This window comes from Peromyscus maniculatus, chromosome X, assembly GCF_049852395.1.
Source record: "Peromyscus maniculatus bairdii isolate BWxNUB_F1_BW_parent chromosome X, HU_Pman_BW_mat_3.1, whole genome shotgun sequence".
Taxonomy (NCBI): Eukaryota; Metazoa; Chordata; class Mammalia; order Rodentia; family Cricetidae; genus Peromyscus; species Peromyscus maniculatus.
Genome location: NC_134875.1, coordinates 21,978,075 through 22,122,253, shown reverse-complemented (window position 1 = coordinate 22,122,253; position 144,179 = coordinate 21,978,075). Strand labels below are relative to the sequence as shown.

General features: G+C 42.3%; 1 protein-coding gene across 1 annotated transcript; it reads left to right on the top strand.

The window, feature by feature from the left end:
- The first annotated feature begins 75,688 nt into the window (after window positions 1-75,688).
- Window positions 75,689-118,570, top strand: Phf6 (PHD finger protein 6). The gene is made up of 11 exons (XM_006982288.4): window positions 75,689-75,899; window positions 79,931-80,114; window positions 80,349-80,450; window positions 95,952-96,085; window positions 96,318-96,361; window positions 105,175-105,341; window positions 105,477-105,620; window positions 107,724-107,828; window positions 111,391-111,524; window positions 118,012-118,138; window positions 118,459-118,570. The coding sequence occupies exons 2-10, from the start codon at window positions 79,977-79,979 to the stop codon at window positions 118,136-118,138; spliced, it is 1,095 nt and encodes a 364-aa protein (XP_006982350.1). The 5' UTR covers window positions 75,689-75,899; window positions 79,931-79,976; the 3' UTR covers window positions 118,459-118,570.
- The last annotated feature ends 25,609 nt before the right edge of the window (window positions 118,571-144,179 follow it).

Below are 144,179 nucleotides of genomic sequence, written 5' to 3'. Positions count from 1 at the left end.
ATGCCTAGATTATTTCATTACTCTTAAATTCTTCTCTCATGACCTATTACTCTTGCAAAACAAACACACATTCAAAAACTCAACTTGTGACAAATACTCTTGTAATGTAAAACATCAGTGATTTCCCAGATTTCCCCTCCCCATAGGAAACCATTTTCTTGCCCTTTCTATTTTTCAAATAAATGAATAGATTCACATGATTCAAAACTAAGAACTATATAAGAAGGTCCACATTAGGTAGTCTCACTCTCTTGCTTCTTTCCCTGTTTTCTCTGTTCTCCGTGTGTTTATGTAAATATATTTTCTTGTTCATTTGTTCTACAAAAGTAGATCACACTACCCAGTGGCCTGAAGATTCCTTTAGTAGTTTTTGATTCAGAGTCACTTCCCATGATGAGCTGCTGTGTGATAAAATGGTGCCTAAGCTCCAGGCTCAGACCACTCCTGTGGACTTTTCCCTCTGGACTCCCATCCGTGCGCCATTTATAAATATTGATAAATGTGCATGCTTTTCTCTCCCCTAATATTTTTATTTATACTATTGTGTTTATTTATTGATTTGAGACAGGATATCATGCATCCCAGGGTGGCCTTAAACTAGCTATACAGTCAAGGATGACCTTGGACTTCTGATCTCCCTACCTCCACACCCTGAGGGTTGGAATGGCAGTTCATGTGATGCTATGGATGAAACCCAGGGCTGTGTCCATATCTAGCAAGCGTGCTACCATCTGAACTACAACTCTAGCCAAGTTGTTGGGTTTTTTTTTTTACTTTTAACTGATACACGAAATATTAAAGTTACACATATTAATGGGGTACCATGTGATGTTGCAATACATATATACAGTATCTGTAGCATAATGTCCAGTTCAGGTTAAAGGCATCCTCAAATATTCGCCATGTCTGTGTGGTGCACATTGTTGTCTGTAGTGCCCCTGCTGTGCAATAGCACACCGGAACTTCTCACCCCCATCTAGCTGTAAATTAGTGCCTGTTGACCAACCTTCCTCTGTATAGCCAGCCTTCTGATCTCCCCAGCCTGTTCTATTATTCTACCCTCAATTTCTGCAGATCACCTTTTTTAGATTCTTCATATACGTGAGATCACGTAGTATTTATCATTTTGTATCTAGCTTATGTCACCTAACAGACTCTGCTTTCACCCGGGCTGTGTGTGACAAATGACAGGATTCCATCCTTTTCATGGCTGAATAATATTTTACATATATACCGTATTTTATGTATATATTCATCAGCTGATAGCGCTTAGATTCTTTCAGTTTCCTCATTACTTTTTGAGACACGTTGTCACTATGTAGCCCTGGCTGTCCTGAAACTTGCTATGTAGATCAGGGTGGCCTCAAACTCACAGAGAATGGCCTGCCTCTGCCGAGTGCTGGGATTAAAGGCGTGGGCATGCCCCTGCTCCATTTCTTGACTACTGTGAATAGGGCTTCGATAATCATGGGGATGCAGATGATTTCTCCTTGACTGACTGCTTTTATTCTCCTTGGCTATATTCCCGGGAATGAAATTGCTGGATCATATGGTGGTTCTATTTTTGAGTTTTAAGCAACCTCCATACTGTTTTCCATAATGGCTGTGCTAATTTACATTCCCACCCACAGTGTGTAAGGGTTCCCTTTCCTCCACACCCTCACTTAGACTCTTTACTCTTTTTTATAATAACCATTTTTAAAGAAATGAGGTGATGCCTCGTTGTGACTACTGTAGATATTGCCAAGAAAAATCAAGCCTATTCAATCTATGGTCTGTATACTTAAAAGTAAAGTAAAAATACACTGTATAATATGGGAGAAAAGAATTCAAACTGAATGCCTGAAAAGATCCTTGTATTTGAAGCATAAAGAACATATTACTGGCCAGCGAGACGGCTCAGCTGGTGAAGGTACTTGCTGCCAAACTGACAACCTGAGTTTCTTCTCTGAGACCCACATAGTGAAAGGAGAGAAGAGATTCCCACAGCTGTCCTCTGACCACCCCCCCCACACACACACAAATAAATAAGTGTAATTTTAAAAAAAGAAACAAGAGAGGGAGGGAGAGAAGGAGGGGGAGAATGCGTTGGATAAAAGTGTCAGACTTAGAAAAGAATATGGGCCGGGCGGTGGGAGGCAGAGCCAGGCGGATCTCTGTGAGTTCAAGGCCAGCCTGGTCTACAGAGCGAGATCCAGGACAGGCTCCAAAGCTACACAGAGAAACTCTGTGTGTTCGGGGGGAAAAAAAGAAGAAGAAGAAGAAGAAGAAGAAGAAGAAGAAGAAGAAGAAGAAGAAGAAGAAGAAGAAGAAGAAGAAGAAGAAGAAGAAGAAGAAGAAGAGGAGGAGAAAGAAAAGAATATGGTGCCGAGAGATGGCTGAGGAGTTTTGCTGCTCTTGCAGAGGACCCAGGTTCATTCCCCACCAACCCCACCAAGAGGCTCATAGCCATCTGTAACTCTAGTTCCAGGGGGTCCAACACCCTCTTCTGGCCTCTGTGGGCCCCAAACATATATGTGGTACAATACATACATGCAGACATTCACAAATACATTTAATATAAAAATAAAATAAGTCTTAAAAAGAATATATTAGAAGCCAATTGTTTTATAAAGAGCCAGTTTTAAAGTAAAGGAGAAAATTCTCTGAAGACTTTCTTTAAAGGCATCGGATCCTCTGAACTGGAGTTACAGACAGTTGTGAGCCACTGTATGGGTGCTGGGACCAACCCTGGTCCTCTTCAAGAGCAGTAAATGCTCTTAACCATTGAGCCATCTCTCCAGCCCCAATGTCCCTAATTTTAAATAAGATTATAACGAGACTCAGTGGCAGAGCACTCACAAACAATATATGAGTCCTTGGGTTTGATCGGACATCACAAAACTAAACCAGGCCCTGTTTGGGAAGAGATGGAGAGACTGACACCCTCATAGCTCGTCAGTGCACAGGTATAATGGCATAGTCATGTTGGAAGACAATCAGAAGTCTCTTCAAAATCAAACATAAACCTGATATGGGACCTACAGAGTCCATTCCTTTGAGTGTACCACAGTGAAATAAAATATACGAACATATAAATAAAAAGATGACCAAGTGGATAAAGCAATGGTCCAAAACATATCCTGCCTGTGAGTGCTCAAAGCAGCATAATTCATACTATTGAAAATATGAAAAAATTTATGTGGCTATCACATGCTGAATGAATAAAGAAAACACAGTATTCTGAATAGTAGGCTGCAACTCAGCTTTCTTAAAAAAACAAAAAACAAAACAAAACAAAACAAAAGGAGCCAATATGTGATTTGGCATCGATGAACTTCCAGAACACCGTGCTAGGTAAAAGAAGCCACACACAAAATAGCACATATTTCAGAATCTCTTTGTTTTATATTGTCAAAGATAGGCAAGTAGAGCAAAGGATAGGAAGTAGATCTGTAAGTTAGGAGGAATGTTACAGACCTGTAATGTCAGCACAGGGAAGTTGAGGCCAGTCTGTACTTGGAGAGCCTCTGTCTCAACAAAGGAGACTGTGGTGAACTGGCCTTAGTGGCTAAGGTGAAAAGTTAGGACTACTAATATGTAAAAGATTTTTTTCAGGATAATAAGATTATCTCAAGTGCATTACAATGACGGTTATACAACTTGACACTAAAAGCACTGAATTATATGATTGAAATCAAAATATGGCAGAAGCAGAGCTAGGTGGATCTCCAAGTTCAAGGCCAGCATGATCTATAGAGCAAGGTCCGGGACAGCCAGGGCTCCACAGAGAAACCGTGTCTTGAAAATGAGCAGAGGCTGAGAAGTTTTGGCAATAAGCTATTAATTTAGAGTAGCCCAATGAAGTCACTGTCTACTGTTCTCTCTGATGCCAAGAGTGAATGAATGAAAAATCCCAACCCAGCTCCTCCCTCAGAGGCACTGAGCATTGCAATTTGTCAAAGACCGCCTGAGGGACTGGCTTCTGATTCACCTTCCCTAGAACCTGGATATATCTGGCACATTCTCCTGTCTGGTGACAAAACCAGAGCCCCTGCCCAGCACAGCAAGTGATTGGAACTAAGAATATAGGTCATGCCAGTGCTCCGGAAGACCTACAGTATTGCATGAGAACACCACAGGAGTTATAAAATACGTGTTATTTTGTGTGTTGTGTTGGTCACCTAACATAGCGTTCTGGAGACTATATTGGGAACTCCAGAAAAACAAAAGCAAAACAAACAACAGCAAATCCCTCTAATTGGAAATTTAACCACATGAAAGAGCTGGGGGGGGGGGTGGAAGAGCCCTCGGGGTGGGGGTGGGGGTAGATCATGAGAAGATAAATGTATGGAAAAGGGTTAAGAGACTTTCAGAACCTCTGTTTAAACAACTGATAAAAGTACTTTCCAGACAGGCCATGGTGGCACGTGCTTTAATTCCAGTACTTGGGAGGCAGGGTCAGGTGGATCCTTGAGTTCAAGGCCACTCTGGTTTACAGCATGAGTTCCAGGACAGCCAGGCTACCAGAGAAACCCTGTCTCAAAACAAACAAACAACAACAACGAAATAAAGTTCTTTCCTTTACCATGCCAGTTCATGAAAAGGGAAACTCTAATAAATATATAAAAACAGTAATTGTAAAGGAAAATCAAGAATGTATAAATATGACATTCAAAAATGACTCAAGACTCCAAAAATCATTTTTTGTTTTTGTTTTTTGAGACAGAGTTTCTTTGTGTATCCCTGGCTATCTTGGAACTCCCTCTGTAGACCAGGCTGGCCTCGAACTCATAGAGATCCACCTGCCTCTGCCTCCTGAGTGCTGGGATTAAAGGCGTACGCCGCCGCCACCACCACCCGGCAGAAATTCTTAAACAATAAAAAGTAATTTTCTGTATATCAAGTATTGGTGAGATGGATCAGCAGGAAAAGGTGCTTGGTGCACAAGTCTGGTACGCTGACTTAGAGCCCTGGAACCTACATAAAGGGGGAGGTAGAAAACCCACTCGGCAAGCTTATCTTCTGACCTCCACATACACACGGTGGCATGGGTGCACACATGCACACATCATCCATGCACAATGTGAGCATTCTGTAATTACAAAAGTATATCAACACAAAAATAATTCACGAGGCAAAAGAATACAGTAAGAGACGAAAACGGGCAAAAATACAGCAGAGCTAGAGAGGTGGTTCGTCACTGGTAACTCCAGCTCCGGGGAATCCCTCTTCTGAATTCCAAGGACACCTGGGTATACACTCACACTGGCACATACACATAATTTTTTAAACCCAGGAAATAGTAAAAGGTAGTGAAATAGTATGTCCTTCCCTATCTGTAACGTCTTTAAATGTAAATGGGTTGATCTCCACAATAAAGAGACGTCAAGTAAAACTGAAGGATAGCTCAGTTTCAATAAAGTGCTTGTCTTACTAGCATGAGAGGGAGTGGCATGTGCTTGGATCCAAGTGCTGAGCAGGTAGAGTTGGGAAGGTCTCTGGAGCTTGCTGAGTAGCCGAAATACCAGTGAAGAGAACAGGTCTTGAAGGAAGTGGACAGCATTCCTGAAGATGACACCAGAGCTGTCCTCTAGTCCCCATATGTAACACACACACACACACACACACACACACACACACACACACACACACACCTATACACACAAGACTGGAATTCACAGGTTGTGTTATATATATATATATAAAATTGTGTATATATATATATATATATATGTTGTACATGTATGTATATATATATAACACATACCCCTACATACAAACACACATACATTTAAAACAAGATATAAAGCAATGGATAACAAAGTAAAGTTCAAAAATGAATTAACATATGCAAAACAGTAAAAATGACACTACATTATAATGAAGGCTAAAACTCACCTGATTTTCTCACTAGATGTAGAAAAAGCATTTGACAAGATCCATGATTATTTTATGGTAACTACTTTCTTCAAATCAGGAAGAGATGGAAAACTTTTCAGCCTAATAAAGGACTGTCTCCATTACTTTTCTATTCCTGTGTTTATAAAAGAGTTTATTCGGCTTTTGATAAGGTTAGAGTCTGTGATGGTGGAGTGAGGCCATGGTGGCAAGTGACTGGAGCAGCAACTGAGAGCTCATATCTTGATCCACAAGAAGGAGGCAGAGAGAGTGCAATGGGAATGACCTGAGGCTTTTGAAACCTCAAATGTACCCCCAGTGACATGCCCACCTCCAATTAAGACCACATCTCCTCATCCTTCCCAAACAGTTCCACCAACTAGGGACCAAGTACTCAAACAGAAATCATAGATCATTCTCATTCAAACAACTACAAAGGTATATACGAAAAGTCCCCAGCCAACGTCATGATCAATGGCAGAAAAGAGAGCTTTTCTTCTAAGACCAAGTTTGGAGTGGACAGACTGCACAGTGGTTATGAGCAGTTGCTCAAGTGTTCTTGCAGAGAACCAAAATTCAGCACCTACATCAGGCAATTGACAGCCATTGCCTGTAGCTCCAGTTCTAGAGGATCCAATACCCTCTTCTGTCTTCCAGGGGTAATCCCATACATGTCACAGATACTCATACAGATACATAAATAAAAACAAGATAAGCCTTTTTTTAAAAGGATAAGCCCATGTTGATCCCTTAACTATGTCTATTCTATATAGTACAAGAAGTCCTACGCAGAGCATTTAGAACAGAACCCCTTGAATTTAGGGGTCACCCTTTGAAGAAGGACTCTGGCATACTACTGAAAATGTATACTCTTCATCTCTCATCCTTGTCCAAAAAGACATACATATACATGTTCACTGAGTGACTGAACACTAGAGGAAAGGAAACAATTAGAATTTGGGGACTACTAGACACTTCTTCATGGACACTACTTCCATGTGATCTAAAACATCACTGTGGTCCACCAGTCAGAGCACAGGCTTATAGACATCAGAGGATTGTGATTTCACCCAGTTCCACATCTCAATGTGTTTAAAGAGTTACAAGATACCTGAATCCATCCTGTAGCCATTTCCCCAGTTTTTAGCCCACATAATTAGAGTGTCTGGGGAGATTGCTAGGTGGTTAAGGGTCCTTGCTGCTCTTGCTGAGGACCCAAGTTCAGTGGCCAGCACTAGTGTTGTGTGACTCACAACTGCCTATCATCCCATCTCCAGGGGCATGCAATACCCCCTTCTGGCCTCCATGGGCACACACACCTGGCATACACATATACACAGACACATAAATATGTAAACATTTTTTAAAAAGGAGTAGATAATGAGAACAGGAATTTAAAACTGGCAAAGTCTCCACATTCCTTCCTTGACCTATGGAACTAGAACTTTTATGGTAGGAAAAATCCAAGTGAGAATCAGTCTACCTATGAAAATAATGAACCAAAAGCAGCAGCACATTCTTGGAGGGGTCACAGAGATGGGCATCACATGTAAGAACACAAAAGATGTGAGTATACTAATTCCCACCACCTCATCTCTTTGGCCTGGGAAGAAGAGAGATGGATCTTGGAGAATGACAGTGAACCAGTGTAACCAGGTGATGATACCAGTATCAATTGCCAGATGTGGTTTCATTGTTTGAACCCCTTAACCATTCCCTTGGCATCTTTTAGGCAACTTTTGATCTGGCCACTATCTTTTCCTCCCTGACTTCCCATAAGGCCATGAGAATTGGTTTGCTTTCATCTGGGAAGGCCATTAATATATATTCACTGTTCTACCACAAGGGTATATCAAATGTGCTTTGGTGGTTTGAATGGAAATGGCCCCCATAGACTCAAGTGCTTGAGTAATTGGCCATAGGGAATGGCACTATTAGGTGGTGTGGCCTTGTTACAGGAAGTGTGGCACTGTGGAGTGGGGTCTCATATATGCTCAAACCATGCCCATTGTGACAGTTCACTTCCTGTTACCTGCAGATCAAGATGTAGAACTCTCAGCTACCACTCCAGCACCACGTTTGTCTGCGTGCCGCCATGTCCCAGCATGATGATAATGGTCTAAACCTCTAAACTGTAGGCCAGCCACAATTAAATGTTTTCCTTTATAAGAGTTGCTGTGGTCATGGTGTCTCTTCACAGCAATAGAAACCCCAAGACACTAGCCTATATCCTAATTCAGTTTTTTAAAATCTTGATTAATATTCCCTTCTATGAGCTATCATACCAGTCCAGTACAGTGATGATGCTATCCTCATTGGACCTAATGAACAAGCTGTAGCAACTACTCTAAATTTATTGTGGACATTCTTACACCAGAGGGTGGGAAATGAATCTCATGAAAATTCATCAGCCTTCTACCTCCAGAAAATTGTAAAAGGTTCAGCTAAATGAAACATGTTAAGACATTCCTCCTAAGATGAAGGATGTATTATTGTTCCTTGTTACCCCTAAAAACAGAAAAGGGGAGCAATGCCTTTTAGGCCTCATTGAGTTTTTTTTCCAATTTTTTATTATTATTATTATTATTATTTTACAACACCATTCAGTTCAACATAATAGCCACAGAATCCCCTGTTCTCCCCCTCTCGCCCACCCCTCCCCCCAGCCCACCCCCCATTCCCACCTCCTCCAGATCAAGGTCTCCCCCGAGGACCGGGGTTGACCTGGTAGACTCAGTCCAGGCAGGTCCATTCCCCCCTCCCAGACCGAGCCAAGTGTCCCTGCATAAGTCCCAGGATTCAAACAGCCAACTCATGCAACGAGCCCAGGACCTGGCACCAATGCACAGCTGCCTCCCAAACAGATCAAGCCAAATGACTGTCTCACCCGTTCAGGGGGCCTGATCCAGTTGGGGGCCCCTCAGCCTTTGGTTCATAGATCCTGTGCTTCCATTCATTTGGTTATTTGTCCTGGTGCTTTATCCAACCTTGGCTTCAACAATTCTCGCTCATATAAACCCTCTTCTTACTCACTAATTAGACTCCCAGTGCTCCACCAGGGGCCCAGCCGTGGATGTCTGCCTTCAGATTCCTCAGTCCTTGGATGGGGTTTATGGCACCACTATCTGGGTGTCTGGCCATCCCATCACCAGAGTAGGTCAGTTCCTGCCGTCTCGCGACCATTGCCAGCAGTCTTTTGAGGGGGTATCTTTGTGGATCTCCGTGGGCCTCCCTAGCTCTCTGCTTCCTCCCCTTCTCACCTTCTCATGTGGTCTTCATTTACCATGGTCTCCTATTCCTTGTTCTCCCTCTCTTTTCTTGATCCAGCTAGGATCTCCCACTCTTTCCCTCGACTGTCGCCCTTCATTGTTCCCACTCATGACCAGGCTATTCATGTAGATCTCGTCCATTTCTCCGTGTCTTTTTTTGGGGTCCCGTTTTCCAGGTAGCCTCACTGGTGATGTGAGTAGCAGTCTAGTCATCCTTGTTCCACATCTAGCATCTTCCTATGAGTGGGCATATACCCAAGAAATGCTCAATCATACCACAAGAGCACTTGCTCAGCTATGTTCATATCAGCATTGTTTGTAATAGCCAAAACCTGGAAACAACCTAGATGCCCTTCAACTGAAGAATGGATAAATAAATTGTGGCACATATACACAATGGAATACTACTCAGCAGAGAAAAACAATGACATCACACGGTTTGCAGGCAAATGGATGGATCTAGAAAAAATCATCCTGAGTGAGGTAACCCAGACTCAGAAAGACAAATATGGTAGGCCTCATTGAGTTTTAAGGGCAATGTGTTCATCACATTGATTTGTTTTAAGTTACTCTTTTCCTTGGACAACATTACCCAGCATACACAATGGTACTTGAAGATAGGAAAGATGTTCACTGTTTTTGGCATGCCCCTACAGTGAATTTCAGCACAGGCCTTTAGGTTTTGAAAGAGGAGCCCCGTCTTGCTGGATAGATAACTTCTCTTCTTGGACAGATGGTGACTTACCTTAATTCCAATAGGCCTTAGTAGACTTTGAATGCGTAACCATGGGTCATCCTGTTACCTTGCAACCTAAGCCGTCCATCATGAGCTGGATGTGGTCTGACTCATAAAACATCAGTGCACACAGCAGTATTATAGCATCCAATTTTAGTGGCATATATACAAATGGTCAAATCAAGCCCTGAAGGCACAATTGAGTCATATAAAAAGAATGCTCCAAATATCCATGCCATGGAACATTGTCGTCTCTCTCTCTCTCAAACTCTACCTATAGTTTCAAGGGCTATTGTGCCACAGTTTTTCTTTTGGGCCACCAACCAGCTCCCAAATCATGACATGGAAATTCATTATTCGTTTTGAATGCTTGGCTTGGCTTAGGCTAGTTTCTGGCTAGCTCTTTTAACTTAAATTAACCTGTTTCTCTTTATCTACACTTTGCCTCAGGGCTTTTTATTTTTCTTTCCTTTTGTATATCTTACTTTTACTGCTTTGCTGGCTGGCTTGCTGGCAGCTGCCTGGCTTCTGGTCCCAGGTGTCCCTTATGTTCTCTCCTCCTCTTTCTTCTCCGGTTCCTCCTCTCTTGTTCCTAGAGTTCTATTTATTCTCTCTACATGCCAGCCCTGCCTATCCTTCTCCTGCCTAGCTATTGGCTGTTCATTTTTTATTAGACCAATCAGGTGCCTTGAGCAGACAAGGTGCAACAAGTGTAACACATCTTTACATAATTTTAAAATGCAGTAAAAACAAAAGTAACACATCTTTACACAGTTAAAGTAATATTCTGCAGCATAAACAGATATAACACATCTTTGCCTAGCTAAAATAATACTGCACAACAGAACATTCCTTTATCATATCATTACTTTTCTCATTGCTATGGTAAAACACTTGTCAAAGGGAGCTTTCGGAAAGGAGTATTGATTGTAGTGCATTTTAGAGCTATAGTCCATTATGATGAGGAAGCTAAGGAGTGAGAGCATCTTGAGCTGAGGCGGATGATCACAATGTATCCACAGTTAGGAGGCAGAAAGAGATGCATGCTGGAGCTCCAATCACTTTCTCCTTGGTGTTCAATCTGGAAGCAGAGTGCAAGGAATGAGCCATCCTCATTCAGGGTGGATCTTCTCACCTCAGTTCGGCTATCCAGACATTCCTTTACAGGCATGGCCAGAGGTTTGTCTCCCAGGTGATTCTAAATGCAGTCTAGTAGACAGTGAAGATTAACCATCACAAGTCTACCCCTTGTCAACCTGGCACAAGCAGGTAACTTTCAAATTGTAACCTTCCACCCTGCCTCCCCATAGGCCCATAGCTAGCTCATAAAGCAAAATTCATTTGTTTCAACTTCAAAAGTCCCCACAGTCCTAACATTATTCAAAATCCAAAGCCTTTTCAGAGATTCAATACAACCCCTAAGTGTGAGCCTGGTAAAATCAAAAGGCAAGCTACAAACTTCCAATACACAATGACACAGAGTTAATGCTTCCATCTTTCTTATCGTCTCTGCACACACACAAGATTTTCTTTAATGGCACTAATCTCTTTAATGAATACAGCTGATCTTCCTGCACCGATCTTGTTTACAACTTTTTCTTTCTTTTTTGTGATTTTTCAAGACAGGATTTCTTTGTGTAATACCCCTAGCTGTCCTAAAACTCACTCTGTAGACCAGGCAAGCCTTGAAATCACAGAGATCCACCTGCCTCTGCCTCCCAAGTGCTGCGATTAAAGGCGTGCACCATCATCACCTGGCTAAGAAGTCAGATTCTTAACCGAGTATAACCTGAATCATTTCTTACCTAGTTTCCAATAGAATCCTTGCTCCTCTCTGAAACCTCTGAAATGGGCCTCCACTGTAATTTTTTTTCTTCACATGCTGGTCATCAAATCTCCACCAAAGTGGCTCTTTAAGCTCTCCTTAGAGTGTTCTAGGGCTTTGCTAGCCTGCTGCTCCAAACTCGTCCGCATTACTCCTGCAAGCCAGTCCCAAAGGCCTACAAACCACATGAGCAGGCTGTCATAACAATGACCCCCCCCCTACACACTCCTGGGTACCAATTTTCTGTGTTAGTTACTTTTATTGATTCTGTGACAAAATGCAACTTAAATAGAGAAGGGTATATTTGGCCATCATGATGGGGAAGGTGTGGTAGTGGAAGCAACTCCCTCATCAGGAAGCAGAAAGAAATGAATTCAACTTGCTTTATCTTTTTTGTTAATCCCAGGACCCTAGCCTATGCAATGGTGCTGCCCACATTCTTTATACCCGTTAAACCTGTCTGAAAATGCTCTGGCAGTCATGGCCAGAGGTTTGTCTCCTAGGTGACTATAAATTTAATCAGGATGACAATGAAAATGAACCATCACATCTGTAATCAGCTGAAAGAGGAAGAGGAAACTCAAGCTTGCTTTACCGTTGTTTGTTTGTTTGTTGTTTCACCTTACGTGGGCACCAACTGAATGTGGGCAGCTGTACCATTGACCCTCCTCCCTGTGTCATCCCTGAGGGATGGTGTCCAAGGGAACCTCTCAGTGCACAGAGCTGTAGGCTGTGCAACTGCCTTTTCACTTTCTTGGAAAGAGAATTGGCCAGGTTCATGGTTATATTCCGATTTATTGGCTGACACAAATAATTTAGCTAAACAGGTGGAAGAAACATGATTTGGAAATTGGTGACAAGGAAATTTGGTTCTGAACAATGCTCCTGGCTTCCCTTCAGAGCAAAAGAAGTACATCAGTGGTCCATGCTGGTCTCATGATGTTCCCCCCACCCTGAAGGGCATGACTCTGTTTAGTAGGGGGCAATGCTTTGTTGGGCTGGGGCAAAATTTCTCTACAAGACTAAGAATGTTCTGACATAGTGGAATCAGATATAATACTTTTATTTCCACTTGTGACCAAAGGGTGGGAATTGGTGCTGTACCAATTGGTATTACCCCTAAAGACCCAAGTCTTAGTTAGGGTTTCTATTGCTGTGATGAAACACCATGACCAAAAAGCAAGTTGAGGAGGAAAGGGTTTATTTGACTTACACTTCCACATTGCTGTTCATCATCAAAGGAACTCAGGACAGAACCTCAAATGGGGCAGGAACCTGGAGACAGGAGCTGGTACAGAGGCCATGGAGAAGTGCTGCTTATGGGCTTGCTCCTTATGGCTTGCTCAGCCTGCTTTCTTATAGAATCCAGGACCACCAGCCCAGGGATAGCATCACCCACAATGGGCTGTCCCCCAGTCAATCACTGATTAAGAAAATGACCTACAATCAGATCTTAAGGAGACATTTTCTTGATTGAGTTTCCCTCCCTTCAGATAACTCTAGCTTATGTCTAGTTGACCTAAAACTAGCCATCACAACCAACTAGCCAAATTCTTCCTTCTTGTTTTACAGCCGTATTCTCTTCTGGCTTAGAGGCCTTGCTCAGAATGTACCTTTAATGGGAAGTTAAATTTGTTATCTAGGGGAGATGGATCAGATGACCAGCATGCTAGCTATGGAAGCCTGGTGACCTGAGCTTAAAATCCATATTTATAATTAGGCTGAATGTGGTGGTGCACATTTGTAATTCCAGGGCTCCCATGGGAAGAAGGGACAGGAGACACATCAGGAAACTTGAGGGTACCTGTCCTGGATCTTGCTCTGTAGACCAGGCTGGCCTCAAACTCATAGAGATCTGCCTGGCGCTGCCTCTAGAGTGCTGGTTTCTATTATCTATCCATTTTGTGGGTGTTAGAACCCAGACCAGACACTGCTAAGGTTATACCTATCTGTGCTGTGTCTCTCCTCTCTCATAGCTGATTTTGGATTCAGACCATGGGCTGACAAACGCTGAGGTATCAGTGGCACACCATATATCATGGTTACACATTAACTCAGTGGGTCCTAAAAGATTTTGGGTTTGAAATTCAAGGGATGTACTAAGACAGACTGTCCTTTTTATTATAAAAAAAAATTTATAATAAGAGATATTAATGCCATGTATGGAAAGGCAGATAGCAGCATGGCAGAGACTTTGAAAAGAATTCTGTTGTAGAATATTATTTTAAGGTGTGTTACATTTGTTTATCCTGTGGAACATTTGTTTAATGATGCAAAGATGTGTTGCATACTTTTATGTTGCATTTGTTTAACTCTGTGAAGCTGTGTTACTGTGCCTGTCTAGAACGCCTGATGTTCTAATAAAGAGCTGAATGGCCAATAGTGAAGCAGAATAAAGGATAGGTGGAGCTGGCAGGCAGGGAGAAAAAATTAAAGGAGAAATCTGGGAGGAGAGGAAGAAGGAGCAAGAGAAGGAGAGGAGAATGCTAGGGGCCAGCCACTCAGCTACCCAGCATGCCATGGAGTGAGAGTGAAAGTAAGATATAATGAAGGAAGAGATAGGTAAAAGCCCAGAGGCAAAAGGTAGAAGGGATCATTAAAAGCTGGCTAGAAATAACCAAGCTAAGGCCGGACATTTAAAAATAAGAAGAAGCCTCCCTGTATGATTTATTTGGGAGCTGGGTGGCAGACCCTGCAAAGAGTAAAGAGCAAAAACAACCAACTACGTTTTGGCATTCCAACATGGGCCTGTAGAAAGCTGAACACAGAATTTAGCCCATGTGGTAACATAAGGATACTTTATAGTTTTCACAGAAAGTGGGGGATAGGAAGGAGATTTGAAAGTTTCCCTTTTTAGCTAACTGTTGTCCCAGCCCACTGCAGGTAGTGCCATTGCTGGGGAGGTGCTCCTGAGCTGTACAAGAAAGCAGGCTGAGCAAGCCATGACAAGCAAGCCTTAAAACAGCAGTCTTCCATGGCTTCTGCTTCAATTCCTGCCTCCAGGTTCATGTTTTGAGTTCCTGCCTTGGCTTCCCTTGATGATGTCCAAATAAACCCTTTTCTCCCCCAATTTGATTCTGGTTAGTATTTTATGACAGCAGAAAAAAAAAAAAACTAGGACAGTGATTGATAAGCACCTTTCCTGGCTAGCCATGACTTGGGGTCAACAGGAAGGCAAGAAGCTAGAGAAACAAGCTTGCTACCATGTCTTGCTTCAGGTTCAAGTAATCCAAATTCAGGTCCTAACGCTTACACAGCAAGTACTTTATCCACTGGGCTATGGATATCTCCTCACTCTGAGATCTTACTTTAGTATAGGTACTGCTGTGGGACGGTCTGTATGTCAAATTGCTCTGATTGGTCAATAAATAAAACACTGGTTGGCAAGTGGCCAGGCAGGAAGTAGGGGGGACAAGGAGAGAGGAGAATTCTGGGAAGCAGAAGGCTGAGGCGGAGAGACACTGCAGCCGCCGCCATGACCAGCAGCATGTGAAGACGCCAGTAAGCCACCAGCCACGTGGCAAGGTATAGATTTATGGAAATGGATTAATTTAAGCTAAAAGAACAGTTAGCAAGAAGCCTGCCACGGCCATACAGTTTATAAGTGATATAAGTGTCTGAGTGATTATTTTATAAGTGGATTGTGGGACTGCGGGTCTTGGGGAAACTGGAGAGAAGCCCTCCAGCAACAAGGTACTTATTAAGAGAACCTTTGTCTTAAACAGGGTTTTATACTTATCCCATAGGTTTTGATATGTTTAGATTTCACTTTTGTCTTATCATTAATTAGGTATTGTTAATTAATCCTTTTTTTCTTTTTTTTTTCTTTTTTTTTTTTTTGAGACAGGGTTTCTCTGTGTGGTTTTGGTGCCTGTCTTGGATCTCACTCTGTGGAGCAGGCTGCCCTCAAACTCACAGAGATCCACTTGGCTCTGCCTCCCAAGTGCTGGGATTAAAGTCTGCGCCACCACTGCCCAGCATTAATTAATCTTTTGAACATTTTGGTTTTTTTATTTGACCCACTGATTTTTCAGGAACACATGGTTTAATTTCTACTATGAATTTTCCAGCATTCCTTCTATTGACAGATTTCTAGTTCTACTTGATATGAATTCAGTCTTCTTAAACCAACTAAGAATTGTTTTGTGGCTTTAACATATGATCTATTCTGGAGGGATATTTTATGTGTACTTGTGAAGAATGTGGACTGTGCTGCTACTGCATAGAATGTTCTATAAATGTCTTCTTGGTCCATTTGGTCTAAAATATAGCTCATGTCCAACATTTCCTTATTGACTTTGTGTCTGGAAGATCCATCCATTGTTGAAAGCACAGTACCAAAGCTTTCTACTATTAATTCATAGATGTCAATTTCTCCCTTGGTCCTACTAGTTTCCTATATGTAGATGCTATTGTGTTGTGTGTATATGCATTTATAGATGGTATAACTTTCTGATGAGCTGAACCTTTTATCATTATAGACTGCCCATCTTTGTCTCTCGTGATGATTTTTGAATTAGAGCTCATTTTATCTTAAGTACTGTCACTCATGCTCTCCTTTGGTTTCCATTTGCATAAACATCTCTTTCCATCATTTTATTCTTTTTTTTTTTTTTTTGGTTTTTTCGAGACAAGTTTTCTCTGTGTAGCTTTGGAGCCTGTCCTGGATCTCACTTTGTAGACCAGGCTAGACTCAAACTCACAAAGATTCGCCTGGCTCTGCCTCCTGAGTGCTGGGAGTAAAGGCATGTGCTACCACCGCCCAGCTCCATCATTTTATTCTTAGTCTCTGTGTGCCCTTAAAGGTAAAGTAGACTCTTGTAGATAGCATGCAGTTGTGTCTTTTTGTTACACACTTTCAATCACTTTGTGTGTTTCCTGATCAGAGAATTGAATTCATTTACATTCAAGGATTTATTAAGGACTTACTGTTGTCGTTTTATTAACTGTCCTTTTATAGATCCTTTGCATCCGTTCATCCTTTTGTGATGTGGTGGTCTTCTATAGGGCTGTGCCCATTCCTTTATCTCTTGTGTATCTATCATCGGTGTTTTCCCTTTGGTATTACCATGGGACTTATATAAATATCACACAGTTAAAAAAAAACTATTTGGAATGAATAACTTTGATCACATAAAAAACCCTCCTACTCTTCTATTCCCACACACAATTTTCTCTTTTCTATGTCACGATTTAAATCTATTTTATGCTGTGTATCCCTAACAAATTATAACTAAGAATCCTAGCAAAATATGGAGCTACATCTTGTACCACCATATAATTGGTTTGAGTGTGTTCTAGGACCCTGCAGAACAAGTTTTAGTGACATTACTCTGTGAATTAATTTAGCAATTTCTCCAGAAATTTTGTAGTACATTTTCTCTGACCTTTCTGTGGAAAGCATAGTGCTTTCTGTTCTCTGTTGGAGCCAAAGGTTATCAGAGGCATAGGCTGCTCTAGAAAGCACTTTTCATCTCTAGCTCCAATACTGCTGAGCCAAGGAGCCCATCGTGTCTTTGGCAAGAAGCTGCATCTCATTTATAAAAATCACTGCTTTATAAAGAGGATTAATGCAATGTCAGTTTAGTCAAATGCTCTAGTTGCTGATTTTAATCTCCTAGGCTTGTGGTTATGGCATTTATTTTTACACTGAAATGGGAGAATATGAATATTTAGGTTTCCATGTAATTATTTCTGCCAACTATTGGGCTAGTCAGTAAAAAAAATCATTACTTCACTTATTTGTTGGGAATACTGATGGGCTTCCTGCCACTTCAGTAACAATTACCTCACATTGTCATCTTGCCATCTGACAGAATTCTGTTTATTACAGCGTAAGAAGAAATGTGTACTGTGTGATGATGGAATGATGTGTTTTTCTTAAGTGGTGGAAAATCATAAACAAATACTTTATATCATGATTCAGTCACCAAGAAATTAGGTCTATCATCATTGAAATGAGAAGTTTACCAGATACCAGGAAGCAGCTGAGCAGTGACCTAGCAGAAGTTTTTTATGAGTGTGGGATGTCTTTGTTCCTAGCCAAGGACAAGGAACATAGCTAGGACTCGAGACCCTGAAACAACAATGAGGGTTAGATCATTAGAGATGTCAGGATGGATGCTCAAGCTCTGCTTCCTCTGCAAACAACCAGCCCCTAGCACCACATCCTGAATGCAGCTTTTGTATTGGGTTGGAATGTATGTATGTATTTGCAGGGCTATAGCTGGCACAATGGAGACCCTGGCAGCAAAAGTAGCTACCGCAGTTAATTACTCTTGCATTCTATTGGGCATGATAAATTTAATTCAACAGTTATATACATTTCAATTGACTTTGAAAGTTATAAAATTTATAAAATTCAAGTTCTACTTGCCTATGGGATACCACCTTACGAGGACTCCAATTTGCAGTAAGGCTCATTAAGGAAGGGAATGGCTCAGTTGCCTTTAGCCTACTGGCTTAGGGGTGAGTTAGGACTTCTGATGGTCTTTTCTGTGTTGCACAGATTGCAAGCCCAGTGCCACTTTGAGATCTTTGGCAACAGTTAACTCTACAGCTCACATGGTTGAGTCTGTATGATAATGAGTATTCAGAGATGGGTAATGCCGGGGGGGGGGGGGGGGGGGGGGGGATGGTTACCAACCTAAGGCAGAGCGCCTGTGTGGCCTGGGCAGGCATCTCCATGACAGGTAAGGTGACCTGCTGACGTCCCACGCAACCTAAGTCAGAAGCTCATTTTTTAGTAAAAAGGGGGGACCTGTAGGGCCCTGGCCCCCCAATTTGAGTAGCTGCCACCTTGCTTGCCAAGCTTGACCAGATGTCCTCCCTATGCTGATTCCCTGCTGGTTTCCTTCTTACTGAAGGCTCACCAGAGGTTCTTTGTTCTTGTATCCTGCATTTGGTGTAAACAGCTTAGATGCAAGAATGTAGAACATTTGGTAGCGAACTTCTGCCCTCCAGGGATCCTCCATTGTGCTGTAAGCCTGTATTTAAGGTTTCCTCCCTCCTTCAATAAACAGCATTCAGCATTCTGCTGGGGGACATGACCCACTGTTTCTTGTCTCTCTTTTTTAATCCACAGCCCCTTGCTCAGACATGGTGAACAGGTGGTGGTAGCGCGGACTCTACTGCAACATGTATTTATAAGAGTCTTTCTGTCAGTCTTGAGATACTTAACGTGCATGTATATTTTGCCTGAATGTATGCATGTGTACCATGTGCATTCCTGGTGCCCATGGAAGTCAGACCATGGCATCAGATCCCCAGGAGCTAGAGTCACAGATGATTGTGAGCTGCCATGTGGGTACCAGGAACTGAACTCAGGTCCTCTGCAAAAGCTGGAAGTGATTTAACCACCGAATCAACTCTCCAGGCCCCTAGCTGTCTTTTTATGTCATGCTGGGAAATTGACACCCAGAGCCTTTCGCTTGCTAGGTAAGCACTCTATCTCTACCCTTAGAGTATCGTTTCTCAAAGACACAAAGCTTGAATTTGAAGCTAAACAGAAGCTTGCTGTGGGACGAGAAGAAGAATACAGTAATCCTGATAAAAATAGTTTAGGAAATGATTAGGAAGTTGCTGAGTCTTAGCAACTGTAGCGGTTGGTGAATAGGGAAGATTACTTTTAAGTTTGTAAGTTGCTTTTATTGCTTTGTTTGTTTATTTGTTTTTTGAGACAGGGTTTCTCTGTGTAGCCCTGGCTGTACTTGAACTCATTCTGTAGCCCAGGCTGACCTCAAACTTGCAGAGATCCACCTGCCTCTGCCTCTTCAATGCTGGGATTAAAGGTGTGCACCACCACTGCCTGGCAATTTTATTTCTTTCTTGAGGGTGGTAGTGGCTTGGATTGTTGAAGTCCTTGCCCTGACCACATTCCTTTCTAGACCTTTTCAGTACTGTTTTTCTTCCCTTCTCAGGGACTATAAACACAAATGGGAACATCACCTGTACTTGAAACATCAGAGCCTGCTCCTGGCAGCCACCATGGAATTATTTGGTAGTCAAATTCTCTCTTTTGCTGCACTCTTCCTGCTATCTGAATTTCTTATTTGAATTTGGAGCCTTGTGTGGATCTTTATCCAAACTACCATACAATGTTGCCTGGTCCTAGACACTTAGTGCTAACAAGTTCTGATATGGCTACATCTAGGTCCATTTGTCATTGAGTCTGTTTGCACATGCCTTGTTTGTGTCAAAATAGGTTAGAAGCATTTGCACAGCAAGGTTTCTATGATGACGAACAATCCACACAGGAATTAGTCAAGAAATGAAAAGAGAAGGGGCTGGAAAGTGGTTTGGTGGTTAAGGGCACTTGCTGCTTGTGCAGAGGACCTGAGTGTAGTCACAGTAGCCACCATCAGGCAGCTCGAAACTGCTGGTACCTGGAGCTCCAGAGATCTGATGCTCTTCTCTGGCCTACATGGGCATCCTCTCCCACATGTACATGTACACACAGACAGACACATACACACACATGAAATAAAAATTAAGACTAATTTTTTAATTTATGAAAAGAAGGGATAAGTGAGTGATAGATACACTTCTATCTCATTCTTCAGCTTGTTTCTAAGCACAGTTATCTCCATAATTCCAACTTGGAAAGTCCCTGTAATTGTACTACCTAATTAATGTAATGATAATAATGTAATGGATATCATTCATTGAATGGACACAGATGTGTGTCACTTTGTACAGAGCCATGTATTCTTAGTTCCATTTTAATGCTAAAGGATGTGAAATGCAAATAATACAATATTTGTATACCTCTCCTGAAGCACAGCAGGAATTCAAAACCAGTTCTAACTGGGTTTGACAACGAGAAAGCAGTATAAAAATTTCTACCAATGTCTCCCCTCAGTAACAAGGACAGCCTATATCTATTTGGATCAAAATACCCTGGAGAAGTCCACAATTTTTTGTTTTTGTTTTTCGAGACAGGGTTTCTTTCTCTGTGTAGCCTTGACTGCTCTGGAACTTGCTTTGTAGACCAGGCTGGCCTCAAACTCTCAGAGATCTGCCTGCCTCTGCTGGGATTGAAGGTGTGCGCCACCACCACCTGGCAAGAATCCCATGATTTAATTTGGAAGTTGGCATAGGGACTGTAGAGGTAGCTCAGCAGTTAAGAGTGCATGCTGCTCTTCCAGAGGACCTGACCTTGGTTCTCAGCACCCATGTTGGGTATTTCATAACTGCCTGTGACTCCAGAGCCAGGGATCTGTTGGGCTCTCTGGCATTTGAAGGTACCAGCACCATGTGTACATATACACAGACACACACAAAAGCAAAATTTTAAAAAATCAAAAGGACGTTGCAATGTCTCAGATAAGCACTAAACTGAGCATCAATGCTTTGAAATAAGTACAAAGAGCTATTGTGTCACTGTGCCCACATCAGCCCCTCTCCCAAGCCATTCCTATTTGGCTCAGGACTTCTCCCTGTAGAAAAGAGCAAAGAATGCATGCAATTAACATCTTTATCCTTTAAGAGCACTGCCCAACAGTCCCTTAGTTAAAGAGGATGGACAACTCTCAGCAGCCTGCAGAGATTAAAAGAAGGTACATGGGCCAGGTGTGGTGGTGCATGTTTGCAATCCCAGCACTTGGAAGGTAAAAGAGGAGAATCAGGAGTTTGGGCTACATGAGACCCCGTGACAGAAAAAAAAAAAAAAAGCAAGGGCTAAAGAGATGGCTTAGCAGTTAGGATGATGCACTTACTGCTGTTGCAGAAGACCTGAGTTCAATTCCCAGCACTCACACTGGCATCACAACTCCCTAGGGAACTGACACAAACATGAACACACACACACACACACACACACACACACACACAAGGGATAGAGGTAACCATGTCTTCAGATGCATGGACAGCAAGCTAAGCTATCAAAAGTGAAAAAGAGTCAGAGACATGTTTTCTTTCCTTTTTGTGCTGCTATAATAATATAATGGGCATGGTGTGATTTCATAGTGAATTCAAGGCAAGTTTGGGCTACATGAGACCCTGTGTGGTAGTTTGAGTATATTTGGCCCCCATAAGCTCATAGGGAGCGGCACTATTAGGACGTGTGGGATCATTGGAGGAAGTGTGGTCTTGTTGGAGAAGGCCGGATGACCCACCCCTTTAATCCAGACCTCGAGACTGGAGGGCACACCTTTAATCTGGGCCACACTTTCTATTTGAAGTGTGTCACTGTGGTAGAGGACTTTGAGGTCTTTTCTCAAGCTTCTCTTAGTGTGACCATCAGTTGACTTCCTGTTGCCTCTGAGTCAAGATGTAAGGGGATGCTACCATGCTCCCCTTCATGATTATAATGGACTCAACCTCTGAAAGTATAAGCAAGTCACCCTCAATTAAATGTTTTCTTTATAAAAGTTGCCATGGTCATGGTGTCTCTTCACAGCAGTAGTAAACCCAAACTAAAACATCCTGTGTCAAAAAAAAAAAAAACCAATATTAATCTATTCATGGGAGAAGAGTCCTCATGATCTAGTCATCTAACAATATTGATACAGTTGCATTAAGGATTAAGTTTCATATACAACATTGTATTACCAATGGAACAAAAAAATCTTAATTAGCTAACATTAAAGAAATTCAAGGGTTGGTGAAATGACTCAGCGGGTAAGGATAATTGCAACCAAGCTTGATGACCTGAGTTCAATCCCCAGGAGAAACAAACCCCACATGTTGTCCACTGATGTCCAGGTATGCACACCATGGCATGACTCCCCAACCCTCCAAAAACTATCTTAACAAAAGAAATACACTAGTTCCTTTTATCATCACTGTGATCTGACAAGAAGTATGTTAATTGAAGAAGAATTTGTTTGGCTCATGGGTCAAGAGCAAAGTCCATCCTGCCAGGGAAGATACACTGGCAGGAGTGTGAGATGGCCAGTCACGTGGTATGCACAGTCAGACAGAAGATAACTATGAATGCTAGTGTTCCTTTTTCATTCATTCTTCGGCCACCAGCCCATGTGATGCTACCACACACATTTGGGGTCTTCCTTAACGTCTTCCTTCCCCAATTAAATGTCTCTGGACATATATCCTTACAGACACACCTAGATTCATAGCCTTACTTTTTCGTTGGGACCACCAGTATGCAAATAATGACAGGGAATCTTATTAAGTATAAAAGCTCAGCCTTAGCTTAAGCTTGTTCATAACCAATTCTTACAACTTAAATTAACCTATATTTATATAAATCTACATTCTGCCATGTGGTGTTACCTCATCTCCATACTGCCCAAGCTGCTTCCTCTGCATCTGGCTGGCAACTCCGCTGCCACCTTCTTCCCAGAGTTTTTCTCTGCCTGGAGGTCCCACCTATACCTTCTGCCTAGCTATTGGCTATGGTGGTATTGTGTTCCCCAAAATATTGTGCACTCTAATAAACTTATCTGGTGTCAGAACAGAACAGCCACTGGATATAGAGGCCAGAAAATGGTGGCACACACACCTTTAATCCTAGCATTTCAGAGGCAGAAATCCATCTGGATCTCTACGGGTTCAAGGCCACACTTGAAACAGCCAGGCATGGTGACTCATGCCTTTAATCCCAGGAAGTGATGGCAGAAAGCAGAAAGGTATATAAAGCGTGAAAACCAGGAACTAGAGCTGGTTATGCTTTTAGGCTTTTAGCAGCAGTTCAGCTGAGATCCATTCAGATGAGGACACAGAGGCTTCCAGTCTGAGGAAACATGATCAGCTGTTGGCGAGGTGAGGTGGCTGTAGCGTGTTCTGTTTCTCTGATCATTCAGCATTCACCCCAATATCTGGCTCCAGGTTTGTTTTCATTAATAAGACATTTTAAGATTCCTGCTATACAATTGGCCATTCAGCTCTGTATTACACCAATCACAGCAATGCATCTTCAAACAGTGTACAAATATCCCACAACACTAGAGTCTCCTAGGTGATTCCAAATCAGTCAAGTTGACAATGAAGATAAATGCACACAGAAATCTAAGATTCACATGACAAGTAATTTAAAGTAGTTCTATTAAAGAAAGTCTTTATAAATTCTCACTGGATCTCCATGATTCACAGTATCCCTAAGTCTCTGCAACACACATACACAACTAAATGAGTTCAGCGAGATGTGAACAAAATATGAATACCAAGAATATTAAACAACTTCTAGAGGTGAATAATAGGATAAATGAATTGAACAATTCAGTCCAGAGCCTCTAAAGCAGGCAAGACCAACAAGGAGATAGAATGAGAAAATTCAAAGATTATTTAAAAATTATCTAGTCTGAGCAAAAAAAAGTGGAAAAGAATGAAAAAAGCCTACAGGATCTATAAGAAATAAACTAACCAACACATGTGCATCACAGAAATTCCAGAAGGAAAAAAATGGACAGAAAGCCTTTTTAAACCAATAAGGAGGCAGTAGCTGTCATTAGCACTGTGGCTGACCAGAAGTGTCTGCTGCATTTCTCTCCATAACAGAGGACCAGAACAAAGAAAGGTAATTGCTAGTCCACAGTAGTTTTTGAGGGAGCATACTGAAGGGAGAAGAGGTGGCATAGAGATGCTACAGAGCATGCAGGCCCTAGCATGCAGGGAGCAAAGTACACAGCACCTACAATCCCACGTCCCCAGATAAACTCAGTCCTGAGCCAAGGGGGACATCACGCGGTTGAGAATGGATAGACAGGAAGCCCCCAGCATCCCCACTAAGCCATGGACATCGGAAGCTGCTGAAGAAGTCTGCAGCTGTCACAGTTGCTGATCACAGTTTAGCAAATTGCAGGCAAATCCCAGTCATTGCTGGGAATTTGTTACGATCTCCAGTACTGTCCCTTTGTAGATATATCCAAGAGTGAGATACCTGCAACTCATGTTAGGATTACTTTCAATTAATTTTCAGTAGTGTCCATATCATTTTTAGAAATGCTGTACCATTATGTGTGCAATGTGAAGGGTTCAAATTGCTCCACATTTGCAGCAATACTTGCTATGTTTTCTTTTCTGTTTTTTTTTATTAAGTGAGTCATCCCAGTAGACTTTTGGTATGCATTTGCACGTGTCTTTGTGAGTTTCTGCATGGTGGGGTGCATGCAGCTGTATATTTGCCTGTACATGTGTGTGGAGGCCAGAGATGGCATTGGGAATTTCCTATTGCTCTCTACCTGTTTCTATGAGGCAGTGTCTTTCCTTGAACTTTGAGTTATATGTCTCAACTAGGCTGGATGCCAGCAAACCCCAGCAATCCTGAGTTGGAGTTACAGGTGTTTGCTGGGACATCTGGCTTGTTACATGGGTTCTGAGCTCTGAGCTCTGATCCTCATAATTGCAAAGTAAGTATTCTTTTTTTTTTTTTTTTTTTGGTTTTTCGAGACAGGGTTTCTCTGTGTAGCTTTGCGCCTTTCCTGGAGCTCACTTGGTAGCCCAGGCTGGCCTCGAACTCACAGAGATCCGCCTGCCTCTGCCTCCCGAGTGCTGGGATTAAAGGCGTGCGCCACCACCGCCCGGCGCAAAGTAAGTATTCTTAATGACTGAGCCATCACCCATTCCCACTTTAAAATTGTTTTTTTAGAGGAGAGAGGAGAGGAGGAGAGGGGAGGGGAAGGGAAGGGAAGGTGGTGACTTTTGTTGTATTTTTGTTTGCTCTTTGTTTTGTTTTTCCCTTCGAGTTGAAATAGCACCTTTTATACTTTTCACACAAACCCTTCATCAAACACATGGCAGGAAAAAATCCAATTCATAGGTTGTTTTTTTCACCTTTTTTTTTTTTCTGTGCCAAAACATCCTAGCCTAAAACAGTTCCACTTGTCTATTTTTCCCTTTACTTCCTGTGTTCTTGATGTCATAATCAAGAAGTCCAGACCAATAACAACAAAATTTTCTTTCAACTCCTCTGGGACTCCTTTTCCCTCCACCACCAGATAGGCCTGCTCCTTCCTATCCCATAGACCTGCTAGGCTCCCTGGGACTTCGCTCACCCCCTCCTCTGAGTGCCATCAGGTAGCCTCTGCTCCCATAGGCAGTATCTCTGAGCCACTGGTTAAGCACCATTCTGCCCTATACCTCCTGACTCCTCCATACCCCAGACTGGGCTCCCTGCTCCTCACCCTACAAGCCCCTGTCTCCTCTGGGATCTTCCTTGCCGACACTTCCAGTTATATCCTGCCTATAGACCTGACTACACACCCAGCTGTGGAGCCCTCCTGCCTCCAGCCCCCCGGCTTGACCGGCGCTTACTCGGGGTAGAGCAAGTCACACTAGAAGTCAGCAGAGTAGAGGAACAGCAAGGGAGGGCTAAGGCTGGAGAGTGTCTCTTCTTGCAGACAGTGCTGCCACTCAAAGGAAGCCTAGGGATGGAACCTTCTGCTCTCAGTAGCAGTTCCGTGAAAGAAAACATCTCCACCACCTGACCAAGCAGCCCCGTCCTGAACATTGTGCATGCCTATACTGAAAGAAGACAGGCGATCTCGGCAAAAAGAAGGGCATGCCTACCAAAGCACATCCCGTGCACAAGCCCCAGTGCAGAAACAAAGTAACACAAAAAGACAAGTCAACACGCCCCTTCCAAAATGACTAATGCCACAGTAATGAACCCTAATGAGAATGACCTGGAAGATCTTCCAGACAACGAATCCAAGAGAATGATTATACCTATGTCAAATAACTCGAAGAGGATATGAATATACTCAGAAGACCTAAAACAAGAGCTGAATGAAATGCTGAAGTTGATCCAAAATATGAAAGCAGAATGCACTATTTAAAATTGCTGAATAAAAGCCAACTAAAGTGCTGGAAATAAATAACTCAATAAGAAAAAAAAAGAAAGAAAAAAACACGAAAAACTCAATGAAAAACCTTACCACTCCAGTGGACCATGCTGAAAACAGAGAATGTGGGTTGGAAGACAAGGTTAAAAAATTGGATCATAACCAAGCAGTGGTGGCACACACCTTTAATCCCAGCACTCAGGAAGCAGAGGGAGGTGGATCTCTGAATTCAAGGCCAGCCTGGTACAGAGTGAGTTCTAGGACAGCTGGGGTTACACTGAGAAACAGTCTCAAAAAAACAAAAACAAAAACAATCAAACAAAGAATAAGTTCCAAAACGCCGGCTCATGCACCAGGGACAGAGCCTGGTCCCAATGCTAGGGGCCCCACAAACAGACCAAGCTACACAACTGTCACCCATATGCAGAGGGCCTAGGTCGGTCCCATGTAGGCTCCCTAGCTGTCGGTCCAGAGTCTATGAGCTCCCACGAGCTTGGGTCAGCTGTCTCTGTGGGTTTCCTCATCATCATCTTGACCCTTGTTGCTCATATAATCCCTCCTCCCTCTCTTCCACTGGATTCCTTGGAACTTGGCCCAATGCTTGGCTGTGGATCTCTGCATCTGCTTCCATAGTTACTGGATGAAGGATCTATGATGACAATTAGGGTAGTCGTCAATCTGATTACAGGAGAAGGCCAGTTCAGTCACCCTCTCCACTATTGCTAGGAGTCTTAGGTGGCGTCATCCTTGTGGATTCCTGGGAGTTTCCCTGGCACCAGGTTTCTCCCTAACCCCATAATGACCCCTCTATCAAGATATCTCTTTCATTGCTCTCCCTCTCCATTCCTTCCCTAACTAGGCCATATGGATCCTTCATGTTCCTGCTCCCCATCACCGCTCCTCTACCCACCCCCAGTTTACCCAGGAGATTTCATCTATTTCCCCCTCCCAGGGAAATTCATGCGTCCCTCTCATGGTCCTCCTTATTACCTGGCTTTTCTGGGGCTATGGATTGTAGCCTGGTTATCCTTTGCTTTATATCTAACATCCACTTATGAGTGAGTACATACTGTGTTTGTCTTTCTGGGTCTGGGTTACCTTACTGAGGATGATTTTTTTCTAGTTTCAATCATTTGCCTGCAAATTTCATGATGTCATTTTTTAACCACTTAGTAATACTCCATTGTGTAAATGTACCACATTTTCTTTATCCATTCTTCAGTTGAAGGGCATCTAGGTTGTTTCCAGGTTCTGGCTATTACGAATAATGCTGCTATGAACATAGTTGAGCAAGTGGCCTTGTGGTATGATTGGACATCCTTTGGGTATATGCCCAAGAGTAGGGGACTTGAGGTAGATTGATTCCCTGTTTTCTGAGAAATCATTGTATTGGTTTCCAAAGTGGCTGTACAAGTTTGCACTCCCATCAGCAGTGGAGGAGTGTTCCCCTTGTTCCACATCCTCTCCAACATAAGCTCTCATCATTTTTGTTTGTTTGTTTGGTTTTGGTTTTTTGAGACAGGGTTTCTCTGTGTAGCTTTTGCGCCTTTCCTGGAACTTGCTTTGGAGACCAGGCTGGCCTCAAACTCACAGAGATCTGCCTGCCTCTGCCTCCCGAGTGCTGGGATTAAAGGCGTGCGCCACCACCGCCTGGCTCATCATTGTTTTTTATCTTAGCCATTCTGACAGGTGTAAGATGGTATCTCAGAGTCGTTTTGATTTGCATTTCCCTGATGACTAAGGATGTTGAACAATTCCTTAAATGTCTTTCAGCCATTTGAGATTCTCTGTTGAGAATTCTGTTAAGATCTCTACCCCATTTTTAATTGGATTATTTGATATTCTAATATCTAGTTTCTTGAGTTCTTTATATGTTTCAGAAATCAGTCTTCTCTCAGATATGGGGTTAGTGAAGATGTTTTCCCATTATGTGGACTGCTGTTTTGTTTTATTGGCCATGGCCTTTGCCTTACAGAAGCTTCTGAGTTTCAGGAGGTCCCATTTATTAATTGTTGCTCTCAGTGTCTGTGCTACTGGTGTTATATTTAGGAAGTGATCCCCTGTGCCAATGAGTTCAAGAGTACTTCCTACTTTCTCTTCTATCAGGTTCAAAGTAACTGGATTTATGTTGAGGTCTTGGATTCACTTGGACTTGAGTTTTGTGCACAGTGACAGATATGGATCTGTTTGCAGTCTTCTACATATCAACATTCAGTTATGCCAGCACCATTTGTTGAAGATGCTTTCTTTTTTCCATTGTACAGTTCTGGCTTCTTTGTCAAAAATCAGATGTTCATAGGTGTATGGATTTATGTCAGGGTCTTCGTTTCAATTCCATTGATCCACGTGTCTGTTTTTATGCCAGTACCAAGCTGTTTTTATTACTATAGCTCTATAGTAGAGCTTGAAGTCAGGAATGGTGATGTCTCCAGAAGTTTCTTTATTGTACAGGATTGTTTTAGCTATCCTGGTTATTGTTTGTTTGTTTGTTTTGTTTTGTTTTGTTTTCCATATGAAGTTGAGTATTGTTCTTTCTGGGTCTGTGAGGAATTGTGTTGGGATTTTTATGGGGATTGCATTGAATCTGTACAGTGCTTTTGGTAAGATTGTCATTTTTACTATGTTAATCCTACCTATCCAAGAGCATGGGAGATTGTAGCATGAATCTTTAAAAGTTCTTATTAATAAAATCAAACCTGAGCCAGGTATTGGGGTGAACACTGAAAAGTCAGAGAGACAGAACAGGCCACAGCCACCTCACCTCACCAGTTCCTCAGCTGATCCTGTTTCCTTAGACTGGAAGCTTCTGGGTCCTCATCCCAATGGCTCTCAGCTGAACTGCTGCTCGAAAGCCTGAAGCTTAAGCAGCCAAATGCTTCTAGTTTCTGGTCTTCACGCCTTATATATCTTTTTGCTTTCTGCCATCACTCCCTGGGATTAAAGACTCACTTCTTGGGATTAAAGGCATGTGTCACTATGCCTGGCTGTTTCCAATGTGGCCTTGAACTCACAGAGATCGAGGGATTTCTGTCTCTGGAATGCTAGGATTAAAGGCGTGAGTACCACCATTTTCTAGCCTCTGTATCTAGTATCTGTCTGTTCTCTGACCCCAGATAAATTTATTAGGGTGCACAATATTTTGGGGAACACAATACCACCACAGGAGATCTTTTCATTTTCTGATATCTTCTTCAATTTCCTTCTTCAAAGACTTAAAGTTTTTATCATACAGGTCTTTCACTTGTTTGGTTAAAGTTCCTCCAAAGTATTTAATATTATCTGTGGCTATTGTAAAGGGTATTTTTTTTCTGAATCCTTGCTCAGCCTGTTTATCATTTGTATATAGGAGGTCTAATGATTTGTTTGAGTTAATCTTGTGTCCTGCCACATTACTGAATGTGTTTATCAGTTATATGAGTTTCCTGGTAGAATTTTTTTGGTCACTTATGTGTACTATCATATCATCTGCAAATAGTGAAAGTTTGACTTCTTCCTTTCTAATTTGTATCCTCTTGATCTCCTTTTGTTGTCTTATTGCTCTAGCTAGAACTTCAAGTACCACATTGAATAGATATGGAGAGAGTGGACAGCCTTGCCTTGTCTTGTTCCTGATTTTAGTGGAATCACTTTGTGTTTCTCTCCATTTAATTTGATGTTGGCTGTTGGCCAGCTGTATAATGCTTTTCTTTTCTTTTCTTTTCTTTTCTTTTTTTTTTTTTTGGTTTTTCAAGACAGGGTTTCTCTGTGTAGTTTTGGTGCCTGTCCTAGATCTCACTGAAGACCAGGCTGGCCTCAAACTCACAAAGATCCACCTGGCTCTGCCTCCTGAGCATTGGGATTAAAGGCAAGTGCCACCACCGCCTGGCTGTATAATGCTTTTATTATGTTTAGGTATGTTTCTTGTATCCTTAATCTTTCCAAGACTTTTATCGTGAAGAGGTGATGGATTTTGTCAAAGGCTTTTTCATCATCTAGTGAGATGATCACATGTTTTTTCTTTCAGTTTGTTTATATGTTGAACCACCCCTGCATCTCTGGGATGAAGCCTATTTGATCATGCTGGATGATTTTTTTTGGTATGTTCTTTGATTTGGTTTGCCAATATTTTATTGAGTATTTTTGCATCAATGTTCATGAGGGAGACTGATCTGTAATTCTCTTTCTTTGTTGCATCTTCCTGTGGTTTGGATATCAGGATAACTGTAGCCTCATAAAAAGAATTGGGCAATATTCCTTCTGTTTCTATTGTGTGGAACAATTTGAGCAGTACTGGTATTAGCTCTTCTTTGAAATTCTTGTAGAATTCTGCACTGAAACCATTCGGCCCTGTTTTTGTTTGTTTGTTTGTTTTTGGTTGGGAGACTTTTAATGACGGCTTCTATCTCCTTAGGTATAATAGATCTTTTTAAATTGTTTATCTGGTCTTGATTTAATTTTGGTATATGGTATCTATTGAGAATATTATCCATTTCTTTTACATTTTCCAATTTTGTGAAGTAGAGGTTTTTGAAGTATGACGTAATGAGTTTGTGAATTTCCTTAGTGTCTGTTGTTATGTCTCCCTTTTCATTTCTGATTTTGTTAATTTGGATGCTCTCTCTCTCTGCTTTTTGGTTAGTTCGGTTAAGGGTTTGTCTATCTTGTTGATTTTCTTAAAGAACCAACTCTTTTATTCATTGATTCTTTGTATTGTTCTCTTTGTTTCTATTTTATTGATTTCAGCCCTCGGTTAGATTATTTCCTGGCGTCTGTTTCTCCTGGGTGAGTTTGCTTCTTCTTGTTCTAGATCTTTCAGGGTGTGCTGTTAAATCGCTAGTGTGAGATTTCTCCAACTTCTTTTTGTGAGCATTTAGTGCTATGAATTTCCCTCTTAGCACTGCTTTCATAGTGTCCCGTAAGTTTGGGCATGCTGTGCATTCATTTTCATTGAATTTTAGGAAGTCCTTAATTTATTTCTTTCTTCTTTGACCCAGTGGTGATTCAGTTGAGTGTATTTCAGTTTCCATGAGTTTGTAGGCTTTCTGTAATTTGTGTTGTTGTTGAATTCTAATTTTAAGCCATGGTGATCCAATAAGACACAAGGGGTATTTAAATTTTTCTTTTTGTATCTGTTGAGATTTGCTTTGCGACCAAGTTTGTGGTTGATTTTAGAGAATGTTCCATATTCATGTTGCTGAGAAGAAGGTATAGTCTTTTGTGTTTGGGGGAAATGTCCTAAAGATGTCTATTAAGTCCATTTGAGTCATAACATCTGTTAGTTCCCTTTTTTCTCTGTTAAGTTTGTGTCTGGCAGTCCTGTCCATTGGTGAGAGTTAAGTGTTGAAGTCTCCCACTATTAATGTGTGGGTTTTGATGTGGGATTTAAGCTTTAGTAATGTTTCTTTTACACATGTGGGTGCCCTTGTATATGGGGCATAAGTGTTCAGAATTGCGACTTCATCTTGATGGGTTTGGGCAGCAGAGTGAGTCTTGTAGGTTACACAGTCCAGTGGGCGGCAGCGGTGGTGGAGCGGCCTGCCTGCAGGACTCTTAGCTGGGGCTGAGATGGGAGGGAGAGGGACACCGGTTGTGCCCTGGGCCTTAGAGTCTAGAGATTGATCAGTTTAGCTGGGAGACCAGTTACTTACCTCTTCCAGTTGGTAGAGGTGGTTTGTGCCTCCAGGGGCTGCTGATGTTGTTGGGGGGGGGATGGTTGGGCAGTGGGGGGGATGATGGGTTTTGGTGGGTTTGGGTGGCAGAGTGGGTCTCGTAGATTGCAGATTCCAATGGATGGTGGCAGTGATGGAGCGGCCTGCCCACAGGACTCTTACCTGCTGGCCCACTGCTTGGCACTGAGATCCTGTTCAATTTTTCAAGTGCTTGTATTCTCTGTGTTTTCATTGCATTGAGTTTCCTTACAAACCATTGTTTTATTTATTTTAAAACTATTTTTAATTGCAATGCTGGGAAATGAACCCAAGGCCTTGGACATGCTAGGTAAGCACTCTATCATTTATTCCCAATCCTAGTTCCCACAGCAGCTGTTGTACATTCTCGGAAAGTTCTCCCGTGTGGATTCGTGCCTGGTCGGTCATTGTTTTGAGTACTGGATGATGCCATAGTTTTTCAAAAGATATTCACAATTGTTGACATGTGACATCATCTGGACATTGAAGAATCTGATATCCTTTTTTGTCTTCTCAGAAATTTTAAGTAGGCTGCCTTTCTCTGAGACTGTAGTCAATTCCACTATGTCAGCACAAGGTGGCGCCAAGGTCCAGATTTGCCTATAGCCGGCTGTTGCCCTGTGGTCACAGTTTCAATTCTTGAAGGTAATCTTAGCCCAGGTTTGTCCCCAGTCCTCTATGGTTGTAAACAGAAAAACACAGAGTGTTTAGAGAATAGTCTGTTCCCATAACCCCTGGGGTCAGGATATGCTTAGATGGCTATCTGCAGTTCCTGAGTCAGGCACTGTAAAATTTTACCTAAGTTTAGGCACTGAATATAGACTAATCCAGGCTTCCAAGTCACACTTGTGGCCACTAAACCCACCAAGAAGTGTCATACCCTAAGCACACAGACTACAGAATCAGTTCAATATTATGTTAGGCCACCATCCAAGTAGCATCCAGGTTCAATCCTGTTCAGCTTTGGCCAGCAGGCAGGGCCCTTACTTCCATGGGCTGCTTACTGCTAAGTTGGGAATCTGAGCTCCGGTCCTTGTAACCAGTCACAAGTGATGCTAACTATAGCAGAGGTCTGATAAACTAAAGCTACGTGTCTTCCCCTGGCATTGGAGCTCTGCCAGAGGCTCTGTTCATAGGAAGGCCTGGGGATCAGGGGCTTTGGTTCTTACCAGTATGAGTTTTCATTAAGCCCAGCACTAAATTTCGGAACAAAGACTTGTGATTATTACCCAATCCTATTTCCACAATATGGGGGTCTTGAACCATGCTATGCTCCTCGAGGTCAGGGTAGTGTGGATAAAAACAGACTTTTGACCCCTGAAATGGATGCTAAGCTGAACTGTGCCTGATTCTCATGGCAGTAAGGACCTTCACTCACCCAGTGGAGCACCAAAGCCCACGCCCCAGCCAGTGGGAACACAGGCTGAACCATTAATCTCTCCCACTGGAGCCCGGCTCTCTGCCGGGTGCTGGAGGCAGTCCAGAATCCTGTTCATGAGTGCTGGCCTGGAATAGCTGTACTACCCGAGGTTAAGGATGTGCCATGGACATAATAAGCGTCTTGGCCACAAAGACTGGGGCTCAGCTAGATCACACGTGAATCTTACGTCCTAGGGGCTTGCACAGTCTCAGGAGGAGGGCAAAAGTATACTGCCACCTCCAAGGCTGGTAAAGATTAGTCTGGGGCCCAGGCATACCGATCTCAGCCTGCCTCTGGAGCCACTTCAGAGTCTCTGCCTGTGAGCTTGAGTTATATAACGGGCCTCCCATTTCTACTGGGTGTATGTGTGTGGTCTCACCACAGTGGGCCTGGCATGGGCTCTGCTTCCTGAGGTATGAGGGTAGAGGTGTTCTCTCCACCACTTGACCTCACAGTCCCCAAAGCAATGTCAGCAAGTTTGGGCCTTGCAGTAATGATCTGGGAGCTTTGTCTGACACCAGCTTTCACCATGGGGGGCCTGATACTAGGTTTCTTTTTCAATTGTTATATTGACTTTGTGTGGGCACATATAACAATGGAAATCAAAAGGCAACTTTCAAGAGTCTCCTTCCAACATGTGGGCCCAGGGAATTGAATTCAGATCATCAGGCTTGCTGGCAAGCTCCTGGACCTGCTTACCATCTCATAGGCCTACTGGTTCTGTTTCAGATCTAAGGCTTGCATTTAATTCTCTCTTGTCCTCAAGGATAGGCACCCCTCCCTGCTCTGCAGTGCTTGGAGTTGAGATACAAGGGTGACAAGAAAACACTTTTCTGCCTGCCTTCTTCAAAATGTGTTTTTCCTTCTATAATATTAAAAGCATGCACTGTGACTCTCCTCCCCTCCCCTCCCTTTCCTTTAATTCTTCTTCCTCCTCCTCCCCTTCCCATCCATCCTCCCTCCCTCCCTCCACCCTCCCTTTTTTGTACTGCTTTTTGTATTCTTGGTCTAAGACTACTACCAGTCTCTTCCTGGTGGGCAGTGGCGCACGCCTTTAATCCCAGCACTTGTGAGGCAGAGGCAGGCAGATCCCTGTGAGTTGGAGGCCAGCCTGGGCTACAGAGCAAGTTCCAGAACAGCCAGAGCTACACAGAGAAACCCTGAAAAAAAAATAAAGAAGAAAAGGAAGAAGAAGACAAATTTTATAAAATCAATCTGGGCAATGTTGGTGCATGTCTTTAATCCCAGCACCCAGGAGGCAGAGGCAGGTGGATCTCTGTGAGTTCGAGGCCAGTCTGGTCTACATAGCGAATTTCAGGACAGCCAGGGCTACACAGAGAAACCCTGTTTCAAAAAACAAAACAAGCAAAAAAGGGAGAAATTCATGTTACTTTTGATTAGTTGATTTTTCCCTGTGGATTTTTTTCCCTGTTCAATTTCATTAGTTCATGCTCTTATCTTTACTAATTCCTTCCTCTTCTGCATGCTTGGAGTTCATTTCTCTCTTCTTTCCCAGAATCGTGAGAGAGGAAACATAGATTGGGAACTCTCTTCTGAGTACTTATTGCTGTACATTTCTTTCTCAGCTGCACCTCCACTGCCTCCCACAAATGTTTATGTGTTGCATTTCATTGGGTCAATGAAATGTCTTCTGAACCTTCTCAGAGCTCTAAGGTTTAGATATACACTATTTAACTGCCAAGAACTTGGAGATTTCGCTTTTATCTTTCTGTTGATTTTTAGTATGAAACCATTACGAACAGATTTGAAACCCAGTACCAGTGGTGAATGGTATAGTATTAGGCAAAGTCCTGGATCTCTCCTGCCAGGACAAAACCATTATGATTCTGATTTTTGAGGGTTTGTAATGATTTTCATGATTCATTTTCTGGTCAGCTTTGGTTTGTATGCCATGCACTTTTCAGAAGAATGCATGCTCTGTTGCTGCTGGGCAATGCATTACACACAGTTGACGCAGTTGTTCAGTGACTGGACTACTTTTCTATACCTTATGTAAGAGTTACTCCAGGCTTGTTGATTAAAACACATTTAACAACTGATATATGGAAGTTCAAAGTCCTGCCATGGTGACAATGGACTAAACCTCTGAAACTGTGAACGAGCCTCAATTAAATGCTTTCCTTTATGAGAGTTGCCGTGGTCATGGTGTCTCTTCACAGCAATAGAACACCAACTAAGACAGGTGCATACACTTAAAATCCAACCACCAAGGGGGTAGAGATTGGAGGATCCCTGGGGCAGACAGTCTGTTGCTGTGATGAGACATCACCAAAAACACCGTATGGAAGAAAGTTTGTTTTGGCTCATGGTCCCAGAGGTCTCTATCATGGCAGAGAGGCATGGCAGCAATCAGCAGGCAGGCATGGTAGCGGGAACCGAAAACTAGGAGCTCACATCTTCAAACATAAGCAGGAAGCAGGGAGAGAAAAGAGGAGAGAGAGAGAGAGAGAGAGAGAGAGAGAGAGAGAGAGAGAGAGAGAGAGAGAGAGAGAAGAGAGAGTGCTGAAATGACACAAGGCTTTTAGTTTCTAGCCCCCCCCCAATACTTCCTCTAGCAAAAATCTCACCTCCTAAACCTCCCCAAACAGTACCACCAACTAGGAAGCAGATGCTCAAATCCTAGACACTGTGGGAGGCATTTTTACAAACCACTGCACAGTTTATCCAAGTTGATGAGCTCCAGGCAAAGAAGAAAGTCATATGGATGGCACTCCAGAAAATGACAGCTCCACAGGCATGTGCATAAAACAAAAAGAAGTCTGAAACAGGTCTCGCCAGGTTGTAGATAACAGGGCTACATTCTTTGCTGAAAGCTCTTGGAGGAATTCCTTTATCGTACACTTCCCAGCTTCCAGAGGCCACCCATGTTCCTTGGCTCATGAACATGACAATGCAAGGGAGAGGATTTTCTGCTGACTCCAGCGATGTTTGTGAGTTCTGTGTGTGTGCTGATAGTTGGTCTGACAGTCTCACGGGGTGCTGCCTGTGGTTTAGTTCTCCTTGAAGTTTGTCGTTGTTTGCTTCGTGCTCTTCGGTGTGTACTGTGGATCACTGTGTCATCTTGGTATACTGAACCTTTTGTCCTGGTGCGACGTACATCTTCATCCGTGGTAATATTTGAATATACACCCTGACGCTTACTTTATCTGATTTTAATATAGCTACTCCTGCTTTGTTTGATCAGGGACTAGGTGGCATATAATTTCCTTCCTTTCACTTTTCACCGTCCAATATCAGTATATTTGAAGGGAGTTTTTGTAAAGAGCCATGTTGATTTACCCACTCGCCAGCTTTGGTCTTTCAATAGATTCACCTCCATTTACATTTAATAAAGAACTGATACACTGGAGCCAATCTCTTCCACCGTACTGTTTATTTTCTTTCGTCTTGGTCTCCTTTTTTATTAAGGCAAAACTCATATATAAAATGAACTGTTTCAAAGTGTGCACTTCAATAATGTTTTGTACATTCACACTGTTCAACCACACCTCTGTGTCATTCCCACATATGGTACAGGAAGGAACCATGTATCCACTAAGCAGGCATTCTCTATACCCTGCTCCCACGACCCCCTCTCTGCAACTGAGCCACACTAACCTATTCTCAGTCTCTGTGAATTCGCCTATTTGGAATATTTCATATAAACAAAATTACGCAATGTGTGACCTTTTGAGCCTAGCTTCTCTTTCTTAGTATACCATTTTCAAGGTTCATCTATAGTGCAGTCTATATCAACAGTTCACCTCTTTTTAATTTTTTATCCATGTTTTATGTGTATGAGTGTTTTGTGTGCATGCAACATGTGTGTTCCTAGTACTCACAGAGGTCAGAAAAGGAACTGGAGTTACAGATTCTGTGAATCAACATATGGGTGCTGAGAGCTGAACCTAGGTCCTCTAAAAGAGTAGCAAGTGCTTTTAACCACTGAGCCATCTCTCTAGGCCCAATTAAAACATTTAAAAAATTATAATAAACATTGATGGCAAGTAAATCTAAAGACCAAATGATTCTTACATCATAGGTTTTAAGTTTAGTCACTGTCATAAAAGTCGGTCTGTCTGTCTTCCGCGGTGCTTGTGATGGAGGCTGGTGCCCTGTGCACGCTCTTAAGTGCTCTGCGCATGCACCTGTGGGGCAGGTTACTCCAAGTTCATTGGCTCCTGTCACACTGTGCCACCACTTTTCAATGCTATCCAGTCACTGTCCTGGTGATAAAGTCTTTCTCACTATTTTGAGCAAAAAGTATGCTTTTTAATTGGAAGACAATTTTATATATATATATATATATACATACATATATATATATTATATGTGCACTTATATAAAACATAAAATATATTGTATATAATTATTATACAATAAATACACAATTATATATAAATTACATATTTATATATTATATATGGGTTACTTTTGATGTCTTAACATTTATTATTTTATCATGGAATATGCAGATCAAGCTATCAATAAATTTATTGCCACATAAAACTTTTTTCTGGTTTTTGTTTTGAGACAGGGTTTCACCATGTAACAGCCCTGACTGTCCTGTAGACCAGGCTGGCCTCAAACTCAGAGATCTGCCAACCTCTGCCTCCTAAGTGCTGGGATTAAAGGTGTGTGCCACCACGTCCAGCACAAAAGTCTTTTTTTTTTGTAGTAAGGACATTTAATATATATATTTTCTTGGGACAGCTTAAGAATATACATTATTTTTAAGTATGATTAGTATGCTGTCCAAAATTTGTAAAAACTTGAGGAGGATGGCCTTGGGGTGTGGCTGTATTCGACTGCTTGCCTAACATGCACAAAACCCTGAGTTAAGTCACTGCATAAACTCAGTGTGGTGAGACTTAGAAGTAGAAGCAGGAGGAGCAGAACTACTTCAAAACCAGTCTCGGCCACATAATGGTTCAAGATCAGTCTGGGCTACATTAGACCCTATCTTACAGACACACACAGAGAGAGAGAGAGAGAGAGAGAGAGAGAGAGAGAGAGAGAGAGAGAGAGAGAGAGAGAGAGAGAGAGAGAACCAACAACAACCACCACCACCAGCACTACAAAAAACTCGAGGATTTTACTCTCACTGAATCTAAAACAAAACAAAACATTTGGTATAGGGCTGGAGAGAGGGTTGCTAAGAGCAGTTGTTGCCCTTGCAAAGGGCCAGGGTTTAGCTCCCAGCACCTGCATGACAGTTCCAGAAGATCTGATGCCTCTGTAGGCACTGCATACATGTGATGTATCCCTTGGCACTGGAGTTATAGGCAGTTTTGAGCCACCTAATGTGGATGCTAGGAGCTAAACTCTGGTCCTCTGTAAGATCAGTAATCTCTCTTAACCACTGAGCCATCTCTCCAGCTCTTTTATATACACGTGAGACTAATCTATGTCATAGAGACATTTAAATTGCCTTGTTATGGGGCCAGGGAAACGGCTCAGCAGGTAAAGTGCTTGCCATGCAAGCTAGGCAAGCTGAGTTCCATCCTGGGACCCACGAAAAGAGGAGAGGAGAGAATCAGTTCCACAAAGTTGTCCTCTGATCGTCACACATATCATGGATGGGTGTGCCTGCACTCACACACACAAGCACACATATGGAGAAGAAGAATAAATCGCTGGACATGGTGGCGTACGCCTTGAATCCCAGCCGGAATCCCAGCAGGTGGATCTCTGTGTGAGTCTGAGGCCACCTTGACCTACAAAGTGAGTTCTAGGACAGCCAGGGATGTTAAACAGAGAAACCCTTTCTTGAAATCCCCCCAAAAATAATGATAAATAAAATAATTAAATGAATAAATTTCTTCATTATATACTGGTTTTGTGGATTTGGTCTACATGTCCCATCTAAAAAGAGGACTAATGTGAAATGAGGTTTAAGTGGGGAAAGAGATAGGAGAGTAGTGCAGGGGAGCAGGTGGGGAATGTAAAACTAATGCTAAAGAGGTTTGAAAAAACCACATGGAAACCCACTATTTTATAAGCTCCATACATATATATAGTAGGTTTCATTCATTGGGAATAATGCTCCTTCTAGAATCCATAGGCTGCCAAATCAAAAGCCCAGTGCCAGATGTGGGATACTTTTCTTCCAACTCTTGGTGAGAGGTGTCCTGGAGATCCCCAGACAAGACACCACACCCTCTGGTCACAGAACATGGAAAAAACCACGTTGGTGCTGACCAGGACGCTTCCTCCATGATGGCTAGCTTTCCTGGTACTAGAAGGTGCAGTGTAGGCTGCTGGAGGAGGAAAGTCATCAATAGTTTTACCCAGCTGTGAAACTTGTGAACTAACATTAGTGACCAGTGTGGCGATATATGCCCATTGATGCAACAGAATGGTAGCGGTAGCTTTCTGATTGGATTTAAGGCTAACTCTACAAGAGGAAGCACATGCCTGGTATTGTAAATCTGCCCCAGAACTTATAGTTGGGAGGCTCAATGGCCCCAGGTGAATCTACTGCTATATCAAGCCATCCTCTAAATTCATATCTCTGTATCCATAAAATACTTGGGTGTTTGGGTGTAGTCGTATTTTTCTTTGGGCTGCCAGCTCACAAATAACAACGTGGAGACTTATTATTAATTATGAAAGCTCGGCCTTAGCTTAGGTTTGTTCTCAACTAGCTCTTATTACCTAAATTAACCCATTTATATTAATCTATGTTCTGCCACATGGCATTACCTTTATTCCATCCCACACTGCCTGAAATTCTCAAAGAATTAATAAAATAAAATATTGTATTAAACATAAAATAAAATTGTCTTGTTATATATTGGTTTTGTGAATATGGACTAATGACCTCATTAGAAAGATGTAGTCAAGTTACTATTTATTCATTTATTTGTTATATTTACATAATGCTTTTTCTCTCTAGAGCATTACTCTTTTAGGGAATAGTGAAAAATAAAGCATCATACATTTTTCTAAGAAACCATGTGTGTTGGTTCATTGTGCTTCACACTATATTTCAAATGACAAAAACCAGTCTTTGGGTCAGTCAAAATTCCCTGGCCCAAGTTTTCTCCATGTAGCAGTCACAGCCTTATGAACCCCTAAGCCATAGTCTATAAAAATCTACAAAATCAAGAGCTTTCTTACTCATTTTGAACTCTTGAAGAAGACTCAACTAAACTTGCCTTTTAGTCTCAGGAGCCACTCCTGAACTTAAGATGGAAATTTTGATCAGAAGGTGGTGGCACACACCTTTATTCCCAGCACTCGGGAGACAGAGGCAAGTGTATTTCTCTGAGTTCAAAGCCAGCCTGGTCCACAGAGTGAGTTCAAAGGACAGCTGGGGCTACACAGAGAAACCCTGTCTCAAAAAACAAAAAGAAGCCGGGCAGTGGTGGCGCATGCCTTTAATCCCAGCTCTTGGGAAGCAGAGGCAGGCAGATCTCTGTGAGTTTGAAGCCATTCTGGGGTACAGAGTGAGTTCCAGGACAGGTCCAAAGCTACACAAATAAACCCTGTCTCGAAAAACCAAAAAAAAAAAAAAAAAAAAAGTACTCAGGAACAAGGTGAATTTTTCATCTTATCCGAAGCTCACAGGAATTGGGGATTAACATCAAGCACGAGAGCAAGGTGATGTGGTACATGTTTTGTTTTCTGGGTTAGTCTGCAAGCAGAATGGAGACTAAGTTGGATGGAGACCAAAAGACAGATACAGAGGATACCATACGAGAATCTAACAGAAAAACTGAAAGTCACAGCAGTGTTTTCTGGCTAGTGCTGAAGCCTCCAAGAGCCTTAGGACTTGACAGAGGGAGAGCTGCAGGAAGCCTTACAGCCTCCGGAGGGCACTGTTCTGTAACTAGAGAGATCCAAACCAACCTTAGCTTTACTCACCTGAATCCCAACCTCCAAAGCTCACATTCCTCCTAGAGCTGACAGATCACTCACCCATTCCACCTAATAAAGAAAAGTTCTGAAAGTCTGAACTCCTCCTTTTCCTTTGAAATTTCATTACGTTGTCCAGCGGTGGTGGCGCACGCCTCCAATCCCAGCACCCAGGAGGCAGAGGCAGGCGGATCTCTGTGAACTCGAGGCCAGTCTGGTCTATAGACTGAGTACTAGGACAGCCAGGGCTGTTACACAGAGAAACCCTGTCTGGAAACCCCACCCCCCACCAAGGGCACCCAGGCAGGGGGATCGGGATCTGTCCCTGCCTGGTGCATGGGCAGGCTTTTGGGAATCTGGTGCCTGTGGTATGACGCCTTGAACAGCCTTGGTGCAGTGGGAAGGGGCTTGGAACTGCTTAGGCTCAGTGTGCCGGGCTCTGCTGACTCCCCATGGGAGACCTCGATTTGGGGGATGTGGAGATGTGGGGTGGCTTGGGAGGAAGGGCTGGAGGGTGGGAGGAGGGAGAAGGGGGGATCTGTGGGTGGTATGTAGAGTGAGTAGAAAATTTCTTAATAAAGAAAAATGAGCCGGGCGGTGGTGGCGCACGCCTTTAATCCCAGCACTCGGGAGGCAGAGCCAGGCGGATCTCTGTGAGTTCAAGGCCAGCCTGGACTACCAAGTGAGCTCCAGGAAAGGCGCAAAGCTACACAGAGAAACCCTGTCTCGAAAAGCAAATGTATTACATATTTTCATGAAAACATATAATGTACTTTGAGCATTTCCCCCTCATCTGCCACTCTGGGCTCTTTTTCTAGCATCTTCTCTCCTATTGGAGCTCTTTGTTCCCTAGACGTCTCATTTCTACTTTCCAATCATCTAAACACGGTGATTTTGTGTATCATACAATCCAGGAGACATAAATGAGAGAAAACATGGCAGGTTTGTCTTTCTGAGACTGACTTGATTCCCTTCATGTGACTGTCTCCAGTAATGGGATCTTCTGTCTTTAAAAATCTTCAGCACAGCAAAAGAAACAATTAACCGAGTGAAGAGACCGTAATCAGAATGGGAAGAAATCTTTGGGAACTATACATCTGACAGAGAAATCATACCTAGAGTATACAAAAGAACTCAAGAAACTAAATTGTGAGGCTGGGGGCGGGGGTTGGCTCATGGTGACTCACAACCATCTCTAACTCCTGTTCCAGTTCCAGGGGATCTGACACCCTCTTCTGATGTCCACAGACACCAGACACACAAGAAATGCACAGACATACATGCATGCAAAACACTCATATACATAAAGCAAAAATAAAAAATATTTTAAAAACTAAATGGCAGGAAATCAAACAACTCAATCAACAAATAGTCTAATGAAATGAGCAGACAGTTCTCAAACAATGAAGTAGAAATGGTCAATAAACATATGGAGATATCTTCAAATTGCCTGGCTGTTTACTGCTCTAGAGGAGGTGGGACTTGGGAAAATGGAGCCGATAGATGAGGTAGATGAAAGTCTCATGCAATAGCCAACTTTATTCAGAGCCTCAGACAATATATCCTCTGAGGGTCTAGAGGAGTCACACAAGTAAAATGTCCAATCACAAGGACAAGCTGCATGTGATGGTCAAGTCGCACAAGGCAAACCATGTTTTTCCATAGAGGCATATAAACAAATAACAATAGCCAGTTGTGATGAATAATCTGAAGTCAACTCACTCCAATCTGCTACTCCTTGGAGGGACACAAAAGCATAATCCAAAAACAATTCTGCGTTTTTGAAGAAACTGGGGGTCATAAGATTCTTGTCTTGGTTTTTTGGCATTTTCTCACAAGCACTCAGAAATCTCCTCATATGACTCTATTATTGGACTGTATTCTGACACTTAGCCATCAAAGAAAGAAATATAAATAAAAACTACATTACGATTCCATCTCACCCCAGTCAGAATGTCAGTTGTTAATGGAAGAAGAGTCCCTGTAATTTTTATATGTGGCATCCACAATGCTGATGGGAGGGTTGTCTCACAAGGTCCCATCCCTAAATGAAGAGCAACAGGCACTCAATGCTGAGAGAAGAGTCAGTATACTCTAGGGATGAGCCCCTGATAGGTTATCTGACCCTATGTAATCAGCCCTGAACACACACACACACACACACACACAGAGAGAGAGATAATTTTATTTTAATTTGACTCAGAGTGTCTCTATGTAACTCAGGCTGGCCTGAAATTTGAAATCCTCCTGCCTCTGCCTCCCAAATCCTAGGATTAAAGGCAAATACTACCACACCTTGCTTAAAGACAAGCATCATAAAAGTAGCTAGAGGAAAAAAGACAAATTAGCTTCAAAAGCAGCAGACTAGGTCTTAAAACTAGCATCTGTACCCTACCTCAAAACTCTTTACAGTCTATTAAAGCTGAAATCGAGGAGGTATTTATCGTAATACCTTCAGTTGTTTTCATTACCATTGCCATTTGCTGTCAGAACAGTTGTTTTCAATGCTGTGGCCTTCCATATGATGAGCAGGCTCTTCAGGTTGAGGGGAGACATCAGGGCATGGTGGAAATAACATGACTCTGCCCCTAGCGAGCTGGGTAACCTTGGGCAAATTAGATCCGCTCTCTAAAGTGCAGGGATGCTTCTCATCAGTGAAATGTGTCCATTTCAGAGGGCTGGTGTGGCAATTATGTGAAAATTGCTTTTGTTGCAGTATCTATTATGATATAGGTGTTCTAGAAAATGCAGTCAGTGTCATCTTTGTGTTTGTTTAGTTTTTGAAAAAAGGCTTGACAAATTTTAGGGTTCACGGCAAAATTGAGAGGGAAGGACAGAGACTTCCAATCCCCCGCTCCTGTCCTCATCCATGTACAGCCTCCCAATATCTTCTGTTAAGAAACAAAAATTTTCCAGTCGGGTGTGATGCCACACATCTGCAATTCCACCATTCAGGAGGTAGAAGTGGAGAGTTCAGAAGTTCATTGTCATCCTCAGCTGCATAGCAAGTTCAATGCCAGCCTGGGCTATATGATTTCTTGTCTCAAAAACAGTTTTTAATGGAGGACTAGAGAAATGTCTAAGTCATTAAAAATCTTGACATGCAAGTAGGAAGACCTAAGTCTAGACCCCCAGCACCCTCCTAAAAGCTGGGCACATAACTGGGCTGTTGTGCACACCTTTGATCCCAGCACTCGGGAGGCAGAGGCAGGCAGATCTCTGTGAGTTCGAGGCCAGCTTGGTCTACGAAGTGAGTTCTAGGACAGCCAGGGCTGTTACATGGAGAAACCCTGTCTCAAAATACAACAAGGAGAAACTACAAATGCTGAGCACAGTGGTGCTCACTTGTAATCCCAGTCCTGGGGAGGCAGAGGCAGGCAGATCTCTGTGAGTTCGAGGACAGCCAGGGCTGTTACACGGAGAAACCCTGTCTCAAAATACAACAAGGAGAAACAAGCACAGTGGGGCTCACCTGTAATCCCAGCCCTGGGGAAGCAGAGGCAGGAGAATCCCTGGGCCTCGCTGGGCAGCAGTCTAGCCAGTCAGCAAACTCTCGTTTGGAAAGAGACCTTGTCTCAAAAAATAAGGTAAAGTTTGGTGAAGACAATTACTGCCACGTCTGTCAGCCTGGGTTGGACCTCCAGGCCTCACATGGTGGGAAGAAGCAACCAGCTCCTGAAAGCTGTTCTCTGGCTTTCTCATGTCTTCCTCCCTTCACACACACCCCTGCTGCCCTCACCCCTTCACTCCACCCCCACTCCTGTGCCCAAGAGAAGACACAAGGCACAGAGACCCACTTGTTCACACACTCGGGAAGCCCATAAAAATACTAAACTGGAAGCCATAATGTATACACAGAGGACCTGTGGAGAAAAGAAGAAAAAAGATATAAAGAAAATAAAAATTAAAAAATAACAAGATAATTTTTGTTTTCGTTTTTTGAGACAAGGCTTCTTTGTGTAGCCCTGGCTGTTGTAGAACTAGTTCTGTAGCCCAGGCTGGCCTCAAACTCAGAGATCTGCCTGCCTCTGCCTCCCAAGTGCTGGGATTAAAGGCATGCACAAGACAAAATTTTTAAAAAAGGAAAAAGAAAAGGAAAGCCCTGACGCAATATTATGAGACAAGGAACCTCCATAGATGCCATTGAGTTCATTGTCTGTTGGCCGTCTACCAATGAGCACGCAGCCTATCCTTAAGAGTGGTTTGTTTCCACTGTGAGACTCCCTTGGAAGAAACTAAAGTTTCATTGGCAAGTGGTTATCAGTTGGAGATTGCTTCTGGGGTAGGGATGGGGGCATGTCCACTTTTCCTTTCAGCTCTAAGTCCCCATTGGGTGCAGACATGTGCAGGCCCTGTACATGCTGCCTCAATCTTTGTGAGTTCATATATGTGTCGATCTTGTTGATTTAGAGGGTGTCTTAGTGTTCTATTGCTGTAAAGAGACACCATAACCAAGGCAACTCTTTTTTTTTAATTTAATTTATTTTATTTTACAATACCATTCAGTTCTACATATCAGCCACGGGTTCCCCTATTCTCCCCCCTCCCACCCCCTCCCCTTACCTCCAGCCCACCCCCCATTCCCACCTCCTCCAGGGCAAATCCTCCCCGAGGATTGCGATCAACCTGGTAGACTCAGTTCAGGCAGGTCCAGTTCCCTCCTCCCAGGCTGAGCCAAGTGTCCCTGCATAAGCTCCAGGTTTCAAACAGCCAACTCATGCAATGAGCACAGGACTTGGTCCCACTGCCAAGGCAACTCTTATAAAAGAAAGCATTTAATTGTGGGCTCGCTTGCAATTTTAGAGACTTAGTCCATTATCATCATGGCAGGGAGCATGGCACTGGAGAAGTAGCCAGGAGCTCCATCCTGGTCCACAGGCAGAGAGAGAGACTCTGGGTTTAGCCTTTGAAACCTCAAAGCCCACCCCCCAGTGATGTACTTCCTTCAACAAGGCCACTTTCTAATCCTTTCAAATAGTACTGCTCCCTGATAATGAAGCATTTAAATCTATGAGCCTATGAAGGCCAATGTCATTCAAACAACCACAGTATGAGTTCCCATCTGTTTCAGAAGGAAACATCTTTGATGATGGCTGATTTATGAGTATAGCAGAATGTCATCAGGAGTCATTTTATTGCTACATTTTTTAAGAACAGTAATACTTGGTTTTACCCTGGGTCCCTGGGCTATCTAGTAGTTTCTTGGTCACCCAAGCAGTGTTGGGTACGGGTTCCATCTCATGGAGTGGACCACTACTGCACTAGCATGTCTTGCAGGCAGGACACCATTGTAGACAAAAGGGTCTGTGACTGGGTTGGTGTTTGCTTCTCCTTTGGTAGCATGCAGTGCACCTCCCTGTAACAAAGATGCTAATACATAGGGGCAAAAGCTCCATGTATGCAGCAGTTGAACTTCTCCATGTTCAGTGAATCGTGTAGGCATTAACTTCAGCAACGGGGCCTCGCCATTAGTTTGTGGAGAGCAACCAATAGTCCTGACAACAGCCGGGCTTGTTTGGGGGTTCCCATGGGACCCCTTTGGCAAACATCTCTATTAGGTGTAACCCAATCTTAGTATAGGAAGCTTAATTTGGTGACAGGAGGTGTCCAGTTGGAGTTTTGTCTTTCCCATTATTTGACGATTTCATTTACATCACCTTCATATATGTATATAATTTAGGAAGCTTCTACTGTATTAGGTTCCCATACTACCCCTCAGATAGCTCTTAATTTTAGCTGTCTCTCCCATATTCCTCCCTCAACTAAAGTTAACCTAAATAAAAAGAAGTGGGGAAGAAGAAGGGAACAGAAGGCAGGCAGGTCAAATGGGGATAGGGTGTTAAAACCTCAAATGTTCTCTTTTTGCTTTATGTCCTTGGAGAATGAAGACCACTTTCAGCTGGGACACGGTTCACTCTGAAAGGATGCAGAGTTATGGTGAAGGGGCCCAGAGGAAGCCTTTGAAGGATGCTGAGGCACAGCAATGTAGAGTGCAGTCTCCTTGCGGGGGTGGGGGTGGGGGTGGGGGGGAAGTGGGGGTGGAGGGAAGAGGAGGTTTTAGGTTGAATTCAAAATGGAAAAAGAGGGAGGCAAGAGAGATGGTTCAGTGATTAAGAGCACTAGCTGCTCTTCTAGAGGACCTAGGTTTAATTCCCAGCACCCACATGGCAGCTCATAGCTGTCTGTAACCTCAGTTTCAGGGGACCTGACACTCTCACAAGGACATACATGCAGACAAAACACCAATGCTCATTAAATAAATACATGCATGCATGCATACATACATATATGAATAAGGAGAAATAGACGGGCTACCGTTGGAAATCTGTGTATTCACTTACAGCAGGTAAGGAAAGGACTTGCACTGGGCTTCTGTTACACCATGAGCTCTTTGTTCACTCACTTCCCTATCGGCACTGTTTTGTTTTTCTAAATAATATTGTTTTTCAGGAGAATGGGTCTCTTGTTGAAATCCAAAATTTTTGGCTGAAAATTTCATCTGCAGGGTTTGGATGAAGACAGCTATTACCTGCTCTGTTTATCAAGCCCAGAAGGAAGAATTAAACTTGGAAGAAAACATTGAATTTGTTTCAAATTTAGCAGTTCACAACACTCAAAAACAAGACGATCCTAAACCTTTTTGGATACCATGTTTCTGAAAAAGGAACCATGCAGCAGGCTGATAAGTAAGATTGGAGTAATCCAGCTCCAGAAACAAGGTCCTGGATCGTAAGAATAATGTGGGATCTTTTTGAAACAATGAAAGACTTCTATTGAAAAATGAGTCCAAATGCTGTGGGATGTCTTTCTGTATGCTGTGAATATGTGTTGCTCTGATTGGTTGATAATAAAGCTTCATTAGCCTATGGCAGGGCTGGATGCAGCCAGGTGGGAAGATCCAAGAGAGAGAGTGAAAGAAGAAAGGAGAGGAAGGGGAGACGCCAGCCACCCTCCAAGGAGCAGCAAGATGCCAGCAGTAATGCCACAGCCACTCGGCAACTTACAGATTAATAGAAATGAGTTAAGTTATAAGAATTAGCTAGCAAGAAGCTTGAGCCATAGGGCATCCAGTTTGTAATTAATATAAGCCTCTGAATGATTATTTTATAAGCAGCTGCAGGACTGTGGGGCCAGGCAGGACCAGAGAAACATGGACCCGCAGGGCCAGGTGGGACTGGAGAAACTTCTGGCTACACCCAAATGCTGTTCGTTTTAATTCAATGTGAACAGACTGATGATGAAAGATTCCACACTTTATCCTGCTCTTGTAATGCATGGAAAGTTGTTGAACTCTGTACTTCCTATGAATTCTGTGATTTGTGAATTCTATCTCACTAAGGCTATTTTTAATACAAATATATTAAACATGCCAATCAAATAATCCAAATTGTCAGAATAGAAATAAAACTCAACTACTACACACAGCATACAAAACATCTACTTAAAATATAATGTTGAAAGGCGAAGAATGGAGAGGAGTACTTTCTGCATACACTAATCTGAAAAAGTTGATGAAGCTGTCATATTATAAAAGCATTACTAGGGCTACAGAAGAACATTTCATAATGATAGAAGGCTCAGTCAACCAGGGAAACATCACATTCTGGTTTTAAGTTGTACCATAAAGCCACAGTAAAGCCCGGGACTTTGAAATTACTAATGGAAAACACAAGAGAAACACTTCAAGACGCTGATGTAGGAGGAGCTCTGTTGGTAGAGTACTTGCCAAGCATGTGTAAAACCCTGAGTTCCATTCCCAGAGCCACACAGAGTTGCATGCTGGTGCACATCTGTATTGTCAGAACTAGGGAGTTAGAGGGAAAGGACCAGGAGTTGAAGGCCAGCCTTAGCTAGAGAGTGAGTTTGAAGCATGGGCTACATGAGACTGTCTCAATTAAAAACAAAAGACGACTTCCTGAATGGGACATAGACAGCTCAAGAAATAATGGCAAGAGTTGGATTGCAGCAAATGAAAAAGCGTCTTCTCTGGGCCGCTGAGATAGCTCACTGGGTAAAGACACTTGCTACCAAGCCCGAGGACCCAAGTTCGAGGCCAGAGCTCATACTGTGGAAGGAGGGAATCAATTCCTGCAAGTTGTCCTCTGACCTTCACATGCTTGCTGATGTGGTATGTGCATCCCATTCTCCCACGGAAAGTACATGTTAAAGAGAAATTTTAAATAGGAGAGAATCTTTGTCATGTATTTGTAGAATATGTAAACAAGTTAAAAACTAGGGAGATAGGAGAGATGGCTCCATAATTAAGAGCACTAACTGTGCAATCGTGAGGACCAGGGCTTGGATTCCAGCACCCACATAACAAGCTGGAGCGTCTGACACAGACTTGTAACCATAGATCCTAGGAAAGTAGAAGACAGAAGGACCTTGGCTTCTGGCCTAGTGTAGAAAAGCCAAGCCTCAGATTCAGAGAGAGACCTTGTGCTAAAGAAATTGGTGGTGAGTGATAGAGGACACTCAGTCCCCCTTCTCCCTCTGCATGCACACAGGTACACACCTAGTCCCCACAGACATGCATGCACTCACACGAAGATACACACTAAATACTAAAATACTAAATAAATAAATGAAATCATTTTCAAAATTAGCCCAAAGAGCAAATAATCCAATCAGTAAATGGACAGATGAACTGAACAGACAGTTCTCAAAAGTACAAATGGCAATAAATACATGAAAAAAGTATTCAACGTCTTTAGCCTTGGTGCCTATCAACAAATGAGCAGATAAAGAAAATGTGTTGTGTGTACACGATGGAGTATTACTCAGCCATTAATAAAAACATGTAATTTGCAGGAAAGTGCATAGAACTAGAGATCATAATGTTAAATTAAATAACAGACTCAGAAAGGCAAAAATCATGTTTATTCTTATGTGGCATCTTGAATAAAAAAAGACATGAAGGCAGAAAAGGGATTATTGGGAATGTAGAAGGAAATCAGGGAGGGGGAGATAAGTGAGAACATGTTCCAAGTCTGTATATTTATATATGCAACTATGAAACTGTCATAATGAATCTCATTATTTTATATATACAGTTAATGTATGCTAATTTATAAAAAGAATTGGCACATTGATTCTAATATTAATATGAAAATGAAAAGTGCCAAGAATAGCCCACATGATGTCAAAAAAGAACAATATTGGCAAATAGAGTTGACTCAGTGGGGTTCTGGGCAAGGCTATGGAGCAGGTGGATGAGCTGAAGGCAAAAGCGCCCTGGTTGCCAGGGACAGTGACCGTGCATTGCAGTGCTACTCTGAGGCAATTAAACTAGGTTCCCAGAACCACATGCTGTACAGCAGTCCCCCTGCAGCCTATGCCAAGAAAGAGGACTACATTATGGGAGTGTCAGCAAAATCGGTGATCAGAAGCCTGACCGGGGCAAGTGTACTTGCCAAAAGCAGCAACTCCTGAGTTCTTTTTGTCTTTTCCTCTGATCTGTGTGCATATATTGTGTCCATGCATGCTTGCGTCCATGCATGCCATGGTGCACACGTGGAGCTCAAAGGACAAAAAGTGAAGTGCTTTCCTTACCTTCCACCTTGTTTGAGACAGGGTCTCCTGTTCGCAGTTGTGTGAGGCACGGTAGTTGACCTGCGAGCTTCTAGCGGCTCCTATCTCAGACTCGCCTCTTCCTCTAGTCCTGCAAGTTTCTCCAGAGTCTCTTATCTCAGACTCCCATCTTGCTCCATTCCTGTAAGCCTCTAGGGAGTCTCCTATCTCAGACTCCCATCTTGCTCTAGGCATACTACAATTACAGAAGAACATAGTGCATCCAGCTTTACTCTGCTCCTCCTCCTCTTTTTTTCTTTGACATGAGGTCTCATTATGTAGCCCTAGCTGGCCTGAAATTCATTATATAGACCTGGTTAGTCTTGAATTCACGGCGACCCAGAGATCTGTCTGCATCTGCCTCCCCAGTGCTGGGATTAAACACACATACCACCATAAGCAGTCCAACTCTTGAGTTCTTAACCTAGTGTAAAGAAGCTGAGTGAACCTATGAGGAGAGTTTAAAGCATGATTCAAGCCTCAGGCTAAAGAGGTGCTTTAGAATATGGAGGCCCAGTTGGCAGAGGGAAAATTCTTGAATCCTCTCTACATGCCTGATTTATATGATTAGATAGAAAGTGACCCCTGTGATGAGGATGCATCTTGGTAATCCTACCTACCTGGAAATGACAGAGCTACAGGCCATCAAGGCCCCACCCCTCACTTTGGGCATGGGAGAGCTGGCTTTGCCCTTTACCTGAGCAGGGAGTGGTCCCAGTGGCCCTGAACAAACAGCTCAGCTACCACCCAGACTCACATCCACTAACATCTACACCATCTATGACCTGCTGGAGTTTGTGAAGGGACTAGTCCTGTAAAATGATAACTGCAGGATCTCTGTGACTCAGGGCAACAGCAGGGTATCTGAGAAGAGTTTCAGTGAGAGTCCAGTGATGATGGTGTGTCAGAGGCCTTGAACCGGACCAGTGACTCATTGTAATGGACATTTTGTGGGTGGGGCTGATTGGACAAAAGGGTACACTGCATGACACACTTCAGTACTCAATGCCACTAGGATGAACGACAAGTGTTGGAAAGACAGAGGATCAAGGTGGCTTTTTTTGTGTGTTTTGTTTTGTTTTTAATTGGTTTTGGGGGGATGCTGCAGGGGTAAGGGGAGGATATGGAGGGACTGGGAGATGAATAGGATTGGGGTACATGATGTGAAATTCCCAAATAATCAATAAAGAATTATGTAAAAAAACAAAACAAAAAAAAAACAAAAAACAAAAACCCACAAACCAGGCCATGGAACCTAGGCTAAGACTACAAGGTCCTGGACTCATGCGCATTCTTGGTAGCTTCCTCGGGGTTGATCTGGACAGTAGAGATGAGGAGAAAAAAGCTGCAGTCAGTACCACTGCTGCTTTCTCCTCCTCCCCAAGAGAGGAGACCAAGTTAGAGCCAAGAGACAATGTTCCACTGGCGAACAAGAAGCAGCTATTGCAAGATTGGGAGCTGGTGCCTACCTGAAGAAAGACTTGATAAGCAAGCCCTCTACCAACTGAACTGCACCCGGGGCCTCTCACTGCCTTACAACATTACAACAGGGTTGAGAATTAGACTCAACCAAGATGGCTTGCATAAGAAAGAAGACTAGCCAGGCGGGGGCGGCGGCGGCGGCGGCGGCGGCGGCGGCGGCGGCGGCGGCGCACGCCTTTAATCCCAGCACTCGGGAGGCAGAGCCAGGCGGATCTCTGTGAGTTCAAGGCCAGCCTGGTCTACAGAGTGAGACCCAGGACAGGCACCAAAACTACACAGAGAAACCCTGTCTTGAAAAACCAAACCAAAAAAAAAAAAAAAGAAAAAGAAAAAGAAAAAGAAAAAAGAAAGAAAGACTATAGTAAATGCCTAGTGCTGTGTGAGAGGATCGCTGGTGTGCAGAGAAGACTGTGGATAGATTGCCAAGACTTAGAATGGCAGTTCCCAAAGCAAAGCAAAGTACAAGGATGCCATCTACTTACTTCTACCACAGGTCTCTGGCTCCGAACCCCAGACATTCTCAAGAAATGGCCACAGGGAGCTGAAGAGATGGATCCGAGGTTAAGAGCGTTAGCTGCTCTTCCAGAGGACTCAGGTTAAAATTCCTAACACCCACATGGCGACTCACAACCATCTTATAACTCCAGGGGACCTGAACCCTCTTCTGACCTCTGCAGGCATTACATGCACATGATGCACCTGCCGGCAAAACACTCATATACATAAAATAAAAACAAATAGATCTAAAGAAAAGGCGTCAGGCAGGGGGAAAGTGAAGGAGCGAGAACTGGTGGTCTACATAAACTCCCACTTTGCTTTCGAGAAGAACAGTGGTGGCCGATACTTCCAGAAAGGGGCTACCCCCAAGCCACAAAGCACTGTGTGGAAGCCGTTAACCAGACCCTTGAGATGCCCAACTGCCTATGGAGGTGTCTGCGCCACCAAGCTCCTGATTGGTTCATCACACTCAGAAGAATGGATCCATCTGGAGCTGACCTTCTTCGCAAGTTCCGCTTGGAAAACAGCTGCCTTAGAAGACATGGAGCACACAACAGGCATGGGTGTGTGCCGGAAGGTGCTGGATCTGGACTGCAGCTGTAAAGAGGGCCAGAGGGTTGCCAGCATTGCATGATGGCACAGCCCAGACCCACAGGACGGCCCTAGAGATGTCAAGACAGCGGCCACGGCCAACCTCAGTTGTGGCTGATAAGGAATCTCTAGGTCATGCAGCTCCCCCTGAAGTAGATGTAGAAGGATACGTGCCTTCATTTCAGGCATTCAGAAAGGACTTAAAGAATCCCATGATAGGGCCAGCAAGACGCCTCAGATGGTAAGAGCGCTTGCTGCTAAGCCTGATGATGGCTTGAGTTCAAACTCTGGAACTTACCTAGCCGAAGGAAAGAAACAACCTGTACCTTTGCTGTGACATGCAACACCCCCCTGTACACACACAATAAACAGATGTTAAAAGTGAAATGGAAAAGGCATCCCAGGGTAGCGGAGGGCATCCAGAAGTGGATGCCCATGGGCCTAATTGTAATTCAGGGAAGCAACTATTTCCTTCTCCCCTAAGGCGAAAGCAAGCTCAGAGGGGTGGTGTGTGCAAATGCTCTGGGACAGAGGAGAAAGAATGGCCTCTGCCCTGAGCTATGTCTCCAGGCAAGAGTGACTCATCTCTAGAATGTATCCAAGCCCAGAGGAAGGGAAACTCATTCAGCCACTGTCCTGTGCACTTGCCGCACAGTTGCTTCTGCTCGCTTGCTCTGACTCTGTCTCCTTCCTCTGTCCCCCGGGCACTGTCTTGACTGCCCCCTCACAGTTGGTTAATGTTTATTTGAAGACTTAGGCACAGAAGGGGAAGAGAAGGGGCCCCTCCCAACCCAGGGCCTCAACCATCCTCAAGCTGTTAACTCCAAGTCTCTTCTTCAACCAAACAAATCTGTGTGGCATCACAAAATAATACTGAAGACATCACATTGCAATACACTGAGGGTAATTATAAATCTGGAGCAATTAAACCAGGTAGCACAGAAAGATGAACAGATTAAGAGCACATGCAAAGGACATACACTTGCACATAGTTGCTGCGCGCGCACACAGAGCCATTTGGTTTATAATAAAGGTGTTGATGAAATAAAATGTGGGGAAATCAATTCAGTAGATGATACTCTTATAATTTTTTTAAAATGGATATTTATCTCTTACCTCACATCATATACAAATATCAGTTTCAAATGTACTGTAGATCTAAATGAGAATGGTAAATCAATAAAACTTCTATAAGAAAGCCAAAGAGAATATCTTCATGGTCTTGGCAAATCAGACGCGTTCCTTCTTTCTCCAGATAGCAGCTTTTGTGGTTTCATTTAAGCACAAATAAAGCACACACATGAGCTTTCTATTTTTGCCTTTCCCGCACAGCTTGGCATTGGGACCGGTTCATCTAGTGGCCGACTCACCTGCTCATTCCCTCATGGCTTTGTAGTTCTTGGAGGAAGCATGAGTAATCTCAGCATGGTAAGATCTGCTGTAGAGCAGCAGCATTTCCAGCTCTTTGACACAAGGGACTGACTGAGAGCTCCCAGAAGCCACTAGCCTGTATTCTTGTCGCTCCAGGAACTGGGGTGTGACATCGGGATCTGGCCTTTGAATCATCGATGCATCCTTTTGCCAGTACCTTTGGGTTTTCATGAATTGCACTTCATTTTGACATGTCAGTCTGACCGGTGATGGATAATTCTCTCAGTCTTCTTCTTTATTGTCTTCAGCCTCACAAAAGATCTGAGAGTAGTGACAATGTCAAGTTGATGGTGGCCACTTTTGTGGGCAGCACAGACAAAGGGCACTTGCTTCGGAAAAACAGAGGCATCCGAAAAAGCTGATAAATGAAACTCCATTAAATTGAAAAAAAAATTCCATTTATTAAAAGAGTCTATGGAGAGAATACAAAACAGCTCAGAAAGTGAGAAACCACACTGTCACTGCAAAGCTGGCGAAGGACCTGCGTGTATCTGAAATACAGAAAGAATTCCCACAGATAATTAAGAACAGTGTGGAGAAGCACTGAGAAATATGCTGGGGGATTTGTGCACAGAAAGGCACATGGATTAACAAAGCAGAACAGGGCCACGAATGCATTCACATAAGTATGGCTGGGAAAAGATGCATCCTGTATCTGACAGCCAGGAGAAAGCCGTAGTTGCAGAAGAAATCTGTGGTGGAGATGCTAACAGTGGATGAATAAAACACCCAGGAAGTGCAGGGGCTGGTGCCTGTGGTCCCACCTAGGGAGGCTAAGGCAGGATCGTGGCTGAGTGCAGGTACTTAGGGCCAGCCTGGGCAACAAAAGAAGACCCCCCCATCTCAAACAACATCAAAAGCAGAGAATTGTGTGTATTTTTAACCAGGCTGGCAGGAAGAAGGATGTTCTAAAGAGACACTTGTGCCCCTCCCTTTGACTATCAGACTATTGAAACAATGGACCTCAAGAAATTGGAATTTCCTTAGGAGTCTCAAGCTAAGGGAACGAAAGGGTTGGAACCTGGTGCCAGGCAGAGGAGGAACTTGTCTTCCAGTAAAAGTTGTCACACAGTTCTGATAACTTGTCAGACCACCCTACAGGAAAGAAAGACAAGGACAGAGTAATGATGGGTGAAATTAGACCAGGCCCAAGGATTCCTAGTTGTGCAAACCCATGGCTCTCTACATAAACCTCATTTCAGGTCCCCAGACATGGAATTGAGGAATTACTGGGGCTCTTTGTTCCTCTTCCCAGTGTGACCACATTGAATAAATCTACTTTTATTGCTTTTCACTATTAATTTGTCTCCTTAATAGACTTATTGAGGATGAGTGACTGAGTCTGGCTTGTTAAGGCTGCCAGGACCAAGGATCTGACCCTGTTAATTCCAGTAACGTGTTAATTAAAAAAGTCAATGCACCAAAAACCTCTACTGAATATAAACATGTGTACATCCACCACAAGGTACCAAAATATATGACATTAAACCCAACAGACATGATGCATTGACAACCATGCATAACTAATATGTGCTAATTAAAAAATAAGATGAACTGGGTGGTGGTGGCATATGCAAAAGTCCCGGCACTAAGGAGACAAAGGAAGGCAGGTCTCTGAGTTCAAGGCCAGCCTGGTCTACAGAGCGAGTTCCAGGACAGCCAGGGCTCCACAGAGAAACCCTGCCTGGAAAAACAAAACAAAACAGACAAAATGTGTGCTGCAGAGATGGCTCAGCAGTTAAGAGTAATTGTTCTTGCTGTTGACCCACGTTCGATTCCCAGCATCCACATGGTAACTCACAACCACCCGAACTCATGTCCCAGGGGATTCAATGTCTCTTCTAACTCAGAGGGCTTCTGCATGAACTTGGAGCATGTACATTCACTCAGTCACACACATGCACACAAATTTAAATAAAAGTTTTTAAAAGATGAAATGTTTAAAAAAAACTAACAACAGCAATGGGAAAGATGTAAAAATTCAAGAGTCAGAGATTTTAGTACCTAACTTTCAATGAGATGCCAAATTAGAGAAAGGGACAGGAAATCTTATTTTTTTTTCAGTGCTACAGATCAAATACAAGCCCTTACACATACTAGGCACACACATTATCATTAAGCTACACCTTTGTTGTGTTTTTAAAAAAATTTATTTTATATGTATGAACACTTTGCCTGCATGTATAGAAGTGCTTTACGTGTGCCTGGTGCCGTCAGGGGCTAGAAGTCATTGTCAGATCCCCTGGAACTGGAGTTACAGATAGTTGTAGACCTCCTGATACAGGTGCTGGCAATCAAACTCAGGACCTCTGCAAAACCAGCAAGTGCTCTTAACTACTGGTTCACCTCTCCAGCCCTTAGCCCTTAGTTTTTTGAGACAGGGTCTAACTATTTAGCTATATAGACCAGGCTGGCCTTGAACTCAACAATACTCCTGCCTCTAATTCCCAAGTGCTAGAATCATAAGTGTGTGCCGTTATACCCAGATGAAATAGAAATCTTGAACAATATAATAAATAAATAATTAGTTATTGCAAAAAAAGCAAAATACACATTTTTTGAAGTGCAGATGGAGTGTTCTCCAAGATATACCATATGTTAAGGCTTGAAATAAGCTGCACTTTCAATATATTTAAGAAGATTGAAACCATGTGGAGTATTTTTCTTTGATCACAAGAAAATGAAGTTAGAAATTAATAACATAAGGAAATTGGAAAAGACACAAATATGTAGACATTAAACAACATATTCCTAAGTAAACAATGGGACAAAGAAGAAGCCACAAAGGAAGTTGTAAAATACTTTCAGATGAATGGAAATGCAGACACAACCTATTAAAATTTATGGGATATGGCTAAAGGAAGATTTACAGGCAACTTTATAGGTATAAACACTTGCATTCAAAACCAAACAAGATTCAGGGCTGGAGCGATGGCCCAGTTAAGAGCACTGGCTGCTCTCGTAGAGAACCTGAGTTCAATTCCCAGAACCCATGTGGTGATTCGCAACCATCTGTAACTCCAGTTCCAGGGGCTCTGACATGTATTCTGACCTTGGTGGACATCAGGTGCACACACATATATGTAAGTAAAACATTTATATGTATAAAATAAGTACATCTAAAATAAATTTTTTAAAAAAAGAAGGTTCAGGGGCCAGATGAAATGATGTCTACCTTTAATTCCAGCACTCAGGAGGCAGAGGTAGGTGGGTCTCTATGTGTTTGAGGCCAGCCTGGTCTACAGAGTGAGTTCCAGGACAGCCAGGGTCATACATTGAGACTGTCTGAAAACAAAATAAAAACACAACAACAGGTTCTGGAGAGAAGGCTTGGCAGTTAAGAGCAATCACTGCTCTCCCAGAGGACCCGGGTTCAATTTCCAGCACCCACATGGCGGCTCATAACTGCCTGTAACTCCCATTCCAAGTGATCTGACATCCTCACACAGACATACACACAGACAAAGTACCGTGCACATAAAAAATTAAAAAACCACCACAACAGAAACCAAGACTGAGGGCTGGTGAGGTTGTTAGTTTTCTGTCTGCGTTGTGTTCTTACCCCTGCAAGGAAACGTCACGAAACACGACAGAATCTGCTTATAGAGTTTATTAGAAACAAAGGACAGAGAGTGTGCAGGCCTGTGGGAGAGACACGTGCGTGGAGAAGAGGATGGGGAATATCGCGCCGGACTTTTAAAACCAGCTGGGGGCGTGGCCAGGTCACGTCACTACTCTACGCGTGTGCGTAGATCACATGGTCATGTTGCACGCTTACATAACCATGCAATGCCACAGACTCTTGATCACGCGAGACCCCTTGGCCCGGAACTTGCTGGGCGGAGATATCCGGGCCCATCAGAGGTGGCTCAGGGGGTAAAGGCATTCACCTCCAAATTGAATGGCCTGTGTTTGATTCCCAGAAACACATGGTGGACAGAAGCCACCAACTCCTGAATGTTGCCCTCTGACCTCCATACACACTGTCATGGCACATGTGTACCCACATGTACACACTAAAGTAGAATAATAGTTATAATTTTAAAAAAAGATTCAAGTAAGGATATAACTCCATAAGAAAGTGCTTTACCTAGCATGTGTGATGCCCTTGGATTGAAGCTATAGCAAAAACTAAAACTAGTAAAACTAAAAAATGAAAATTCAAAATAAATAATCTAGCCTTCAACTGTAAACTATAAACAGGAACATACCAAACAGAAAGCAGGAAGAAATGGGTAATGTAGACTAGAAATTAATGAAATAAAGAATAGAAAAGAGTAGAAACTAATAAAATTGAGACTAGAAAAAGAATTGAAAAAAATCAATGGAGACAAAAAATGGTTTATTTTTATTTTTTTGCAAAGTTCAAGAAAAATGAAAACACTGAAAAAAGTGAGAAAACTCAATATTCCAAAAACAAGACTGAGAGAGAAACAATCAGTACAAACCATGCAGCTATATAAAGAAGTCTAAGGGTGTAATTTGAACAACCAAAATGCCAACAAATTCGATAACTTGGATGAAATGGACAAATTAATAGGAAATCATGAACCATAACTGATAGAAGAGAAAACAGAAACAAATCTAAATGCACACAGTGATTAGAGATCAACTGTGTTTGAAAGTTACTCCAAAGAAAGATGCATAGGTAAGCGTTATCAGCGCTTGAGAGAGAACATGCCACATTCCTACAAAAATTATAAGCTCATATTACTCTGACACAAAAACCAGACAATGGCATATCAGGCCAATAACCCTGAGAAAACAGGAAAAAAAAACCATAAACAAGATAACCTTCAAACTGAGCCCAGGAACCTATTAAAGAGAATACACATAACCAAGTGGAATTTGTCCCAGGGTTACCAGGTTGTTTGACATCCAAAATCAATTAATACAGAAACATATAAAACTCACAAGGGTTTCTACTTTTTTTTTTTTTAGTCAGTCTCACTATTTAGCCTTAGTGGGCCTGTAAGCAACCAGCTATGAAACCAGACTGGGCTGGCAAGATGGCCCAGCAGGTTAAAGGCTCTTTTCTGCAAGCTGAGGTGGATACCCAGAACCCACATGATGGAAGGAGATAATGAATCCCCCACAGGTTACTCTCTGCTCTACACATAGATAGATAGATAGATAGATAGATAGATAGATAGATAGATAGATAGATAGATAGATAGATAGATAGATACAGACAGACAGACAGACAGACAGATATAGAATTATTCTGTTTATCATAGCTTCTGAAGAATAAATATAAAGCCCAGATGTGTGCACATGTTTGTAATCCCAGGACTGTGGAGATGGAGGCAGAAGAAAGCAGTTCAAGGTCATCCTGGGCTATATAATTAGTTTGAAGCCATCATGTGCTTGCTACATGAAACCCTGCCTCAAAAATACACACATTATATTTAATCATACTGGCATAAGTTTCATCCGTGAATCAATATAATAGCACTGGGAGTCCAGAAATCAACTCTCACATTTATGAACAATTGATTTTTACAAATGGTGCCAAATCAATTCAGTGAACAAAAAAAAAATGGTATTTACATCAAGTGGTGCTAGGTCAACTGAAGTGCCCATGTGAAAGAGTACAACTGGACCCCTGCCTTGCCCTGTGTTCCAAAAGTCACCCACAGTTGACCAGTAGTCTAAAAGTATTTGAATATGGAATAAAAAGATTTTAAAAATTGGGCCACCAAGGTCTGGGGTGCCTGGCTGTAACTCAGTGGTAATACGCATGCCTAGTGTGTCCAGGCTCCCTGTGCTTATAACGGGTTTGATCCCCAGCGCTGAAAGTGTTAGCTTTGCCACTGCTGTGACATAATGCCTGACCATGCGGCTAATGGAAGAGTTTATTTTGGTTCCGTTGGAGAATATCGTTTATCATAGCAGGGAAGGCACTGTGTCAGGATGCTCATACTGCATCCACAGTCAGGGGGAAGAGGAGCAAGATAAATACTAATGCTCAGCGCTTGCTCGCTCGCGCTCTCTGATTTCACTGTGTATTCCTGCCTAGCCTGGAACTCACTATGCAGACTAGACTTGCTTGGAGTCACAGAGAGTCACCGCTTCTGCCTCCCCAGGGCATGTGCCACCAAACCCAACTCACTTTCTCCTTTTAATTCAGTCCAGGACCCCAGCCATGGACTAGAGCTGCCCACAGTTAGAGCAGGTCTTCCCACATCAATCTTTTTTTTTTAAGATTTATTTATTATGTATACAGTATTCTGCCTGCATGTGTCCCTGCAGACCAGAAGGCACCAGATCTCATTACAAGTGGTTGTGAGCCACCATGTGGCTGCTGGGAATTGAATTCAGGGCCTCTAGAAGAGCAGTCGGTGCTCTTAACCACTGAGCCATCTCTCCAGCCCCCACATCAATCTTGAAGCATCCTCATAGCTTGCCAAGAGGTTTGTGTCCTCAGTGAGTCTAGACCCTCAGTATTGGCCATCAGAACAAACAGGTTTTCAGGTTTATATGAATTAGTTTACAGATCCTCAAAAATGTCTGCTCTTAGGTATCTTCACATTAATTTTGGTGGACCAGTTATTTGTTCAATAGCTCCTGGGCATCTATAAATTTATCATACTATTTTATTCATATATAGAATCCCATCTTTTTTTGTTTTGGTTTTTTGAGACAGGGTTTTGCTGTGTAACTTTGGAGCCTGTCCTGGAACTCTCTCTGTAGACCAAGCTAGCCTCGAACTCACAGAGATCCATCTGCCTCTGTCTCACGAGTGCTGGAATCAAAGGCTTGTGCCACCATGCCCAGCTGCATCCCATCATTTTTAAAGATCACAAATTTCTTCGGCTGGAAACATAAGTGAACTTTCTCTTTCAATTAGTGAAACCCTGTCAAAGTACCGAACTAACATGAAATTCTAAAGCCCAAACTAGATTTCAATTAATTTAGAGTTGTAGTAAAGGGTTTTTGAAAGTCCTGTTTAACTTGACTGCCCTTTTCTGGTGACATTTTATTTTCAGTTCTAAAGCTGTCTGATTTCCAAAATTTACATTTTCACTGTCTGCTGAATATGCAAATAGAGGAGCAAAGTTTAGTTTGTACTTGGACAAGATGTCAACAATCTTTTTTGCATTATAGATTTGGCAGATTCTTTATGATCTTCATAGAGATCAGGATGATTTGGAACTCGCTTTTTGAAATTTTAGAAGTACTTAAAAGGTCAGAGAAACGGTAATTTGACACAACTTTTCATACAGCTGAAAGCTTGATCTTCGCTAAGATTTGACAGAACCAGCTCTCCACTGGAATAGACCAACACATCTACTACCCCAACTTCCCTTTGTTCACCCACAAGAACTTTTGCCTGTGAAGTTTAAATGAGGAAATGTAAACTTATTCCATTTCATAAGTAACCCGAGGGAACAGTACACAATGCATGTTTGTTTATGTGGTGTGTCTTGGCTGAATTAGTGGCCACCAATTTCTATTGAACATTAGTGGTTTTTTAAAAATAACAGACATTTAATTGATTTGCAAGTATTTGTCAACCATCATAGAATTTTTATATATGTCCTCTCATCTGCTGTTAAAATGATGTGGTCATTTCTTTTTCTAAATGATTTCTGTGACAATCTAGGGCTAGTGTGGCATTTATATTCTTTTTCTGAGCACATGGACCACACGGTCATGATATTCATATCGTTAAAAAATAAAGAAGCTGGGTGCGGTGGCACACACCTTTAATCCCAGTACTAGAGAGCAGGGGCAGGCAGATCTCTGTGAGTTTCAGGCCAGCCTGGGCTACATAGAGAGCTCTAGGACAGGCAGGAATACATAGAGAGATGCTGTCTCAAATTAAAAATTAAAGGGCTGGAAGGGGTTGTAGTTGTTTATTTGTTAATCTTTACTCTTTGCTCTTGAGGGCCCACCACCCAGCTCCTAAATAAATACACAGAGGCTTTTTTATTTATGAATGCCCAGCCTTAGCTTGGCTTGCTTCTAGCCAGCTTTTCTTAAATTATCCCATCTACCTTTTGCCTCTGGACTTTTACCATTTTCTATTGCTATATATATTTTCTTTCCTTCTTATTCCATGTCTGGCAGCATGGCTAGCCTCTAGCATCCTCTTCTCCTCCTTTTCTTGCTCCGAAGCTTCTCTTTTTCTCTTTTTATTTATTCTCCTGCCTTGCTATTGGCTGTTCAGATCCTTATTGGACCAATCAGGTGTTTTAGACAGGCAAAGTAACACAGCTTCACAGAGTGAAACAAAGGCAACATAAAAGAATGCAACACATCTTTGCATCATTAAACAAATGTTCCACAGCATAAACAAATGTAACACATCTTTAATGTTCCATAATGGGGGTAGTTCAGTGGTGGAGGCCTTGCCTAGCATGTATGAAGTCCTGGCTTCAATTCCCAGTACCACAAAATAAAAGAGCACCATCTTTACACAAAGCACAGTAGTTCATCTCCAGGCAGAGTCCAAGCCAGAAAGTTAGAGGTCATGATCGATAGACACTTGAACTGAACACTTGAGTTGCAACTGTGGGAGTGATACCACAATGGATGCCAGGTTAATAAACAGTGGCATAGTCTGAATGGCCTCAATCGTGTCTCCTCTGCTCAGCTGATTTCAGATTCTGTTTAGGTGGACACAATATGGATTTGCTACCTTTCCTTGAAAGTTTAAACAACACTTTTTGAAAAATGAGAATTTTTGTTTCTTCATTTTTCGAGACAGGGTTTCTCTGTGTAGCTTTGCCCCTTTCCTGGAACTAGCTTTGGAGACCAGACTGACCTCGAACTCACAGAGATCCACCTGCCTCTGCCTCCCAAGTACTGGGATTAAAGGCGTGCGCCACCACTGCCCGGCGGAAAAACGACAATTTTTGCACCTGAGAAAGGGTTTCATGAGATATGGGACTTTTGACACTCAAAGCAGACCAGTACTATATTAGTTACTTCTTGTTGCTGTGACAAAACACCATGAACAACAGTGACTTATGGAAGAAAGTTTTACAGAGTCCAATGTAAGAGTCCACTGTGGCGGGGAAATGTGGCAGCGAGCAGCAGGAACGTGGGCAGGCTCAGGGAGCTGAGAACTGGAATCTTCCAAGGGAAGTTTGAAGTAGAGAGAACAAACTGGAAGTGGGTCGAAGCTGGGAACTCTCAAAGCCCACCCCCAGAGGCATTCTTTTTCCAGCAGGAATTCACTTCCTAAGGCTCCAGGCCTCCCCTCCCAAACACCACCACCAGAAAGGGACCAAGGACTCAAATACACGAGCCAATGGGAGCCATTCCTCATCCAAACAAGTACTAAGAAAACCATGCTGACTGGTCGTGCTCTTAGAACTTCGGTGAGTACCAGAGCCCTGAAAGGTGCTGACTGTATTAACAGTTTGTCACTTTGGTACAGCTTTGTAGCACTTGGAGATGATATCAGAAGAAGGTGTCAGATCCCCTGGAGCCAGACATACAGATGGTTGTCAGCTGTCAAGTAGGTCCTGGGGACGGAACTTGGGTCCTCTGCAAGAGCAGCAAGTGCTCTTAATTGCTGAGCCATCTCTCCAGCCCCAAGGAGGTAAGCTTTATGGTACAGTTTGTTTCTATTGGTTGTTTGACTTCATTTTTCTTTTTGTTAACCATGACAATGTAGGGTGATAGTTTTGACATTTTAGATATTATCAAGTCCTCCTGTGTTCTCAGCACTGTGCTAGGTGATATGAAGAGCAAGAAGTATACATATAATGTTTTCTCTTGAGGATATTTTTAACTATTTGTGGAAAATCATCAACAAAAATTAGAAAACACCAGCCAGTGAGATGGCTAAGTAGATGAAGGTAGGTGCCACCAAGCCTGATGACCTCAGCACAGTCCCCAGGTCCTACTGGGTAGGTAACAATGTAAGAACCAACACCCACAAAATGTCCTCTGACATCCACAAGCACACCATAACAGGTACATGGCCCCTTCCAATAAATAAATACATGGAATGAAATTATTTTCAAAATACAAAGACACACTGGGCAGTGGTGATGCACACCTTTAGTCCAGCACTCAGGATGCAGAGGCAGGTGGATCTCTGAGTTTGAGGCCAGCCTGGTCTACAAAGTGAGTTCCAGGACAGCAAGGACTAAACAGAGAAACCCTGTCTTGAAAAACAACAACAACAAATACAAAGACACTTTAGTGATTACCTAGTCTGATTTTTGTTGTTTTGTTTTACAAAGCAAAAAAGTGCGCATAAAAGGCTAGTGCTCTTGCTGGGCGGTGGTGGCGCATGCTTTTAATCCCAGCACTCGGGAGGCAGAGCCAGGTGGATCTCTGTGAGTTGGAGGCCAGCCAGGGCTACAGAGTGAGTTCCAGGAAAGGTGCAAAGTTACACAGAGAAAACCCTGTCTTGAAAAAAAAATAGATTTATGGGGTTGGGGATTTAGCTCAGTGGTAGAGCGCTTGCCTAGCAAGTACAAGGCCCTGGGTTCCGTCCTCAGCTCTAAAAGGAAAAAAACAAAAACAAAAACAAAAACCCCAGAAAAGGCTAGTGCTCTTAACCTTTGAGCCATTTCTCCAGCACCTCAATGAGTATTTCTTTTTTTCTTTTTTGAAAAAGGGTTTTACTATGTAGTCCTAGTTGACCTTCAACTCACTATGCAGACTACACTGGTTTAGAACTCACAGAGATCTTCCTGCCTCTGCCTCCTGAGTGCTGAGATTAAAGGCGTACGGCACCACTATAGTTCAATACATATTTCTTTTTGTTTGTTTGGTTTTGGTTTTGGTTGTATGTTTGCTTTGTTTTGGTTTCTGTTTTGTTTTGTTTTGTTTTTTTTTGATTTTTAGAGACAGGGTTTCTCTGTGTAGCCCTGGCTGTTCTGGAACTCACTCAGAGACCAAGCTGACCTCGAATTCATAGAGATCCACCTGCCTCTGCCTCCCATGTGCTAGGATCAAAGGTGTGTGCCACCACTGCCCCTCACAAGTGTTTCCTTTTAAATTTTATTTTTATTTCTTTAAATCATATGCATGCATCTGTCTGTGGGCACACACACATGCTCACAGAGGCCAGGGATGTCAGATGTCTGTGGAGGTGGAGTTACATACAGGTGGTTGTAAGTGGCCTGATATGGGAGCTGGAAACTGAACTTCAGTATGGTATGTGCACTTAACCACTGACTATTTCTTCAGCCTCTCAAGGAATATTTCTTGATTGCCTACTCTGTGAAGGCATTTTTCCAAGCACATGTGATAAATAATCCAAGTAATCCTGCTTTTGTAGTGGCCTCTGTTGTTTGAGTCGTCCCTTGAAGAGATGTGACCAAATGGCTATCCATCCTAGAAAGGACACTGCTGACAGAACAGCGGAAGCTGGTTGGACTGATGAGTTTTACAGAGCCCTGCAGGAGCCTGGGCGGCTCAAAGGCAACCACCTCACTGGAAAGCCCACCCTAGCATGGGGGATGATGACTCACACAAGTGACAGCTCGGGAACTCCCTGCCCAACTTCTCCATGTCCCCGGTCTTCAGTCCAACCGTCTAGGTGTGGTCTCGTACCTTTTTGAGCTTCCTCGGCCTTTTAAGTTTTGCTAGCTGTAGAGTCCTTATGAGCTTCTTTCTTCCCTCCAGGATGGAGTGCTTCAATGCAGAGGAAATAGCTACAGAGCAGCCTTCACCTCCGCTGACTAACAGCATTCACAATGCCCTGGGTATTCATTCGCTAGGCAGGGTTGATTGACAGCTGGGTGTGGCTTACATCTGGATCATCTACTTTCCATTTATAATGATTTCTTCTCTTAGGGCCTGGAGGAAGACAGTATAAGTGGTGGATTAACATATGAAGCAATTAGAAAATAACATGCAGTGTGCATGCTGTATACAATTAAGTGCTAAATTGCACTGCCTGACTGTAAGTATAACAGGGAGGTACAGGATCCAAAGCCAGGAGAACAAGGCAGCAGTCTTAGATAGGAGAAAACTTTCCAGATTTAATGCCTATCACATATTTATTTGAGAACATTGGACATTTATCAGGCCAGCAGTGTGCTAGGTTCTTGGGATACAAAAAAAGCAGTAGGATGTGGTCCTTTTTCTCAAACAGCCCACTGTCTAGTGGGAGCGGCAGAAGGAAGCACACGTAAGTTCAGGAGAACATGGACAATTTTAAGATAGAGATCGGGGATGGGAACAAACTGGAAGGAAGCGTCACCTGGTCAAGGGGTAAGGGATGGCTCCAGGGGCACACAGGGCTGACACTTAAACTGGATCTTGAAGACTTCTAAGTGTTAATTAGTGTAAGAAATTTGTAAAAAGGAGCTTTAGAAAGTAAGAAGCGATGAAGCAAAGGCTTTTTTGTCTCTTTATTTCACTGCCCAGAAAAGCTAGGGACATTACTTGTGGGTAGAATAAGAAAAAAATGACTCCACATCAGCAACTACAAAATTAACTCTTTTAAAATTCATTTATCGTGTGTGTGCCCACATTGTATAAGCATGTTCTTCCACATGGAAATCAGAACAACTTGTGGGAGCTAGTACTTGCCAGGTAGGTCTGAAGGAAACTCCAATTCCCCAAATATCTAAATATCTAAATTTAAATATCCAATCTAAATATCTAGAAATAAGCTCAACCTGGACTCATTGGAGAATTTCTAGAGCTTAGATAAAAGCCAGCATTTTCAGGAACTTTGGGATTCCATCTGCCAAAAGGAGTTATTTACCTTATCCCTAGCAGAAGGGACATATGGCTACCTGTGGCATCTATTAGCATATCAGAGCTCATGCTGGTTTCACAAGTACCTATTCACATTTTAAAATCAGTGCTAGCATCCTTGCCCTTCTCCCCTCCTCCCCTCCACTAAACCCCCTCCAGCTACCCATTCTCCTTATTTTTTTTAATTTTTTTATTTATTATGCATACAGTGTTCTGCCTGCATCCCTACAGGCCGGAAGAGGGCACCAGCTCTCATTACAGATGGTTGTGAGCCATCATGTGGCTGCTGGGAATTGAACTCAGGACCTTTGGAAGAACAGTCAGTGCTCTTAACCTCTGAGCCACCTCTCCAGTCCCCCCATTCTCCTTATAAGCCTGCTATTGCTGCTCTGCTCTCTCCTTGCTCTGCTCTTGTCCTTTCATGTCTCTCATGTCCTCTCCCGCTTCTCTCCCCGGCCATTCTCCCCTCTCTTGCAGATAGCCCTGACTAGGTACGGTCTGCTGGCCATGTTCAGTCTACTTCTCTCCTGCTTCAGACTCTTCCAGACTCTGGCTGTTCTCTCTCTCATTTCTACAATAAAAACCTTCTCCGTAACCATACCATGGAGTGGTCATGTCCTCAGTTTACACAGTACCCTCCTTTGACTGGGAGAGTCCTGGGGATTGAATTCAATTTAACAGACTTGGAGGTAAGTGCCTTTACCATCTTGTTGGCCCCTAAAACTAACTCTTGTAGCTGATATTTATGGAGTTCTAAGTGTCAGAAAATGTGTCAAAGTTTTTTTTTTTGTTGTTGTTGTTTTACGGTCTTTAAAATTTTTAATTTGTGTGTTTATGTGTGCATGTACATGTGAAAGCAGTGCCCTCAGAGATCATAAGAGGGCATCAGGCTCTGTGAGTTCGAGGCCAGCCTGGGCTACCAAGTGAGTTCCAGGAAAGGTGCAAAGCTACACAGAGAAACCCTGTCTCGAAAAAAACAAAAAAAAGAGGGCATCAGGTCTCCTGAAGCTAGAGTTACAGGCAGTTGTGAGCCACCTAACATGAGTGTTGGGAACTGAACTCAGGTCCTGAGCAAGAACAGTGCACACTATTAATTGTTGAACCATCTCTCCAACACCAAAGATTTTATGAATATAATCTCATAAGACTCCTAAAAAAGTGTGAGAAAGCTACTCCCATAATCCTCAATTTATAGATAGAGAAATGTAAGCACTGAGAAGTTGACCTGAAACAATTATTTGTGTTCAGTTCATTCCATTCTTTGCCTCCAAGTCTTGATTATAATTCATTAGGAATATCAGATCCCTAATATTATCCAGATGCAGTTTCTCAATAGTCTAGTTTTATCATTATTCAGCTCTTGAGGTAGCGTAGATCTATCAGCCTGGTCGTGTTATATAACCAACAATTAAAATAGGGCCAAGCCAGTGATAGCAACACTTACTTAGTGCATATCCTCACTAAAGTATGTGTTTGGGGATGATATTAATATTACTGAATGAAGTTCCTTGGGCCTTCCAATGTTACAAACAGATGAGATAGCTGAGATTTTATATGTATTACACCGTGATGGCTGCCAGTCGATGACTCTCAAACGTTTATGTTCTATGTGCATCACAGCCTGACTAGCTAAATGCATAGTCCCAGGGCTGGAGAGCTGACTCAGGAGTTCAGAGCACTGACTGCTCTTCCAGAGGCCCCGGTTTTACTCCCAGCACCCACATGGCAGTTAACAACTGTCTGTAACTCCAGTCCCAGAGGATCCATTACCCACTTCTGGCTTCCTTGGTTACCAGACATGCTTGTGGCGCACAGACCTAACACGCAGACAAAACACCCATACATGTAAAATAAAGCAGTAATATTTGAAAAAGAAAATTGTAAAAAGGAGCATTAAGCCGGGCGGTGGCGCGGCGGTGGTGGCGGCAGCGGCGGCGGCGGCGGCGGCGGCGGCGGCGGCGGCGGCGGCGGCGGCGGCGGCGGCGGCGGCGGCGGCGCACGCCTTTAATCCCAGCACTCGGGAGGCAGAGGCAGGCGGATCTCTGTGAGTTCGAGGCCAGCCTGGTCTTCAGAGTAAGTTCCACGAAAGGCACAAAGCTACACAGAGAAACCCTGTCTCGAAAAAAAAAAAAAAAAAAGGAGCTTTAAGAAGCAAGACATGAAACAAAGGCTTTCGACCCTTTCACCTATCAGAAAAGCTGGAAACAGTTATTTGTACTCAAAAATAAAAACATCAAAACTTTTTGTAACCCAGCAACTATAAAGAAAACTTTTTTTTAACACAGAGAGATCGAGATCGAGATCGAGATGGAGATCGAGAGAAAGAGAGAGAGAGAGAGAGAGAGAGAGAGAGAGAGAGAGAGAGAGAGAGAGAGAGAGAGAGAGTTGATACTTTGCAGAAGTCAGAGAACAATTCAAGGAGCTGGACCCCTCCTACTAGAAGCTTAGCCTGAGGATAAATTTTGTAGCCTTCGAAGCAGCTTCTTCCTTTTGTTGTCTATGGAGTTACTTAATTGTTCAACAGTCTATTCCTCTGTAAAATGGAACGACAATCCCTCAGTACCCACTCAGTGCTGTGGGTATGAAAAAAGGGGATATGGGCAGAAACTATTTAGCAGGTTGTCTGTTCCATTTCACTGACAATTAAGGCATATTTTGCAGACTTCAGTACTGTGCTTTTCAGTTAATTCTGTACTACCATCGTTAATATATTAAGTTCAGCTTCTGTGTTGATTCGTTAGTGCTTTAGGGGTGTCCACGGGTCTCTAAATCATTCCTCTGGCCACAGTCACTGGTGTCCTGGGCAGTGACTATACCAGACTAAGCCTCAAATTGCCAAGCAAGGAATGTGTATCAACAACCAGATCCATTAGAAAACCTAGCTCCCAGCCTGGCGGTGGTGGCGCACGCCTTTAATCCCAGCACTTGAGAGGCAGAGAGAGGCAGGCGGATCTCTGTGAGTTTGAGGCCAACCTGGTCTACAGAGTGAGTTCCAGGAAAGGTATAAAGCTACACAGAGAAACCCTGTCTCAGAAAAAAGAAAGAAAGAAAAGAAAACCTAGCTCCCAGTCAGGTACCAGAAGAGCCCCATAGACTGGACAGACTTAGAAATGTTGCAAAGCCTTGGGGATAAACTTGATAGAAAATTAAAAACGAACAACAAAACCTAAGGGAATCAGGTGCAGAATGCTTGGGTGCTAACACTAGTGGGGAAATAAACTAGATGCTATGTCAGCCGGTGAAGCACTACAAACTGTCATTTTTGTTGGAGGAGAGACATCATCTAAATCATTATCTGCCTTTGTACCCCCATGGAAACCCTGCAAATGACATTTCTCTTTTGACTGATGCAGAAATTAAGCTCAGAATGGTCAGAAATTGCCCAAGCTTTCTTTGGTAATTAGCTTCACCACAATGATTCAAATTCAGGCTCCTTTTCTCGTATACCACATCTCATACAGAGAAATTGCATGTTTGCTCACGGGGACATCTACAATATTTAACCCAGGCACTTTAAAGTTAAAAAAATGAAGAAATAGCTGGGTAGTGGTGGTGCACGCCTTTAATCCCAGCACTCGGAGACAGAGGCAGGTGGATCTCTGTGAGTTCGAGGCCAGCCTGGGCTACAGAGGTAGTTCAAGGACAGCCAGGGCTACACTGAGAAATCCTGTCTTGAAAAAAAATGAGAAATCTAGAAATGTTTGGTATAAAACCACAACTAGATCGGAGGAGCGCAGCTTGGTGGAAGAACAATCCCTGGCATCACAAAAACGCAACTAGATGTTAGTTTTACCTCAATTTCCAGTTTTAGTTCAAGTTCTATTTAAATTAAACCTCAATAAAAAGAGGTGACACTTCTGTCATGGGTGAAAGTTCACATTTGTTTATGTCCTCAATGTTGTCTCCCCCACTGCACCAGAATGTACCTTCCAAGTCCCCTTTCAATCTAACAAGTAGGAGGCAGTTGGTGTGTCCGAACAAATGAGTGGTCCACCAGTGTCGATTACAGCCAGATGCTCATAGGCACATAGACACATTTAGGTTACAGTCAAAACATTATACCAATTCTCCCGAACGAAAAATGAAAGATTTCTTAACTGTGAGTTTCCTCCCTGTGAGCCTCAGCGGATGTAAGGCAGAAGCCCCGAGAAGTTTAAGGAGGCATGTATCTAGATCCACACTAGTAACATCCTGAGGAGATGGTACAAAACAAACATGCAAATAAAAACCATTGTATTTTTAGCAGGCTCCCAAGGTCTCATTTCCATGGCTTGAGAACTGCTGGGCATGGAAGAGCAACAACAGACCAGGACAGGATATGACTGTCTCCGGAAAATTCTGTCTTATGTCATAAAGTGAAAAGGCGGAAACCTTAGAAGAAGAAGCCAACGCAGCAGTCAGAGTGACAGACCTAGGGAACTGTTGTTTTGAGCCAAGGACGATGGAAGAAGATTCAGGGCTGGAGAGATGGCTCAGTGGTTATGAGTGCGTGCTGCTCTTGCAGAGGCAACTGTTCAGATCCCAGCACCCAAAGGGGAGCTTACAACTACCTGTAAGTCCAGTTTCAGGGAGTCCAATAACCGTGTCTGGCATCTGTAGGCATCAAGCACACAGGTGCTGCACAATACATGCAAATAGGCAAAACACCCATACACATACAATAAAAAATAAATGAATCTTTCACAAAAATAACAAAAGACTGAAGTCTCGAGTCAAGTAGATGGCCCAAAGTGTACAACGTCACCAATATGGAAAGAAAAAAGTCAAGAAATGGGGTAAAAGATACATCATGGGCTTTGAGCATATTTTTAGTAATGCATGAAAACAGAATGCAGACTTTTATGGATGCTTGACCTGTCCTTGAAGATCCAGATCAAAGGAGTGCCTCTCGGGGATGTACTTCCTAGTTTTTCTGGGCAGAGTCCAAAAATCCTCGGGGTGTGTGATTATGTTAGAGAAGTTCACTTATTGCACTAAAACCCAATGAGTGGACTAACTCCACCTTTTAGATTGAGAACCCCTTGAGGGTGGGATCTGTGTCTTTATTTTCATCTTTCATTCCCTCAGTTTTATTTAGAAATACCTAAAAATATTTTATATATTTGATTTTTATAACTTAGTGGGTTTGTGGAGTTTTTCTTTGATTTATTTTTTTAAAATTATTCATCTTTATTTAACGTATAGGAGTATTTAGCCTGCATGTTTATCTGTGCACCATGTACATGTCTAGTACCTTTGGAGGTGAGAAGAGGGCACTGGATCCCCTGGAACTGGAGTTACAGGTGGTTGTGAGCCACCGTGTGGGTGCTAGGAAGTGAACTCAGGTCCTCAGACAGAGCAGCAAGTGCTCTTAACCTCTGAGCCATCTCTCCAGTCACACGTTATTTATTTTTGAGCCAGGGTCTTGCTGTGTAGCCAACGCTAGCTTGGAAATCTCAAGGTCCTCCTGCCTCGAAATCTGGAGAGCATGGGTTGTAGGTGAGCACCATCACACCCAGCCCCAGCTTGCTGTTTTAATTAGGAGCTATGTCGTGGTCCCTTTCAAAACTCTAGCATCTGCCCTCCAACTTGCCGTTCAGAAGCGATCTGTGCTGCCTGTTGAATAAATGACGAGAGAGGAACGGGAGGCAGAGGGCAGTGAAAGTAGGTGAGTCTCTTAAGAGCAAAGGCAAGCTAGAGCAGTCACGGGTGCTCCGGAGCAGAGCCAGTGAATCGGGGCTTCCAGAGCCCGGAGAGGTGGTGCGAAGCACAGCTCTGGTTGCTGGAATCAGGACAGCCAGCTCTGTCAGTCTTCATGGAAGCGTAAGAGGATGGCTGTACCAGATCTTATAGCTCAGTCAGTCCTTTTAAACGTAAGTCATGAAGCTGGGGCCTTTGCTGACCATGAAGAACAAAAAAGAAGCAGTAACCGAGCCCGAAGAAGACCAGGAGAGTGTTGGCAGGAGTGCACTGGTGAATCAGTATGAGATCAGTAGGGCCTATGCTATATCCCCAGGCACTAACGTGAAATAACAGGCTGCACCTGTCAGTCATGCTAATCAGGACTGGTTACCAGACCTGGTCCCGGCAATCACTGAATCCACTGATAACTGTCTTTGGAACTCTGCATTCCCGTCTCGCTGTCTAAGATCCTCACTGCTAACATCTCCTGTTGTAGCCATTTGTCTTTTCCTTCCTAGACTATAATCAGTGGGAAGGAAAAGCTGTGTCTTATTCATTATTGTGTTGTACCTTACCACAGTGCTTTGTACATATCAGGCAGTGGATGTCTGCCTCAGGCATACGCCTTTATCACATCGTACTGTATTGGTTTACTTGATGGTCTCAGTATTTTCACCCTGGACTCGATGGGCTTGCATTGGATTCATTTTCGTTTCCTCCCAGTTTGGAACTTAGTTTTGCAAGCTTTTATTGACTTAAACTTCGTTCAAATAAGTGCATGAATGAAACAATGAATTAAAGGCAGTAAAATATGGGCTAGGGGGTCAAATAAAAAGACTACACATTGTTTAGCCACTGCATTTTCTCTTATATATTTATCTGTGTCATTGTGGCATCAATAAGCCTGTAAAACTTGGTGGAGGACCCATGATTTACATACAGTTTAAATGGAATACTCGTTGTGGATCTTCTTATGCAAATCTTTAGTCACTCCCTGGAGAGTAACTGGGGGCAAAGGACAGTGGAAGTAGATGTATCTTTTAAGAGTGAAGGCAAGCTAGAGCAAAGCCATGGATGCCCTAGAGCAGAGGCAGTGAATCAGAGGTCCAGAGCACGGGAGGGATGTGATAAAAAGGACAGCGCTAGTTGCCGAAATCAGGACAGACAGAAGGCTCGGAGCGGGAGCTAGAGAAAGGTTCCTTGAAGCTAAATGATTGATTTGTAGGCTCTCCTTGGGTTCCATCTGAATGAATCAATTTTAGACCACTATGGTTACTGTTTTCTTGGGCGTTGAAATCTAAGGTTGACCTTGAAAGGAAAAAATTAAAAATTGATGAAACACTATGTAAAAAGCATTGGATCCAGAATGTAAATCCACCCCCATTGCAGGAAAAATAGCTACATGAAAGACATCTTTAAAGGCTCCCTGGTTTGTTAGTGATCTTTTCTTTTCTTTTTAAAAATGGTTTTCCCTCGAGGAGGCCAGCAGAAAATAACAAAAGTTGACCATCATAATAAGGTATACTATGTCCCCAGGCATTATTCTCTTGTGATTCGCATATGTTAACTCATTTCTCACAATCTTTTGAGAGGGATACCATTGCGGTCTCTATTTTAGAATTGACAAGTCTGAGGGACCAGAGGTGATCAAGGTCATGAAGCTAGAATTGAGGGAGCTGAGATTCCCAGAAAATGGCTCCAATCTGCCTAAAAAGAGTGCGGGTTTAGGTATTTGGTTCATCTGTGTGGGTTATAAAGAAAATCACTCGTCTTTTTTGATTATGACAAGCCCAGCATTTACAGAGAACCAGCTATACATGCTTCAGCTGCATCCTTATTCTTCCTCACAATAAACTTGGGAGGTATTTCGTTCTCATTTCCAAGACCAAAAAACGAAAAAAATTAAGGTTGAGTGATTATAACGATTGGCCCGAGGATTGCCATGCAGACGGGCAAATTGCACTGTCTTTGCTAGCAGTGAAATCAGGCAAAAGGAGGACCCCACAGGGATAGCAGGAGAGTACAATGAAATAATGGATGTAAAAAGGCCTCGACGAACAAGTGCAAGGGCTAAGTAAGGCCTGTGCATTTGAGTCACTGGAAAACCGGTTCCCCAAGACCTGGTCTCAGGCTTTCTGGCCCCAACCCAGCGCCTTCTCCTCCCAGTGCCCAGCTTTCTCTTCAAATCTCTTTCTCGGTCTCCTCTGATCCTGCCCCCAAAGCCTCAGCCGAGCGGCAGAACGGAGAATAGAAGGTACGCGCGCGAGCCGGAGGCGGGGCCGTCGCCCCGAGCTTTTCGAGGGGCTGGTCTGCGCGCTTGCGCTCTACTTCGGCGGCTTCAACCGCCCCGGCTCGGTGGCCAATCAGAGTCCCCGGCGCGCTCGAGACGTCTTAACGTCCTGTGGGTCGTGTGCGTACGGAGGGAGGTAACGTAAGGGCGCTCGGCGAGCCCGTCTCTCCTCGAATGAAAGGAAACAACCCCCGGCGACAGAGCCCCGCTCTTCGGCAGTGCCGGAGAACCGACGCCCGCCTTCCTCGTCTCCCCTCGTGGGCGCTGTTCTCCCGTCGCCCGCCCGTGGGCCACGCTGGTGAGTTCCCCGCGGGAGCTAAGGGCCCCCCATTCTCTGTCTGGCGGGAGAAGACGGGGAGGATGGCGGTGGCCAGGCCGCCGCCCCTGCCCGTTGTTACGGGGGGACTCGCGGTGGTCTCCTTCATTGTCAGGGACCCCCAGAGGCGCCGCGCATTGTTGGTGCTCGCTGCAGAGGCTGGCGACCTAGTGCCTCGGGTGCGCTGAGGGACACGCTAGGCGGCTGCCTGGACTTCGGGGGAGGGGGCTTCACATCAGAGGAGGGAAAAACTGGGATGGGGGTGTAAAAAAACTATGCTGTTGCTTAGATCATTTTAGGGGTAAGGAGGGTGACTCCTAGTTTTGAAGTGTAAGAGAAAAAAATGGTTAAGATGGCATGAGGGTGAGCCCTACGGAATGAGGGGGAGAAAAAGAAAAACTCCTGGGCAAGGGGAATCGGGTGAAAGTGATGGATAAGGAGATGCTTTGGAGTAAGATCCTTAGAGGACGAACTCCTGGGGGGAGGGAGGAGTGGGAAGAAAGTGGTACGATGATATTTTCCTGAATTCCAGAGGCTTGGCCAAGGACAATCGGTGGGGGGACCCTCGACTTTCTGGCTGAAAGGAACCTGCCGAAGTGTTGGAAAGGAGGATAGTTTTTCGAGTTTATTCAGCGCCTTGGATAGAGGGAGATCTAGGAGTCTAGTGTGTGATTGGGGAATAAATAACGGAGAGAGTCCGCTCTGTTTCGTATCTGGTCCTTTATTACATGAGCGAACAGCACGGCGTTCTCCTGCAATTTCTGTTCGTTTCGATATTCTGCGTGAAAGTGAAAAACAAATCTTTTGATCTTTGAAAAGCCTTTAATTTCCTTCTAGTTTCTACGTAATATCAGGTCTTATTCATACAGTTCTAATTTTTTCACTACCCTTTGGCTTGAAACAACTGGAAAATTCCTTTAGTTTCCTTTTGAATAACCGCAAAAAGCAGTGCGAAGCATGTAATGATACCGTGCAACCAAATTCAGGTGCCCTTCCGGTACATCTCTTACTCATTTATACCTCTCCTCTGTAACTTTCCTGATAGAAAGGCTGTCTTATCTTTGGAGGATCACGCTTCTATCTGTACATTTCAACTGGCTTGCATGCGGAAGGGTTTTCATCTGCCGGAACTGCAGTTTTTGTTTTGTTTTGTTTGTTTTTCTGTGGAAAACGTTCTTTTCGGCTACCAGCCATTGAATGAGCTCTCCCGTTGGGTCTCGAATGCCCTCCTTGGTTGTTCAGGTGATTTTTCTACCTCGGTGCTTCACTGAATCTTGAAAAATCAGGAATGCATTCATTGTTTCCGCTGTGTTTTTCAGACGTTTAAACAGTGTTTTCTATAAAGATGTTGTTGTCTCTGCTTTAGACATTATCTTTCTTTAAAGGGAAAGGTCTCATTGTCGGGGTAAAGTATTAAACTTTGAGCTTTGCCTGCTCTTGAAAATCTTTAAAGTCAAAGTGCTAAATAGCTGTGGATGATTATGAACCCTATAGTAATGATGCTTGAATGTCCTTATTCTGCTTACCCCAAGACCACAAATGTGACAGCAGTAGATAAAAATCTGTATTTTTATGATAGACAGTTTTGCTAGGCGTCATTGTTTCCATGATGGTCTCTGCCGCTGCATGTTTTATAAGGCAGATGTAAAAAATCAGCAAGCTATGCACACATGCATTATTTGAATTTTAGTGGAAAAATCCAATTAGTCATTACATAGCAGGGCAAAAATTTAATCGTTTGTTGCACATTCGTGTGTTTGTGCTCACTTTACAAATAAAATATAAACTAATTACCAGGAAATACATGAATATTTAAAAATGCAAAATTAAGTATGTGTTTTCTTTTAGATTTTGGAATCTCTAATATCTAGAAAAGCAGGTTCTGAAAATTAAGATGAACAGTGTGCCTGTTTATTAGTGAAAAGAGGCAATATTTAATAAGGATAGAATTTAGGGGCCTAACATTTCAGAATCAATTTTGGGAATAAAGAGTGATTTTTTTTTCCCTCTAGGATTTTTGCTTATCTTAAGTCAGTTTTTTTTTTTTTAAAGCCAGTGCTAGGATTGCATAGAGACAGCACATTAAAGATGTCTATGAAGATTCGATTTATAATGTACCATCCTTTCAGCTGGCCTGGATGACCTGGAGAAATGCTAAATACATCATGGTGACTTCACAGTGCCTGTTATTCATTACGTGATAGTAAAGGAAACTCATTTAGAACTCCAGTAGCATATCTGGGTGCTATTTATGAATCTTGGTGTTTTTGCATAGCTCTAAAAACTGGAGCAGCTATATTTTTCATAAAGCAACTGGACACATACTTGCCTGAGCAAATGCAAACACACTTCCCCTTTTGTTTCTTTTGTTTCTCTGTTGTCCTTTTTTTAATGCTGAAAAATTTGCTATTTTCAGTCAGTTTCATAGTTTCTAGCCAGTGTTCTGAAATCGGTATATTGAGAAGTACCCCGTGGCACTTGGGAGACTGAGGGATTTAAAATTATAGATAGCATTAAGAGTTCGTTAAACCATCAAAGCAGAGACGGCAAGACCTTTGAAGTCTTGTTCAAAAGAGAATACTGGATATAAATTAATGAGAAGAAATGTTTTCTTTGTGGCTTCTCATTACATTACATCAAGATGATCCACATTGAATAGCTCTGAGTGGTTGTAGATCCCGCATCACCTTGCTGCTACTGCTGCTGCTACTGGTGAACAGATGCTTCTCAGAGCTAACGACTGAGTTGTTAGTGAGCCAAGTCTCTAAACACAATGTCACGAAAATGTTCAAACCTATGTAAGTGGCAATTTAATAAGCGAATTTGAAGACAGAAGTTTGAGATCTATTGATTGTGATGTATGTTATGCCAACCTGGGCCTGAGCTGCTTACTCCCATTAATTGGGTGAATTATACAAATCAAAACACTGATTTGAAATTTGTTGAGTTGGTGGCATTGAATGATCTGTGTTGAGAACGATGATGCAAATCTGTAGACTTCTGTGTTACAGCTTTTCTTCCCTTTTTTGGTTTGACTGTACAACCTATAATTATAATCTGATCAAATGCAAGGCTCATTCAGAAGAATTTTCCTTCCACTGCACAGTATTGCTAACTTATCTATAGGAATTATTGCATGTAGAAGACCACTGTTGGTTTGGCTTTTAATAAGCAGACTTAGGATAATTCTCAAATAAAATGGTTTAGTAAATATTAGGGTCCTAATGGCTGCATTTTATGGCACAATATTAGAAACTTTACTATTTCATTACATGGAAAAGGAACAGAATAGCAAGAATTTGAGGTCATAAACATGATTTTCTTAAATTTGAACTTTTTAAAATTTTAAAAATAGTTGTTTCAAAGTTACACTTAATTTTATTTCTAATACTTTATCAGTATGTGTGCTGGAAGAAATTAAGCAATTAAAGAATTCAGTTCTCTTAATATTCTATAGTTTTCTTTGTAGTTTTAAATTGTTCTTAGGTCCTTATCATTCTATTTCCTTGATAGCCATCTACTTATACTTGGAAAATATTTTTTACTATTAGTTATTAGAGGATGCTTTAATTTTGGGGTTTTGGTTTTCTGTATGCTTTTTGAGACAGGGTGTCACTTTGTAACCCAGAGGGGCCTCAGACTCACCTTGTGGCCCAGGCTGGACTCATGCTCTTTTGCCTGAAACTCCTAACTGCTGAGATTATGGTCATGCACCACTGGCACTGTGGTGGCTATGCTATATATACATTTGTATCTACACAAAAGTACTTTTATCCACATATCTCCTCATTTGAATTCATTTTGATTTCTCTCACTCTAGACTTGATTTCATTTTCTACTTCCCTCTCTTAATATGTATTATATCTGGAAGGCATCTTGGGTTTTAGTATTTATCTATACTAATGCTTAAGTAACTCTATTAAAACCTAGGTCAGACATTAAACTACTTGCATGGAAATGTATAATTTTTTAAATGAAATTAACCATTTTGTTGCCATTCTTCTTCTCTGTAGCATTTCTTGAGGCTTAAAGTGGCATTCTATAAGCAGTTTAAAAATCATGTCAAGCTCAATTGAACAGAAAAAAGGGTCTACAAGACAGCGCAAATGCGGCTTTTGTAAGTCAAATAGAGACAAGGAGTGTGGACAGTTACTGATATCTGAAAACCAGAAGGTGGCAGCACACCATAAATGCATGGTGAGTATGTTGGCATCGATGGAGAGACCTCAGAACCATTCCTGAGGGAGAATCTCAGTAACACATTAGTATTACTGAATATGAAGGCAAAAAATGCTGTTAAAATTTTAAGAAATGGTTTAACACTGTGCAATGTCATTTTAATAGAAAATTCATTTTTAAGTTTCATGTCTTATTCCTTGTCATGCTGTAGTTATGTATGACCCCTAACATGATTTCACATGTTATTTATAGCTTTTTTCGTCGGCCTTGGTGTCATCACATTCCGATAATGAGAGTCTTGGTGGATTTTCTATTGAAGATGTCCAGAAGGAAATTAAAAGAGGCACAAAGCTGGTAAGTTGGTATTTGTGCCTCGTGAACATAAAAATTATTTTAAACTCACAAAGAAGGAAATTACTTACTTTAAAGTGTATTACTCTGCAAATTTTATATAATTTTAAATTGTGGGTTCTTTTTTATTTTCTGGCCAGTAAAATCCAAAGCTTGATTTGTTTACAACTCAAGAAAAAGGAGTGAATCAATATCTATACTATTGAAATATTTCTTCTCAAAAGGAAAATCTTAAAGGCTGTGATCACTTACAAAACAAATAATTTGCTTAATTTGCATGTACCACTCAAATGTATTTTTCATAATTCTGGTATGTCTTCCCTTTTCATCATAAAATTAGTATGGGTCATCACAAACTAAGATGACAGTGCCTCCTCAGCAGGAAAATGATAACTCTTGCTAACAAAATGTTGTTCTGTGGTTTGGCTCTATGACACAGCATTTATGACTTTGGATAACTTTTGGTGAATTTTCCAGGAGTTTTTCCAAAGCTGCACTAGAGTTATGTTCCTGTAGTTATCTTCACCACCAATAACCAGATTGGCAAGATGTTATATTGCTTCTTGGGAAAAAGTAGTGTCATCTCCATTGGTATTTACAACACATGACTTACCATGCAACATTAACGGATAGATTTTTTTTCATTTGGTTGTTTCTTTTGCTTGAGCTCTTTATTGAAATTATATCCATTGTTGTAGTAAGATCTTAACTGTAAACATATGTTATCATTCCAGCCCTAAACTGTATGTAATAATAGAAAAGATCTTTTTTTAAAATGTGATTTTTTTTCCCTTTGGTGGTTTTACATTACTTCATAACTGTAGTGTGCTGTTTTTTGTTTTGTTTTATTTTGTTTGTTTGTTTTTTGAGACAGCGTTTCTCTGTGTAGTTTTGGTGCCTGTCCTAGATCTCTGTAGACCAGGCTGGGCTGGAACTCACAGAGATCCACCTGCCTCTGCCTCCCAAGTGCTGGGATTAAAGGCATGCACCATCACTGCCTGGCTCTGATTTTTTTTTTGGGGGGGGGGGGAGTTTCGAGACAGGGTTTCTCTGTGTAGCTTTGCGCCTTTCCTGGAATTCACTCTGTAGACCACGCGGGCCTCGAACTCAGAGATCCGCCTGTCTCTGCCTCCCGAATGCTGGGATTAAAGGCGTGCACCACCACCGCCTGGCCATGGCTCTGATTTTTTTTTAAGAAACAGAACATCTGTGTTTTTATTTCCTGGTCCTTCAAACAAATTCAGATGCAACAAGAGAATGCTGTTTACTTGAAAGTAGAGTTGTAACCCTTATTGCTTCATTTATTCCTTGTCTTTATATGTAAAAGCCCATCCTGTTCTTGATGTGTTAGAGCTTGCACCACTTAACATGCCTCCTGTAGTCAGACCAGGTATGGTATTGGCCCCTGATAGTGAAATAGTATTAAGAAACTCAGTGCCTTCTTTTTGCATGTTACATGAAGCAAAAGTACACATCTGTCAGTGCTGCTATAGTCAATCGAGATTCAATGCATTTGAACCTGTTTGTAAATAAAATACCAGAACTTGATACAAGTTTTACTATTAGAATTTTTTTGTTTTGAATGTTATAAAGTAGGGTGTTGATTTTCCCTCCAGATATAGTGTGCTATATATAACTCAACTTGTTCCTTAATCTAGTGAGTGGAATAATATTGAGGGTTAAAAGCCCAGAAATAGTAATAGACTTGAGCTTGGATCCCAGCTCTGTCACTAACTGGCTGAGCCTGAATATGTTATTTCCTTCCCTAGCCATGTAGTCTTGTTCAGGGGTAATGAGCATACTTGCCCCGCAGAGTTACTATTAGGATTGAAAGAGAATATACAGGGCTAAGTGTGGTGCTCAGCACATACTTAAGACTTGATCAGCAGTAGCCCCCTCTGTACTTACTCCTTACAGATAAAAGTAAGATCCTGCTAATGTCATTGAAGACTTATGAAAGAAAGCATGCTAGGCAGACAAGTCATGACATCAAATATGTTTTGGTACTTGAGATTGAACCACGGCCTCAAAGATGCTAAACATATGCTTTCCTTCTAAGCAACTCCTCCAGCCCCATGGCCTTTTTTTTCTGGATAATTACCACAGACACATTAATGTTACCTTAGACAAGTCATTAGCTTACTTGTCTTTTTGCCACCTATCAGTAGATACTGTTTTATCATCACATACTAAACATCAATGACAAAATTATTATAAAAGGTAGAAAGATTTCCCATAGGCTGGTGGGATGGGTCACGGATAGGAACACTTCTCAAGCTTGTGCACTGTTGCCAAGCACTAACTCACTAAGAGCTAGGATTTGTTTGAAAAGCTACTTGACACCATGGGCATCTTGAATTGTGGAATGGTTACAAAAGAGGAGTGTACCATAGCTTAGACTGTTTTCTTCTTCCTTCATCCAAAATGTTAGAATTTAAATTACTTATACAGCGAATTGGAGAGCAGCATTTGTGTTTCACTTGGGAATAACCTTTTAAAAATTAATTTTTTGTTTTTATTTTATGTGCATGAGTGTATGTATGTATGTATGTGCACTGTATTCATGCCAGGGGCCCATGGAGTCCAGAAGAGGGTGTCAGATTCCCCCAATATTGGAGCTGCCATGTAGGTACTGAGAATGTGGATCCTCTGAAAGAGCAAAGTGCCCTTAACTACTAAGTCACCTTGATGGCCCCTTAAATTTTCCCCTAATACTTATTTTTAACTATGTGTATGTTTACATCTGTGTAGGGGTATGTGCATATGAATGCAGTTTTAACCCATGGAAGCCAGAAGACATTGGATTCCTTGGTGCAGGAATTATAGGCTGTTATGATATGCATGCTGAGAGCAGAACTTGGATCTTGTGCAAAAGCAGTATATGCTCTTAACTGCTGAACTCTCTCTTCCAGGCCCTGAAATAACTTTAGCTTTCAGTTTCCTTCTTTGCTTAAATTGTTTTCTTTTTAATGAGGTACTGCCAAGTAACTAAAATTCTTGATTTTAGTTTTCTTTACTTTTCCCAGTGTAGATTTGTCTAAACAATAAAAGAACCACAAGTCAAATAGGAAAGAATAAAAAATGAAGAGTTTTATATATCTAAACTACATATAAACCAAGTAACTGGCGTCCCTGGTCAGCTTTTTAATGCATATGATCCTGTGAGCCTTTTTGCCCTGGCTTCAGTTCATGCGCATTTTGAGAGGAAAAGGGTTATGAATACCCACTGAAACGATCAAAAGCAGGAGCCCAGGCTCCTGAGTGCGTTCGTGGCAGATTTCAGTCAGTACCTGATGTCGTTTCCAAAGGTGTTCATTTGCCCCATGGAAGAGGGGCAGGCTCAAGACTTGAGGTGAACGGGTGCAGGTGGCTGGATGGGAGTCTTGCAAAGGTGGGAATGCTCTGGAGAGCAAGAAGTGCAGGGATGTGACTCCTGGCAGCCATGGGCAGTCTTTCACACTTTCATATCAGCTTCAAGGATCAGAGGGAAAGCTATTTTGTATGAACATCTCATTTCCATTATCTTAAGTATACAGTTAAGGCCCAGGATGTATGATGAGAAAAAGAAAAAAAACTGTTCTTCCAGTTTAGTTAGTTATTTTTCCGCAATGCCTCCCAGTTCTCATTGAAGACATACAAAGACACCACATCTGCAGCCTGTGCCAGGTATGTTTTTGTTGTTTTTGGGTCAGGGTTTCCTGTGTCCCGGGCAGACTTCAGACTTAACTATGTAGTTGAGGATGAGCTTGATTCCTAATCCTCCTGACTCCTCTTCCCAGGTGTTGGGATATTATAGGTATGTGCTACACTGACCTGTAAAATTTATCCTCAGTTGTCTAGCCATATAGAAAAATATAATTTCCAAGTAAAGTTATTAGTTCCCATTGCTTTTTTGAATTTCTCATGAGACGTGAGTGTGGTATTTGGAGAATGTATTCTTCTTTCTGAAGCTACTTGGTAAGATCACTAAGATCTGCACTGATAGTTACTTTTACTAATTAGTACCTGTGTCAGATGGAGCACAGATAGCAAAAGACTCCAGGAGGTCATGTAGTTCACCTTCCTTACCCCTAGGCAAGATTACCTAAGTCACACTCTGTTCTGGTGTTAGGGAATTGTGATTCTACTCAGGTCACATGAAATAAAAACAGCAATATATTTGCGAATCTCATTCTTCTGTAATTCAAGTGTATCTCTTAATTTCTGTTTCCATTAAAGAAGTATTTAGGTTTTTCCTTCTTTTTATTTAGAAAGAATCCTCCCTAGCCGGTGGTGGTGGTGGTGGTGGTGGTGCTGCTGCTGCTGCTGCTGCAGCACACCTTTAATCCCAGCACTCAGGAGGCAGAGGCAGGTGGATCTCTGTGAGTTCAAGGCTAGCCTTATCTACAGAATGAGTTCCAGGACAGGCTCCAAAGCTACACAGAGAAACCCTGTCTCAAAAAAAAAAAAAAAAAAAAAAAAAAAAAAAAAAAAAACCAAAAAACCAAAAAACAAACAAAAGAATCCCTCCAATACACAATGACCATCCTCACATGATTCCCAAACTTGTGTATTTTCAAATGAGAATTTTCTGCCACACACCTTATGAACTCCCCTGAACGTTTTGTACTTTATCTAGTAGTAGAACTAGCTGACACTTACTCATTGCTCAATATGTGTTAAGGACTAGGCAAAGTATTTTAACTACATGATCCTAATTAATCCTCACAATCATGCTGCAAGAAAGGAAAGAAAGTATTCATCCTTGCCTTTTTATACGAAAGGAAACAGGCTCAGAGAAGTAAAGTAACATGAGTGTCTATGGTCATGTAGCTAGTATGTGGCAGACCTCAGATTTGAATCGTAATCATCAGGTTATCCAGCTGGTCTTTTAAGCTGCCTCACCTCAAATCATATTTTAATAAAGTGTGATAGTTTTCTAATAAAGATTGTTGATTTTAGGGCACACCCAGACTCCTATTGCTTAATGTATTCCATCAGAAGCATTATCTTGCTTACTGTTAGGACAGAACCTTATACACATCCTGGGTAAAAATGGTCTATTTTTACATTGAAGATATTTTTTGTAGGCTCTGACCATAAGACAACTCATTCTCTAGTCTTTACTCAGTAGCAAGGGAGCGCATGGCACTGCAGAGGTAGAGTGTCCATATTTAGGATCTAAATAGATAACTCCTAGTGTGTGTGTGCTTTCTTTTTGGGAGGGCTGTTCCCTATTTAAAAGCTTAAGACTTCTTTCTAGAGATAGTCAGGTGTAGGAATGAATGTAGGAAATGCTGTGAGCTTTACCAGATTAGAGTTGAGTAAGACTGGTCAGAGGGTTTTTTAAATATCAGACAAGAATTTCAATTCAGAATGAGGCAAGGCAAACAGGATTTTTCTGGAGACAAGTTATGTACAATAGGCACTGTGGAGAATGAAGTATAATGATTGCAATTTCCTTCCCTGTTCTATGTAGATGTCCTGCAGGCACTTGAAACTCAATCTGTCCAAACCAGTATTTATGACCTTCCACCCTGAAATCTGAGTCTCTTTCTGAATCCCTTCCTTCAACCCCTCCTTCCACATCTGTTATGCGGATTCTGTTTCCGAGGAGCCTTTGTCTTTTCTTACTGCCGCCCTCTATCAAGCTCCATCTTCTCCTTTTCTAGTAAACATAGCACTGGTACTTGCTTAACTGCTTTGGACAGCTACTGCCAGGCGTGTGAGATGGTTCAGCTCTGGTAAAGGTGCTTGCCACCAAATCTGACAACCCGAGTTTGATCCCCGGGAACCACATGGTAGAAGGGGAGAAGCAATCATTCCTGCAAGACGTCCTCTGACATTGGCCTGTGTGTGTGTCTGGTGTGTGTGTGTGTGCAGACACACATTTAATTGTTAAAAAAGCTCACGGTACTCTCCAAACTATCCGGAGACATGAGCATGACATTGAGCAATGCTGTCTTAATGTGCCTTTTCCAGCCTCTTCTCTCCTTTCTTGGGTTTTCAGACATTCCCTCTGTGCTTTCTTTCACTGCTACTTCACAAAAGTTCTTTTTATGTGGCCAGATCAAACTCATGCTTGTCTCTGCAATATAGTACAGCCCAGCATGCTTTGTAGTCAGAACACATGGGCAAGCTTTTCTTCCATGGTGCACTGTGGGCTCCAAGAGGGTTGAGACTATGTTCTCTTGGCCTAGCTTAGCATCACATGGGCATAACACGTGGAAACATTTAGCATAGTGCTTTAAGTCTTCTTTGTGTTCTGTACTATTCTAATAAGTAAGTGGGCACTGATCAGTCCTTGCATCTCAAAAGAGGAATGGGTTTGGATTGGAGAAAGTAGGAAGCCTTTAATAACAGGCTAGGTTTAGGGGGCTGGAGAGATGGCTCAGCAGTTAAGAGCACTCGCTGTTCTTCCAAAGATCCTGAGTTCAATTCCCAGCAACCACATGGCAGCTCACAACCATTTGTAATGAGATCTGGCGCCCTCTTCTGGCAGGCAGAACACTATACATAATAAATAAGTAAATCTTAAAAAAAAAAAAAAAAAAAACCAGGCTAGGTTTAAACTGGAAGTCCTGGCATAACATAAAATTCCTGATTTGGTTAATCAGTGTTGTTGTGTTGTTTGAGGCTTTGACAGATTGGAAGGGGAGTAGAAAAATTAGCCTGGTTATTTCTTCAGTGTGGTAGAGAACTATGTATATACCTCAAACATGATGATTTTTCATCTCTTCAACTTTCACTCACCCAGTGTGGTGGTATTTCTGTTGTATTCTTGGGCATTATATTTGTCAGGTAAACCTTAGATTTTATATCTATGTGTTTATCAAATACTCAAGAACCTAGATACTTTGGATATAGACATGAAATAAATCACTCTTAGAAGTAAAGAATGGCACGGGAGAGCTGGGAAAGAAGACCACAGCTGATCTACCTGAGAAGTCAGAAGGCTGTGTGCAAAAAGACATTTGAGCCTGTATGGTGACCTGCATCTGTAATTCCAGTACTCAGGAAGCTGAGGCAGGAAGAGGATATGAGTTCCAGGCAAGCTTGGACTACAGAGTAAAACCTTTTCCCACAAAATGGTGCTCTTTTGAAATGTGTTCCACCAGGAGAGCAATACCGGAAGTCAAAGGTGGAAGAGAGCGTTTCAAGGAAGAAGTGTTCGAAATGATTACATGAGTGCAGCATGCCAATGCTGCTTAAGTAGTGTGTGGCTTGTTTTTAGCATTTAGTAAGGGCTGAATGGGGGCAAGATGCCCCCACTTGGTTTTTGCATACAGAAGCAGAAGACATTGGGTGACTGTTGATGCTACCTAAGCTCTTATAACAGCGATCCCTTACCAGCTTGAATAAATCAGAAAATGGGTGGTTTTCAGACAGGCACACTTTGGCTTTTATTTTATTTTTTTTTTTATTTTTCAAGACAGGGTTTCTCTGGGTAGATTGGTGTCTGTCCTGAATCAGGCTCTGTAGACCAGGCTGGCCTTGAACTCACAGAGATCCGCCTGGCTCTGCCTCCCAAGTGCTGGGATTAAAGGCGTGCGCCACCACCGCCTGGCATACTTTGGCTTTTATAAGATAGGGTCTTACTATATAGTCCAGGCTGGCTTTGAACTTGCAGTTCTCCTGCATCAACCTCCTAAGTGCTCGGAGCACAGGTGTCTGCCACAAGACAAACTTTTTCTCTAAAAGACCAGATAATAAATTTGTGAAGCTTTTCCTCCAGCTATGTGGACTTAATTGTAATCAAAGACAATACTGAAAAAAATGGTTATGACTGTACTCCAATTAAACTTCATTTACAAAATCCAGAAGTAGGCCATACTGGGCTCACAGGACATCTGCCTATAGGGTATTTGAGGAGGAAAAGAGGTCAGTTTTCATCAGGGAGATTTTTCACTTCATCTCTGTAACTATATGTACATGCATTATGAATGTATTCATGCTAGTGGGAATTCTTTTAAAAAGCCAATTATAGCATGGAGGTTAATTTTAATGTCTGTAGATATTTTACCAGAAATTTATATTAAAGTGAATTTTGCATTTGGGGTGATTAAGTAAAATAAGCAGTGATGGAGAAAACTGTGTCTTTGGCTATTATGGAAATGCTTTTATTTAAATGCAGTCCTTTTCTTTGCCTTCATTTAGTATGTTTTATAATTGGGAACACTAACTTTATGCCATAAAAATCTCATTTGTGTTTGCTAATGGAGGAGAACCAAAACCAATAATATCAAACCAGAGCTTGAGGAGGTGTGGCTCAGTGGTAGGTTGTTCGTGCAGCATATTCAAGGCCCTGGCTGGGTTCTATCCTCAGAACTGCAAAAACAACTGAGCAGTAATGGCAAATAATTTCTCTGTGTTTTAGGGGACTGTCTTGGTGCGTACTTGAGTGTGGCTATGTTTTTGGCATTCTTCACAGATTAAATATAGCAAGCAGCCTGGCAGTTCACAGGATTCTCAGCTGCAAAGACCCATAGCTGGGAAGAATCTAAATGAAAAGGTCTGCACTTACCAAATGTCTGAAATTTTCAGTTGAACAAAGGGAGAAAACAAACTTTAAATGCTCACATGAGAATCTGTTTTTCTTATCCGACATGATTCGGGTAATTGGATAGAGTTGGAATATGTGAGTCCTCAGCATAAGGTCAGGGGGTTAGGTTAGGCAAGAGCTTCACAGACTGAGTTTATTGTCCTCTGGTTTCCATTAGTCTGTCCTCCGGTCAAAACGGAACAAGGGTTCTTCATTGGCCCTATGTGTTAGAGGCACCTGGAATTTAACGTCCAAATCTGTCTTGTAAGCAACTTGCCGTTTTTCAAGGATTTGACAGTGTTCAGATTTTTTTTGTTTTTGTTTTTTCAAGACAGGGTTTCTCTGTGTAGCTTTGCGCCTTTCCTGGATCTCGCTCTGTAGACCACGCTGGCCTTGAACTCAAAAAGATCCGCCTGCCTCTGCCTCCCGAGTGCTGGGATTAAAGGTGTGCGACACCACCGCCTGGCTTCAGATTTTATTGATGGTTTTTAGCTTCTCTTTAGATCTTCTAAGCAAGTTTTTAATGTGTGATCTTCAAAACCACTGGTTTTGAAACCAGGAGTATAGCTATAAGATCACATAGAAACAGTTTTGAGTTCATGCTGCACCCCCCCCCCCCAGCAGTGGCATTCTTAAAACAAAATTTAACAAGTGCTTTGGTCACTGTCGGCTAACTAGGTAAGCCCGAGGGTCCTCTTGTCTGTGTTGGATATGTGAGGTGGTATTCTAAACTGTGGTCCTGGAGATACACAACAGTATTGAGGCATTTCTGACTATTTGCCCCAACTGTACTGTCCTGCTTTCTGGTTTTTATGAGAGATGGTGTTATTACAGCCAAAAGAAGGAGCCAGACCACTGTAAGGTGAGCTTGTCTCTTGTGAAAATACCCTAGCTAGGGCGTCCCTTTCTTTAGGTGCTTTTGACAATTTTTGTCTTTGCCTTACAGGCTCAGGAGCCTGGCTTCTTTTGACATCTTCTTTTGCATTTTGTTATTCAAAGCCGTTTTCTGAAGCGAGTGTCTCCACCGCTGGTAACAGTGTTGCTCTGCTGTGAATGTGTCTATGCCGGGAGTTCCTCTGCTAGAGCTGAGCTCTGGGGAGCTGTGCTCAGTGTTCCTCTAGCCGCTGGATTCTAGCTTTGCCACACACACTTTCTTTTTGTGCCTGTCCATGAAGTTGGCAAGCTCATTTTCATTTTCCTCCTCACAGCTACTGAGAAAACAGTATTTTTCCTTTTGATCCTTAAGACTTCGTGGAGACCTCTTTCATTCTCGGTCTTGTTCAGTTGACTGAAGCGCAGGTATGCTCGGCTGTCCAGTGAAGTCTTAGTCCTCTCAGTTCTTTGTGTGTCCTCTCATGCATGGCTTGCTTCCTCTTTTGTCTTCGGGTCAGCTCCTCGAGACTTGTTTCTGTGGTACAGCTTAACCTCCGTTAGCATGGCAGAACTTCTGGCCGTTCATTCGCACGGCTTCTGACCATACTGTGGATGTGTGCCATGACCTAGGACAGGACAGGACCTCATTTTCCAGACTCTCCAACTTTGCACTTGGAGATTCAGAAGTGAGGGTTATCGGGTCTTCTAGGTAGGAGCAAGCTGAAGAGGGGGGTAAAAGAAAAGCAGTGACAATGTGTTTGCCTTTTCAAAACAAGAACGTGGAATGGGATACAAGCAGAGGAAGCTGAGAATTAACATTTAGACCTATGCATTCATTGGAGGAAAGAAAATTAGCTCTCAAGAGAATACTTGGTAGGTCAGCCCCTTGTTTGGCAGGGAAAGGACACCATTGTTCTTGAAAAACATGTTCCTGTCACATTAGTTTTCATTTCCCACATTTGAAGGTGCCAGGGATACAGTGAGAGCGTGATGACAATGGCAGCTGACAGTCTTCTTCTGGAGGACAAATCGAGGAAAGACTGGCAGATTGCAGAGCAAATGTCTTCTGTAAAGGCGGATACTGGGTACCACTGGTGCTAGGTCCGTCTGACATACCTTGCTGTGGTGGTGATGGTGGTGAGGGCGGGGTGGCTTGGTCTGTGTTTTGAGACCCGGTCTCACTTTGTAGCGCTAGCTGGCTTAGAACCCACAGACAGCTGCCTGCCCCTGCTTCTACTCTCCCTCCCTGGTGCTGAGATTAAAGGTATGTGCCACCATGCCCATCCTTTTTTAAAATTAATTTTTCTTTAGTCTTTCAACATTTTGTACATTTAGGAAATTTATTTGTATCATATCCAGTGACCTCAACTCCTCTTAATGTCCCTCACCTTGCCACCCTGCTAACTTCATGTCTTTTTTCTTTTGTTATTACTAACCCCCTGGAGTCCTATTATCGCTGCCCGTATGCGCATGTGTGTGAGGACAGCCGCCGGGCTATGGGGAAACCTGTCAGCAGCCAAGTCCCCCAAAAGACAGTAGCTCTCTCTTCCTAATTTTTTTTTAAGAAAAGCCTTCCTTTTTTGTTTCTGTTTGCCATAGCATTTCAGAAACGGTTTTACCTACCTATCTTTCCTAGCTTCTTTAATTATGATGTTTATTTCTAAGCTCTCATTCTTGTTTCTAGAAGGGCTGATCTGTTCCTCCCTACATTCTGTGTTCTTTCAACTGAATTGTCCTCAATTTCACTTTTTCTAGTTCCGGATCATGCAGTTTGTAAGTTATTGTATGTGTGTGTGTCGGTGTGTGTGTGGTTGTGTGTGTGTGTGGTTGTTTGTTTTAATGTGTGTGAGTGTTGTGCACGTGTTGCGCAGTGTCCTGATAGGTCAGAAGGGAGTGTCGGATCTCCTGGAAGCCAGGTTACAGATTGTTGTGACGCATTATGTGGGTCCTGAGAAGTGAACCCACATTCAGCAAGAGCAGCAAGTGCTCTTCTCCAGGGAACCAGCTCTCTAGCCACTGTTGGTTTCTGAGTAAGTCCTGAACTCAAGTTGCCATCAAACTTGAAATTGCCTCAGTTTCCAGAGTTGTGCTATTAAAGGTATATGCCTACATCCAGTTCATCATTTTTAGAAGCACCTGAAGATAAATAGGTAGTCTTCAATTTTTAAGTTGTATGTGTGTGTAAGCTATTCCAATCTTCAATAACAGAATTAAATTAACACAATTAACAAAATCAACAAATTTATTGAGCACTCTCTTAGTTTTCAGTGGGAGAGTGCTTGCCTACCATGTACAAAGGCCTAGCGTCCTTCTCAGTGTTACAAACAAATATTATAGAAGGTAAACTCTATTCATTTATAAAAACAATAGCCAAATAGGGAGCACAGTTGTAAGAACTAAGATGAAGCTGCTATGTACCCTGTCCCGTAGGAGTTGAGGGAAAAGAATTGTTGCAGGTGTTGGGCAAACAGTGAGAGGCATACGAGTGCATGCCTAAAATCCTGGCGTTTGCCAAGCTGGCACAGGAGAGTTGCCAGATGAAGGCTAGACTGTGCTGCCTACCTTATCTCAAAAGTAAAACAATGGATGGAGAGATGGCTCAGTGGTTAAGAACACTGTCTGCTCTTCCAGCCGACCCACATTCAATTCCCAGCATCCACATGGTGGCTCACAACTATGTGTAATTCTAGTTCCAAGGGATCCAATGCCTTTCCTCTTCTGGCCTCCATGGGCACACAAACACCCATACACATAAAAAATATGGAAAAATAATTTTTTAAAGTATTAAATAAATACACTCTCCCCCAAAATCCAGAACTCCAAAGAAATTCTATTCCTTATCTTGACAAGTATTTTCTACTCTAAAATATTTTTGTTGATATTTTGTCACTATTCTTCATTGAATGGAACTGACAACAAAATAGGCTTTGGTTGCTTTAAAAACGTGATCTTCCTATGTTGCTGTAGTTGGTTATTTATGAAGTTGGTCTCTGTTACCATAGCAGCTTACACTACTTACTTTGGTCATATCTGAACTTATAGCCCCCCTCCCCAATACTGCCATATTTTGGTTTCCTTTGCATTCTCAGCTGAGAGACAAGCACTGAATGCATTGGGTACACTATTCCTGATACTTTTAAAAAATAACTTTTTGCACAACAAAATACTTGGAATACTATAGGAAAATCAGAAAATACAGAGAATTAAGAGACTTCCAAAATAGCAAACCAGCTTTTTGCTATGTTTACTTTTACCCTCTTTTCTTTTTGTATTTTTTTTCCCAGTTGAACTGATTTACTGAGTTCTCATCAACTGCAGCACTGCACTGTGAGATATCTCAAAGATACAGCATACAAAACCAAATCTCCCAAACAGGCACGGCCGTCTGGCTGCCTTTGGGCCATTCGGTCCAGCTTGCGCCAGAACCAGAACCCGCGGAAGCTTCTGCTTTTCAGGCTGCCCAACACCAGCCTGAAAAGCAAACCTCCGCAGCGCTCTGCTGAGCACCGCCTATCTAGGGCGGTGCTTGTTTTAATCCGACGGCCCTGGGGCCTTGGCTCCTGCGGCAAACTGGACGCCCTGCAGGCTCCGAGCAGCTAGCAAGCTAGTCAGTCATTTTCCGAGTCTCTCCGGTGACTCCGCCCTCTTTGTATTTTTGAGACAAGGTTTCTTTGTGTAGTAGCTCTGGCTATCCTGGAACTTGTTATGTAGACCAGGCTGGCCTCAAACTCACAGAGATCCATCTGCCTCTGCCTCCCAAGTGCTAGGATTAAAGGTGTGTTCCATCACCGCCTGGCTTCCGCCCATTTTCTTTTTTCTTTCTTTTCTTTTCTTTTTTTTTGTTTTTTTCTTTTTTTTTTGTTTTTTTGTTTTGTTTTGTTTTGTTTTGAGACAGGGGTTCTCTGTGTAGCTTTGCCTCTTTTCTGGATCTCGCTCTGTAGACCAGGCTGGCCTCGAACTCACAGAGATCCACCTGCCTCTGCCTCCCGAGTGCTGGGATTAAAGGCATGTGCCACCACTGCCCGACTCTCCCCTTTTTCAAAGACTATATACTAGAAATATAATTGAGATCGAAATTAACATAGTTTCATATCCCTTATTGGTTTTTCACTAAACATCTATAGACCCATTACGTTGAAGCTGGGTATGCTGGACATGCCTATCATTACAGCACTTGGTAGTTTGAGGCTTTAGATCACAAATCTGAGTCCATCTTAGGCTACAACATGAGATGCTCTCTGGAAAACAAAAAAAAAAGTCCCAGGGAGCAGCAATAGAATATTCCTTCATATGGATGTAATGTAATTTATTTATCTATTTATTTTATTATTTTTACATACTGCTTTATTAACTTTAATTTTTTAAGTGCTAATGAGCAAAAACAACAGCTGCTGAGACACATAATTTATTTAAACATGTTTCCATTGTTGTCTTATAATTGAGACTATTCAAAACAATTCTGCAGTGAATGTGCTTGAACATACATTGTTTATGCCTGATAGTATTTTCAGTAAATATGTAGAAGTGCAATTACTAGGACAGGGATATAAACTTGGTAGAGGCAGTATTTCCAGTCCTTCATTTTGTGGTGCTGGAGGTGGAGGTTGAACCTAGGGCCTCACACATGCCGAGCAAATGCTCTGTGCGCTGGCTATACCCCATTAGCACAGGGTTTCTTTTTATGGTAATCACTTGGCGTTTCGGTACTCATTTGAAGAAGTGGGTTATTTCTTGTGTATTAATAGTGGATAGTGGCCCTTGTGTTTTCTGGGAAGTACCTACATTGAGAGTATTTATTTTTGACTCACATGAGTATTTTCTAAAATGGTAGCATGAATGAGTTTAAGTGTTTGATTTCCTTAGAGAAATGTGAGAAATTTTACTGGAATTTACCTCTTAGTATATCAGCATTGCTTAGGGACCAAGTAGTCCAAATGTTAGGATCATAAGTGTTGCTTGTTTGTTTTTTGTTTGATTCATCTTGGGTTTGGCTTTTGGAGACAGAGTCCCAGTAAATGTAGCCCAGGCTGGCCTGCAACTCCATCTTGTGCCTTGGTCTTCTGAGTACTGAGATCAGAGTTTAGACTAAGGTATCTGGCAACCAGGAAACAAAGTAAAGGTTTTGTTTTTCCCTTACGGTGATTCACTTTGATATGGCATTTATAGCTTAGGAGATGGCACATTAAAAGTCCACTGGGTACAGTACACTGTGTTTTGTGAAACAAAACCATTAATAATGATTGTTATGTACTTCCAAAAAAGAATTGCTTTCTAAATATAGAGCATGAGCTAGTTAATTACTATCTAATAAGTTCAGAATGTAAGATATATCGAGTTGAAAGAATCTTTTCTTCTTTCTGTTGGCTTGAATTCATAATGCAGAAGGTAAGTAAGATTAAATTGAAGCAGGCAGGCCTATTTTCACAGTATAATCAATTAGTTATCACAAAATATCCTTAGCTCAAGGTATTAAAACTACTTTATAATTCTTTTATCCTTTCTACTGGCCTAACTTCCAATTGATTTTACCAGGTTCCCAAGTAGTATAGGGGAGTTTTTCTCAAAGATTTTCATTTAAATATTTCTTAATCTTCATTAACTCTTCATTTAAATCTGATTTAAAAATTGGTTTTGGTGGTGGTACTAGGGACTGGTGGTAGGTTTTGTGACTAGGGAAACAGTGTTATCACTGAGCTATATCATTAGCTCTTTTGCTGATTTAAGTGGAGTTTGAAGGAAAAAAATTCCCATGAGATACTTTTCCTAACTAATTGTATCCAGCAAGTTCTGGATTGCAAAAGAAGTTTATCTTTTTTATACTGATATTTATATATAGCTCAGATTCATGATTTACAGTATTTCAGATGTTCTCTTGGCCATAGAAAAATAACAGACATTTATAACACCCTATATTTTTTGTTAGTGAAAAAGTACCACCAGAATAATTTTATTTAAATTATTTTTAGGAGACAAAATAAGAAAAATAACATGAATTAGATTTTTTTCCAATAACCAGTTTCTTTTTCCTGACAGAAATTGGAATGCCCCTAACCTGTTTGTGACACTATTAGCAGCTCACATTTGAATATTGTTTTGTTGTTTTTCTTTAGATGTGTTCTTTGTGCCATTGTCCTGGAGCAACAATTGGCTGTGATGTGAAAACCTGCCACAGGACATACCACTACCACTGTGCATTGCATGATAAAGCTCAGATCCGAGAGAAACCTTCACAAGGCATTTACATGTAACTGTTTCATTTTGCTTTGTTTTAAAGCAATCATACCTTCCTTCAGGCTTTTATAGTTTCTTCCTCATTCAAAGCATTTCATTGTCACTATAAAGGCTGTTTTGATGTATAATAGTTAAATGATTTAGGAAGTGTAGCAGTTTATGAATGGGGTGGACTGTGCTGCTCATTTTTGTCATTTGAAAAATGAATTTAATTTAGTTCGTAATTTTGTACTTTTCCCCCTCAGGGTTTATTGTCGAAAACACAAGAAAACTGCACATAACTCTGAAGGTATGTCTCATTAGCCAGTTTCATGTTTCAAGAAGAAATTTGAATAGAATGAGTGAATAATCTTCTATTAAGGTTTTCCTTAAGATCAGTCTTACTATTAGGTATTTTTATAATTCAGGAAATCTTTAGAACAAACCAATGGAAATAAGAGCAATTTTTAAAAGAAAACTCTTACCACAGAGGTCTTATAAATTACATATTTAAAACTTATGTCACATTAGGAAGAAACAATGGTAGAGGTGTCATGTTTTTATAAGGGTGATAATTGAGATTCTTGCTTCTATTAGCTATTATAGACAATATGAATTTAGGAATACTAAGGTATTTTGGACCAGCATACATTCTGAGAAAATTTCAACACATTCTGGTAGCCTTATTCATGATTTTGCTTTCCTTGGTTTCAGTTACTTCTGGTTTGTCATGATCCAGAAATATTAGGTGGAAATTTCCAAAAATAAACAAGTTTTAAATTACTTTTGATTACAATATATTTGTTTTATTTATAGTTATTGTTGTTAATGCCTTACTGTGTCCAACTTATAAGTCAGACTTTATCATAAGTAGGTATGTATAAGGAAAAAACACATTTAGAATTATTCATGATTTTGTGTATTGACTGGGATTTAATTAATCAATCAATCAATTAATTAATTAATTAATTAATTTTGGTTTTTCGAAACAGGGTTTCTCTGTGTAGCTTTGCACCTTTCCTGGAACTCGCTTTGTAGACCAGGCTGGCCTCGAACTCACAGAGATCCGCCTGCCTCTGCCTCCCAGTGCTGGGATTAAAGGCGTGTGCCACCACCGCCGCCTGGCTTTGACTGGGATTTAAAAACACGTCCCTCACTGAGAAATAAGTGGAGATTTACTATGCTTTTTTCCAGAAGAAAGTAGACATCTTTATAAGTAAATTAAAAATAGAAACTTGTCATTTTGTTTCCTCTTAAATTTACAAATCTAGTTTAGTCATGTTTATATATTGTTAGCCAATTTGCATTTGGTCTTTAAAAGATATGGGGAAGTTCCCAAGTTGGATTCTGACTGGGTTCAAACTTTTTTTTTTCTTTTTCTATTTTATTTTAAGTGTGTGGGTGTTTTGCATGTAAGTATATCTGTACACCATGAGCATGTCTGATGCCCATGGAGGCTAGAAGAGGGTATCGAATGTTCTGGAACTGGAGTTACAGACTCTTGTGAGCTGCCATGTGGGTGCTGGGAACCAAAACTAGGTCCTCTGGAAGCGCAGCCAGTGATCTTAACTGTTGAGCCATCTCTCCAGCCCTTGGTCAGACCTTTTCAAACAGATGGTTTTGATACATTTACTAGCAGTATAAAATGGATTAGATTCGATCTCAGATTAACTCATGTTTTCATTTAGCTTGAACTCAATCTTTAAATTTTGTGTTAGCTGCTAAGACCGTTCTGTTCAAAATTAAAATGGATCAAATACTGATATTTTAAGAAGCTGATCCTTTTGAGACAGGGTGTCCCTCTTATGTAGCCAGATCTGCCTGCCCATGCCTCCCCAAAGTGCTGGGATTAAAGGTGTGTGCCACCAAGCTGGGCTTTGGAAGTTGATCTTTAAAGATTTAGCTAGGGACTGGAGAGATATAAAGCCTTCTTGAAAAGGATCTGAGATGGATTCCCAACTGCCATGCTGGGCAGCTCCTAGGGTCTGATGCCTCTGGCCACTCATGTACACCTAACCACACACATCACACACACACACACACACACACACACACACACACACACACACACACACACACAAATAATAAAAATAAGTCTTTAGAAAATCTACTTACCTAATTACTGGTAATAAATATTAAAACCAGTTGCCCTTTCTGATCTCTTATACTTTGCTTTCTTTTGGGGGGCGGGGGTGTTGTAGACCAGGCTGACCTCAAACTCACAGAGATCCACCTGCCTCTGCCTCCCAAGTGCTGGGATTAAAGGCGTGTGCCACCACGGTCCAGCTACTTTGCTTTCATAGTAGAAAACCATACTGTTTTCACATCTGAAGTCCACATTAATACAAATACTTTAAATTGTTGGTTAAAAATACAGTCATCATATACATGCATTGAAATATGCATCATGCTTAATGTTAATTAAAATTTTTGGAACAAATGATTTACTAGATATACATGGTAACTATGATTTGGTCATCACACATTGTATCCGTGTATTGAGTTATTATGCTATATTCTACAAATACATACAATTAAAATAGTTAAATATAAATTCAACATTGAATATAGATAAGCAGGCACATACATATCCATAAATAAAAATAAATGAATTTTTAAAAAACTTTCTATGCTTTTTTTTTTTTTTTAATGGAGAGTGTAGGGCTGGATAGATGGCTTGGAGGGTAAGAGCATTTGGTGCTATTCTAGAGGACTAAAGTTTGGTTTCTAGTGTCCACATCAGGCACCTCACATCTGCCTGTGACTCCAACTCTGGGGGATCTAGTGCCCTCTTGTGGCCTCATTGGAAATTGACTGGGTAAACAATAAGAACAAAATACTTTTGAGGTGATAGAGTGTGATTGAAAATCCCATACAACTATTTTTCTAATTTTCTTCACTCGGTTCTAGAACTGAATCAAAAATCTTTTGTGAAGGGTTATAAGTAGGGACTGGCAGTGTAGCTCAGTAGTAGGTGGCTTGCTTGGCATGCATGACGCTCTGGGTTTTATCCCAAACATATGAAAAAGGAAGAAGGAACCATTGTAAGGAAGCTTTCCTATTATTCTGTTCCTTCAGATTTTAACAGTGTATTTATGCAGTGCCCTTTTATGATTAGAGTAGCTGTCTATGTTAAGAGCTGAGGATTAAGATTCACGATCTGATTAGTACAAGCATATGAATACACTGGGACAGGATACTTGAGATACTTAAAAATGATTAATATATACTGATTAACATAGCTGGCTCCCATTTTATTTTCTGCCTTCTAAAGCCAATAGTACCATCTAGTGGTAGAGAAAAGCCACTATAGTGCAGACTGTATAAAGAAGGGTAATTAAAAGTTGGGTGTTTTTTTTACATTTATTTAGTGTGTGTGTGTGTGTGTGTGTGTGTGTGTGTGTGTGTGTGTGTGTGAGTGTGACAGAAACCAACTTGTAGGAGTTGGTTTTTTCCTTCTACCATATGTAACCCAGGATTGAACTCATGTCTTTAGCCTTAGCAGCAAGTGCCCTTACTCCCAAAGACCCAACTAAAATGATTTTGAGTTCCTTTTGCTGAGTGAGAGAGTTTTTTGGTTTTTTTCAAGACAGGGTTTTGTGTGTGTGTGTGTGTGTGTATACTTTGGAGCCTAGCCTGGAACTTGTTCTGTAGACCTGGCTGGCCTCAAACTCATAGAATTCTGCCTGCCTCTGCCTCCTGAGTGCTAGAATTAAAGGCGGGCACCACCACCACCTGGCAAGAGTTTTGATTCTATTTCATACTTTATGAACAACTTCCAATTGGCTTGAATTTTTGAGTTCATGGTGTACTTCTATAGAATATCAGGCCCTTTTGTTTCCTTGTTATATAGTGTATGTTTATACTTACATTCTGGAACTCGAGCCATAATCTTATAGTCAGTCTTTTTTAGATGTATTTTTATTTTATGTACCTGTGTGTATGTGTGTGCACTACATGCATGCCCAGTGTCCATGGAGAAGGCCAGAAGGCAGCTCTGGATCCCCTGGAACTGGAATTCGGATTGTTGCAAGCCATTATATGGGTGCTGGGAAAGCAAACATGCAGCTGGAAGTTTTCCTGTGTCCCGCCTGGTCTGCAGCTGCTCAGACCCAAGTAATCACACTGAGGCTTATATGAATTAAAACTGCTCAGCCTTTAGCTTAGGCTAACTACTGACTAGCTCTTACACTTAAACTCAGCCCATTTCTGTAGATGAATTTCTAAACAATCTTATTAAATAAGAAACACAGAGCCAAATATAGAGGTGTAAGCCATAGAGATCAGAGCAATAGCCGCCAACTAACCTTAGCTTCCCATCTTGCCGTAGCTTCTCAGGAGAACCTCTTCCTCTCCAACCTGCGCCTTTATTGCCTTCCTGTTCTGCCTTCTCATTGGCTCTAAGCCCAGCCACCTCACTTCCTTGTTACTGCCTGTCTATACAGACCTCCGGGTCTCTGTGGTTGGTACTGGGATTAAAGGCATGGGTCACCAATGCTGGCTGTGTCCTTAACCACACAGAGACTCTGCCTGCCATGTGATCAGATTAAGATTAAGGGCGTGTGCTACCACTGCCTGACTTCTGTTTATGGCTATGACCTCTGATCTCCAGGCAAACTTTATTTATTAATATACAAATAAAATATCACCACACATTTCTGTTAATCTATATGTTGCCACATGTCCCCTGGCTTTACCTGTGTGCCATTATATGCTGCTCCCTGGACAGTAGGCTGGCATCTCTTCCTCAGCCTTCCTCTTCCCAGAATTCTCCTTGTCTGCTTATGCCACCTATACTTCCTGCCTGGCTACTGGCCAATCAGTGTTTTATTAAACCAATGTACAAAAGTATTATCCCACAGCACAAACATGTATTTCTAAAAGTTACATAAAGGAATTTCAGAGGTAGAAGTATTTTAGGTAATAGTGATGTTTCTGGGTGTGACTTTGGGAATTGGGTGCTTGATGGAGGACATCATTGAAGGTAAGGGAACTGAGTGGCAGGGTGTTTGTTGGCCAGAATGAGGACAGTGGAACAGAACAGAGCTGTGTGCTGAAGAAAGCCTGCTGTGTGAGGTGACATGATCAGGAGTTGGTAGTTGTTAGCAGCTGGGAGAGGAAGTGAGGGTCATAGATCCTTTCTACTCAGAGTGCAGTCTAGAGATCAGCAGGATGAGCAACATCTAGGAGTTTATTACAAGTGTCTACTCTTAAACCTTACACTGACTTTCCAAAAAGGACTGTCTTTTAACAAGACCAAGCTTGAGAAGTTTGGCTTAGCTAGTGGTGCAGATGGAAAGATACCCGGCTTTTTACAGAGCAGTAGAGAGCCAGTGACTGGATAACACTAGTAGAATTGTCCTTGATGGGCCTCCTTTGCATCATCTACCGTGGTAGCTGTGTACGGTACTGAAGAGTGTTCTTAAACTCCTGTCATTCTTTTCTAGTCTTAGTGAGAAGTTTGTGCCGTAAAACATGGGCAAGAATGAACAGAATCAAATCCTATGTAATTTGTCCAGTAGTGCTGTTTTGAAACAGGGTCTTATGATGTAGCAGCCCATGTTGGCCTCCGGCTCAAGATCCTGCTGCTTTCAGCCTGAATGCTAAGACTATGGACATATGCCACCATGCTTAGCTAAGCACTACATCTTTACATGTTTTTCCTGTGTGTGTCTAGATAGGAGTTATATTGTTTATTCCTTTAATTTTTTTTTTTATTTTTGATATTTTTGAGACTGGGTTTCTCTGTAACAGCTCTGGATGTCCTGTAACTTGCTTTGTAGACCAGGCTGGCCTTGGACTCACATAAATCCACCTGCCTTTGCTGGGATTAAAGATGTGCACCACCATCCAGGATCCTCTAAATTTTTTAAATTATTTGATTTTTGTTCATTTGTACATTTCTTTATTTTTTGTCTGTGTTTGCGCATGCATGAGTATGTGTGTACATGCAGGGACTAAACTCAGATGGTCAGGCTTGGCGACAAGCAACTGTACCCACTGAGCCTGAGCCACCTCTTGGGCCCTCTTAAAAGCAGCATTTTAAAAACACTAAGTCCAGGGCCAGAGAGATGGCGCAGCAATTCAGAGATGTAGATACTCTTACAGAGGACCTTGGTCTGCTTCCCAGCACCCACATGGCAACTAACAACAGTCTATACCTCCAATTCCAGAGGGCCTACACTTCTAGCTTCTGCAGACACGATGTACAGTGTGCACAGACATGTATATTCAGGCAAAACACCCATACACATACAATAAAAAGAGATACAACATCAAAAACTTAAAATGAATAAATGTGGCACTGAAGAAAAGGATCAGTGCTTAAGAGCACTTGCTGCTCTTTAAGAGGACCAGAGTTCAGTCCCCAGTACTCACATGAGGTGGTTTCTCCTCTAACTCCAGCTTCTGTGGGTCCAATATTCTCTTCAGACCTCTGCATAAAGCTGTAGATGAATTTCTAAACTGTCTTATTAATAAAAAAACACAGAGCCAGAAATAGGAGTTAAAGCCTGAGAGAGATCAGAGGAATAGGAACAGTCACAGGTAACCTCACCTTACCAACTCTGCAGCTTCCAAATGCGAGTTACTTCCTGTCTACCCATGCCTGTATGCCTTGCTGCTCTGCCATCTGATTTGTTCTCTATCCAGCTACATCAGTTCCTCTGCCTGCCCAGCTCTGTCACTTCCTGTCTGTCTGTACAGGCCTCCATGGTTAACTAGTATTGGAATTTAAGGTGTGTGCCACCACACCTGGCTGTTTCCAATGTGGACTTGAACTCACAGAGATCCAGACAGATCTCTGCCTGCCAAGTGATAGGGTTAAAGGTGTGTGCAAACATTCATGACTTTTGTGTTTACTTATAATGGCTTGGTTTTTCCTCTGATCTCCAGACAAGCTTTATTTATTAAAGCGCAGATAAAATTTCACTGCATTTCAGCACAAATAAAATATCACCACAGAAAGCAGCATGAATGCGCACATACACAAACACAAAAATAAATCTCTTTAAAAGGTGAGTACTGGTAACACAACTAGCTCTAACATATAACTATTGCTACTGGTCAGTGCTTGTAGAAGTACATTACTAGGACGGTTTATAATCCCTAAACATTTGATTATCTACAAGGAACTAGGATTATGGAAATTGGTTTGTTTAAGATCATTTTTAGGCAATGGATACAGTCACTCAAGCCTGTAATCGCAGCACTCAGGAGGTCAAGGTAGGGGGAATGCCATAAGTTCAAGGCCAGTCCAGACTACAGAGTAAAAACCTGTGTCAAAAAAATGTAAAGGGGGTTTGGAGAAATGCGGCTGTTGCAGAGAGGCTGAGTTTCTTCCTAGCACCCACATGGTGGCTTATAACTGTTTATAACTGTAGTTCTGGGGGATCCGATGCCCTTTTCTGACTTCCTTGGTCACCAGGCACACAGGTCGTAAACATATTACATGCTGACAAAACATCGAAACACATAAAATAAAAATAAGCAAATCTTTTTTTTAAAAAAGTAAAATAGAATAAAAATTGTGCTAGCTTATATTCTCATCAGTGATGGAAAAACAATCCTCATTTTTATGATTAGAAAAGCAGCACATTACTTATTTAAAACACTGAATAGTACAAAGGTGCTATTAAAATTACTTTAAAAGTTTTGTTACATTTATGTGTGCATATGTGTGTGTGTCTGTGTGTGTCTCTGTGTGTGTGTGTATGTGTGTGTGTGTGTGTGTGTGTGTGTGTGTGTGTGTGTGTGTGTGTGTGTGTGTGTGTGTGTGTTGGGGGCCTTGTACATACCACAGTGTGCATTTGGAGGTCACAGGACAATTTGTGGGAGTCAGTTCTCTCCTTCCATCATGTGGATCCTAGAGATCAAACTCAGATCATCAGGCTTGGCACCAAGAACTTTAACCTGCTGAGCGACCATTTTTCAAGCTAATGGTTTTCAAAACTTCTCTCTGGGACTAATTGGTATAACTGGTTTATAATCTAATGCTTGTATTATCCTTGAGTTTATGTGTACTCAGATATACTAATTGAGTTGTCCTCCCCCGCCCACATTATGGATGTATATCCTACGATATTGGATCTGAGAAGAGGAGCTGATACAATTTCTCATTGAGAAATTAGTTTGTAGAATTATAATCAGTAACATGCTAATGGAAAACCAATGAATGTATTAGAAGGTTTTGTCTAAAACTTTTATAGTTTGGCCCCGAGGCAAATCAATATTTTGTTTTTATGCCATTTTTAATAATAGCAAATACATTATCTTCTAAGTAGTTATATTAAAAATGATTGCTAAAACTCTGTGTATATGTGATGCATGTATGTGCCAGAGAGCAGATGCAGAGGACAACTTTATGGTTTTGTTTCTTTCCTTCCACCTTCATGTTAGTTCTGGGGATTGAACTTAGACTGCCAAGCTTGGGCAGCAGGCACCTTAACCCACCAAGCCATCTCCGAGGCCCATATAATGGGCCTTTAATAAATAAATATTTACAGTGAATAACTGAATGAAAGACTTACTGTTAATTGTAGGATTCTTTTCTTATTTATGGGTAAAGTAGTAAAATTCCTAAGAGTTTAATGAAACTTTATGCAGCTAACTCACAAATGGCTTTTTATTGCTTGTTAGAGCTTCTTTCTGTACTTAGGGAATGTTTAATTACTCATCAATTAGTTCAATCATAAATGGCTTTCAAGTTGAAGTTGTTCATTCAGTTATCACGATGGATGAACTATATACATCAGTGCTTTCCAGTAGAACTGCAGTGATGGAAGCTAAGGTCTCTGCTAACACTGTTGCCACGTACTCAGTGGGACTGAGGTTAGTTTATCATAACTGTAATGATGCTTAAAAGCCACACAACCTGTATCACAACACTCATTTTTACAGAATTACAGAGTCAAAGGAAATAAGGTTACAGTGATTACGATCTAACTTTTTGTGTTCAATTATCTGAAACATTGGAGTGGGCTCTTTTTAATATACCACAGACCGGGCCTCCTTGTTTCTAGAGGCCATTTCATGCTAATAAAAAGCATAGCGCCTGGAGACTCATGGAACTAGTGCTGATTGTTAAGGTTGATCCATGTAAAGTTTTGGTTTCTTTTTGAGCAGCTGATTTAGAAGAAAGTTTTAATGAGCACGAACTGGAGCCCTCATCTCCAAAGACTAAGAAGAAAAGTCGTAAAGGAAGACCAAGGAAAACTAATTTTAAAGGGCTGCCGGAAGACACCAGATCTACATCCTCCCATGGAACAGACGAAATGGAAAGTAGTTCCTACGTAAGTAGAAAACTAGTGGATTCCTCCTGTGTGTTGGGACATGCATAGTTTCCTTCAAACTGTCTACAGGTAAGTCTTATTTGTTTGAAGTGTTAAATCCATTGTAAGTGTCTTTTCCCCCCTTTATATTTACAGCGAGATAGGTCTCCACACAGGAGCAGTCCTAATGACACCAGGCCTAAATGTGGATTTTGCCATGTAGGGGAGGAAGAAAACGAAGCAAGAGGGAAGTTGCATATATTTAATGCCAAGAAGGCAGCCGCACATTATAAGTGCATGGTAAGCGTGGTTCTTCTGTGTTTTTAAAAAATCGTTTAGCTGGTAATCTGATCGAGGACTTTCGTTTCAAACGTTGTTTTAGAGCTTTGCAGAGTGAAGTATTAGTTACTTTCCTCATTGCTTTACAAAATACTTGACCAAAGCAACTTCCGAAAGGAAGGGTTTGGGCTGGGTGTAGCAGTGTATGCCTTTAATTCCAGCACTGGGAGGCAGACCAGAGAGCTCCATAGTGAGACCCTGTCTCCAAAGGGTCTCAGAAAGGAAGAAAAGACAGGAAGAAGGAAAAAGGAAAAAGAGGAAGGGGTGTTCCCTTTGGATTCTACGTGAAGGGGAAGGTCCATTGTGGTGGGGAAGTGGTGGGATGGCAGGAGCTTGAGGCAGCTGCTCATCTTGTATCACAGTCAGGAGGCAGAGAACAGTGAGTGTTTGTGCTCAGCCTGCTTCTCTTTTATTCAGTTTGGAAGCCCAGCCCATGAAATGATGCCACCCACACTTAGGGTATGTCTCCCCACCTCAGCCTAATTAGAAATTCCCTCACAGACATGCCCAGAGATTTGTCTATCAGGTGAATATAGATTGTGTTAAGTTGACAATGAATGTAAGACATCACAAGCAATAAGTTATGCTCCCAAATCTTTTAGTTGTTTGAGACAAGGTTTCAGTGTGGAGCCCTGGCTGTCCTAGAACCCACTCTGTAGACTAGGCTAGCCTCAGAGTCAGAGATCTGCCTGCCTCTGCCTCCTGAATGCTAGGATTAAAGGTGTGCACCACCACCACCTGGCCCCAAATTTTAATATACTTCAGATTTTAAAAAAAACAGGACTTGAAGTAATACTAATTATAGTTACCATATTGAAATACTCTACAATTACTTTATGACTATAAGAATTTCAGCTTTATAATAATCATAAAAACATTTATAAATGTTTATAAATGTCTTGGGCTTCAACTTATAACCTAATAAATATCACTGTTATGGTACTTAGCACACTGTATTGCAGTTATTTATGAATGTATCTTTCCTAATAAACTAAAATTCCTTGTAGAGATTCTATCTTTACATCCTTATATCCTGGCCTGATTAATCTTTTAAGCTAGATTGTATTGAATTACTCATCTCTCTTAAGATTAATTTTTAAAAGTTATTTATATAAGAAGTTGTTACTAGCCGGGCAATGGTGGCGCACACTTTTAATCCCAGCACTCGGGAGGCAGAGGCAGGAGGATCTCTGTGAGTTTGAGGCCAGCCTGGTCTACAGAGTGAGATCCAGGACAGGCACCAAAACCACACAGAGAAACCCTGTCTCGGGAACAAAAAAAGAAGTTGTTATTAGATGTGAAGTCACAAGCCTGTGAACCCAGCACTAGGGAAGCTGAAACAGAAAGAGCATCTCAAGTTTGAGTTCAAGGCCAGCCTAGAACACATAGTGAGACACTGTCTCAAAAATCTACGTAATTGGGCCTGTGAAATGGCTCCACAGGTAAAGGCGCTTGCTGCTTCCAGGACTTGTATGGCAGAAAGAGAGAACTGACTCCTGCAAGTTCTCTATGTGCAGTGGCACACACACAAATATATAGCACAATAAAAACCTTAAGACAATGCCACCCCAGATAAACAGAAATCTGGACTAGAGTTCATACTGTATTTACCCAGGATTTTCTTTTTCAAAATGTGTGTCCTTCAAGGACTCCCATGGAGGAGATTTTAGACATACATGTTTTGAAAATAAAAGATAAGAAAGGATTCTAATCTGTATCGTTAATAGAAGTTTGCCAATTTAAACTTTTTTAAAAGTTTTTTAAAACTTTCTGGGAATATTAAATAGTTGGGCAAACAGGTGATGGTATTATTGAGATCTTTGTTATTTAAAGCAGGATATTGAACCTTGCCTCCAATTAGCAATCTTAGTTGGGTTTTTAATTAGTTCCATCTTGGTTTCTATTGTAATGAGACAGGAAAATATTTCAAGTACTTGAGTTGATAGTGATTCCTTAGGCAGTCTTTTGCGCTGGAGTTATAGAAACATAATACTCTGTTACTGCACTGTTTCAACTTTTCTCAGAAGAACTGTTAAGTGGTTGTTCTGTGTTTTTCTTTTCTAGTTGTTTTCTTCTGGGACTGTTCAGCTCACAACAACATCAAGAGCAGAATTTGGAGATTTTGATATTAAAACTGTACTTCAGGAGATTAAGCGAGGAAAAAGGATGGTCTGTGATTATATTTGTGAATATATATGCCATAATGTTCTTGATTCTGCTTTAAATTAGGGCGCATCCCCTATTTATCCAGTTATGCAGAAATTGAATAAAAAGTACTTTGTAGTTTTAAATATAACCTGATCATCAGTATCAGTAGCTTTAAGAAGTGCAACCTTAGAGCTGTTGAATGTGGGGGGCCAGTGGAATGCAAGCATCTTTCAAGTTTTGTTGTGAAAAATTTCATTCCAGCTAGTACCAGATCCTGTCTTCTGTCCTGCTTCATCATTCATAGAGAATTTGTGGCACTTATTTCACCTGTGATTTTCATTCTTACTGCTTGAAGTTTTTCGTGTGTGTGTGTGTGTGTGTGTGTGTGTGTGTGTGTGTGTGTGTGTATTTGGGTGGCTCCCGCCTGTGTGAGTGAGTGCCTTTGAAAACAAGAGTCAGATGTCATGTGTCCTACCCTGCCCCTCTCCTCCTTGTGCCTTTGAGATACAGTATTTTTCTGACCCTGAAGCTAGACTGGTGGACGGCAAGCCCCAGTGGTCTCCTATGAAATGTCACCTTTGGTAGATTTTCTCTTTGGGGTGTGTGTGTGTGTATGTGTGTGTCTTTGTGTGTCTTTGTATATGTATATGTGTTTCTGCATGTTCCTGCAGAGGCCAAAAAAAGGGCATTAGATTCCCTGTAGCTGGAGTACAGGAGGTTGTGAGCCACAGTGTGGATGCTAGAACCAAACCTGAATTCCCTGCAAGAGGGATATATTCTCAGCCATCTCTCGGGCCCCTACATTTGGTTCACATATATATATGACTTACACAATACAGGCCAGTCCCTCCTGTTTCCAGTCTGTCTCTTTTGTCTTTTAATTTTATGTGTATTGGTGTTTTGTCTGCATGCATTCATGTGCATCGGTGCCCATGGAGGTCAGAAGGTGGCATTGGTTACTCGGGAACTGGATCTAAAGACAGTGGTGAGCCACCATGTGGGTGCTGGGAATTGAACCTGGTTCATCTGGAAGAGCAGCCAGTGCTCTTAACTGCCTAGCCATCTCTCCAGCCCCTCTACCTCACTTTCTCTGACTTGATGGACACAAACTACATTTGTTTGCTTTTTAAACTTGTTTGTTCATCCTCCATATTTCTGTCTAACGTGGGAATTAAAGAGACTGGAGAGATTTAAGAGAATGCACTACTCGTTTAGAGGACCCGAGTTAGGTTCCCAGCACCCACATCACAACTCACTGTAGCTCTAGCTCCAGGGGATCCAACACCCTCTTCAGATTTCCACAGGTATCTGTACTCACAAGTGGACATTTCCACACACAGATACACCATATATACACAACTAAAATACATCTTGTGGAAAATTAAATAAGGGGCTGGAGAGATGGCTCAGTGGTTGAGAGCCCTTGGCACTCTTGCAGAGGACTGGGCTCAATTCTTTCCACCCACATGATGGTTTACAGTCATTTGTAACTACCATTCCAGGGGCCTCCACCCTCTTCTGGCCTCCTCGGACACTGCTAGCATGTGGTGAGAGAAAGACATACAGACAAAACACCCATACACATCAAATAAAATAAAGGCCGGGCGGTGGGGGCACACCCCTTTAATCCCAGCACTCTGGAGGCAGAGGCAGGCAGGTCTCTGAGTTCGAGGCCAGCCTGGTCTACGGAGCAAGTTCCAGGACAGCCAGAGCTATACAGAGAAACCCTGTTTCAAAAACAAAATGAATAAATATTAAAAATATTTAAAAATAAAGTAAATCTTTTGAAGAATTTAAATAAGGCCCTGGAGCATTTGCTCAGCAGTTAAGAGTACTGGCTGCTCCTACAGAGGACCCAGGTTCAATCCCCAGCACCCACATGGTACTCAACTATTTCTAACTCCAGTTCCAAGGGATCTAGGCATTCGTGTGGTGCACATACATATATACATACAGGCAAAACAATCATAACACTAATTTTTTAGAAAGAAATGAACCAGGAATTACACATAAGGGCATGAATAGATAGATTCAGTTTTAACTGTTGGTGCCAAACTAATACTACACAAGAAGGACTGTGTCATCCCATGGTTTACCTATCAGGTACATCATGGGTGGTTCTGGATGGGGTGGTCAGTCTGTTGTGAGTGAAGCTGTCCTTCAGTCTTTCATGTGGTAGTTTCAGATATTTATGGTCCTTTTCCAACGCCACTAGAAATGACCTTTTCTTTGTGGAACTTCCTATTTTAAAATGTGACAATTATCTGTTCTTTAGATTCAGGTCATTTGGTTGTTAAATTTGATTACTTTGAAGCTGAAATCTTTAGTACTAAACATATAGGAAAATCATCTACCCTCTTACTCAACAGTGCTGTGTTGTTTAACAGAAGTCTAAATAAGTGAGTGGGACAAAAATTCAGTTTATCTTAATAAATTTATTGTACAGCTCTGTTAAAGGTTAGGGTAAATGCTAACCTAGCAATCCCCTGTATATACTCTGATAGAAATTAGTCCATCATGATCCTCCCCCACCACTCCAAAAATAAAAGGCTAGCTGCAGTTGAATAAACTTGTAAGCAATTTACTATGCCCTCTCCCTGGAGAAGGGCTATGGAACATTCTGGAAAAGGGCAAACTGCCTGTTTTCTGTTTGTCAGACTTACTGCACTGTAAAATCTCTTTTGCAGTGAGCACCTGTTAATCTCACAGCATTATTTAGGAGAAGCTGAGAAGTTTTGAAAGGATTTCAGCCCGATCAGTCTCCCTTCGCCATTCTGGAAACTTAGTCGTGAGCCTCCTAATGGAGGGATTGCTTTCCTGTTTTTCTCATTTTTTTTTTCCCAATCATAATAGGAAAGGATCTGATTTCAGGAAGGAAAAGGAATCAAATCACTAAAATACATATATTATTCTTTTTGTACTTGGCAGAATTAAGGAGTATCGTCTGTATTTATAGTCCAGCCATATATGGTGTCATAGCTTTGATTATATGCTATAGAAGTTTGCTTTGTTGGTCTGTTTTTTAGTAAAAAATAGCTGCTATTTTCTTAATTTTTTTTTTTTTTTTTTTTGGTTTTTTGAGACAGGGTTTCTCTGTGTAGCTTTGCGCCTTTCCTGGAGCTCACTTGGTAGCCCAGGCTGGCCTCAAACTCACAGAGATCCACCTGGCTCTGCCTCCCGAGTGCTGGGATTAAAGGCGTGCGCCACCACCGCCCGGCTCTTAATTTTTTAATACTTATTTTTGCCTGTGTATATGTGTGTCTGCCTGTATGCAGACATGTATGTGGGTGCCCATGGAAGCAAGGCATCAAGTACCAGTTGCAAGCTGCCTGTAACCTGTGAGTACCAGGTAGCTGGAGTTAAAGGTATTTGTGAGCTGTGCAACATGGTTGCTGGGAACTGGACTCGAGTCCTCTGCAAGAGCAGCAAGTACTTGTAACCACTGAGTCATTTCACCCACTCCTGGCTGCCATTTCTGTATAAGCTGAAGTAGTTGGCTAAAATGTGCTTCAAACAGAATAATAAGATTGCCTAAATCTTAAAGTACTGCTCCTAATTATTCTTTCTTTCTTTCTTTCAACAGAAATGTACACTTTGCAGTCAGCCTGGTGCTACTATTGGATGTGAAATAAAAGCCTGTGTTAAAACTTACCATTACCACTGTGGAGTCCAAGACAAAGCAAAATACATTGAAAATATGTCGCGAGGAATTTACAAGTAAGATAACAATTGTCTATTTTCTTGAACATGCCAGTAAGTTAGTGCCCTCAGAAAGATAACACTAGTTTTCTTAATCTCTATTCTTTGACAGTGTTTCAGGAATGAGAACTACAGTTAGTATTTTTCTCTGACTGTATGTGTTGGTCATTCACTAGTGAGCACTCAGGCACAAGACTGTACTTAGGAAACTTAGGGTTTGTTGGGCTCTCCCAACAACTCTATTGTTTAATTAAATGACCAGACAAGTCAGTGCTCAGTGATGAATTATGTAAACATCTAGATGAAAGGGCTAACCTAACCTGTGGTAGGAAGTGTTTAAGAGTTTGCTAAAAACAGAAAACAAAACTGCTGGAGCCGAGATGTAAAAGACAGAGGTAAACATGGCACAGGTGTTCTGGTGTACACACGCCAAGCAAGCACTCCATCACTGAGATCGAATTCTAGGCTTGTTTTGGCCTCAACATCACACATAGTGCTGGGATTAAAGGTGTGTCCACCTTGTCTAGCCTTCCAGTCCTATACTTGATCACCTTGCCAAGCCATCTTTCGGCTTCTGTCTTCACAACTACCCCCTAGGCTAACTTATCAACAATTTCACCTGGTTAATCAGCAATAGTATGTTCATTCAGCTTGTGTCCTTCTTGCTTCTGCTCTGCCTGACATACTGGGATTAAAGTACTTGCTGGGTGTGTGTAAAGTTCTACTTTCTTTCAATCCTCACAAGAGAGGGAGACAGACTATATTCTGAAATTTGGGATTGCACATCACTTTTTATAATGAGTCTTCCACTTACCTGTGTATCCATAGTAATTTCATTCCCTTCCTCACATGGAGAGTAAATTTGATAGGAATCCCTGAAGCTTGATTTGCCCTTGAGAGTTGTGAAATACTTCCATGGGCTTAATGTACAGTAAAACAGTAACTAATATGCAATAAAACAATTACTCTGAGGTCTCCTGTTTGTGGAAAAATCAGTTGCACATTGAGTCATCAAGACCTTTGGGTACCCACATAACATGCTAATGCTGTCAGGCCTTTAAGCAACAGATAATGTGAATATCATATAGAGATCTAACGCATAGTAAGAGATGGAAGACTTCCATTATTGTGTAAGGCTTGCTTTACTGTAATAGCCACAAACTGCACCCGTCTCATCTGTGTGTGTGTGTGTGTGTGTGTGTGTGTGTGTGTGTGTGTGTGTGTGTATAAAGTCACTGTAAACTATAAGCATCAATGCAGCTCTGTAATCACGATAAAATTGGAAAATAAGTGTTCATTTGATCTATTATAAATTAATAAAGAAAAATCATGTCACCACCTTCCAGGTAAATGATGAAAGGCCACTTTATAACTTTGAGTGTCAATTCTGAATCTTAGAGTATGGTCTCAATGGTACCTTTGCTAAGTTAAGAGTCATAATAGGGGGTGTAGGAGAAAAGAACAAATAGTTTATTTAGTGTTGAGGGTTGGGCCTCCGAATCACCAGGCTTAGACTGGCTCTTTTGGGAAATGTCCATGTCTGTGACATACCAGAGATGTTTCAATTCCTTAGGTCTGCAGTGACGATCACACTTGAGGTGATTCTCATGCTCATTCCTATGATTCTCATGCAATTCGACTGGACATACTTGTTCATTCAGATAGGAACAGGACAAAGGTGCCGGCTGCCAGCATCTCCTTCAGCTGCTCTGGAGGGTTAGCCCTTGCAACAAGAGCAGAAAGAGGGGCTGCGGCATACTGCGATGGTAGCACAGTTGACTGGAACATTCTAGAGGCCCCAAGTTTCAGTCCCAGCACCACAAAAAAAAAAAAAAAAAAAAAAAAAAAACCCACAAATGTATAATAAATAGAATGACTAGTTTTTGTTACTGATGTTGTCTACCAGGCTAATGCAAAGGAATCAAGTCTAAACTCTGGAAAATAAATGCAAGCACAGTAAGATTGACAATATGAGATGCCTTTTAAAAGGCAATGCCAGTAATAACTAGTTCAAAAATGTGAAGGGAAGATGTTTCTTTCTCCCTGCTCATCAACTTTAACCAGTTTTAGAAACAATTGCATTTTGCTGAGCACTCAGGTGAAGTGTATTACATTTCTCAATAGAAGGATTTAGCATTAACAGATACCTAGTCACCATATTAATCGAGAAACCAATATAATGTTAAGCAAATCCAAAAAGGTTAACAATTTTATCTTAGTAGTCTTAGTAGTAATCAGAGCATAATTTCTGTCGGGTAATTTGGTGTGCCCTTTGTAACAGGGAAAACGACAGCTTGAACAAGATAGCTCTTCTTCACCTACAAGGCGCACAGAGGAAAGATGTCAGATGGAGGAGGTGGAGGAGGCAGTTGTTACACTCTGTTTTCCATTTGTTGTGTATGAGACACTTAACAATTCTACAGTGCTTTTAATGGTTGTGTGGTTTTTCCATTGTATAGGTTAATGATTTTTATTGGTTCCTGTTTTAGACATTTAGATTAATTTTTTAGCTGTCAGAAAAATCGTATTCAGTGCTGGGTTGGCTTAGCTGGTGGAGACCTTGCCTAGAATGTGTGAAACCCTGAGTTTAATCCCCATCATAGCATAAAAAACAGGTGTGTATGCACCTTGGGATATGGAGGCAGTTCAGCAGTTCAAGATCATGCTCTGCTACATAGCACTTTCAAGGTCATAGAGGCCAAAAGCCTGTTGTCTCAAAAAAGCAAAGGAAGAAAATCATGTTTCAGTGGCCACCTCTAAAAAATATTTGGCCATGATCTTTTCAGTTGTTTTCTGTTCTTTTCACAGTGAAATAGACTTAAATCCTGCAGTGCCGGTCGTAGATAGACTGTTGAGTTCACATGAGTGTCTTTGTGCACGTAGCTTACAGAGAGAAAGAGCCAAACAGGTGCAAATGCAGAGGAGGATTTCCGAATGAAGCGGCATCTGTACCATTTAAATATGGCTTCCTTCCTTCCCAGCTGTTTTTGAGCCCTGACTTTATAGTTTAAAAGGCAAGGGAAGCTGGACATGGTGGTGTGTGGCAGGGGGTGGGGGAGTGAGGAGCACCCCAGTGAAGGGAAATTATAGAATGATTGTCCTGTAGAACAATGAACAGTAAGCGCAGTCCCCACCTGACCCACCCCCCACCCCCCGGATCTCTGCAAGCTCTCTTGTAAAAATCCCTAATTCTTCTGCTTGTCTGTTCACTGTCCTGAGTCTCATTACGTGTGTTTCCTCTTCCCTCTCCACGGTTCCTGTAAACTTAAGTTGGTTCAAAGGTTTAAGTTCGATGGAGGCTGTTTGAGGGAAGATACTTAATGGGTGGTGGTACTGCCTGCCTGGAGTCCTCACTCTTGTTGTCTGAACTCATGGGTTAAAAGTAAAATACATGCGCAGTGTTTGAAAAGGACAAAGTCTTCAGAAAGCTGTTGAACGTTTTACAACAGGAAGGGAAATAATGAACAAAACTAGACTGAAAAGCTGGGCCAGAGTGATGCATGCTCGTAATCCCAGCGCTCAGGATATGGAGGCTGGAAACTTAGGAGTTCCAGGGCAGCCGCAGCTACAATGAGTTTGAGGCCAGCTTGGGCTATAGAAACCTGTCTCATTGAAACAGAACAAAAGTATCCTAAATTGGCAGCACTTGTACCATAACTTTGAAGCTCAGCTAGGCTACATAGGAGTTTTAGATCTGCCTCTAGGACTGCTTGTTGTCATTAGCTACATAATGAGACCCTGTCTCAAAAAAAAAAAAAATACACCACCCACATAGCTTGTATTCAGTTGCAGTACTCAAAGCCATCCTTACCTTCTGTTCTACACAAATGGTAGTTGTAAACCTTGTGAGAAATAACCTACTTTTTAAGGACTTTTTATTGATTCTTTGTGGATTTCACATCATGCATCCTGATCCTATTCATCTCCCTGTTCCTTTGTATCCCACCTTCTGCCCCTGTAACTCCCCCAAACAAAATAAAATTTAAAAAGAAGGGGAAAAAAGGGGAAAAAAATCTCGTCATGGAAGCTGCAGCATGACCCAGCGAGTCACACAGTGTACCCTTTAGTCCATACATCTTTGCGAGTATTCACTGCAATGAGTCATTGGTCTGGTCAGGCTTCTGCTGGGCCCTCTACCCACTACTGACCACAAGAGGGCACTGTTCCATCTTTTTCTGGCGTAAAAATAACCTAAAACCGGGTTTGATTCAGCCCACCACCATCATCTTCTCCCGTTTTCTTTCTTTCTTTCTTTTTGTTACTATATACTAACTGTATAAAGGGGTTTTATTTGTTATAGCATCCATGTAACATACTTCAATCACACTCGGTCCTGTTACTTTCTTCTGTTTCCCTCTAATCCCTATCCTTAATAGTCTCCATTTTAGTTTCGTGGACTTTCTAGCTCCTAGCTCCCATACACTTGTCTTTGTGGAGCTGATCTAAATTAACAGAATGATCCCCACTTCCATCCAGTTCCTGCACCAATGCCAGTGCATTCTTTCTGGCTAAGCAAAAGTATATTGAGTGCACGTACCATATTTTCTTCAGATCACCTTTTCTGTGAGTGTGTGTGTGTGTGTGTGTGTGTGTGTGTGTGTGTGTGTGTGTGTGTGTGTCTGCGTGTCTGCGTGTGCGTTTCTGGGGATTGAACATGTACATGCTAAGTAGTTCCTAGCTTTGTTTTCTTTCTTCCTCCCTTCCTCCCTCCCTTCCTTCCTCCCTCCCTCCCTCCCTCCCTCCCTCCCTCCCTCCCTCCCTCCCTCCCCCCCCTCCTCTCTCTCTCTCTTTTTTTTTTTTTGCCAAGGTCTCACTAGGTTGCCTAGTCAGGCCTTGAACTTGCATTTATCCTTCCACAGCTAATTATCAAAAGCCACCTACATTATTTCTCTTAAAAACTATTGAATTTCAGATAGACAGTGTATCTGCCCAAATCAGTATTTGCTGGAACAGCATGACATTTAAAAAAAAAATCACTCCAGCAACCACTTGCTTGTTTTTAAAGGGGAACCTACATATACAAAGACTAATTCTGCCTTGACCACTGCTGCCTTAATCATGATTTAATTATAGCATTATTGATAAGGGGCAGTTGAAAATCACATGCCTCTAAAAGTGGACAGGATCAGTTATAGAGCATCGTGATTGATAGACTAAAGCTGGACCTAAAGCTGACCAAACTCAGATTTTATTCCTGGTTTGTATGAAATGGAGTGAGACATAACCAAATAAAATGGTAGTAGACAAATCCAGTTTGGTGCAGCTGAGAAGCTGTCTGTTCCAATCCCAACTTAAAAAGGTCCGTGTTAGGAAATGAAAAGAAATCTGAAAGGCCAGTGTAGGTAAGGAGACACCGCCAGGTACAGTGCCGGGAGAAGAGCTGCTAAGGATAATCTGGGGAAAGCTAGGAAGCTTGGGATGCAGAGGCACTCGATGAGCTTGAGGAAGGCTGTGTCATAAAATACAAGCAGAAAGTAACAGGGTATAGAGAATAGATCTCTCCCTCCTCCCCCGTGTGTGTGTGTGTGTGTGTGTGTGTGTGTGTGTGTGTGTGTGTGTGTGTGTGTGTGTGTGTGTGTGTTGTGTGTGTGTGTGTGTGTGTGTGTGTGTGTGTGTGTGTGTGCATGGTGTGTGTGTGTGTGTTCATTTGTATTCTTTACCATGTGGGTCCTATGGATTAAACACAGGCTATCGGAGTTGGCAGCAAGCACCTTTAATACATTCTTTGACCAGAGAGATGGCTTAGTGGTTAAGAGCACTTTTTGCTTTTTGAGGGAAGGGATCCAGTGTCCTTTTCTGGATTCTGTATGCACATATACACAAAGAAAAATACAAAGTAAATATTTTTTAAAGCTATATTTCTTTTTTTTTTTTTTTTTTTTTGGTTTTTCGAGACAGGGTTTCTCTGTGTAGCTTTGCGCCTTTCCTGGGACTCACTTGGTAGTCCAGGCTGGCCTCGAACTCACAGAGATCCACCTGGCTCTGCCTCCCGAGTGCTGGGATTAAAGGCGTGCGCCACCACCGCCCGGCTAAAGCTATATTTCTTAAAATGTGATTGTAAATTATGTGACTGAAATAAATCTGTAGCATAGTTCATTTGTTTACATGAAAGTTGATTTTTGGATTTTGTTTTGGATTATTTTAAGACAGGGTGTTACTCTGGAGCCCATGTTGGCCTCGAACTCGAATAGCCCTCCTGTCTATAAAACTTTGTTTTTTAAAGAAATTTGTTCCATTTGTTTTATTTATTTGTTGGAGGCACATGTGTGGCATGGTGTACACGTGGAGATCCGAGGACAACTTTTGGGAGGCCACTGTCTCCTTCCACCATGTGGGCTTCTCCTCGGGTGCCTTTTGCCGGATGATGTATCTCATGGTACTAAGTGTGAATGAGGAAAAAAACCTATATATTATAAGGGAACCAACCTCTGCTAATGGTGATTTTATTATATTCTCATCCGCATTAGACAAAGGATTTTGAGATGTCTGTCTTTCATCATTGTAGACTGTATTGTAAAAATCATAGTGGAAATGATGAGCGAGATGAAGAAGATGAGGAACGAGAGAGCAAAAGCCGGGGAAGAATAGCGATCGATCAACAGCTAACCCAGCAGCAGCTCAATGGAAACTAGGTATGGCAGTTGATTTGATGAGCCGTGTTGTCAGAATACCACGTACATTGAAACAGAAAGACGATGTGCAGCAAGCATTTTATCCTATGGTATTGAATTATGAGGGTGCTGCCAGATGCTGAGGATTGTATAGGCCTGCACACTTGTTTGTTCTTTTCTTTAGTTGGTCAGTTTTAGAACCATAAAAAAAAGCTGTCTACTTTATCAGTAAATATAGTCAGAATGTGGAATCAATAAGATACCCCTATTTCTCAATAATGTTATGTTGATTATATTGCCTTAAACATCATATTTTACATGTTTTCTCATCTTTTAAACAGGTTCGTGGGACAGAGAGAGTTAGAAAACTGAGAATAAGACATCTATAACTCCTATGCTTTTTTTTCACTCTTTTCTAAAATAAAAAAGGGTTTGTAACTTTTTACTGCCCGACTCTTAGATCCTTCATTGAATTGCCTAAAAACACCTTGTTTGTTTTCCGAGCCTTCACTAGATGGCCGAATTTGACATATTGATATTACGTAGCTGTAGTTTGCAGTTTCTGGGAAGCAATCAAAACACTATTAACCCTGTGTATACTGTCAGCAATTAAAGCAGACACTGAATGGCGTAAACTGTATTTCTGAACTGAACAAAGTTCTACTCTTTAGAGTGTTTTAAGTATGTAGTGGATCCATGCTCAAAAGAAACCGGAAGAAAGTTCACCATGCAAACATGTCTCTGGTGGCAACACCTGGTAATTTGTGAACTTTTTTCACACTCAAGCAATGGAAACTACAAATGAAAAGAACCTTCTTTTTATCTTGGCTTCGACAGCACATGTTAAACGTTTTTTTCCGAGAAGCGTGCTGCAGCCTTCCTATGGTCCTTTTTAAAGTTGTTCTCACTGACCAGCATGGACTCTGGGCAACTGGTGATGATAAGCTCTGAGCTCCAGTGCATCTGCCAAAATTCTCTTGACAGTACACCTTTCTGTGCTGTACAGAGAGCTTTTGGCAAAATAATGGGATCCTATCAAGATCAAAATAAAGCTTGGCAGCAGCAGATTAAATCTCTTTGAGATTAAAGAGGTTACCAACGCACTAAGGACGTTGGACACTATGTCTGAAATCAGTTCCTCTCAAGTGCCCTGTGGTGTGGAACACTTCACATATTGGCCCAAAGTATATCAGAGGTCTTATGTGCTAACAGAGTAAAAAAAAAGAAAAAAGGAAAAAAAAAAGAAAAAAGAAAAGAAAAGAAAAAAAGAAAGAAAGAAAAAAGAAAAAAAAAGTCTTTGAGTAAAACAGTATTTATTTTTGATTTTGTGACCACTATTTTAGAAACTTTATTTAATGCTTTCAGTCATTGGTTTGCTTATGTATTGAATAGGCTTTTGTGCCCTGCTTTCTTCTAGGGCTCGGAAGGGTTTTTTTAATCACCAGATTTTTAGAAAGGATTTCCACTGGCGTCTCTCGCTAGTGGCACTCTTCCACTTACCTGCTGAAGCACATTTATATATTTCTTTATGGCAAAACCAAAAAAATTAGTTATGGTCTGCCTAATATTACCGTAGCACCTCAGTATGAAAGGTAGGGATTCTGAGTTCTGAATTATTAATTAACCTACCACAATGAATCAGATTTGCAAATAAACAACATACTAACTTGACTGTACATTGATCTATTCTGCAGCTGGTTAGACAGCATTTTTAAATGTAACAGGTGGAAAATTACACTGTGCTTATTGACTGAATTTTTAAACTGCTAGTCCCTTAAGATCATGTTTGTTAAAGTGTGTATTTACACATTCACTTAAATCAAGGGACTCAATGCTTGCTTTATTTTAACCATCTTTTACTGTTATTTTAGAAGGAAACTAGCTTTAGTAGTGGATTGCCTTGTACGTCTTCTTTCGCTCTTAATATGCCATGATGTGTATGTGATTAATTTTCAAGGTTCATCATGACTTGAAGTGCAAGGACAGATCTCAGTTTGTTTACCAAGCGATGTGACTTTTTCCAAAGGATCTGTACTTTATTTCCTTATAACAGCTTGAAAACATTATTTTTTAAATCTTTAAATCACTGTGTCTAGGTAATTTTTACATTGTGTGCCATAGAACTTACCCATGGAGAAATAGAGCTCCTTCATTTTTGGACAACTACTGTAATGATTTTTTTAAGAAAAATGGAAGGTGCCAGGGGTAATTCTGGCCAGTCAATAATTATATAAAGAACTTCAAATACTATAGCTGTCAGTTGATGGATTTGCTGTGTAGTAAATGTATAACTTTGTATGGGTTTCTTCAGCCCTTTCTCTGCCACTAGCAACCAGAAAAGCACTTTACCTTTTGGTTGCTTAGATAAATGGTTGACTACCTGTTTTTCTCACTGTGGTGTGATTGGCTAAATAACCTTCATTTAAAACTGAAGTCACATTAAAAACTCATGTTTGGGTGTAAACTTCCAATATTTTGATTCTTTGTTCTGTTCGCATTCTATGCTGAGTAAAAGTGCCTTACAATGTAAAAATTGTACAGTACTTATGTTCCCAAGTAGCATCTTCATCACCTGGCTAGTAATTACATTGTGGTATTAATATTTAGATAAATGGACCTCAGCAGTGTATTAACTGTACATCTCTTAAGTCCTTAACTGTAGTTTTAATAAGCATGACATTATTTGGTAAATATATGGCATTTACATCATTTCCAAAAAGACTGCCATTGCTGTCTAATGCGTATTTTAGCCTGCAATTTTGATGCGTCTTTTTTTCTTGTTTTTCTTTCTTTGTTTTATTCTTTTTTGTCATTATTAATATTAAAACGTGTAACCTTTGCAAGCGTATATTGAAGATTATTCTGGAGCATTTATTGCCTTACCAGAAGCGTTAGTAGGAGATGTTCTTTAGAGTAGAAGGGTAGACTTGAGTTTCTCTACTTTAACGAGTTCCTGGGGTGGGAGGGGGGTTACTTTCATCTCATTGCTTAAAACCCACACCCGAAGTCAATTTCATTTCAAGGATCAGCAGTTTCAAACTTGAGGTGGTACTTGTGCAGTATACACTACTCAAGATACTAACAGAGTAATGTGACCTATAGATCTGCTATTGAATTGAATCTGTGTACTTGAACAAATGTGTGAATCTCAAATCTTTCAAAGCAAAAGTGTTGTAGAATGTTGTTGCTTTTTGAAAAAGCACTGAAGTTAGACCAAGGCACAGTTTTGTTTTAACAGACATTTAAGTTAATTGTAAAGATAAGGAATGCATCATGGGTCAAAAATCAAACATTCCTCACATGTTATGTATATTTTGTTCCTGTTATTGGTTTTATTTTTCAGAATTGTAGTTTGTAGTATTAGTTTCCTTTTATTGGTATTCTTGCATATACTATTCGTTCAATAAATGAGTTCTGAATTTCAGTTCTGCGTGTCTTTTTGTAAAAGCGTGTGTCCAGGGTGGCTTGGTAACAGCGGTAGTGCTGTGTTCCTTGCACTCTTGCTTTACTTCAGCGTGAAATACAAATATCTAGTATGTTCAGTAGCTTGAAGATGAACAAATGCGGGAGGAGGGCTCGAGAGGAAGTTCAGTGGTAGGGTTGACCAGCATACACTTGGCCCTGCGTCAGTCCCCTAATAGGACAAAACAAAGTACCTAACCTCAAAAAGCAGTGGGACTGGATTAGTGTGGTTAAACAAAAATGAATGTGGTCAGTCCAGAGTTTCACAATATAAAGATGTCATCCTGCAGTGGAGCAGTAACCTTTTAAAGACAGTAGCGTTGCATTGTGTCTTGCTCCTTCTAACACATAGTTCAGATCCCCAATGCTTAAATCAAGTGGACTGCCACCAAGTCAGTGTGTAATTCAGCAAATGAACACATCAAAATGCCTAGTTAGAGATTATCTGACAGGTAACAGGTCATTCAGCTATTCCACCTGCGTGCTGCTGGAACTTTCTTTGCTCGCGTGTTGAGCTTGATACTACCCAGGTCAGAAATCAAAGTTTCAATTCATGGACTGTATGTTTCTCATACATATTTTCTGACTCTGCATTCTTATGGATGAGTTGCTGGAACATACAGTAGTATGCTTTCCTACAAATGCTACCTACTGGTGCTTGGCACATATGTGTATATATGTATTTAAAATCCATGATTAAGTCCCATCTGAATGACTATAATAAAATATGGAAATGAAGAGTTACATGGTTTTCTTTGCTAATTACAACTGTTGACAGCTGTCTTATTGTTTCCATCTGCAGTCCCTAGCAATTACTAAAGATCATACCAAAGCCCTACCACTATTTCCTAGGAAAATTAAATGAATGTGCCATCCATGTAATTATTGAGAGATAAGGTATCATACAGCACAAGCTATATTGTTAAGGATGACCCTGATCTCCCGATTCTTCTGCCTCCAGCTCCCAAGTGCACAGCCATGCCTAGTTTACCTGCCAGGTCCATCTTTGTGAAAAAGGAGTGTGTGTGTGTGTGTGTGTGTGTGTGTGTGTGTGTGTGTGTGTGTGTGTGTTCGTTCATTCATTCCAGTTCTCAAGAAGGCCAGAAGAGGTTTTCAGATCCCCTGGAGCTGGTGTTACAGATATGAGCCATCTGACATATGTGTTGGGGACCAAACTTGTCCTCTGCAAACGCAACAAAGTAACTCACCGAGCCCCAGGCCTACCTTTGAAAGATATCCAAACAAAACCTCCCATTTGTATGTTGTCCTCAGCTGTGAAGGCAAAGTGCTAGTTTCTCTGTCAGCTAACTTCACCTTGTTTGGATGAGGATTCCAGTGGACATTCACAGTATACAACAAAATTTATGATTGACTATATTTAGAAGGTGAAAAATATCAAGTAATCATTACTTGGAAAGTTACATTTGAAAATGTTACTATGGGAGACATGTTGTCCATGTGGTCAGTGCGGTGAAGCCAATCAGACCTGACTTTTTGTGAAAAGACAGCCAGTCATGGTGGCGCATGCTTTCAATCTCAGTAATTGGGAGGCAGAGACAGGTGGACCTCTGTGAGTTCAAGGCCAGCCTGGGCTGCAGAGCTACATAGTGAGATATAACCTCCTATAGAGAGGGAGAGGAAGAGACAGGGACAAAGTGGCTCATAACCATAACCCCAGCACTCAGGAGGCAGAGGCAGGAGGATCACACATTTTAGAGCCAACTTGAACTACCGGTTGAGACCCAGTCTCAAAAATAAACAATGGTGCACACCTGTAATTCCAGCACTTGGGGGAGTAGGAGTTTAAGACCACCCTCATCTATCTAGCAAGTTCAAAACTAGCCTGGGCTACACAAAACTTTGTCTCCGAAAAGAGAACAGATCACAAACTTCCAAATTAGGCCTTTGCCTGTATCTGCGCTGTGTTTCTTTCCTGATGCTAGTGGGGAGACAGGGAAAGGAAAAGCCAGATGGTCAAGGTCCTAACTAGGTGTATTGTATGAATGATAATCCTTGAATAAAGGGATATGAAAATGAAAGGACTGTTAGGGAAGCCCACTGGAACCTGTCTTGAGAGAAAGAAAAAGAGAACTGGAGTGTGGGAGCTAATCTTGGAAACAAGACCTCTTACAAGATACCAAGAGTGCTAGGAATATCGAGGCAGAAAGCGTTGTAACATGGATGCTGGTTTTCAGGATGTTCTCTTTGGGACTCTATAAAGTGATTTGTACAGAAGGGGGAAGTGCTTCTGCATATTTTAGAAATCAGAACCACTTAAGGATTTTTTTTTTATTATTTATAAAAGTAATCTAAAGGCTGGAAAGATGGCTCAGCAGTTGAATTTATACATCGAGCAGATAACACACCTCTATTTCTAGTTCTAGGGGATCCAACACCTGGGCTCCTTGGGCACCCGCACTCATGCAAACACACCCATATATAGATGCACACATATGCATATAATTAAAAGTAGAAATAAATTTTTTTTGTTGGTTTGTTTTTCCAGACAGGATTTCTCTGTGTAACAGGCCTGGCTGTCTTGGCACTTGATTTGTAGACCAGACTGGCCTCGAACGCACAGAGGTCTGCCTGCCTCTGCCTCCTGAGTGCACCACCACCATCCGGAAGAAATAAATCTTTTATAAAGTTATCTGTAGGAGCTGGAGAGATGGCTCAGGAATGAATGCTTGCTGCTCTTGCAGAGGACTCAAGTGCAGTTTCCAGCACCCATGTTAGGCAGCTGACAGCCACCCGTTCAGTCCAGCTCCAAGGAACTCTACCCCTTCTGGACTCCTCAGGCACTTGCTGTTGTATTTTAAAAACGGCGGCGGGAAGGAGTCACACCATACCACAGGGCCCATGTAGGCAGTTTACTGAGGGAAGGGGAGAGAAGGGGCAGAAAAGGGGGCAGAGACCAGTCCCTGGGGATGAGAGCAGAGGAAGAGAAAGAGATGGGAGGTGTACAAGGCCCACCTTTTATAAGGAACCGTGAATGCACACAGGGGATGCTCTTAGTGGCTACAGCTGAGGTCTATCCTGTCAGGACCCTAAGGACGGGCCAGCACAGATGCCCAAATGTGCTAACACCTGCATCCACACATGCACATACCCACACAGACACAATTTTTAAAAAGTAATCTAGGGTTTGGAGAGGGGGCTTGCAGAGGGGCTGGGATCTGTTGCGAGAACCCACATCATATGGCTCACAACCTGTAAATCCACCTCCAGGGGATCTGATGGCCTCTGCAGGCACCCACAAACACATGCACACATGTACACACATGTAATTAAAAACGGAAAACAAAGTAATCTGTAGCCTTAAAATGGCACAAGTTCTTGATGTATATGCTTAGAGGTTGGTGATGAACCATGAAAGCATGCTAAAAGCAGCCAGACACAAACGGGCAGTGGTGGAACACACCTTTAATCCCAGCACTCGAGAGGCAGAGGCAGTTGGATTTCTTTCTTTTCTTTTTGGTTTTGTTTGTTTGTTTGTTTGTTTGTTTTCCAAGACAGGGTTTCTCAGTGTAGTTTTGGTGTCTGTCCTGGATCTCGCTCTGTAGCCCAGGCTGGCCTGGAACTCACAGAGATCCACCTGGCTCTGCCTCCCAAGTGCTGGGATTAAAGGCATGCACCACCGCTGCTGCCAATGCTGCCACCACCACCACCCGGCCATAAGGTAAGTGGATTTCTGTGAGTTCAAGGCCAGCCTGCTCTACAGAGTAAGTTTCAGGACAGTCAGGGATACACAGAAATCTTGTGTAAAAAAAAAAAAGAGAGACGCTAAATACAATATGTAACAAATGGTAGGACTCGATTTCTCTCAAAGACAAAGGTAGAAGGCAGATTATTGGTTGCCAGTGGCTACAGAGGTGGGGCAGTGAGGGACTGTTAATAGGTGTAGGGTTATCTTTTAGCAGTGAAGAGTATCTGAAAGAAGATAATGGTTGGTTGTATGACCTTACGAATATACTGAAGTTGTGAATTACACTTATGTTTTTAAATTATTGTTTTTAGATTATAATAATAATTACATCATTTCCCCCTTTCCTACCTATATAACCCCTCCTTGCTCCCTTTCAAATTCCTCTTTTTCATTAATTGTTGCCTCTGTTTTCATTAGTTGTTGTTACATGCATACGAGTGTAGACATACATACATCCTCCTAAATAGAACCTGCTCGGTCTGTATGACATTACCCGTACGTGTGTTTCCAGGCTGACCCCTTGGATTGGATAACCAGCTGGTGTGCTCTTCCCTGGGGAAGACCTCTCCTGCTCTCAGCTTTGCTCAGTTGCCGATGGTTCTTTATGTAGAGTTGAGGCATCATGAGCTTTCCCCATCCATGTTAACATGTCTGTTGTTGTTGTCCTTGTTCAGCTGATGTTTCATGTTGATGAGACTGTGAGTATAGATTCTGACATTACTAGAAGACACACTCGAATAGCACACTCCCTGATCCTCTGGCTCTTAGAATCTTCCCACCCGCTCTTCTGAAATGATCTCTGAGTGAATTAACACACTTAAATTTTTTTTTATGCTGTCTGAGTTTTCCCATTTCGGCATTTTACAAAACTGAAGCTGGGAATGGTGTCACATGAATGTAATCCCTAGCACTTGCCCACAGGCCCAGTCCCCAGGAGACTGAGGAGGATGACAGGGTTTCAGGAGTATCCTCGGCTATGGAGTGTGCTTGAGAAGAATGTGGGCTACATGAGACCCCCCGCCTCGCTCTCTCCCCATGAGACCACCTCGCTCTCTCCATGAGACCCTCTCTCTCTCTTTCACACCCACCACCACCACCACCAACAACAACAACAACAAACAAACAAACCTAATATGTGGTCATTATACAAATTTAAAATACAGAAAGGTATATGAAGCAGAATGTGAAATCTCTCCTTTCTCCTCAACCTAGTCCCCAAAATTATTGCATGCCTTGTACATGTTTTTATACATATGCAAGTCTCTCTCTCTCTCTCTCTCTCTCTCTCTCTCTCTCTCTCTCTCTCTCTCTCTCTCTCTCTCTCAGTTTCTGTTACTGTGAAGAGACACCATGACTCTTATAAAGGAAAAATATTTAATTGGGGCTGGCTTACATTTTCAGAAGTTTAGTCCATTATTATCATGGTGGGACATGATGACGTGCAGGCAGACGTGGTGCAGGAGAAGGAGCTGAGATTCCTACATCTTGATTCACAGGTAACAGGAAGGGATCTGTGACACTGGGAGACCTCAAAGCCCATCTCCACAGTGACACGATTCCTCCAACAAGTCCACACCTCCTAATAGTGCCACTCCCTTTGAGGGCCATTTTCTTTCAAAGGACCCCTCCCTCCCTCCCTCCCTCCCTCCCTCCCTCCCTCCCTCCCTCCCTCCCTCCCTCCCTCCCTCCCTCCCTCCCTCCCTCCCTGTGTGTGTGTGTGTGTGTGTGTGTGTGTGTGTGTGTGTGTGTGAAGGTGCATGTGAAGGCCAGAGATCATTATCAAGTATATTGATGTTATCAGTTGTTACCCACCTTATTTTTTTTGAGATAGGATATTCCACTGAACTTGGAGTTCACCAATTCAGCGGCTCTGGCTGGCCGCAGAGCTCCAGGGATCTGCCTGTCCGCCTCCTCATGCTGGGATTACAGTTGTGCACCATACCTGCCATTTTGTATGGGTTTGAGGGATCTGAATTCGTGTTTGCGTGCACAGCAAGTGTTTTGCCAACTGAGCCCTCTCCCCAGCCTCAGTTTTTTTTAACATTACTAGGATCACAGTATTAATGTTAAAATGCTACTCAATTCTGTACCTTGTCTTTCTCAATTCAACACATAAATGTCAGCACATGTAGTTTCTCACATTCTTCTTCGCAGCCCTAAGTATTTGAGTGTATAGAATTTTTCTACCTAGTCTCACATGCATCATTACATTTTTAGACAAGTAATGTCTTAAACTAAATTTCCAAAAGTGGGCTTAAGTATGTTTAATGTTGTGATAAGAATTGCCATCCAAAAATTCCATGCCATTTATAAGATCAAGTTTGCCTGTTTCTCCACTTTAGAAGGACACAGGCAGCTGTGATGGCTCAAACTATAATCCCATCCCGGTATTGGAAGGCTGAGACAGGAGGATTGTCATCAGTTTGAGGCTAGCCTGGGTTACCTAGTGAGTTCTAGCCAGCCATGACTATAATGTGAGACCCTGTCTCAAAAAAGGGGGGAATGCTAAAATTAGTGGGCGAAAAAGCATACTATAGTTCTTTTTTCAAAAATATATTTGTGGGTTTTGGATTTTGCCGTATAGCCCAAAGAGACTATATCTCGGTGATACATCAATTGTCTTTGGAAAACAGGCACTGTGTTTCATTTACAAAAGAATTGAAAGGTTTTATTCAGCATTTGGGAGGCTGAAGCAAGGAGAATCAGGAGTTCAAGGTCATCCTCGGTTATAATAGCTTGTTCAAGGCCAGCCTGGGCTACGTGAGTCCTTGTCCCCGCTTCCCCCAACACACACGGTTTCATTTTATATGTTTTATTAACTAGTGGTCAGTCATTTCCTTTTCTCTTGATTTTTGAAGAGTAACAGATTTTGCATCACTGTCGAGTGTTTCCAGACAGGCCTGTTTCTCCACTCAGGGTCATATTGCCTCAGTTGCATGGACTTGGCAAGGCCATACTAGTTTATCGAAGAACTCCCTCAGGCTTTTTTCTGTTCGATGGCTCTTATCCCCGCAGTTAGGACTGTGTCTAACAGCTGGTCGATTTTGTGAGAAAGGAAAGCATCATTTGAACTTCTAACTTTTCAGCTGCTTGTTTGGGCTTTGCATAAATACAGTCGAAGACTAGCCAGGAAATGAGCTTTTTTTCAGTTGCTAAAAATGATTTTTCATGTAGCAGTTTCAAGAAATTTCAATTTAGCAATGTCTGCATGTCTGCAAAGAGATTATTAGTTAAAAAGACTCAAACAAACAGGGACCCATTATGCTGGCTAGTCAGTGTGAAAGTTCTAAATGAACACAGCCAAGGGTGAATCAACACAGAATCTTTGCTGATTCCCCACATTACATTTTATGCTAATTGGTACTGTAACATTAGTGAAACATTTTAAAATGTTTTCAAATGTCGAAACATTACAAAAATAAGGTTTGATGTTTTACTAGTAACCCAGCCTTTGATTGTGTTCCTATTTAGTTGATCTTTACCAGTTTATTAAATAATTAAGTAGGGGGCAACAAAATAAAGTGACTTAATGAGAGCACTTTTTGTAACTTAGAACTTTAGTTGGGCCTGCAGCCTTTTAGAGGTAAGCTAGACAATTGAATACAAAGGCTTATTTTCAAATGTTCCCGATCCTTAAGCCCCAAAGGCTTGTGTTCTATATTTACTGTTGACTTAGTAGCACCTGGAAGCAATGATCTATTAGAACCTGGTTTCATGTGTTTTTGAATACAAAGCAAGCACACAAGGGAGACACATGGTTTAGAAAATGACTAATCAGAGAGAGAGTGTGTGTGTGTGCGCGCGCATATGCTTTCCAAATGTAGCACGAGTTGTCAGAAGGTCTTATTAATAAAAACAAACCCGGGACCCAGATATTGGGGTGAATGCTGAAAGGTCAGAGAAACAGAACAGGCCACAGCTAACCTCACCTCACCAACTTCTCAACTGATCCTGTTTCCTCAGACTGGAAGCCTCTGAGTCCTCACCCAAATGGATCTCAGCTGAACTGCTGCTCAAAAGCCAAAGCTTGACAGACTCTAGTTCCTGGTCCTCACACCTTATATACCTTTCTGCTTCCTGCCATCACTTCCTGGGATTAAAGGCGTGTGGCACCATGCCTGACTGTTTCCAGTGTGGCCTTGAACTCACAGAGATCCAGGTGGATCTCTGCCTGCCTCGGGAATGCTAGGTTAAAGGTGTGAGTGCCACTATTTTCTGGCCTCTATATCTAGTGGCTGTTCTGTTCTCTGACCCCGGATAAGTTTCTTAGGGTGCACAGTATATTGGGGGGGCACAATATATCACCACATCCAAGACAACATAGGGAGGTCAGAGGACAACCTTGGGGGTCCGTCCTCACCTTGCACCTTGTTTGCTGTTGCACACACCACGATAGCTGGCCTGTGAGCTTCCAAAGGGTCTCTTTCCTGTCTGTACTTCAGATCTCATCATTGGGACACTTGAATTACAGGCATGTATTCCTGGCTTTATATAGGTTCCTGGGATTTAAACGTTGGTTCTTGTGCTTGCATGCAAGTGATTTATCCACTGAGCCATCTCCCCAGGCCCCCAAAGCTGGAATTTTAACTTTTTTTTTTTTTTTTTTTTTTGGTTTTTCAAGACAGGGTTTCTCTGTGTAGCTTTGCGCCTTTCCTGGAACTCACTTTGTAGACCAGGCTGGTCTCAAACTCACAGAGATCCGCCTGCCTCTGCCTCCCAAGTGCTGAGACTAAAGGCGTGTGCCACCACCGCCTGGCTAACATTTTTTTTTTTGAGACAGAGTCTCACTATGTAGTCCTGGCTGTCCTGGAATTTTCTATGTAGACCAGGCTGGCCTCAAACTCACAGAGATCTGCCTGCCTCTGCCTCCTGAGTGCTAGGATTAAAGATGTGCGCCACCACCGCCTGGCTAACATTTTTTTTTTTTTTGAGACAGAGTCTCACTATGTAGTCCTGGCTGTCCTGGAATTTTCTATGTAGACCAGGCTGGCCTCAAACTCACAGAGATCTGCCTGCCTCTGCCTCCTGAGTGCTAGGATTAAAGATGTGCGCCACCACCGCCTGGCTAACATTTTTTTTGAGACAGAGTCTCACTATGTAGTCCTGGCTGTCCTGGAATTTTCTGTGTAGACCAAGCTGGCCTCAAACTCACAGGGATCTGCCTGCCTTTGCCTCCCAAGTGCTGAGACTAAAGGTGTGTATCCCTACACCAGGCTTAATGTTATTTTTAAGCACAACATTCTTTGTAGACATGTCTTAAAAGAATTGTTGTTAGGCATTTCAACCTATCCTATGTATCCTAACGACTCGGGAGAAGTAGTCAGAATGTTGGATGTGTAAGGAGAAAATGCTGAACAAAACAGTTTGTGCTTAAAGCTGGTGATAAAGCTCAGTCGGTAGGGTGCTTGCCTAGCATGCATGAAGTCTCAGCTTCCATTCCCAGCACTTCGCAAACCCAGGCAAGGTGCTGTGTGCCTATAATCCCAGCACGGAGGAGATGCATGCAGGAGGATCAGGAGTTCAAGATTATCCTCTGCTCTAGTTTGGTGACTGATGGAGATGGCAAGTTGCCACAAAAGGAGTTGGTTTTTTGTTTTGTTTTTTTGTTTTGTTATTTTTTTCTAATTTATTAGTTTTTTGAGACAGGGTTTCCCAGTTTAGCCCTGACTGTCGCGGAACTGAAATAGGTTTTTAAACAAAGCACATTGCTGGGGGCTGGAGAGATGACTGAGCGGTTAAAAAGCACTTGGTGCTCTTACAGAGGACCAGGGTTCAGTTCCAAAAGCCACACCAGGCAGCTCAGAACCACCTGGAACTCTACTGACGACTGGGCACCTGCACACACATGCTGCACATACAATACAGACAAGCAGGCATATGCACACATAAAATCAAAATCAATCTTACTTTAAAAGCACGTTGCTTAGGAAGAAGGCTCAGGAGGTTTCCTTTCTCTCTTGGGAAGAGGTGGGTAGGAGGATGAGTCTGCAGACCACCTGTGCTGTGGACTCTGGAACACTTCAATGAGGGTCATTCCAGTCCATGAATTGGGGGTGTAACCAAGAGCTCATAGGCCGCCTCCTAGAAAGATCAACACAAAACCTGAGCTCGTCACATCTTTCTTCATTCATGTGAATCCTTCCTGGAAACTCACTGTGATTGTCACTCCTTCAAAACCACTGCACCCCTTTTCTGACCTTTCTCCTTACCCCTAACCTAGTGTCCCCTGGTTGTTGGGTCTTCTGCCACTAGAAGACGCCACTTAGCTTGAAATCTTAGCATTTGCCAGTGTTGGAAGGTAGACGGAAGAGACTCAGGAGTTAGAGGTCATCCCCAGCTACACAGTGAGTTGGAGGCCAACCTGGGCTATAAAACCCTTTATCTAAAGAAATAAAAGGGGTGGGGGAGGGAGTCTGTGGAGAGCGGTGGGTAAAGTGCCTGATGTGTAAGCAAAAGGACTAAAGTTTGGATCTGCCAGCGTGCATGGCAAAGGTAGGCATGGAAGTACGTGCATATGATCCTAATGCTGGGGAATGGAGACAGGATCCCTGGGTTTGCTGGCCAGCCAGTTTAGCTGAAACGAGAGCTGTATACTCAGTCAGCAACCCTGTCTCAAATAAGGTGGAAAGCACTGAGTGAAGATGCTGGACATGGATTGATCTCTAGACTCATTGCACATATACATGGGTGAGTATACACACAAATACCTACACAAACACACCATGTAAACACACACACACACACACACACACACACACACACACACACACACACACACACGAAAGAACAAGGAGGGCCTTGGAAGATGGCTCAGTTGGTTAAATGCTGCTTGTTTAAGCATGAGGATCTGATTTTTTTTCTTGGCACCCACATAAAAAGCTAGCTATGGTTGGCATGTGCTTGGAAGCTCAGCTCTAGGGAAGCAAGCTAGGAGAATCCCCAGGGCTTGCTGGCCAGGCAGTCTGGTTGACTTGGTAAAGCTCCAGGGTCAGTGAGAGACCCTGGTTCACGAAACAAGCTGGAGAATGATAGAGGAAGACACCCAGCATTGACCTCTGGCCTCCACATGCACAAGCACACACATGAACATGTGTGCATGCATGTACTCTTCCCCCCAACACACACAAAGAAAAAGGAGTTATTTGTGCTCTCAGATTTGGAAGTTCCAGGGCAAGTTAAGTGGCACATTCCTTTGGGTCTCTGGTGAGGCCTTCCGTGACAGGAGCACATAAAACTGCTCCTCTCATCCAGGAACGAATACGGACAAACCAGCACCCCACAATCTCATACACTGACATGCTCCAGTAACCTCTAGGCCACACCTCCCAAAGGTTCCACAGCCTCCTAATAGCACTACCTCGTGAACAAGCTTCAACTAGGCTGCTGGGCCAGCAAAGCCCTAGAGATTCTCCTCCCTTGGTTCCCTGGAGCTGAGATTACAAAGGCATGCCAACCTACCTAGTGTTTGTGTGTGCCTCTGGGAGACACTGCCTTAGACTGTAGCATTGAGGTTCCAGTCCCTGCCATATCCTCTTCTCACCATCCCCGGTATATTCCACGTGGATATCCATTACTCACTGAAGCTCCATGCTCTCAGCTCCTCTCATGGACATTTCTAGCCAAGGTGATGTCTCCTCAAGCGTGAATCCCAAACTAAATGTTCCTGACCTGAGTACTAGCTATCTGCTAGCTATTTGCTTTCATCTCTACCCCGACCTACTCCTAAGTTTCTCAGAATCTGTCCCTCTGGCTTTTAGATCCGTCCTCTCTTCTTTTTTATATCTATGCATCCATCCAATCTATTTATTATGTGTGTGTTAATGTGTGGGCATGCATGTGCCATCTGTCTGCATGCATGCATCTATCTATCTATCTATCTATCTATCTATCTATCTATCTATCTATCTATCTATCTATCTATATCTAATCTATTTACTACATGTGTGTTAATGTGTGGGCATGCATGTGCCCTGGCATGTGTACAGAGGTCAAAGGACAACTTGCAGGAGTCTGTTCTCTTCTTCTTCGAACTCAGGGTACTGGGAATGGAATTCAGTTCATCAGCTTGGTGGCAAACACCTTGACTGGCTGGGCCATCTCTCCAGCTGCACCCTCTCTGTTCTCACTGCTGACACCTACTGTCCACTTTATTAACATGCACAGAGTTTCCTCCCTTCTACTCTGTCCCTGTTCATTAGATGTTAGTTCTTTTTCTCTTTTAGGGGCAGTTCTTGGCCTTCCTCCAACAACTCGATGTGAAGATTATTACTTTGTGACAGTGCTGGCCTCACTTCCACTTCCCCCTAATTTTCTTACCCCATGTCCACTTACTCCTGTATACCACATGTCCACTTACTCCTGTATACCCCATGTCCACTTACTCCTGTATACCCCATGTCCACTTACTCCTGTATACCCCATGTCCACTTACTCCTGTATACCCCATGTCCACTTACCCCTGTATACCCCATGTCCACTTACTCCTGTATACCCCATGTCCACTTACTCCTGTATACCCCATGTCCACTTACTCCTGTATACCCCATGTCCACTTACCCCTGTATACCACATGTCCACTTACCCCTGTATACCCCATGTCCACTTACCCCTGTATACCCCATGTCCACTTACTCCTGTATACCCCATGTCCACTTACTCCTGTATACCCCATGTCCACTTACTCCTGTATACCCCATGTCCACTTACTCCTGTATACCCCATGTCCACTTACTCCTGTATACCCCATGTCCACTTACTCCTGTATACCCCATGTCCACTTACCCCTGTATACCCCATGTCCACTTACTCCTGTATACCCCATGTCCGATTGTACCTTTTCCTCCATCTCTGCTTGTGTAGTTTTCTCGAAAGTTCACACCTCACATTTTTACTTTCTTCTTTTTCCTCTTACCCACTCCAGCAAAGTTTGCAGTGCCTGTTGCAGGAACCAGTGGCCCTTTCCAGTTCTTAACTTACTTATTGTCTCTGAATTCTATTGCCAACGGTTCAAGTGCTGCCACTTGGCCCTCAGCTAATCCGCTTTTGCAAATGACCCCCAACTAGTCTGTTAGACGGTAGGACCAAGCTTGGAAATGCTGAGACTCCACACACTCTTGCTTGCTGGCAGAGATTTAATGGGAATCTACCCCAAAGCTGGAAGTTCACTGGCAAAGGCAAGGCACCTGTGCCCAGATATGAGGGTGGGCAAACAGTAGGCAGGGAGGCGATAAGGGGGCAGGAGAGAAGTGAGAGCACCCAGGATTGAAGCGCTCGGTGTCAGAAGAAATGGAGTTGTTTTAATGGACTTACTTATGAAATGCTGCACAGTCGAGACAGCTCAGAACATGAACCACATGCCAGGTGAAATGGCTCCTACCCACAACCCCAACATTAAGGAGGCTGAGAAAGGATTGTCGTGAGTTTGAGGCCAGCCTGGGATACATAGTGCGTTCCAGCCTATTCTGGGCTGTACTGTGAAACCCTGACTCAAAAGCAAGCAATGAGCAAAACTGCAGCCCTGTGGGGTAGGCAAGCACAGGGATAGCTTATCAATCTGGGCCTCAACTTGATGCACCCTTCCTTTAGCAATGCACCCGGCCACCTAAGATGCCCACCTTCATCAGGCTGCAGGTCCACCATACTCCAAACAGTGGGGTAAGTTTCTCTCCCCCTATCTTCTAAAACACCCCTTTTGTGGTCAGTTTCTACTCAGGCATGATCCCAGATTTATGGGAGATTGACAGGCAGGGGGCTGTTCTGAACTATTTCTGAGGAACATGCACAGTTAGGTAAACTGTCCTAGAGTGAACTTTTAGGGAGAATTTCTTTTTACCAGCCTGTACCTATGCATAATTGAGTGTGCATATGATTAAAATCAGATGCATCATGGGAACAGGCGTACTCCGAGCAAAGGATTACATAATCTAAGCCAGTCAATCAAAACAGAGAACTGCCTGTGGTACACCCCTTAGCAACCAAACGCCACCTCCTCTTCTTCCTCCATCCCATAAAGGAAGAACCCAGACAATAACCTGGTAAAGAAATAATAACAGCAAGCCTTTTTTAAAAAAAGGGTTTTATGATCCAAAAAGCCTGGGACTAAATTTGAATGTTGCCAGTTAGAACTGAGCAGTACTATGTTTCCCCTGCTCTCAACCTCCTGGATCTCTGTGAGTTTGAGGCCAGCCTGGTCTACATAGTGAGTTACAGGCCAGCTAAGGCTACAACTTTTATACCAATGGTCTATTATACCTATTAAATATTTTTACTTAGAAATCACAAATATTTTCCTAGGTCAGAAAATAATATACTCTTACCATTCTTACTGGCTGCCTAATAGTCAATTTTGTGGCTGTATCACAATTTGTATCATGAGAGATTTGAATGCTTTTCAGCTTTCATTGTTCTATTTCACTATTTGAAGCAGATCTTATCAAATCACAAAGAAATAGCAGAGATCCCAAATTGAAAATTATTCTATATAATCACTGGCCTGAACAACTCTGAAAGGTCTTGAAAATCAAGGAAAGAAGGCTAAGGATCCATTTCAAGTAAAAGGTGACTAAAGGGGCATGATAACTAAAATGAATGCTAATCCTGAATTACACCCCAATTTTTAAAAAAAGAAGCGTTTCCCTGTAAGGGGATTTAAGGAAGTATATACTGAACGTAATATGGACTAACTATTACATAATACTGTATCAGTATTAATTTCTCGATTGTAGTCATTGTTTTGTAGTTATGTAAGAGAATATCCTTGGTCTGGCGATGTAGCTCAGTAATAGAACTCTTGCCTACCTTGGAAAGGCCCCGGGTTCCATCTCTAGCACTGCAAAAATTAAAAATATTGGGGTTAGCAAGATTGTTCAGCGGGGGGGGGGGGGGGGGGGGGGGGGGGGCTTGCCGCCAAGCCCGACTACCCGAGTTTCATTCTTAAAACCCACACAGTGGAAGGAAAAAGCTGACTGCCATAGTTGTCCTCTGATCTCCATACATGTCCTCTCTCTCTGTCTCTGTCTCTCTGTCTCTCTGTCTCTCCCCCCCTCTCTCTCTGTCTCTCTCTCTCTGTCTCTCCCCTCTCTCTCATATGCACTCTCATGCTCCCTTGTGTTCTGGCTCTCTGTCTCTGTCTCGTTCTCTTTTGATGGTTGTTGTTGTTTTGAGACAGATTTTCTCTGTGTAACAGTCCTGGCTGTCCTGGAACTCATAGAGATCCGCCTGCCTCTGCCTCCCAAGTACTGGGATTAAGGTGTGTGCTCTCTTTTACACACACACAAACACACACACACACACACACACACACACACACACACACACACACACACACACACACGGGGGTTGGGGGTTTAAAAATATAAAACAACCTTGTCCTTAGAAAACACATATTCAGTGTTTAGGAACAAAATGAGTGTTTTTACAACTTTTCTGTCCTTTTAAATTTTTTCAAAATTTGAGCATAAAAGCCCAAACTGCAGCTCTTCCTCAGGGAGTCCGAAGAGAGTGAAACTTAGCGGCGCAAACTCCCGGACCAGGAGCAATCCCGGGATGGCCATCAGATATTTAACTGAGAGACGACACCTGAGCTGGACTTGGTGGCCCCCGCCCTGGTTCCTGCTTTGCAGTAGGGCTAATGCTGCTTTCCCCTCTCGTGACCTGGGACGAGGTTGAAGTTTCTTGTTAGAACTCTCTTGCGACCCTGTTCTGCTTTCTCTCCCAGATGTCCTCTTTTTTTTTTTTTTTTTTTTTTTTTTTGGTTTTTTCGAGACAGGGTTTCTCTGTGTAGCTTTGCGCCTTTCCTGGAGCTCACTTGGTAGCCCAGGCTGGCCTCGAACTCACAAAGATCCGCCTGGCTCTGCCTCCCGAGTGCTGGGATTAAAGGCGTGCGCCACCACCGCCCGGCTCCAGATGTCCTCTTTAAGCCACCGTTGGTGGCTGGGGCTGTAGCTCAGTGGTTGAGCGCTTCCCTTGCATCTTCAAGGCCCTGGGTTCCATCCCAGGCATCTCCCCAGATGTTTCATGAGTTTTGCCAGGCATGGTGGTTCATGCCTATGATCCCAGTATTGGGGAGGTTGAGGTAGGAAGATTGCTATGACTGCTAGACTGGATTGGGCTTCATTGGGAGTTGCAGGCCAGCGTGGGCTACAGTGTCAGACACTCTTTCAAACCACAATTTAGGCTGGGCGGTGGTGGCACATGCATTTAATCCCAGCACTCAGGAGGCAGAGGCAGGTGGATCTCTGTGAGTTTAAAGCCAGCCTGGTCTATACAGTGAGTTCCAGGACAGCTAGGGCTACATAAAGAAACCCTGTCTTGAAAAAAACAAAAACAAGAAACAAACAAACCACACACACACACACACACACACACACACACACACACACACACAATTTAGGTGGGCATGTTGGATGGCCTGTTTAGTTTTTAATGACAACCTGACACCACCTAGAGTCACCCGAGTGAGAGCAGGGAACTTCAACTGAAGAACTGCCTCAGTCCGTTTGGTCTGTGGCCATGTTTATGAGGAACTGTCTTAGATGATGACTGGTGTGGGAGGGACCGGCTTACTGTGAGCAGCACCATCCCTGGGCAGGTGGGCCTGGGCTATATAAGAAAGGTAACGTTGGCTGGGCATGGTGTTGCATGCCTTTAATCCCAGCACTCAAAAGGGAGGGGCAGGCAGATCTCTGAGTTTGAAGCCAGCCTGGTCTACATAGTGAGCTCCAGGACATTCAGAGCTACATAGTTAAAACCTGTCTCAAAACAACAACAACAACAACAACAACACAAAGAAAGCTAGCATTGGGGATGGAGAAATGGCTCAGTGGTTAAGTATGGGCTGCATTTCCAGAGGACCTGGGTTCTAATCTCAGCACATGGCAGCTCACAACCATCTGTAACTCTAGTTCTAGAGGGTCCAATACCCTCTTCTGGCCTCCACGGACATGTGGCATACAGACATACATGCAGGCAAAACACTCCTGCACGTTTAAAAAGTTTTTGAAAAAAAGGTTTCTAAAAGGATAGTAGTAGCTTTCTAAAAACAAAACAAACTAAGTAAAGGAGAGCATGCCAGTGAGCGGGTCCCTGCCTGGAGTTCATGCTCTGACTGCCCTCCATGATGAACTGTGGCATGGGAAGGAAAGCCAAAGAGACCCTTTCCTCCACAGTTGCTTTCAGTCCGAGCATTTTATCACAGCAAGGGAAAGCGAATTACAAGGGCTCCCATCTGTAATGGCAGCACTTGGGAAGCCTAAGGCAGATGGACTACCACAAGGTTGAGGCCAGCCTTTGCAAACTGCTTCCGTTCCAAACCAGCCTGGACTACAGAGAGGTTGTTTACCAAAGAGTTACCTTTGGGGCCAGCAATACAGCTCAGAGAGTAAGTAATGCTGCCTGCTTCCAAGTCTGACAACGTGGGTTCGGAGCCATGTGGAAGGAAAGAACCAACTTCTGCAAATTGTCCTCTGACTTGCATAAGTAGGCCATGGCACGCATGTACCCACACATACATGTGCACACACACACACACACACACACACACACACACACACACACACACACACACAATACATGTAGTTAAAAATTACTTTTTACGGCCGGGCAGTGGTGGTGCACGCTTTTAATCCCAGCACTTGGGAGGCAGAGCCAGGCGGATCTCTGTGAGTTCAAGGCCGGCCTGAGCTACAGACTGAGTTCCAGGCACAAAACTACACAGAAAAACCCTGTCTGGGGGGGGGGGGTTGGGGATTTAGCTCAGTGGTAGAGTGCTTGCCTAGCAAGCACAAGGCCCTGGGTTCAATCCTCAGCTCAAAAAAAATTACTTTTTACAAGTGAAAAGTGAACAGAAAATAGTACTTTTTAAAATGTACACAGGTGCACAGGTTGTCTGTCATCTGGCACCGAGAAACCAAAGACAAAAGGGTCTTGGGTTTTAGGATCCCGAGTTGTACAACAAGATCCTGACACAAAAATGAAACAATAAAGGTTTTCTTTAAGAGCATCCCACCCACAAATCAGGTAACTGCAATAACATACCAACCAAGGAACTAGTCATGCTTTGGTTTAGACATTTCAGTTTTGGTGAGTGGTCCTTTGGTAATGAATTCTTAGAGAAAGAAAGATTCTGGACTCATCCCCACCAGCATGAAAATAAAAGGTGGGTAACAATGACCTTGACAGAGAGGATTAAAACTGAGGGTTGGAGGCAAAGCAAAAAAGCTTGTCTATCCCCACTGGGAAAAAAATAAAACAATTTCCATTACGATTCTCAAAGAAATCTGCACTAGATTCCTCTAGTCCATTTGACTTGTTCATATTTTGTTTTTTATACATTGCAGTCTGCATTCATGAAGCCATCTGCCTCTGAGCTAAAATAGTCCTGAAATCCCTCGTCCGGAGCCTCTGAATTCATCTTGTCAGTTTTAGGCAGCTGATAGCAATGTCAACTTCCCCTGAGAAGGCTGTTTCTGCGACAGCCCTCTAGCGGGTCTGAGACTGTTCTGTCAGTCCCTCTAGAAGCCCCACTCTAGCCCAGGCTGAACAAGACTTACCATAGCCAGGTGTCGTTCATACCCGTAATCCTAGGAGGCTGCTGCAGGGGGATTGTGAGTTTGAGTCCAGCCTGTATAACCTAGTCAGACCCCATGTAAAACAAATGAACCAATAGAAAAACTGCAATAACAAAAAATACTATGAAATGATGGAAATGTTCTGCATTTGCACAGTGCCTTGTAGAACCATTAACAACACTCAAAATGCTACAAATAGTGACTTTTCCCTGGAGTCTCCTGCTGGGAATGGAAAGCTCCCCCCCCCAGTGCCACCCTTCTGTAGAGTCCCCACAGTTCTGATGATTTGTCTCACAGCTAAGTCTAGACGTGTGCATTTCCTGCCTGTTTTCACTTCTATACAAGTGGTGTCAGTACTGCAGGCAAGGGGGAGAGAAACAGGAGCTTTTTCTCCCTGGTTCCTGCCCAAACTGTAAAGAACTCTTTTCCCTTACCAAGTCTCATTTTCTTTGGGTATGTATGGCTGAAGGCTACAGATTCATTTTCCTATCTCCTGTAACAGTAGGACTGAGGAACCAAATTTGTATTTTTTTTTTAAATTTAAAAACTTTTTGTATTCATGGCACTGGAAAGATAGCTCAGTAGTTAAGAACATTTGCTGTCCTTACAGAGGACCCAGGTTCAGTTCCTAGCACCCACTTCATGGCTCACGACCATCCATAGGCATGCACATGGTAAACATACATGCATGCGGGCAAAACACTCATATACATAAATCTAAATGAAATGTATTTATTATGATAACTGTATGTGTAAGTGTGTGTGTGTGTGTGTGTGTGTGTGTGTGTGTGTGTGTATGTGTGTGTGTGTGTGTGTGTGTGTGTGTGTGTGTGTGTGTGTGTGTGTAGGTCAGAGAACAACTTTTGGGAGCTGGTACTCTGTTCACTGTGAATTCCGGTCATTGGAATTGGGCCATCAGGCTTGTGTGGCAAGCACTTTTGCCGACTCAGCTATGACACTGGCTCTCCGTTTTAAATGGAATTGTAATCCATTTAGACCTCCATTTATGAACTTGTCATCTGCGGTTTGGTCTTCTATACTGGATGGCCTGGTTCTGTCTCAGTTGCAGCACAGACCTTTAGGCAATTGTGAAGGAAAAATAGAGGCCACCTATGGAACGACCAAATCCTTATGGCTCATTTATTAATAATGGGCAAATGAAGGAATTCTCTGTTGGGGAACAGAGCAGGAAACTGAGCCACCTGTAACTTTAGCTGGTGACAACCATGTGGGTAAGAACACATTTGGAAAGAACAGGTTACGAACAGAGAGGCCTTTTACAAACCTTCTGGATGTGAGAATCCCTCCTTTCCACATGCATCCCTTTCACACTGTGTCGTTTTGTCCTACTCAAACAACAAAGGGATTTTAAGTGTAGCAAGAACATCTTTAGAAGTAGACTTGGTTTGTTTGCTTTTTCAATACAGGGTTTCTCTGTGCAGCCCTGGCCATCCTGGAACTCTTTCTGTAGACCAGGCTGGCCTTGAACTCATAGAGATCCACCTGCCTCTGCCTTCCTAGTGCTGGGATTAAAGGTGTGTACTACCACCACCACCACCACCACCACCACCACCACCACCACCACCACCACCACCACCACCACCACCACCACCGGACTTAGAAATGGACTTTTTAACAATCACCTTGTAAGCCATTTACATGTGAATTTGAATGTGGCACTGCCTGGCCGGGAGAGAATTTCCTTACAAAAACACTTTACCTATATAAAAGTAACCTAATGTGAACCACACTTCTTTCTCATTTTAATAAATTTGGCAGGGAGCTGGGGTATCTCTCAGCAGCTAAGAGCAGTTTGATCTTCCAGCAGACCTGGGTTCAGTTCCCACCACCCACATCACATGGTGACACATATTGTCTATAACTCCAATTCCAGGGGTCTGATGCCCTCTTCTGGCCTCTGTTGGCACCAGGCATTCACATGGTACACAGACATACATGTCAACAAATCACACATGCACATAAAATAATAATAAAAACAAACTTTGTTACATTTAGTGTGTTTGTACATAAAATAATAATAAAAACAAACAAGCTTTGTTACATTTAGTGTGTTTGTGTGTGGGGATACATGTGCCACCATACATGAGTTGAGATCAGAAAACAATTAATGGGCTGGGTGGCAGCGGTGGCGGTGGCGGCGGGCGGTGCACGCCTTTAATCCCAGCACTAGGGAGGCAGAGGCAGGTGGATCTCTATGAGTTTGAGGCCAACCTGGTCTACAAAATCAAGTTCCAGGACAGCCAGGGCTACACAGAGAAACCTTGTCATTAAAAAAAAGAAGAAGGTGCGCGGGGGTGGGGGTGGGGGTGGGGGGCTGGAGAGATGGCTCAGAGGTTAAGAACACTGACTACGCTACCAGAGGTCCTGAGTTCAATTCCCAGCAACCACATGGTGGTTCACAACCATCTGTAATGAGATCTTGTGTCCTCTTCTGGCCTGCAGTCAGACATGCTGTATACATAATAAATAAATAAATAAATAAATGAATGAATAAATAAATAAATAAATAAATATTTAAAGAAGAAGGAGAAAGAAAGAAAGGAAGAAAGAAAGAAAGGAAGGAAGGAAGGAAGGAAGCCAGGTGGCGGTGGTGGCACACACCTTTAATCCCAGCACTCGGTGGGCAGAGGCAGGTGGATCTCTGTGAGTTTGAGTTCAAGGCCAGCCTGGGCTACAGAGTGAGTTCCAGGAAAGGCTCCAAAGCTACACAGAGAAACCGTGTCTCAAAAAACTAAAACAAACAAACAAACAAAAAAAAACAAAAAAAAAAACAGAGAGATACAGAGAGAGAGAGAGAGAGAGAGAGAGCAAGCAAGCAAGCAAGCAATTCAGTTTATGGGAGTTGGCTCTCTCACTGCATGGGTCCTGAGCATCAACTCAGGTTACTAGGCTTGGTGGCCAATCCCCTTACCAGAGGAGCCATCTCCCTGGCCCTTCTTTCACTTTTATTTAAATTTTATTCATTTTTCTTTGTGTTAGTATCTCTCACCGTGCACAAAAATCTATTCAAAATAGATAAAAGACCTTAATATAAAGCCTAAATCACTGAAATTACCTGAGGAAAACATTAGGGAAACAACTTTAAGCTATGGGCACAGGCAACAACTTCCTGGAAAGGATTCCAGTAGCATGGTAAGTAATGCCAAGTAACTGATCAATGAGCTTCTGTGAAATGTAAAGGCCTCTGCATTGCAAGGGAAAGTATCAGCGGAGAGAAGAGACAGACTGGGTAGAAATCTTTGTCCGCTACACCTCAGAGGGCTAATATCAAAAATAGAGAGATACTGCTTCTTTCTTTGTATTCGCAGATTTCTCTATACCGTGAGTCTAAAATCTAAAAGTCTGCTAGTGCATCCATTGAGAATATATGATACAGGGCTGGAGAGATGGCTCAGAGGTTAAGAGCCCTGGCTGCTCTTCCAGAGGCCCGGAGTTCAATTCACAACCATCTGTAATGAGATCTGGTGCCCTCTTGTGGCCTCCTCTGGCAGAACACTGTATACATAACAAAAACAACAAAAAGTTAAAACAAAAAAGAATATATGGCCAGGCGGTGGCGCACACCTTTAATCCCAGCACTCAGGAGGTAGTAGAGGCAGGCAGATCTCTGTGAGTTCGAGGCCAGCCTGGTCTACAAAATCAAGTTCCAGGACAGCCAGAGCTGTTACACAGAAACTCTGTCTCGAAAAACAAACAAACAAAAAAAGAATATATGATACAGGGCTGAAGAGAGAGCTCAGAGGTTAAGAGCACAAACTGTTCTTGAAGAAGATCTAAGTTTAGTTCTCAGGGCCCACATCAGGCAGTACAGCTGTCTTTAACTCCAGCCTATGGGGATCTGACATCTCTGGTCTCTTTACAGAAACATAATTAAAAAAAAAAACTATAAAAGGAGACAGAGGAAGAATATATAATAGGCTGGGGGTATATCTAAGTGATGAAGTACTTACCTAGCATTCACAAACAGCATGTGCACCACTGCCAGGCATGAGCTTTTATGTGAGTGCTGGGAATCTAAAGTCACCAAGTCATCTCCCCAGCACAGATTTTCCATGTTCTAATGAAGTTTAATTATTAATATAAAAGTTGCATTGAAGTAAGTCAGGATGGGTCTGGTGGATTGCAACTTGTCAATTCTAGTTTCTGCACAGAGAGCTTTCTCATTCCAACGGAGTTAAACAAAGACAAAGAGGGATAACCCTTCCCCCTTTCCCTAATCTCTTCCAAATGTAATATAACTAAGATTCCTCTCTCAGGGACAGCATGCAGAGAATTCACTGATAACACAAGGAGGGCAACTCTGACT

Coding starts and splice junctions, on each gene's coding strand:
- Phf6 (XM_006982288.4), top strand. CDS start 79,977: ATGTCAAGCTCAATTGAACAGAAAAAAGGGTCTACAAGACAGCGCAAA. Junction 96,086..96,317: donor CCTTCACAAGGCATTTACAT/GTAACTGTTTCA, acceptor TTTCCCCCTCAG/GGTTTATTGTCGAAAACACA. Junction 105,621..107,723: donor CCGCACATTATAAGTGCATG/GTAAGCGTGGTT, acceptor TTTCTTTTCTAG/TTGTTTTCTTCTGGGACTGT.